Raw genomic sequence first — 144179 nt, forward strand, 5'->3', positions numbered from 1 at the left:
CGTGGTTACTAAAAATTCATGTACCAACTGCAGAAAGAACCACATTCAGATATATGGAAACTTCTGCGTGTGAACATAACCTAGTGCAGCACTGCAGCAAAGCGAGGAACGTATGATCAGAGATCAGGAATCCCATGTCTGTATATACTGCACATTACGAAATTAACACTTCAAAAAATAAACAAACAAAATATAATATCTATATCTTCTTACCTTGTGATGTGCGCGGCCGGTAGTTCTCCATCATGACCTCCTCGTACAGATCCTTGTTTCCTTCTAGATACTCCCACTCCTCCATGGAGAAATAGACCGCGACATCCTGACACCTTATAGGAACCTGACACACACAATGATACAGTCATCACCCAGACACCTCCAGTGCTGTTACTGTAGAATTTCCCAGCATTCCCAGCAGTGTCACCTCTCCAGTCAGCAGCTCAGTCATCTTGTAGATCAGTTCTAAGATCTTCTTCTCATGTATCCAGGAGTGAGGGGGAGGCTCTGTGATGGGGCTCTGACTACTGCTCCATCCTCCTGACTCATGGATGATGGGAGTCGTACAGTCACCCGATGTCTTCTTCACTATTGTGTACTCCTGTGTATGGAGAGAGACACTTAGAGAACTGAACACAGTATTCCCCCCTCAGTAGAGAGGGAGATTGTGACCCCGCTGTATAGAGCTCTAGTGACCCCCCCATCTGTAATACTGGAGACCTCACCTACAAAAAGACAATGAGAATATAGAACAAGGCCAAAACTAAAAAGTAAATAATATTGGGGGGACTAGATGGACCATGTGCTCTCCTCCTGCCGTCATCTTCTATGTTTCTATATAGATGTAGTCCTGATCCTCCTGGTTCCTTGTCATTCTCATTGCTCTACAACATTACTATTGCTGCATTGGTGACATGACACATAACTGACCATATTGGTGGCTGATCTTCAGCTTTTCTGCTGGTGGCTTCTTGATGTCACTTGGAAGGTCTGGACGCTGTTATACAGGACACCGGATTCTTCCTATTATGTATTGTCCCTTCCCTATGTGTGACTTGTTCTATAATGTAGAAAAGTTTACCTCTCCGCTCAACAGGTAGATGATCTCCAAGGTGAAGTCGAATATTCTTCTGCTCATCTCATTCCTGTCCTTGTCCATCCTTGGTGGGTCATTCAGGAGAAGGAACGTTATGGGGGAGAAGATGAGAAAACTGGAGGATCTAGTACTGCAGACGTCTTTATGAAGAAAGGAGAAGATGGAGATCATACAGTGGACAACATCATGTGTGACATACAGAACCTCACTTATTGATCATTGAGGGAAACATCTTCTCAGAGCCGTCACCACATGGAATAAAGGGGTATTCCCAACACGGACATTTCTCCCCAGGATATGCCAGAAACGTCTGATAGATGCGGCTCCACCTCTGGCCGTGCTCGGCTGTTTCTGGAACTCCTATACAAGTGAATGGAGAGAGTCGTGCACATGTGTGGTCAACTCGCCATTCATTCTCCACCTGGATGTAGTCATCACCTCACCAGGCGGGCTGGGGGACCCCCGTTCTCCACATAGAGGTGGGACCCCCATATATCAGACATTTATGGCAAATCTCTCAGGTGAGAAGAGTAAAATGAAGAAATTCCCCCCCAGACAATGAAGACCTGACTCCGGACAACCTGACACATGGCGGATACTGCGGAGACATTGCTGACATCTCACAAGACGTGGTGCACACTATGCAGTCAGTGTTTGATATGAGGTGTGAGGTTCTGCAGCAACTGAGGTGACATTATATATAGGGAACATGCAGTGTGATCTCTTTTCATCATATTACAGCGCAGGTGGAGCGGAGCAGAGTAATACATTGTTTTGTGGAATAAGATTCAGTATAAACTTGTATTTTACTCATTTAACCCCTTCCTGCACAGGACATTTACCGCTCAGGACTTGTTCACATGACATAGGGAAGACCTGACACCTGCTGCAAAGGCCGGAGACCTGAGGGAACGCCGACCCCGGGCATTTAACTACTTAGATGCCGTGGTCAATATCGACTGCAGAATCTAAGCTGTAAGAAAGAGGGGGGGGGGGGGGTCCTCTCTGACAGATCATCAGCCCCTCGCGACACGATCACGGGGTATGGATGGTTGTCATCGCAGCCTGGGGGGTAATGAAGTTCTGCCATATTTCTGCTCCTATTAACCCCTTCATCTTAATCACGATATACTGCGATACATTAGTGTTACAGTGTATTGTACCAGCGATCTAATCATCACTAGTTCACGTCCCCCAGGGGAGTAATACAATTTGCTAAAAATATTCAAATAAAGCGTTTAGTTCTCTACAAAATATTAAATATAAAATAAAACCTTTTCCCAATTTGTCTTTAACCCCTTCAGGACCATTTTTTAAAATCTGACATATTTCACTTTATGTGGTAATAACTCCGGAATGCTTTTACCTATCAAAGCGATTCTGAAATTGTTTTCTCGTGAGACATTGGACTTTATGATAGTGGAAAAATTTGGTCGCTAAATTCAATTTTTATCAGTGAAAAACTCCAAAATTTGGTGAAAAATTGCAAACATTAGCATTTTTCTAAATGTAAATGTATCTGCTTGTAAGACAGGCAGTTATACCACACAAAATTGTTGCTAATTAACATCCCCCATATGTCTACTTTAGATTGGCATAGTTTTTTGAACGTCCTTTTATTTTTCTATGACGTCACAAGGTTTAGAACTTTAGCAGCAATTTCTCACATTTCCAAGAAAATTTCAAAAGGCTATTTTTACAGGGGCCAGTTCAGTTGTGAAGCGGCTTTTAGGGCCTTATATATTAGAAACGGCCAAAAAGTCACCCCATTTTAAAATCTTCACCCCTCAAAGTATTCAAAACAGCATTTAGAAAGTTTCTTAACCCTTTAAACGTTTCACAGGAATGAAATCAACGTAGAGGTGAAATTTTCAAATTTCATTTTATTTTTGCAGAAATTCATTTTTAATCTTTTTTTTCCTGTAACACAGAAGTTTTTACCAGAGAAATGCAACTCAATATTTATTGGCCAGATTTTGCAGTTTTTAGAAATATCCCACATGTGGCCCTAGTGTGGTAATGGACTGAAGCACAGGCCTCAGCAGCAAAGGAGCACATAGTGGATTTTGGGCCTCCTTTTTATTAGAAAAGATTTTAGGCACCATGTCAGGTTTGTAGGGCTCTTTCGGTGCCAAAACAGTGGAAATCCACCAAAAGTGACCCCATTTGGGAAACTACACACCTTGAGGAAATTATCTAGAGGTGTAGTGAGCATTTTGACCCCGCAGGTTTTTTGCAGAAATTATTGGAAGTAGGCCGTGAAAATTAAAGTCTACATTCTTTCAAAGAAAATGTAAGTTTAGCAAATTTTTTCTAATTTCCACAAGGACTAAAGGAGAAAAAGCACTGCAACATTTGTAAAGCAATTTCTCCTGAGTAAAACATTACCCCACATGTGGTAATAAATGGCTGTTTGGACCCACGGCAGGGCTTAGAATGGAAAGAGCGCTATTTGGCTTTTGGAGCTCAAATTTAGCAGGAATGGTTTGCGGAGGCCATGTCGCATTTGCAAAGCCCCTAAGGGACCAAAGCAGTGAAAACGCCAAAAAAAGTGACTCCATTGAGAAAACTACACCCCTTGAGGAATCCATCTAGGGGTGTAGTGAGCATTTTGACCCCACAGGTGTTTCATAGATTTTATTAGAATTGGGCAGTGAAAATAAAAAAAATCCTTTTTCTTCAATAAGACGTAGCTTTAGCTCCAAATTTTTACGTTTCTCAACAAATAAAGGAAAAAAAGAACCCCAACATTTGTAAAGCAACTTCTCTGGAGTGCGGCAATACCCCACACGTGGTCATAAACTGCTGTTTGGGCATACGGCAGGGCTCAGAAGGGAAGGTGCGCCATTTGCTTTTGGTGTACAGATTTTGCTGCATTTGGTGTCTGGTAGCTATGTTGCATTTGCAAAGTCCATGTGGAACCAAAACAGTGGTTCCCCCTCAGAAGTGACCCCATTTTGGAAACAACACCCTCAAGGTATTCTCCTAGCGGTGTAGTGAGCATGTTAACCCCAGGTGTTTTGCAGAAATTAGTGTGCACTCGATGTTGCAGAGTGAAAATGGGATTTTTTTCCATAGATATGCCAATATGTGGTGCCCAGCTTGTGCCACCATAACAAGACAGCTCTCTAATTATTATGCGGTGTTTCCTGGTTTTAGAAACACCCTACGTGTGGCCCTAAGCTTTTGCCTGGACATTCGACAGGGCTCAGGAGTGAAAGAGTACCATGTAAAATTGAGGCCTAATTTGGCGACATATAAAGTATTGGTTCACAATTGCAGAGGCTTTGATGTGAAATAAAAGAAACCCCTGAGAAGTGACCCCATTTTGGAAACTTCACCCCTCAAGGCATTTATTAAGGGGTGTAGTGAGAATTTTCACCCCACGTGTCTTTTCCATAAATGATTGCGCTGCCGAAGGTACAAATTAAAATTTTTCCCTAGATATGCCAATTCATTGTCAAATATGTCATGCTCAGCTTATGCCACTGGGGACACACACCTCAAAAATTGTTAAAAGGGTTCTCCCGGGTATGGCGATGCCATATATGTGGACGTAAACTGCTGTTTGGGCACACTGTAGGGCTCAGATGGGTGGAATTTGCTTGGTAATAGTTTTGTTTGGAGTATCACTGGTGTTTCCGTTTATAATGTGGGGGTACATGTGAGCTCGGCAGAGTACATCAGGGGCATAGTTAGGTGGTATAATAATGGGGTAAAAAAAAGAATAAAATGATCCATAGATGTGTGTTACGCTGTGATCGATCCTTTCTGCACAGGCCGGTGTCGCACTGATAAATGTCCTTCCTTATCCTTTTGGTCCACACTCTGCACCTTTGCAGCATGGGGAATTGTGCCGGGAAAGTGTTGTCCTGGTATAATACAGGCACCCTCCCTAATTTTAGTGCCTTGATACATCGCCTTTTGAAACAGAAGAAATGTTCCCCTCAGGCCGGCAAAACTGGATATATTTCTTTCCTGACTTATTGGAGTCTTAACTTATTTAATTTTTTCATAGACGTAGTGGTATGAGCTGTAGATTTTATTGGTACCATATTGGGGTACATGCAACTTTTTGATCACTTGTTATCCTTTTTTTGGGAGGCAAGGTGACAAAAAAAACAGCAATTCTGCCATCGTTTTTTAGTTATTTTTTTTAATATACAACGTTCACCATGCGTTATAAATTACATGTTACATTTTATTCTGCGGGTCAGTACGATTCCAGCGATACCTAATTTATAGAACTTTTTTATAACTTTTTGCACAATAAAATTACTTTTGGAAAGAGAATGAATTTTTTCTGTCGCCAAGTTGTGAGAGCCATAACTTTTCAATTTTTTTGTCGATGGAGCTGTGTGAGGGTTTGTTTTTTGCGAGACGAGGTATAGATTTTATAGGTACCATTTTTGGATACATGCGACTTTTTGATCACTTTTTATTTCAATTTTTGGAAGACAGTGACCAAAAAAAACAGTAATTATGGCAGTGTTTTTGAGGGTTGTTTTTTTACGGCGTTCACTGCGCTGGATAAATAACATAATATTTTTATAGTTTAGGTCGTTACGGTCGCAGCGATACCAAATATGTATGGCTTTATTATTTTTTTCAATAATAAATGACTTGATAAGGGAAAAAGGGCGATTGTGTTTTATTTTATTACTTGAAACTTTTATTGTATGTTTTACAACTTTTATTTTTACTTTTTTTACACTTTTCTTTAGTCCCACTAGGGGACTTGAAGGTCCAACTGTTTGTTTGATGTTCTAATACATTGCACTACCTATGTAGTGAAATGTATTGGAACTGTCAGTTGTTCACTGACAGCAAGCCGATCAGGCTCCGCCTCTGGGCGGTGCCTAATCAGCTTACGTAATGGCAGACAGGAGTCCATTGTTAGGGCTCCTGTTGCCATAGTAGCAGTCGCCAGCCTTGCCATCGCGTGGCAAGGCTGCCGATTTGCTACAAACCTCTAGGATGCAGCGATCACAATGGATCGCTGCATCGAAGGGGTTAATGCCAGGAATCGGAGCTAGCTCCGGTTCCTGGCGATAGATCGGGGTGTTCGCTGTAACATACAGCGGACACCCACTGCTGATGACGCTGGCTCAGCTTCTGAGCCGGAAGCTGAGCCGGCGCCATCTTGCCGATGGTACCGGAAGCCTCCTGGGCCCGCCGACGACGGGGCATAGGAGGATTCCATTACTGGCAGACCGGGAAGTAAGTATTAGCCCTCCGATCGCCTTTGCAGCCACCGGCAACCCAGCGATCACGTTTCTTGGGTGCCAGTGGCTATAAACTCATCACATGCTGCGATCTCTATTGAACGCAGCATGTGAGGGGTTAATCGGCCGGATCGGATGCTAGCTCCGGTCCTGGCCGATACCTCAGTGTGACAGCTGTAACATACAGCTGTCACCCGGCGGTGATGTCGCTGGCTCGGCTCCTGAGCCAGCTTCATCTCCGTCACGTACAGTTACGTGAAAAGGCGGTAAGACACCAGTTTTAATCACGTAACTGTACGTGATTGGGCGGGAAGGGGTTAAAGGAACGTAAAGAACACAAAAATAAATATAACTGGTATCACCGCATCCATAAACATAATGATTATAATAAAAGGTTATTTACCCGAACGGTGAACGATGCAAGAAAAAACAAAAACAAAACACTAGAAGCGCAAAAAAAAAAAAAAAGTCTTAAAAAGTGATCAAAAAATTCCAACTCGTCCTACAAAAAATAAGCCCTCACTCCGCTCCATCCACGGAAAAATAAAAAAGTTCTGGCTCTGTATACATATTTGCCAACATTTTTTTCCCCAGGGACACTTAGGGTGTGGCTTCTTTGGTGGGTGTGGCTTATGGGCATGACTTATCTGGTGGATGTGGGTTATGGGGCGTGGCTTCCCAGAATTTCTCCATATTAATAAACAGACAAAATATTCTGCACTAGTTTGGCTGACAACCATTATGGTGGCCGGTATCTCTCTCTGGGTATGTGGTTGTTTAGAGGCAGGTGATGTCTCACTTTATCACTATATGTGCTGACCACTACTGGCAGCGTAAAAACCAGCGTAGATAGTGCCACACTGAGTGCCACACTGAGTGCCCCTTGTAAATAGCGCCACTCACTGTTTCCTGTAGATAGCGCCACAACCCCCTGTAGATATTACCACACACAACCCCCTGTACATAGTGCCACACACAACTCCCTGTACATAGTGCCACACACAACCCCCTGTCCATGGTGCCACACACCCCCCACTGTAGATAGTGCCGAACACATACACACACCCCTGTAGATAATGCCAAACTCACACCCTGTAGATAGTGCCACACCCCCCCTGTAGATAGACAGCCCTCCGTAGATAGTGCCACACACACCCCTGTAGATAGCGCCGCACACCCCACTGTAGATAATGCCACACACCGCCTTTTAGACAGGCCACGCACACACCCTCCTGTAGATAGCGCCGAACACCCCACTGTAGATACACACACACACACCCCTCTGTAGATAGTGCCACACACTCCCCTGTAAATAGTGCCACACACACCCCCTGTAAATGGTGCCAAGCATACAGACCTCCATAGTGTCGCACACCCCACTGTATATGGTGCCACACACTCCCCCTGAAGATAGTGCCAAACACACATACACACCCTATAGATAGCGCCGAACACCCCACTGTAGATAACGCCACACCACCCCCTTTAGATAGCGCCACACACAAAATCCCCTGTAGATAGTGCCACAAATTCCTATAGATAATACCACACACCCCTGCAGAGTGCCACACACACCCCTGTAGTTAGCGCCACACAAAACCCCCGTAGATAGTGCCGCACACACAACCACCTGTGCCACGCAAACACCCCTGTAGATAGCGACACACATTGCCCTGCAGATAGCGACACACACCGCACTGTAGATAATGCCACACACACATCCTTTAGATAGAGCCATCAAATAGAAGATAGCAAAAACTCACACAATTTAAAACCGTTTTTTTTATCCCTTGCAGATTCGTTCCAGATGACCAGCTGACTAGGGGGAAAAGGTTAACTGGACACAGGTGGTATAAATTAGTCAGCAGACCTCATTTTGAGCTTGCTCTTTCTGAGCTTGGTGGTTTATGTGGCTTGTGATCTAAGTGGAGTTCGAAAAGAGGAGTTCGAAAAGAGGAGTTCGAAAAGAGGAGTTGAAGCCCCAGTAAGTACTCTTCTTTTCTTTTACTTTGACAATTTTTCACTGTTTTGTTGTAATTTGGATAATGGATAGCAAGATTGGAGCTTTTCTTCAGTGCACAGTTTGTCATATGTATACACGACTGGAGCCGGAGTTCCAGGGTGAATACCTCTGTGGCAGATGTGAGCATGTTGGTTACGGGGAAGCTCGCATTAGAGATCTGGAGGAGCAGAATGCAACACTGAGGGCGATAGACAATCTTGAGCTGAGCTTGCTGCTCACGGAGCATGCAGTTAGTGGGTTAGAACTGGAGGGTGAAGACATGGGTGAGCAGGATCAGGTAAGTAACTGGGTTAATGTAGTTAGGGGCAGTAGAAAGGGGTCAAAGAAAAGGAAGGCCAATCCGGTTTCTGACATTCCAAGCAAAATTGCCAAGTTGGGTGATGATGCGAGGGTGTCAGTCTCAGAAATGGCAGCCCTAGTGGATACTGATCTCCCTAACAGCCGGGAGAACAGCCCAGCTAGTAGTCGGCGGGATGGTAATGCAGGTAAGGCAAGACAAATGATAGTTGTAGGGGATTCTATAAATCAGGAAGACGGATAGAATAATTTGTCGCCAAGACCGTCTCAACCGAATGGTTTGTTGTCTCCCTGGTGCCAGGGTTCGGCATGTGGTGGAACGGGTGGACAAATTGCTGGGAGGGGCTGGTGATGATCCAGCTGTTGTGGTCCATGTCGGTACCAACGACAGAATAAATGGTAGATGGAGGAGCCTTAAGAATAATTTTAAAGAACTAGGCTACAAGCTGAAGGGAAGGACCTCCAAAGTAGTATTCTCAGGAATACTGCCTGTGCCATGCGCATCACAGGAAAGACAGCGGGAGCTCAGGGAGTTAAATGCATGGCTTAAGTCTTGGTGTAGAGGAGAAGGCTTTGGGTTCCTAGAGCACTGGGCTGACTTTTCATTGGGGTACTAACTGTATTCTGAAGATGATTTGCACCTAAATGGAAGGGGGTCCGTTGTGCTGGGGGAGAGAATTCTAGCTGGGGTGGCAGAGTATTTAAAGAGGCTCTGTCACCAGATTTTGCAACCCCTATCTGCTATTGCAGCAGATCGGCGCTGCAATGTAGATTACAGTAACGTTTTTATTTTTTAAAAACGAGAATTTTTGGCCAAGTTATGACCATTTTCGTATTTATGCAAATGAGGCTTGCAAAAGTACAACTGGGCGTGTTGAAAAGTAAAAGTACAACTGGGCGTGTATTATGTGCGTACATCGGGGCGTGTTTACTAATTTTACTAGCTGGGCGTTCTGATGAGAAGTATCATCCACTTCTCTTCAGAACGCCCAGCTTCTGCCAGATCACGCTGTGACGTCACTCACAGGTCCTGCATCGTGTCGGCACCAGAGGCTACAGTTGATTCTGCATCAGCGTTTGCAGGTAAGTAGCTACATCGACTTACCTGCAAACGCCGATGCTGCTGCAGAATCATCTGTATCCTCTGGTGCCGATGTGTCCTCGCTCGTCCGACACGATGCAGGACCTGTGAGTGACGACACAGCGTGATCTCTGGAGAACACGGCTGTGTCTGCACTGCCAGAAGCTGGGCGTTGTGAAGAGAAGTGGATGATACTTCTCATCAGAACGCCCAGCTAGTAAAAGAAGTAAAAACGCCCCGATGTACGCACCTAATACACGCCCACTTGGACTTTTACTGTAAACACACCCACTTGTACTTTTGCAAGCCTCATTTGCATAAATACGAAAATGGTCATAACTTGGCCAAAAATGCTCGTTTTTTAAAAATAAAAACGTTACTGTAATCTACATTGCAGCGCCGATCTGCTGCAATAGCAGATAGGGGTTGCAAAATCTGGTGACAGAGCCTCTTTAAACTAGGACTGAGGAGGGAGGCCAATGTAGAAAATAAAGGGGTAGTTAGGTTAGAGAGGGGTCAGACTATATTGGTGGGGGGAGAAACAGACGGTGAGGAGAGGACTAGACAACAAGATAAGGAGATCCTTTCGTTACAAAACAGCAGTGAAAATAAAAAAGGCCTAAATGTCAAATAATCACATTTCTGATACTGAAAGTGAAACATTTAAAGGCAAGTTAAAGTGTATGTTCACAAATGCCAGAAGTCTAGCAAGCAAAATGGGGGAGCTGGAGGCCTTAATACTGGAAGAAAATATAGATATAGTTGGTGTTGCTGAAACATGGCTAGACTCTTCACATGACTGGGCTGTAAATCTACAGGGTTTTACACTTTTTCGGAAAGACAGGACAAATAGGAAAGGTGGTGGTGTATGTCTGTATGTGAGAAGCGATATGAAGGCGAGTGTGAAAGAGACAATAGTGGGTGAATACTGTGAGGAGGTTGAAACCTTGTGAGTGGAACTAGAAAGGGAGGTAAACACTGAAAAAATTACTTTTGGTGTAATCTATAGACCCCCAATATAACTGAGGAGATGGAAGGTCAACTATATAAACAGATGGAGCGGGCTGCACAGGCGGGCACTGTAGTGATAATGGGAGATTTTAATTACCGGGATATTAATTGGTGTCATGGTTCGGCTTCAACTGCAAAGGGGAGACATTTCCTCAACCTGTTGCAGGAAAATTTTATGGGCCAGTTTGTGGAAGACCCGACTAGAGGTGAAGCTCTGTTGGATCTGGTCATTTCTAATAATGCAGAGCTTGTTGGGAATGTCAATGTTCGTGAAAACCTCGGTAACAGTGATCATAATATAGTTACATTTTACCTATACTGTAAAAAACAAACGCAGGCTGGGAGGGCAAAAACATTTAATTTTAGGAAAGCCAATTTCCCCAGGATGAGGGCTGCAATTCAGGATATAGACTGGGAAGAACTAATGTCAAATAATGGAACAAATGATAAATGGGAGATTTTCACATCTACTTTGGGTAATTATAGTGCAAAATGTATTCCTACAGGTAACAAGTATAAACGACTCAAATTAAACCCCACATGGCTTACACCTTCTGTGAAAGGGGCAATACATGACAAAAAAAGGGCATTTAAAAAATACAAATCTGAGGGTACAGCTGTAGCCTTTGTAAAATATAAAGAGCTTAATAAAATCTGTAAAAAGGTAATAAAATCAGCAAAAATACAAAATGAAAGGCAGGTGGCCAAGGATAGTAAAACAAATCCCAAAAAATTCTTCAAGTATATAAATGCAAAAAAGCCAAGGTCTGAACATGTAGGACCCCTAGATAATGGTAATGGGGAGTTGATCACAGGGGATCAAGAGAAGGCAGAGTTACTAAATGGGTTCTTTAGCTCTGTATATACAACTGAAGAAGGAGCAACTGATGTAGCCGCTGCCGGTGCTGTTAATATATCAGTTGATATACTGAATTGGATGAATGTAGAGATGGTCCAGGCTAAATTAAATAAAATAAATGTGCACAAGGCCCCGGGACCAGATGGGTTACACCCTAGAATTCTTAAAGAGCTTAGGCCTCATGCACACGACCGTAGCCGTGTGCACGGCCGTGATTTTCGGGTCGGCCGGCTGCGGACTGTCAGCGGACTGTCAGCCGCAGGCCGCCCGCACATGGCCGCGGCCATTGTTTTCAATGAGCCCGGACCGCAGAACCGGGCCGTAATAAGACATGCCCGTTCTTTCTGCGGTCCGGGCTCCCGGGCCGTGCACCGACCGCAAAAACTACGGTCGTGTGCACGGCCCCATAGAAAAGAATGGGGCCGCAATTCTCCCGTGGATTTTCGGGGGAATTGCGGCCGCAAAAACACGGTCGTGTGCATGAGGCCTTAGTTCAGTTATTTCTGTCCTCCTCGTCATAATATTCATAGAGTCTCTCATGAGTGGTATAGTGCCAAGGGACTGGCGCAGCGCAAATGTGGTGCCGATTTTCAATAAGGGCTCTAGGTCTTCGCCGGGTAATTATAGACCAGTAAGCTTAACATCCATCGTGGGGAAAATGTTTGAGGGGCTATTGAGGGACTATATACAGGATTATGTGACAATAAATAGCATTATAAGTGACAGCCAGCACGGTTTTACTAAGGACAGAAGCTGTCAAACTAACCTAATCTGTTTTTATGAAGAGGTGAGCAGAAGCCTAGACTGAGGGGCCGCTGTGGATTTAGTGTTTTTGGACTTTGCAAAGGCATTTGACTCGGTCCCTCATAGACGTCTAATGGGTAAATTAAGGACTATAGGTTTAGAAAATATAGTTTGTAATTGGATTGAGAATTGGCTCAAGGACCGTATCCAGAGGGTTGTGGTCAATGATTCCTTCTCTGAATGGTCCCCGGTTATAAGTGGTGTACCCCAGGGTTCAGTGCTGGGACCACTATTATTCAACTTATTTATTAATGATATAGAGGATGGGATTAATAGCACTATTTCTATTTTTGCAGATGACACCAAGCTATGTAATATAGTTCAGACTATGGAAGATGTTCATGAATTACAGGCGGATTTAAACAAACTAAGTGTTTGGGCGTCCACTTGGCAAATGAAGTTTAATGTAGATAAATGTAAAGTCATGCATCTGGGTACCAACAACCTGCATGCATCATATGTCCTAGGGGGAGCTACACTGGGGGAGTCACTTGTTGAGAAGGATCTGGGTGTACTTGTAAATCATAAACTCAATAACAGCATGCAGTGTCAATCAGCTGCTTCAAAGGCCAGCAGGATATTGTCGTGTATTAAAAGAGGCATGGACTCGCGGGACAGGGATGTAATATTACCACTTTACAAAGCATTAGTGAGGCCTCATCTAGAATATGCAGTTCAGTTCTGGGCTCCAGTTCATAGAAAGGATGCCCTGGAGTTGGAAAAAATGCAAAGAAGAGCAACGAAGCTAATAAGGGGCATGGAGAATCTAAGTTATGAGGAAAGATTAAAAGAATTAAACCTATTTAGCCTTGAAAAAAGACGACTAAGGGGGGACATGATTAACTTATATAAATATATTAATGGCACATACAAAAAATATGGTGAAATCCTGTTCCATGTAAAACCCCCTCAAAAAACAAGGGGGCACTCCCTCCGTCTGGAGAAAAAAAGGTTCAACCTGCAGAGCCGACAAGCCTTCTTTACTGTGAGAACTGTGAATCTATGGAATAGCCTACCGCAGGAGCCGTCACAGCAGGGACAGTAGACACCGCAGGAGCCGTCACAGCAGGGACAGGAGATGCTGCAAAAAAGGGTTAGATAATTTCCTAGAACAAAAAAATATTAGCTCCTATGTGTAGAAATTTTTCCTTCCCTTTTCCCATCCCTTGGTTGAACTTGATGGACATGTGTCTTTTTTCAACCGTACAAACTATGTAAAACAGCCCCCTGTAGATAGTGCCACACACTCCCCCTGTAGATAGTGCCACACACTCCCCCTGTAGATTGTGGCACAAACACTACTCCCTGTAGATAACGCCACACCACCCCCTTTAGAGAGCGCCACACCCCCCCTGCAGAGCGCCACACACACAACCCCCTGTAGATAGTGCCATACATACTCCACTGTACGTAGCGCCACACACAACCCCCTGTAGATAAAGACACACACCCCTGTAGATAATGCCACCCCCCTGCAGAGTGCAATACACAGACACACACACACACCGCTGTAGATAGCACCGCACACACCCTCTGAACATGGTGCCACAAACAGCGCCCTGTAGATAGCGCCACACAGCCCCATGTACATAATGCCACACAAACACACCCCTTGTACATAGTGCCGCATACAACCCCCTGTACATAGTGCCACAAACAGCCCCTTGTACATAGCCACACACACACACACACACACACACACACACACACCCCTGTAGAGAGTGCCACACGCAGCCCCCATGCAGATAGCGCCACTCACAGCCCCATGCAGATAGCGCCATACACCAACACCCCTGCAGGTAGCCCCACATATAGCCCCCTGTAGATAGCGCCCCCCCACACACACACCCCTGCAGGTAGCCCCACACATAGTCCCCTGTAGATAGCACACCACACACACACACACACACACACACCCAACACAGTCCCCTGAAGAAAGTACCACACACAGCCCCATGTAGATAGCACGCCACACACAGCCCCCCTGTAGAGAGTGCCACACACAGCCCCCTGTAGAGAGTGCCACACACAGCCTCCCCGTAGATAGAGCCACACAGCCCCCTTGTAGGTACTGCCACACACACTTTTTAGATAGTGCCACACACTGCCCCCTGTAGATAGTGACACACACTGCCCCCTGTAGATAGTGACACACACTGCCCCCTGTAGATAGTGACACACACAGCCCTCCTGTAGATAGTGACACACACAGCCCTCCTGTAGATAGTGACACACACAGCCCCCTGTAGATAGTGACACACACTGCCCCCTGTAGATAGTGCCACACACAGCCCTCCTGTAGATAGTGACACACACAGCCCTCCTGTAGATAGTGACACACACTGCCCCCTGTAGATAGTGACACACACTGCCCCCTGTAGATAGTGACACACACAGCCCTCCTGTAGATAGTGACACACACTGCCCCCTGTAGATAGTGACACACACAGCCCTCCTGTAGATAGTGACACACACAGCCCTCCTGTAGATAGTGACACACACTGCCCCCTGTAGATAGTGACACACACTGCCCCCTGTAGATAGTGCCACACACTGCCCCCTGTAGATAGTGACACACACTGCCCCCTGTAGATAGTGCCACACACAGCCCCCTGTAGATAGTGCCACACACAGCCCTCCCTATAAGAGTAGAATGCCCAGCCAGCGTGATGCCAACGCTCTGGCCGGGGATTCCACCCCAGAAGGAGTGAATGGCAGAGCAGGGAGCGGATAGTTTCCTGCTCCACCATAGTATTTAACTGTATCGGTGTCCTGAGGATGCAGATACAATTGTATATGGCCGGGACACGTCCAGTACAGTAATTTGCCGGGACTGTCTCTGTAAATCCAGGACTGTTGGCAACTATGAGAATCTGGCGACAGAAAATAAAAAAGAAAATGAAACCAAAATGTTTTTTTGTAAATGTCGCACATCATGAAAAACTCTAGAAATTTGTTATCACGGTAACCGCACGGTCCTGCGGAATAATGTTACGTGGACGTTTTTACAACACGGTGATCGCCGTAAAAATAAGACCGAAAAACATTGGAGGAATCACAGATTTTCCCCATTTCCCTCACATAGAAGTTTTGCAGTTGCAGTGACATTATGTGATACTTTATACGACGCCCTGAAAATCTACAACTCGTCCCGCAGAATCTAATCCTCGCACCGCGGCACCGACAGAAATACACAGAAGTTATAGATCCGAGAAGACGAAGAGGGAAAAACGACAACAGAACCTGGCCTGGAGGTTAAGGGGTTAACCTGCGGTGCGGATTATAAACACGCAGGATATCGGATTTATACCGCGGATTCGCGGCGCATTTGTTGCAGAATTTCCCCATTAAGTTCAATGAGAAAGTCAAGTTCCGCAACAAACGCCATTGTTCCCAGAATCCTCTGCGGCTCCACCGCGTGTTCACAGCAACGCTGCAGGTTACACATATATAAAGAAGAAGGCGTCATGTGACCCCTGCAGCCAATCACAGGCCGGAGAGGTCACATGTCATTATAGGGGTCACCTGGACACGGCCGGAAGAGCAGGGACGTGTTGCTATGGTAACGCTCGGAGAGGTGAGGATCGGCCTTGTTGTATTTCTGTAGTAGATATTCGGGAGGATTATACGTCCACCATTTGGGGTGAATATTCGGGGTGATTTCCTTGCGTGTTGTGGGTCGTATTCGCTACGTGTGAACATTCCCTTAAACCGCACGGTGAACGACATTAACAAGAAATGTATAAAAGTCAGTGAATAAGTTGTATGTCCCGAATATTATGTCATTACAAAACACGACTCGTCCCACAAAATACCCGACCACTACAAAGACCAGAAATAACCACTTACCCCAAAGAGGCCGGCACTGGAGGGGTTAAATCCCGGCTAGGAGTCCAGTGGGCGGGGTCATTCAATGATTGACAGCTCTCTGTATACACACTCATACAGGGGGGACTGATAACAGAGAGAACACCCGACCAGCGCTGCTCCCTACCTCATACACGGAAATAGCTGAAGGACCTGAGAAGACGTCACTACCACGTGACCAAGGAGGAGGGGCGGAGCTTATCAGAGGAGAGAGGAGGCGTGGTGGATAAAGGACATTTGATATTAAAAGCACGTGACCGCGGTATCAGGGGGAGGAGCTACAGGGGTTACAGATAACAGAGAGAACACCCGACCAGCGCTGCTCTCTTTCTAATACACCGAAATAGCGAAAGGACCTGAGATGACGTTACTACCACGTGACCAAGGAGGAGGGGCGGAGCTTATCAGAGGAGAGGGGGCGTGGTGTATGAAGGACCTTTGATATTAAAAGCACGTGACCGCGGTATCAGAGGGAGGAGCTGTTAAAATGTGACTAATGAGCGATGGACGGATGACCTGTGATGATGATCACGTGACATCAGGCGCAGATCTCTGAGGGAGTGGTACGCATGCGCTGTGGAAAGGGGATGATCACGTGACATGAGGGGCGGCGTTCTATTCCCTCACTCCCCGGTCACATGGTGGTGACGTCATCACAGGTCCTTCAGCTGTTGTCGCGTATGAGGTAAAGCAGCACTTGTAGGGTGTACATGACTTCCGGTCACCGCTGTTTTCTTAGTGTTCTCTCTGTTATCAGTCAGGAGATTTCCCATGATGCAGTAGTAAGGTAAGGTTACATGAGGTCGTTTCTTTGCGGTTTTGTTGCGTTTTTGTCTGGCACAGTGCTGGTGATTATTATTATTTATTATTAGTGCTGTAAATATGAAATACAGGAGGTTTAACCCCTTGGTGACATCAGATCTATAGTATTATGTTGGACGTGCGCCGTCACACTAGAAGGAGCGGAGCCTGCACCGTACACGACTTCTGACCGCCGCCTGCAACCGCCAAGATCAGAGACAGCGCAATCCCGGACGTTTAACCCCCTCAGATGCCGTGATGAATAGCGACCGCGGCATCTGATCAGTTAGAAATAGCCGCTTCCTCTGTCCTCCGAAGAAACTGCGCGATGCCGACCGGTTACCATAGTAATACATTGTAATAAGTTTTTTTAGTTTTTTTTTTTTACAAAAAATGATGTAAGAATTAAAAATAAGTAACGTAATCGCTGCATCCGTTGTGTCCAAATTATTAATAGATCAAGTTATAACCGCAGAAATAATTCACATGTGAACGTCGCTGTTTATGGTCGCCGCGATTCTCCAACATATGGAATAAAAAGTCCCCAAAATGTCACTCACAAAACCCCTCACACCGCGCAATCACCGGAAATATAAACCCCTCACACCGCGCAATCACCGGAAATATAAACCCCCCACACCACGCAATCACCGGAAATATAAAACCCCTCACACCGCGCAATCACCGGAAATATAAACCCCTCACACCGCGCAATCACCGGAAATATAAAACCCCTCACACCGCGCAATCACCGGAAATATAAAACCCCTCACACCGCGCAATCACCGGAAATATAAACCCCCCCACACCGCGCAATCACCGGAAATATAAAACCCCTCACACCGCGCAATCACAGGAAATATAAACCCCCCACACCGCGCAATCACCAGAAATATAAACCCCCTCACACCGCGCAATCACCGGAAATATAAACCCCTCACACCGCGCAATCACAGGAAATATAAACCCCCCCACACCGCGCAATCACCAGAAATATAAACCCCCTCACACCGCGCAATCACCGGAAATATAAAACCCTTCACACCGCGCAATCACCGGAAATATAAACCCCTCACACCGCACAATCACCGGAAATATAAAACCCCCCACACCGCGCAATCACCGGAAATATAAAACCCCCCACACCGCGCAATCACCGGAAATATAAAACCCCCCACACCGCGCAATCACCGGAAATATAAAACCCCCCACACCGCGCAATCACCGGAAATATAAACCCCCCACACCGCGCAATCACCGGAAATATAAACCCCCACACCGCGCAATCACTGGAAATATAAAACCCCCACACCGCGCAATTACCGGAAATCTAAACCCCCCCCCCCACACCACGCAATCACCGGAAATATAAACCCCCCCCCCCCCACACCGCGCAATCACCGGAAATATAAACCCCTCACACACCGCGCAATCACCGGAAATATAAACCCCCCACACCGCGCAATCACCGGAAATATAAACCCCCACACCGCGCAATCACCGGAAATATAAACCCCCCACACCGCGCAATTACCGGAAATCTAACCCCCCCCCCCCACACCACGCAATCACCGGAAATATAAACCCCCCCCCCCCCACACCGCGCAATCACCGGAAATATAAACCCCTCACACACCGCGCAATCACCGGAAATATAAAACCCCCCACACCGCGCAATCACCAGAAATATAAAACCCCCCACACCGCGCAATCACCGGAAATATAAACCCCTCACACCGCGCAATCACCGGAAATATAAACCCCTCACACCGCGCAATCACCGGAAATATAAACCCCCTCACACCGCCCAATCACCGGAAATATAAAACCCCTCACACCGCGCAGTCACCGGAAATATAAAACCCCTCACACCGCGCAATCACCGGAAATATAAAACCCCTCACACCGCGCAATCACTGGAGATATAAACCCCTCACACCGGGCAATCACCGGAAATATAAAACCCCTCACACCGCGCAATCACCGGAAATATAAAACCCCCCACACCGCGCAATCACAGAAATATAAACCCCTCACACCGCGCAATCACCGGAAATATAAACCCCCCACACCGCGCAATCACCGGAAATATAAACCCCCACACACCGCGCAATCACCGGAAATATAAAACCCCTCACACCGCGCAATCACCGGAAATATAAACCCCTCACACCGCGCAATCACCGGAAATATAAAGCCCCTCACACCGCGCAATCACCGGAAATATAAAACCCCCCACACCGCGCAATCACAGAAATATAAACCCCTCACACCGCGCAATCACCGGAAATATAAACCCCCCACACCGCGCAATCACCGGAAATATAAACCCCCACACCTCGCAATCACTGGAAATATAAACCCCCTCACACCGCGCAATCACCGGAAATATAAACCCCCACACCGCGCAATCACCGGAAATATAAACCCCTCACACCGCGCAATCACCGGAAATATAAAACCCCTCACACCGCGCCATCACTGGAAATATAAACCCCCCACACCGCGCAATCACCGGAAATATAAAACCCCTCACACCGCGCAATCACCGGAAATATAAAACCCCTCACACCGCGCAATCACCGGAAATATAAAACCCCCCACACTGCGCAATCACTGGAAATATAAAACCCCCCACACCGCGCAATCACCGGAAATATAAACCCTTCACACCGCGCAATCACCGGAAATATAAAACCCCCTCACACCGCGCAATCACCGGAAATATAAACCCCTCACACCGCGCAATCACCGGAAATATAAAACCCCTCACACCGCGCAATCACCGGAAATATAAAACCCCTCACACCGCGCAATCACCGGAAATATAAAACCCCTCACACCGCGCAATCACCGGAAATATAAACCCCTCACACCGCGCAATCACCGGAAATATAAAACCCCTCACACCGCGCCATCACTGGAAATATAAACCCCCCACACCGCGCAATCACCGGAAATATAAAACCCCTCACACCGCGCAATCACTGGAAATATAAAACCCCTCACACCGTGCCATCACTGGAAATATAAACCCCCCACACCGCGCAATCACCGGAAATATAAAACCCCTCACACCGCGCAATCACCGGAAATATAAAACACCTCACACCGCGCAATCACTGGAAATATAAACCCCCCACACCGCGCAATCACCGGAAATATAAAACCCCTCACACCGCGCAATCACTGGAAATATAAAACCCCTCACACCGCGCAATCACCGGAAATATAAAACCCCTCACACCGCGCCATCACCGGAAATATAAAACCCCTCACACCGCGCAATCACCGGAAATATAAAACCCCTCACACCGCGCCATCACCGGAAATATAAAACCCCCCACACCGCGCAATCACCGGAAATATAAACCCCTCCACACCGCGCAATCACCGGAAATATAAACCCCTCACACCGGGCAATCACCGGAAATATAAACCCCCCCCCCACACACACACCGCAATCACCGGAAATATAAACCCCCTCACACCGCGCAATCACCGGAAATATAAAACCCCTCACACTGGAAATATAAAACCCCTCACACCGCGCAATCACCAGAAATATAAAACCCCTCACACCGCGCAATCACCGGAAATATAAAACCCTCACACCGCGCAATCACCGGAAATATAAACCCCCCCACACCGCGCAATCACCGGAAATATAAAACCCCTCACACCGCGCAATCACCGGAAATATAAACCCCTCACACCGCGCAATCACCGGAAATATAAACCCCTCACACCGCGCAATCACCGGAAATATAAAACCCCTCACACCGCGCCATCACCGGAAATATAAAACCCCTCACACCGCGCAATCACCGGAAATATAAAACCCCTCACACCGCGCCATCACCGGAAATATAAAACCCCCCACACCGCGCAATCACCGGAAATATAAACCCCTCCACACCGCGCAATCACCGGAAATATAAACCCCTCACACCGGGCAATCACCGGAAATATAAACCCCCCCACACACACACACCGCAATCACCGGAAATATAAACCCCCTCACACCGCGCAATCACCGGAAATATAAAACCCCTCACACTGGAAATATAAAACCCCTCACACCGCGCAATCACCAGAAATATAAAACCCCTCACACCGCGCAATCACCGGAAATATAAAACCCTCACACCGCGCAATCACCGGAAATATAAACCCCTCACACCACGCAATCACCGGAAATATAAACCCCTCACACCACGCAATCACCGGAAATATAAAACCCCTCACACCGCGCAATCACTGGAAATATAAACCCCCCACACCGCGCAATCACCGGAAATATAAAACCCCTCACACCCCGCAATCACCGGAAATATAAAACCCCTCACACCGCGCCATCACTGGAAATATAAACCCCCCACACCGCGCAATCACCGGAAATATAAAACCCCTCACACCGCGCAATCACCGGAAATATAAAACCCCTCACACCGCGCAATCACCGGAAATATAAAACCCTCACACCGCGCAATCACCGGAAATATAAAACCCCTCACACCGCGCAATCACCGGAAATATAAAACCCCTCACACCGCGCAATCACTGGAAATATAAAACCCCTCACACCGCGCAATCACCGGAAATATAAAACCCCTCACACCGCGCCATCACCGGAAATATAAAACCCCTCACACCGCGCAATCACCGGACATATAAAACCCCTCACACCGCGCCATCACCGGAAATATAAAACCCCCCACACCGCGCAATCACCGGAAATATAAACCCCTCCACACCGCGCAATCACCGGAAATATAAACCCCTCACACCGGGCAATCACCGGAAATATAAACCCCCCCCACACCGCGCAATCACCGGAAATATAAAACCCCTCACACTGGAAATATAAAACCCCTCACACCGCGCAATCACCAGAAATATAAAACCCCTCACACCGCGCAATCACCAGAAATATAAAACCCCTCACACCGCGCAATCACCTGAAATATAACCCCCCCACACCGTGCAATCACCGGAAATATAAACCCCCCACACCGCGCAATCACCGGAAATATAAACCCCCCACACCGCGCAATCACCGGAAATATAAACCCCCTCACACCGCGCAATCACCGGAAATATAAAACCCCTCACACCGCGCAATCACCGGAAATATAAACCCCTCACACCGCGCAATCACCGGAAATATAAACCCCTCACACCGCGCAATCACCGGAAATATAAAACCCCTCACACCGCGCAATTACCAGAAATATAAACCCCCTCACACCGCGCAATCACCGGAAATATAAACCCCCTCACACCGCGCAATCACTGGAAATATAAAACCCCTCACACAGCGCAATCACCGGAAATATAAACCCCCTCACACCGCGCAATCACCGGAAATATAAAACCCCTCACACCGCGCAATCACTGGAAATATAAAACCCCTCACACCGCGCAATCACCGGAAATATAAAACCCCCCCACACCGCGCAATCACCGGAAATATAAAACCCCTCACACCGCGCAATCACCGGAAATATAAAACCCCTCACACCGCGCAATCACCGGAAATATAAAACCCCTCACACCGCGCAATCACCGGAAATATAAAACCCCCCACACCACGCAATCACCGGAACTATAAACCCCCCCACACCGCGCAATCACAGGAAATATAAAACCCCTCACACCGCGCAATCACCGGAAATATAACCCCCCCCCCCACCGCGCAATCAATGGAAATATAAACCCCCTCACACCGCGCAATCACCGGAAATATAAACCCCCCTCACACCGCGCAATCACCGGAAATATAAAACCCCTCACACCGCGCAATCACCGGAAATATAAAACCCCTCACACCGCGCAATCACCGGAAATATAAAACCCCCCACACCGCGCAATCACCGGAAATATAAACCCCTCACACCGCGCAATCACCGGAAATATAAAACCCCTCACACCGCGCAATCACTGGAAATATAAAACCCCTCACACCGCGCAATCACCGGAAATATAAAACCCCTCACACCGCGCAATCACCGGAAATATAAAACCCCTCACACCGCGCAATCACCGGAAATATAAAACCCCTCACACCGCGCAATCACCAAAAATATAAAACCCCTCACACCGCGCAATCACCGGAAATATAAAACCCCCCACACCGCGCAATCACCGGAAATATAAAACCCCTCACACCGCGCAATCACCGGAAATATAAAACCCCTCACACCGCGCAATCACCAAAAATATAAAACCCCTCACACCGCGCAATCACCGGAAATATAAAACCCCCCACACCGCGCAATCACCGGAAATATAAAACCCCTCACACCGCGCAATCACCGGAAATATAAACCCCCCCCACACCGCGCAATCACAGGAAATATAAAACCCCTCACACCGCGCAATCACCGGAAATATAAACCCCCCCCCCACACCGCGCAATCACCGGAAATATAAACCCCCTCACACCGCGCAATCACCGGAAATATAAAACCCCTCACACCGCGCAATCACCGGAAATATAAAACCCCTCACACCTCGCAATCACCGGAAATATAAAACCCCTCACACCGCGCAATCACCGGAAATATAAACCCCTCACACCGCGCAATCACCGGAAATATAAACCCCCACACCTCGCAATCACTGGAAATATAAACCCCTCACACCGCGCAATCACCGGAAATATAAACCACCCACACCGCGCAATCACCGGAAATATAAAACCCCCCACACCGCGCAATCACCGGAAATATAAACCCCTCACACCGCGCAATCACCGGAAATATAAAACCCCTCACACTGCGCAATCACCAGAAATATAAAACCCCTCACACCGCGCCATCACTGGAAATATAAAACCCCTCACACCGCGCAATCACCAGAAATATAAAACCCCTCACACCGCGCAATCACCGGAAATATAAAACCCCTCACACCACGCAATCACCGGAAATATAATCCCCTCACACCGCGCAATCACCGGAAATATAAACCCCCACACCGCGCAATCACCGGAAATATAAAACCCCTCACACCGCGCAATCACCGGAAATATAAAACCCCTCACACCGCGCAATTACCAGAAATATAAAACCTCTCACACCGCGCAATCACCGGAAATATAATCCCCTCACACCACGCAATCACCGGAAATATAATCCCCTCACACCACGCAATCACTGGAAATATAAAACCCCTCACACCGCGCAATCACCGGAAATATAAAACCCCTCACACCGCGCAATCACCGGAAATATAAAACCCCCCCACACCGCGCAATCACCGGAAATATAACCCCCCCCCACACCGCGCAATCACCGGAAATATAAAACCCCTCACACCGCGCAATCACTGGAAATATAAAACCCCTCACACCGCGAAATCACCGGAAATATAAACCCCTCACACCGCGCCATCACCGGAAATATAAAACCCCTCACACCGTGCAATCACCGGAAATATAAACCCCCTCACACCGCGCAATCACCGGAAATATAAAACCCTCACACCGCGCAATCACCAGAAATATAAAACCCCTCACACCGCGCAATCACCGGAAATATAAACCCCTCACACCGCGCAATCACCGGAAATATAAAACCCCGCCCACACCGCGCAATCACCGGAAATATAAACCCCTCACACCGCGCAATCACCGGAAATATAAAACCCCTCACACCGCGCAATCACCGGGAATATAAAACCCCTCACACCGCGCAATCACCGGAAATATAAAACCCCTCACACCGCGCAATCACCGGAAATATAACCCCTCACACCGCGCAATCACCGGAAATATAAACCCCTCACACCGCGCAATCACCAGAAATATAAAACCCCCCCCACACCGTGCAATCACCGGAAATATAAACTCCTCACACCGCGCAATCACCGGAAATATAAACCCCCCTCACACCGCGCAATCACCGGAAATATAAACCCCCCCACACCGCGCAATCACCAGAAATATAAAACCCCTCACACCGCGCAATCACCGGAAATATAAAACCCCTCACACCGCGCAATCACCGGAAATATAAACCCCTCACACTGTGCAATCACCAGAAATATAAAACCCCCCCCCACACCACGCAATCACCGGAAATATAAAACCCCCCCCCACACCGCGCATTCACCGGAAATATAACACCGCGCAATCACCGGAAATATAACCCCCCCCCACACCGCGCAATCACCGGAAATATAAAACCCCTCACACCACGCAATCACCGGAAATATAAAACCCCCCACACCGCGCAATCACCGGAAATATAACCCCCCCACACCGTGCAATCACCGGAAATATAACCCCCTCACACCGTGCAATCACCGGAAATATAACCCCCTCACACCGCGCAATCACCGGAAATATAACCCCCCCACACCGCGCAATCACCGGAAATATAGCCCCCCCACACCGCGCAATCACCGGAAATATAACCCCCTCACACCGTGCAATCACCGGAAATATAACCCCCTCACACCGCGCAATCACCGGAAATATAACCCCCTCACACCGTGCAATCACCGGAAATATAACCCCCTCACACCACGCAATCACCGGAAATATAAAACCCCTCACACCGCGCAATCACCGGAAATATAAAACCCCTCACACCGCGCAATCACCGGAGATATATACCCCTCACACCGCACAATCACCGGAAATATAAACCTCACACCGCGCAATCACCGGAAATATATACCCCTCACACCGCACAATCACCGGAAATATAAACCCCTCACACCGCGCAATCACCGGAAATATAAACCCCCACACACCGCGCAATCACCGGAAATATAAAACCCCTCACACCGCGCAATCACTGGAAATATAAACCCCTCACACCGCGCAATCACCGGAAATATAAACCCCCTCACACCGCGCAATCACCGGAAATATAAAACCCCTCACACCGCGCAATCACCGGAAATATAAAACCCCTCACACCGCGCAATCACAGGAAATATAAACCCCCCACACCGCGCAATCACCGGAAATATAAACCTCCTCACACCGCGCAATCACCGGAAATATAAAACCTCTCACACCGCGCAATCACCGGAAATATAAAACCTCTCACACCGCGCAATCACCGGAAATATAAAACCCCCCCACACCGCGCAATCACCGGAAATATAAAACCCCTCACACCGCGCAATCACCGGAAATATAAAACCCCTCACACCGCGCAATCACCGGAAATATAAAACCCCTCACACCGCGCAATCACCGGAAATATAAACCCCCCTCACACCGCGCAATCACCGGAAATATAAAACCCCTCACACCGCGCAATCACCGGAAATATAAACCCCTCACACCGCACAATCACCGGAAATATAAACCCCTCACACCGCGCAATCACCGGAAATATAAAACCCCTCACACCGCGCAATCACTGGAAATATAAACCCCTCACACCGCGCAATCACCGGAAATATAAAACCCCTCACACCGCGCAATCACCGGAAATATAAAACCCCTCACACCGCGCAATCACAGGAAATATAAACCCCCCACACCGCGCAATCACCGGAAATATAAACCTCCTCACACCGCGCAATCACCGGAAATATAAAACCCCTCACACCGCGCAATCACCGGAAATATAAAACCCCTCACACCGCGCAATCACCGGAAATATAAAATCCTCCACACCGCGCAATCACCGGAAATATAAACCCCCTCACACCGCGCAATCACCGGAAATATAAACCCTCTCACACCGCGCAATCACCGGAAATATAAACCCTCTCACACCGCGCAATCACCGGAAATATAAACCCAATCACACCGCGCAATCACCGGAACTATAAACCCCCTCACACTGCGCAATCACCGGAAATATAAAACCCCCCACACCGCGCACTCACCGGAAATATAAAACCCCCCACACCGCGCAATCACCGGAAATATAAACCCAATCACACCAAGCAATCACCTGAAATATAAAACCCCTCACACCGCGCAATCACCGGAAATATAAAACCCCTCACACCGCGCAATCACCGGAAATATAAACCCCCCACACCGCTCAATCACTGGAAATATAAAACCCCTCACAGCACGCAATCACCGGAAATATAAACCCCTCACACCGCGCAATCACCGGAAATATAAAACCCCTCACACCGCGCGATCACCGGAAATATAAAGCCCCGCACACCGCGCAATCACCGGAAAGATCGACCCCCCCCCCACACCGCGCAATCACTGGAAATATAAACCCCCCACACCGCGCAATCACCGGAAATATAAAACCCCTCACACCGCGCAATCACCGGAAATATAAAACCCCTCACACCGCGCGATCACCGGAAATATAAAGCCCCGCACACCGCGCAATCACCGGAAAGATCGACCCCCCCCCACACCGCGCAATCACTGGAAATATAAAACCCCTCACACCGCGCAATGGGCGGAAATATAAAACCCCTCACACCGCGCAATCACCGGAAATATAAAACCCCTCACACCGCGCAATCACCGGAAATATAAACCCCTCACACCGCGCAGTCACCGGAAATATAAAACCCCTCACACCGCGCAATCACCGGAAATATAAAACCCCTCACACCGCGCAATCACCGGAAATATAAAACCCCTCACACCGCGCAATCACGGGAAATATAAACCCCCTCACACCGCGCAATCACGGGAAATATAAACCCCCTCACACCGTGCAATCACGGGAAATATAAAACCCCTCACACCGCGCAATCACGGGAAATATAAAACCCCTCACACCGCGCAATCACCGGAAATATAAAACCCCTCACACCGCGCAATCACCGGAAATATAAAACCCCTCACACCGCGCAATCACCGGAAATATAAAACCCCTCACACCGCGCAATCACCGGAAATATAAAGCCCCGCACACCGCGCAATCACCGGAAAGATCGACCCCCCCCCCCCACACCGCGCAATCACTGGAAATATAAAACCCCCCCCACACCGCGCAATCACCGGAAATATAAAACCCCACACCGCGCAATCACCGGAAATATAAAGCCCCTCACACCGCGCAATCACCGGAAATATAAAGCCCCTCACACCGCGCAATCACCGGAAATATAAAACCCCCCACACTGCGCAATCACTGGAAATATAAAACCATCACCCCGCGCAATCACCGGAAATATAAAACCCCTCACACCGCGCAATCACCGGAAATATAAACCCCCTCACACCGCGCAATCACCGGAAATATAAAACCCCCCCACACCTCGCAATCACCGGAAATATAAAACCCCTCACACCGCGCAATCACCGGAAATATAAAACCCCTCACACCGCGCAATCACCAGAAATATAAAACCCCTCACACCGCGCAATCACCGGAAATATAAACCCCCTCACACCGCGCAATCACCGGAAATATAAAACCCCTCACACGGCACAATCACCGGAAATATAAACCCCTCACACCGCGCAATCACCGGAAATATAAAACCCCTCACACCGCGCAATCACCGGAAATATAAAGCCCCTCACACCGCGCAATCACCGGAAATATAAAGCCCCTCACACCGCGCAATCACCGGAAATATAAAACCTCCCACACTGCGCAATCACTGGAAATATAAAACCATCACCCCGCGCAATCACCGGAAATATAAAACCCCTCACACTGCGCAATCACCGGAAATATAAAACCCCTCACACCGCGCAATCACCGGAAATATAAAACCCCTCACACCGCGCAATCACCGGAAATATAAAACCCCTCACACCGCGCAATCACCGGAAATATAAACCCCCTCACACCGCGCAATCACCGGAAATATAAAACCCCTCACACCGCGCAATCACCGGAAATATAAAGCCCCTCACACCGCGCAATCACCGGAAATATAAAGCCCCTCACACCGCGCAATCACCGGAAATATAAAACCCCCCACACTGCGCAATCACTGGAAATATAAAACCATCACCCCGCGCAATCACCGGAAATATAAAACCCCTCACACTGCGCAATCACCGGAAATATAAAACCCCTCACACCGCGCAATCACCGGAAATATAAAACCCCTCACACCGCGCAATCACCGGAAATATAAACCCCTCACACCGCGCAATCACCAGAAATATAAAACCCCCCACACCGCGCAATCACCGGAAATATAAAACCCCTCACACCGCGCAATCACCGGAAATATAAAACCCCTCACACCGCGCAATCACCGGAAATATAAAACCCCTCACACCGCGCAATCACCGGAAATATAAAATCCTCCACACCGCGCAATCACCGGAAATATAAACCCCCTCACACCGCGCAATCACCGGAAATATAAACCCCCTCACACCGCGCAATCACCGGAAATATAAACCCTCTCACACCGCGCAATCACCGGAAATATAAACCCTCTCACACCGCGCAATCACCGGAAATATAAACCCCCCCACACCGCGCAATCACCGGAAATATAAAACCCCTCACACCGCGCAATCACCTGAAATATAAAACCCCTCACACCGCGCAATCACCGGAAATATAAAACCCCCACACCGCGCAATCACCGGAAATATAAACCCCTCACACCGCGCAATCACCGGAAATATAAAACCCCTCACACCGCGCAATCACCGGAAATATAAACGCCCTCACACCGCGCAATCACCGGAAATATAAAACCCCTCACACCGCGCAGTCACCGGAAATATAAACCCCTCACACCGTGCAATCACCGGAAATATAAAACCCCTCACACCGCGCAATCACCGGAAATATAAAACCCCTCACACCGCGCAATCACCGGAAATATAAACCCCCCCCCCACACCGCGCAATCACCGGAAATATAAACCCCTCACACCGCGCAATCACCGGAAATATAACCCCCCCCCACACCGCGCAATCACCGGAAATATAAACCCCTCACACCGTGCAATCACCGGAAATATAAAACCCCTCACACTGCGCAATCACCGGAAATATAAAACCCCTCACACCGCGCAATCACCGGAAATATAAAACCCGCACACCGCGCAATCACCGGAAATATAAACCCCCCCCCCACACCGCGCAATCACCGGAAATATAAAAGCCCTCACACCGCGCAATCACCGGAAATATAAACCCCTCACACCACGCAATCACCGGAAATATAAACCCCTCACACCACGCAATCACCGGAAATATAAACCCCTCCACACCGCGCAATCACCGGAAATATAAACCCCCCCCACACCGCGCAATCACCGGAAATATAAAACCCCTCACACTGGAAATATAAAACCCCTCACACCGCGCAATCACCAGAAATATAAAACCCCTCACACCGCGCAATCACTGGAAATATAAACCCCTCACACCGCGCAATCACCAGAAATATAAAACCCCTCACACCGCGCAATCACTTGAAATATAACCCCCCCACACTGTGCAATCACCGGAAATATAAACCCCCCACACCGTGCAATCACCGGAAATATAAACCCCCCACACCGTGCAATCACCGGAAATATAAAACCCCTCACACCGCGCAATCACCGGAAATATAAAACCCCTCACACTGCGCAATCACCGGAAATATAAAACCCCCCCCCCCACACCGCGCAATCACCGGAAATATAAAAACCCCCCCCCCACACCGCGCAATCACCGGAAATATAAACCCCTCACACCGCGCAATCACCGGAAATATAACCCCCCCCCCACACCGCGCAATCACCGGAAATATAAAACACCCCACACCGCGCAATCACTGGAAATATAAAACCCCTCACACCGCGCAATCACCGGAAATATAAAACCCCCTCACACCGCGCGATCACCGGAAATATAAACCCCCCACACCGCTCAATCACTGGAAATATAAAACCCCTCACACCGCGCAATCACCGGAAATATAAAACCCCTCACACCGCGCGATCACCGGAAATATAAAGCCCCGCACACCGCGCAATCACCGGAAAGATCGACCCCCCCCCCCCACACCGCGCAATCACTGGAAATATAAACCCCCCACACCGCGCAATCACCGGAAATATAAAACCCCTCACACCGCGCAATCACCGGAAATATAAAACCCCTCACACCGCGCGATCACCGGAAATATAAAGCCCCGCACACCGCGCAATCACCGGAAAGATCGACCCCCCCCCCCCACACCGCGCAATCACTGGAAATATAAAACCCCTCACACCGCGCAATGGGCGGAAATATAAAACCCCTCACACCGCGCAATCACCGGAAATATAAAACCCCTCACACCGCGCAATCACCGGAAATATAAACCCCTCACACCGCGCAGTCACCGGAAATATAAAACCCCTCACACCGCGCAATCACCGGAAATATAAAACCCCTCACACCGCGCAATCACCGGAAATATAAAACCCCTCACACCGCGCAATCACCGGAAATATAAACCCCCTCACACCGCGCAATCACCGGAAATATAAACCCCCTCACACCGCGCAATCACCGGAAATATAAAACCCCCCACACCGCGCAATCACGGGAAATATAAAACCCCTCACACCGCGCAATCACCGGAAATATAAAACCCCTCACACCGCGCAATCACCGGAAATATAAAACCCCTCACACCGCGCAATCACCGGAAATATAAACCCCCTCACACCGCGCAATCACGGGAAATATAAACCCCCTCACACCGCGCAATCACCGGAAATATAAACCCCCCCCCCCACACCGCGCAATCACCGGAAATATAAAAGCCCTCACACCGCGCAATCACCGGAAATATAAACCCCTCACACCACGCAATCACCGGAAATATAAACCCCTCACACCACGCAATCACCGGAAATATAAACCCCTCCACACCGCGCAATCACCGGAAATATAAACCCCCCCCACACCGCGCAATCACCGGAAATATAAAACCCCTCACACTGGAAATATAAAACCCCTCACACCGCGCAATCACCAGAAATATAAAACCCCTCACACCGCGCAATCACTGGAAATATAAACCCCTCACACCGCGCAATCACCAGAAATATAAAACCCCTCACACCGCGCAATCACTTGAAATATAACCCCCCCACACTGTGCAATCACCGGAAATATAAACCCCCCACACCGTGCAATCACCGGAAATATAAACCCCCCACACCGCGCAATCACCGGAAATATAAAACCCCTCACACCGCGCAATCACCGGAAATATAAAACCCCTCACACCGCGCAATCACCGGAAATATAAAACCCCCCCCCCACACCGCGCAATCACCGGAAATATAAACCCCTCACACCGCGCAATCACCGGAAATATAACCCCCCCCCCACACCGCGCAATCACCGGAAATATAAAACACCCCACACCGCGCAATCACTGGAAATATAAAACCCCTCACACCGCGCAATCACCGGAAATATAAAACCCCCTCACACCGCGCAATCACCGGAAATATAAAACCCCCTCACACCGCGCGATCACCGGAAATATAAACCCCCCACACCGCTCAATCACTGGAAATATAAAACCCCTCACACCGCGCAATCACCGGAAATATAAAACCCCTCACACCGCGCGATCACCGGAAATATAAAGCCCCGCACACCGCGCAATCACCGGAAAGATCGACCCCCCCCCCCACACCGCGCAATCACTGGAAATATAAACCCCCCACACCGCGCAATCACCGGAAATATAAAACCCCTCACACCGCGCAATCACCGGAAATATAAAACCCCTCACACCGCGCGATCACCGGAAATATAAAGCCCCGCACACCGCGCAATCACCGGAAAGATCGACCCCCCCCCCACACCGCGCAATCACTGGAAATATAAAACCCCTCACACCGCGCAATGGGCGGAAATATAAAACCCCTCACACCGCGCAATCACCGGAAATATAAAACCCCTCACACCGCGCAATCACCGGAAATATAAACCCCTCACACCGCGCAGTCACCGGAAATATAAAACCCCTCACACCGCGCAATCACCGGAAATATAAAACCCCTCACACCGCGCAATCACCGGAAATATAAACCCCCTCACACCGCGCAATCACCGGAAATATAAACCCCCTCACACCGCGCAATCACCGGAAATATAAAACCCCCCACACCGCGCAATCACGGGAAATATAAAACCCCTCACACCGCGCAATCACCGGAAATATAAAACCCCTCACACCGCGCAATCACCGGAAATATAAAACCCCTCACACCGCGCAATCACCGGAAATATAAAACCCCTCACACCGCGCAATCACCGGAAATATAAACCCCCTCACACCGCGCAATCACGGGAAATATAAACCCCCTCACACCGCGCAATCACCGGAAATATAAAACCCCTCACACCGCGCAATCACGGGAAATATAAAACCCCTCACACCGCGCAATCACCGGAAATATAAAACCCTCACACCGGGCAATCACCGGAAATATAAACCCCTCACACCGCGCAATCACCGGAAATATAAAACCCCTCACACCGCGCAATCACCGGAAATATAAAACCGCGCAATCACCGGAAATATAAACCCCCTCACACCGCGCAATCACCGGAAATATAAAACCCTCACACCGGGCAATCACCGGAAATATAAAACCCCTCACACCGCGCAATCACCGGAAATATAAAACCCCCCCCACACCGCGCAATCACCGGAAATATAAAACCCCGCACCGCGCAATCACCGGAAATATAAAGCCCCTCACACCGCGCAATCACCGGAAATATAAAGCCCCTCACACCGCGCAATCACCGGAAATATAAAACCCCCCACACTGTGCAATCACTGGAAATATAAAACCATCACCCCGCGCAATCACCGGAAATATAAAACCCCTCACACTGCGCAATCACCGGAAATATAAACCCCCTCACACCGCGCAATCACCGGAAATATAAAACCCCCCCACACCTCGCAATCACCGGAAATATAAAACCCCTCACACCGCGCAATCACCGGAAATATAAAACCCCTCACACCGCGCAATCACCGGAAATATAAAACCCCTCACACCGCGCAATCACCAGAAATATAAAACCCCTCACACCGCGCAATCACCGGAAATATAAACCCCCTCACACCGCGCAATCACCGGAAATATAAAACCCCTCACACCGCGCAATCACCGGAAATATAAAACCCCCCCACACCTCGCAATCACCGGAAATATAAAACCCTCACACCGCGCAATCCCCGGAAATATAAAACCCCTCACACCGCGCAATCACCGGAAATATAAAACCCCTCACACCGCGCAATCACCGGAAATATAAAACCCCTCACACTGCGCAATCACCGGAAATATAAAACCCCTCACACCACGCAGTCACCGGAAATATAAAACCCCCCACACTGCGCAATCACCGGAAATATAAACCCCCTCACACCGCGCAATCACCGGAAATATAAACCCCCCCACACCGCGCAATCACCGGAAATATAAACCCCTCACACCGCGCAATCACCGGAAATATAAAACCCCTCACACCGCCCAATCACCGGAAATATAAAACCCCTCACACCGCGCAATCACCGGAAATATAAAACCCCTCACACTGCGCAATCACCGGAAATATAAAACCCCTCACACAGCGCAATCACCGGAAATATAAAACCCGCACACCGCGCAATCACCGGAAATATAAAACCCCTCACACCGCGCAATCACCGGAAATATAAAACCCGCACACCGCGCAATCACCGGAAATATAAACCCCCCCCCCACACCGCGCAATCACCGGAAATATAAAAGCCCTCACACCGCGCAATCACCGGAAATATAAACCCCTCACACCACGCAATCACCGGAAATATAAACCCCTCACACCACGCAATCACCGGAAATATAAACCCCTCCACACCGCGCAATCACCGGAAATATAAACCCCCCCCACACCGCGCAATCACCGGAAATATAAAACCCCTCACACTGGAAATATAAAACCCCTCACACCGCGCAATCACCAGAAATATAAAACCCCTCACACCGCGCAATCACTGGAAATATAAACCCCTCACACCGCGCAATCACCAGAAATATAAAACCCCTCACACCGCGCAATCACTTGAAATATAACCCCCCCACACCGTGCAATCACCGGAAATATAAACCCCCCACACCGTGCAATCACCGGAAATATAAACCCCCCACACCGCGCAATCACCGGAAATATAAACCCCCTCACACCGCGCAATCACCGGAAATATAAAACCCCTCACACCGCGCAATCACCGGAAATTTAAACCCCCCACACCACGCAATCACTGTAAGTATAAACCCCCCACACCACGCAATCACTGGAAATATAAACCCCCCACACCACGCAATCACTGGAAATATAAAACCCCTCACACCGCGCAATCACCGGAAATTTAAACCCCCCACACCACGCAATCACTGGAAATATAAACCCCCCACACCACGCAATCACTGGAAATATAAACCACCCACACCACGCAATCACCGGAAATATAAACCCCCCACACCACGCAATCACCGGAAATATAAAACCCCTCACACCGCGCAATCACCGGAAATTTAAACCCCCCACACCACGCAATCACTGGAAATATAAACCCCCCACACCACGCAATCACCGGAAATATAAACCCCCCACACCACGCAATCACTGGAAATATAAACCCCTCACACCGCGCAATCACCGGAAATATAAACCCCTCACACCGCGCAATCACCGGAAATATAAAACCCCTCACACCGCGCAATCACCAGAAATATAAACCCCCTCACACCGCGCAATCACCGGAAATATAAACCCCCTCACACCGCGCAATCACTGGAAATATAAAACCCCTCACACCGCGCAATCACCGGAAATATAAACCCCCTCACACCGCGTAATCACCGGAAATATAAAACCCCTCACACCGCGCATTCACTGGAAATATAAAACCCCTCACACCGCGTAATCACCGGATATATAAAACCCCCCACACTGTGCAATCATAGGAAATATAAACCCCCTCACACCGCGCAATCACTGGAAATATAAAACCCCTCACACCGCGCAATCACCGGAAATATAAACCCCCTCACACCGCGTAATCACCGGAAATATAAAACCCCTCACACCGCGCATTCACTGGAAATATAAAACCCCTCACACCGCGTAATCACCGGATATATAAAACCCCCCACACTGTGCAATCATAGGAAATATAAACCCCCTCACACCGCGCAATCACTGGAAATATAAAACCCCTCACACCCGCAATCACCGGAAATATAAAACCCCCCCACACCGCGCAATCACCGGAAATATAAAACCCCTCACACCGCGCAATCACCGGAAATATAAAACCCCTCACACGCGCAATCACCGGAAATATAAAACCCCTCACACCGCGCAATCACCGGAAATATAAAACCCCCCACACCACGCAATCACCGGAAATATAAACCCCCCCACACCGCGCAATCACAGGAAATATAAAACCCCTCACACCGCGCAATCACCGGAAATATAAACCCCCCCCACACCGCGCAATCACCGGAAATATAAACCCCCTCACACCGCGCAATCACCGGAAATATAAACCCCCCTCACACCGCGCAATCACCGGAAATATAAAACCCCTCACACCGCGCAATCACCGGAAATATAAAACCCCCCACACCGCGCAATCACCGGAAATATAAAACCCCTCACACCGCGCAATCACGGGAAATATAAAACCCCTCACACCGCGCAATCACCGGAAATATAAAACCCCTCACACCGCGCAATCACCGGAAATATAAAACCCTCACACCGCGCAATCACCGGAAATATAAAACCCCTCACACCGCGCTATCACCGGAAATATAAAACCGCGCAATCACCGGAAATATAAACCCCCTCACACCGCGCAATCACCGGAAATATAAAACCCTCACACCGGGCAATCACCGGAAATATAAAACCCCTCACACCGCGCAATCACCGGAAATATAAAACCCCTCACACCGCGCAATCACGGGAAATATAAAACACTCACACCGCGCAATCACCGGAAATATAAAACCCCTCACACCGCGCAATCACCGGAAATATAAAACCCCCCACACTGCGCAATCACCGGAAATATAAACCCACTCACACCGCGCAATCACCGGAAATATAAAACCCCTCACACAGCGCAATCACCGGAAATATAAAACCCGCACACCGCGCAATCACCGGAAATATAAAACCCCTCAAACCGCGCAATCACCGGAAATATAAAACCCGCACACCGCGCAATCACCGGAAATATAAACCCCCCCCCCCACACCGCGCAATCACCGGAAATATAAAAGCCCTCACACCGCGCAATCACCGGAAATATAAACCCCTCACACCACGCAATCACCGGAAATATAAACCTCTCACACCACGCAATCACCGGAAATATAAAACCCCTCACACCGCGCAATCACTGGAAATATAAACCCCCCACACCGCGCAATCACCGGAAATATAAAACCCCTCACACCGCGCAATCACTGGAAATATAAAACCCCTCACACAGCGCAATCACCGGAAATATAAAACCCCTCACACCGCGCCATCACTGGAAATATAAACCCCCCACACCGCGCAATCACCGGAAATATAAAACCCCTCACACCGCGCAATCACTGGAAATATAAAACCTCTCACACCGCGCAATCACCGGAAATATAAAACCCCTCACACCGCGCCATCACCGGAAATATAAAACCCCTCACACCGCGCAATCACCGGAAATATAAAACCCCCCACACCGCGCAATCACCGGAAATATAAAACCCCTCACACCGCGCCATCACCGGAAATATAAAACCCCCCACACCGCGCAATCACCGGAAATATAAACCCCTCCACACCGCGCAATCACCGGAAATATAAACCCCTCACACCGGGCAATCACCGGAAATATAAACCCCCCCCACACCGCGCAATCACCGGAAATATAAAACCCCTCACACTGGAAATATAAAACCCCTCACACCGCGCAATCACCAGAAATATAAAACCCCTCACACCGCGCAATCACTGGAAATATAAAACCCCTCACACCGCGCAATCACCGGAAATATAAAACCCCCCCACACCGCGCAATCACCGGAAATATAAAACCCCTCACACCGCGCAATCACCGGAAATATAAAACCCCTCACACCGCGCAATCACCGGAAATATAAAACCCCTCACACCGCGCAATCACCGGAAATATAAAACCCCCCACACCACGCAATCACCGGAAATATAAACCCCCCCACACCGCGCAATCACAGGAAATATAAACCCCCCCCCCACACCGCGCAATCACCGGAAATATAAACCCCCTCACACCGCGCAATCACCGGAAATATAAACCCCCCTCACACCGCGCAATCACCGGAAATATAAAACCCCTCACACCGCGCAATCACCGGAAATATAAAACCCCTCACACCGCGCAATCACCGGAAATATAAAACCCCCCACACCGCGCAATCACCGGAAATATAAACCCCTCACACCGCGCAATCACCGGAAATATAAAACCCCTCACACCGCGCAATCACTGGAAATATAAAACCCCCCACACCGCGCAATCACCGGAAATATAAACCCCCCCCCCCACACCGCGCAAACGCCGGAAATATAAAACCCCCCACACCTCGCAATCGCCGGAAATATAAACCCCCCCCCCACACCGCGCAAACGCCGGAAATATAAAACCCCCCACACCGCGCAATCACCGGAAATATAAAAGCCCCCACACCCCTCACACCCCGCGATCACCGGAAATATAAAACCCCTCACACCTCGCAATCACCGGAAATATAAAACCCCTCACACCGCGCAATCACCGGAAATATAAAACCCCTCACACCGCGCAATCACCGGAAATATAAACTCCCCCTCCCCACACCGCGCATTCACCGGAAATATCACACCGCGCAATAACCGGAAATATAAACCCCCTCACACAGCGCAATCACCGGAAATGTAAACCCCCTCACACCGTGCAATCACCGGAAATATAAACCCCTCACACCGCGCAATCACCGGAAATATAAACCCCTCACACCGCGCAATCACTGGAAATATAAAACCCCTCACACCGCGCAATCACCGGAAATATAAACCCCTCACACCGCGCAATCACCGGAAATATAAAACCCCTTACACCGCGCAATCACCGGAAATATAAACCCCCCCCCACACCGCGCAATCACCGGAAATGTAAAACCTCACACCGCGCAATCACCGGAAATATAAAACCCTCACACCGCGCAATCACCGGAAATATAAAACCCCTCACACCGCGCAATCACCGGAAATATAAAACCGCGCAATCACCGGAAATATAAACCCCCTCACACCGCGCAATCACCGGAAATATAAAACCCTCACACCGGGCAATCACCGGAAATATAAAACCCCTCACACCGCGCAATCACCGGAAATATAAAACCCCTCACACCGCGCAATCACCGGAAATATAAAACCCCTCACACCGCGCAATCACCGGAAATATAAAACCCCTCACACCGCGCAATCACCGGAAATATAAAACCCCTCACACCGTGCAATCATCGGAAATATAAAACCCTCACACCGCGCAATCACCGGAAATATAAAACCCCTCACACCGCGCAATCACCGGAAATATAAAACCCCTCACACCGCGCAATCACCGGAAATATAAAACCGCGCAATCACCGGAAATATAAACCCCCTCACACCGCGCAATCACCGGAAATATAAAACCCTCACACCGGGCAATCACCGGAAATATAAAACCCCTCACACCGCGCAATCACCGGAAATATAAAACCCCTCACACCGCGCAATCACCGGAAATATAAAACCCTCACACCGCGCAATCACCGGAAATATAAAACCCCTCACACCGCGCAATCACCGGAAATATAAAACCCCTCACACCGCGCAATCACCGGAAATATAAAACCCCTCACACCGCGCAATCACCGGAAATATAAAACCCCACACCGCGCAATCACCGGAAATATAAAGCCCCTCACACCGCGCAATCACCGGAAATATAAAGCCCCTCACACCGCGCAATCACCGGAAATATAAACCCCCCACACTGCGCAATCACTGGAAATATAAAACCATCACCCCGCGCAATCACCGGAAATATAAAACCCCTCACACCGCGCAATCACCGGAAATATAAACCCCCTCACACCGCGCAATCACCGGAAATATAAAACCCCCCCACACCTCGCAATCACCGGAAATATAAAACCCCTCACACCGCGCAATCACCGGAAATATAAAACCCTCACACCGCGCAATCACCGGAAATATAAAACCCCTCACACCGCGCAATCACCGGAAATATAAACCCCCTCACACCGCGCAATCACCGGAAATATAAAACCCCTCACACCGCGCAATCACCGGAAATATAAAACCCCCCCACACCTCGCAATCACCGGAAATTTAAAACCCTCACACCGCGCAATCACCGGAAATATAAAACCCCTCACACCGCGCAATCACCGGAAATATAAAACCCCTCACACCGCGCAATCACCGGAAATATAAAAACCCCTCACACTGCGCAATCACCGGAAATATAAAACCCCTCACCACCGCGCAATCACCGGAAATATAAACCCCCCACACTGCGCAATCACCGGAAATATAAACCCCCTCACACCGCGCAATCACCGGAAATATAAAACCCCTCACACAGCGCAATCACCGGAAATATAAAACCCGCACACGCGCAATCACCGGAAATATAAACCCCTCACACCGCGCAATCACCGGAAATATAAAACCCGCACACCGCGCAATCACCGGAAATATAAACCCCCCCCCACCGCGCAATCACCGGAATATAAAAGCCCTCACACCGCGCAATCACCGGAAATATAAACCCCTCACACCACGCAATCACCGGAAATATAAACCCCTCACACCACGCAATCACCGGAAATATAAAACCCCTCACACCGCGCAATCACTGGAAATATAAACCCCCCACACCGCGCAATCACCGGAAATATAAAACCCCTCACACCGCGCAATCACCGGAAATATAAAACCCCTCACACCGCGCCATCACTGGAAATATAAACCCCCACACCGCGCAATCACCGTCAATATAAAACCCCTCACACCGCGCAATCACTGGAAATATAAAACCCCTCACACCGCGCAATCACCGGAAATATAAAACCCCTCACACCGCGCAATCACCGGAAATATAAAACCGCGCAATCACAGGAAATATCCCCCTCACACCGCGCAATCACCGGAAATATAAAACCCTCACACCGGGCAATCACCGGAAATATAAAACCCCTCACACCGCGCAATCACCGGAAATATAAAACCCCTCACACCGCGCAATCACCGGAAATATAAAACCCTCACACCGCGCAATCACCGGAAATATAAAACCCCTCACACCGCGCAATCACCGGAAATATAAAACCCCTCACACCGCGCAATCACCGGAAATATAAAACCCCTCACACCGCGCAATCACCGGAAATATAAAACCCCCCACACTGCGCAATCACTGGAAATATAAAACCCCCCACACCGCGCAATCACCGGAAATATAAAACCCCTCACACCGCGCAATCACCGGAAATATAAAACCCCGCACACCGCGCAATCACCGGAAATATAAAACCCCTCACACCGCGCAATCACCGGAAATATAAAACCCCTCACACCGCGCAATCACCGGAAATATAAAACCCCTCACACCGCGCAATCACCGGAAATATAAAACCCCCCACACTGCGCAATCACTGGAAATATAAAACCCCCCACACCGCGCAATCACCGGAAATATAAAACCCCTCACACCGCGCAATCACCGGAAATATAAAACCCCTCACACCGCGCCATCACTGGAAATATAAACCCCCCACACCGCGCAATCACCGGAAATATAAAACCCCTCACACCGCGCAATCACTGGAAATATAAAACCCCTCACACCGCGCAATCACCGGAAATATAAAACCCCTCACACCGCGCCATCACCGGAAATATAAAACCCCTCACACCGCGCAATCACCGGAAATATAAAACCCCTCACACCGCGCCATCACCGAAAATATAAAACCCCCCACACCGCGCAATCACCGGAAATATAAACCCCTCCACACCGCGCAATCACCGGAAATATAAACCCCTCACACCGGGCAATCACCGGAAATATAAACCCCCCCCACACCGCGCAATCACCGGAAATATAAAACCCCTCACACTGGAAATATAAAACCCCTCACACCGCGCAATCACCAGAAATATAAAACCCCTCACACCGCGCAATCACCAGAAATATAAAACCCCTCACACCGCGCAATCACCTGAAATATAACCCCCCCACACCGTGCAATCACCGGAAATATAAACCCCCCACACCGTGTAATCACCGGAAATATAAACCCCCCACACCGCGCAATCACCGGAAATATAAACCCCCTCACACCGCGCAATCACCGGAAATATAAAACCCCTCACACCGCGCAATCACCGGAAATATAAACCCCTCACACCACGCAATCACCGGAAATATAAACCCCTCACACCACGCAATCACCGGAAATATAAACCCCTCCACACCGCGCAATCACCGGAAATATAAACCCCCCCCACACCGCGCAATCACCGGAAATATAAAACCCCTCACACTGGAAATATAAAACCCCTCACACCGCGCAATCACCAGAAATATAAAACCCCTCACACCGCGCAATCACTGGAAATATAAACCCCTCACACCGCGCAATCACCAGAAATATAAAACCCCTCACACCGCGCAATCACTTGAAATATAACCCCCCCACACCGTGCAATCACCGGAAATATAAACCCCCCACACCGTGCAATCACCGGAAATATAAACCCCCCACACCGCGCAATCACCGGAAATATAAACCCCCTCACACCGCGCAATCACCGGAAATATAAAACCCCTCACACCGCGCAATCACCGGAAATTTAAACCCCCCACACCACGCAATCACTGTAAGTATAAACCCCCCACACCACGCAATCACTGGAAATATAAACCCCCCACACCACGCAATCACTGGAAATATAAAACCCCTCACACCGCGCAATCACCGGAAATTTAAACCCCCCACACCACGCAATCACTGGAAATATAAACCCCCCACACCACGCAATCACTGGAAATATAAACCACCCACACCACGCAATCACCGGAAATATAAACCCCCCACACCACGCAATCACCGGAAATATAAAACCCCTCACACCGCGCAATCACCGGAAATTTAAACCCCCCACACCACGCAATCACTGGAAATATAAACCCCCCACACCACGCAATCACCGGAAATATAAACCCCCCACACCACGCAATCACTGGAAATATAAACCCCTCACACCGCGCAATCACCGGAAATATAAACCCCTCACACCGCGCAATCACCGGAAATATAAAACCCCTCACACCGCGCAATCACCAGAAATATAAACCCCCTCACACCGCGCAATCACCGGAAATATAAACCCCCTCACACCGCGCAATCACTGGAAATATAAAACCCCTCACACCGCGCAATCACCGGAAATATAAACCCCCTCACACCGCGTAATCACCGGAAATATAAAACCCCTCACACCGCGCATTCACTGGAAATATAAAACCCCTCACACCGCGTAATCACCGGATATATAAAACCCCCCACACTGTGCAATCATAGGAAATATAAACCCCCTCACACCGCGCAATCACTGGAAATATAAAACCCCTCACACCGCGCAATCACCGGAAATATAAAACCCCCCCACACCGCGCAATCACCGGAAATATAAAACCCCTCACACCGCGCAATCACCGGAAATATAAAACCCCTCACACGCGCAATCACCGGAAATATAAAACCCCTCACACCGCGCAATCACCGGAAATATAAAACCCCCCACACCACGCAATCACCGGAAATATAAACCCCCCCACACCGCGCAATCACAGGAAATATAAAACCCCTCACACCGCGCAATCACCGGAAATATAAACCCCCCCCACACCGCGCAATCACCGGAAATATAAACCCCCTCACACCGCGCAATCACCGGAAATATAAACCCCCCTCACACCGCGCAATCACCGGAAATATAAAACCCCTCACACCGCGCAATCACCGGAAATATAAAACCCCTCACACCGCGCAATCACCGGAAATATAAAACCCCCCACACCGCGCAATCACCGGAAATATAAACCCCTCACACCGCGCAATCACCGGAAATATAAAACCCCTCACACCGCGCAATCACTGGAAATATAAAACCCCTCACACCGCGCAATCACCGGAAATATAAAACCCCCCCACACCGCGCAATCACCGGAAATATAAAACCCCTCACACCGCGCAATCACCGGAAATATAAAACCCCTCACACCGCGCAATCACCGGAAATATAAAACCCCTCACACCGCGCAATCACCGGAAATATAAAACCCCCCACACCGCGCAATCACCGGAAATATAAAACCCCTCACACCGCGCAATCACGGGAAATATAAAACCCCTCACACCGCGCAATCACCGGAAATATAAAACCCCTCACACCGCGCAATCACCGGAAATATAAAACCCTCACACCGCGCAATCACCGGAAATATAAAACCCCTCACACCGCGCTATCACCGGAAATATAAAACCGCGCAATCACCGGAAATATAAACCCCCTCACACCGCGCAATCACCGGAAATATAAAACCCTCACACCGGGCAATCACCGGAAATATAAAACCCCTCACACCGCGCAATCACCGGAAATATAAAACCCCTCACACCGCGCAATCACGGGAAATATAAAACCCTCACACCGCGCAATCACCGGAAATATAAAACCCCTCACACCGCGCAATCACCGGAAATATAAAACCCCCCACACTGCGCAATCACCGGAAATATAAACCCACTCACACCGCGCAATCACCGGAAATATAAAACCCCTCACACAGCGCAATCACCGGAAATATAAAACCCGCACACCGCGCAATCACCGGAAATATAAAACCCCTCACACCGCGCAATCACCGGAAATATAAAACCCGCACACTGCGCAATCACCGGAAATATAAACCCCCCCCCCCCCACACCGCGCAATCACCGGAAATATAAAAGCCCTCACACCGCGCAATCACCGGAAATATAAACCCCTCACACCACGCAATCACCGGAAATATAAACCTCTCACACCACGCAATCACCGGAAATATAAAACCCCTCACACCGCGCAATCACTGGAAATATAAACCCCCCACACCGCGCAATCACCGGAAATATAAAACCCCTCACACCGCGCAATCACTGGAAATATAAAACCCCTCACACCGCGCAATCACCGGAAATATAAAACCCCTCACACCGCGCCATCACTGGAAATATAAACCCCCCACACCGCGCAATCACCGGAAATATAAAACCCCTCACACCGCGCAATCACTGGAAATATAAAACCCCTCACACCACGCAATCACCGGAAATATAAAACCCCTCACACCGCGCCATCACCGGAAATATAAAACCCCTCACACCGCGCAATCACCGGAAATATAAAACCCCCCACACCGCGCAATCACCGGAAATATAAAACCCCTCACACCGCGCCATCACCGGAAATATAAAACCCCCCACACCGCGCAATCACCGGAAATATAAACCCCTCCACACCGCGCAATCACCGGAAATATAAACCCCTCACACCGGGCAATCACCGGAAATATAAACCCCCCCCACACCGCGCAATCACCGGAAATATAAAACCCCTCACACTGGAAATATAAAACCCCTCACACCGCGCAATCACCAGAAATATAAAACCCCTCACACCGCGCAATCACCAGAAATATAAAACCCCTCACACCGCGCAATCACCGGAAATATAAAACCCCCCCACACCGCGCAATCACCGGAAATATAAAACCCCTCACACCGCGCAATCACCGGAAATATAAACCCCCTCACACCGCGCAATCACCGGAAATATAAACCCCCCTCACACCGCGCAATCACCGGAAATATAAAACCCCTCACACCGCGCAACCACCGGAAATATAAAACCCCTCACACCGCGCAATCACCGGAAATATAAAACCCCCCACACCGCGCAATCACCGGAAATATAAACCCTCACACCGCGCAATCACCGGAAATATAAAACCCCTCACACCGCGCAATCACTGGAAATATAAAACCCCCCACACCGCGCAATCACCGGAAATATAAACCCCCCCCCCACACCGCGCAAACGCCGGAAATATAAAACCCCCCACACCTCGCAATCGCCGGAAATATAAACCCCCCCCCCACACCGCGCAAACGCCGGAAATATAAAACCCCCCACACCGCGCAATCACCGGAAATATAAAAGCCCCCACACCCCGCGATCACCGGAAATATAAAACCCCTCACACCTCGCAATCACCGGAAATATAAAACCCCTCACACCGCGCAATCACCGGAAATATAAAACCCTCACACCGCGCAATCACCGGAAATATAAACTCCCCCTCCCCACACCGCGCATTCACCGGAAATATCACACCGCGCAATAACCGGAAATATAAACCCCCTCACACAGCGCAATCACCGGAAATGTAAACCCCCTCACACCGTGCAATCACCGGAAATATAAACCCCTCACACCGCGCAATCACCGGAAATATAAACCCCTCACACCGCGCAATCACCGGAAATATAAAACCCCTTACACCGCGCAATCACCGGAAATATAAACCCCCCCCACACCGCGCAATCACCGGAAATGTAAAACCCCTCACACCGCGCAATCACCGGAAATATAAAACCCTCACACCGCGCAATCACCGGAAATATAAAACCCCTCACACCGCGCAATCACCGGAAATATAAACCGCGCAATCACCGGAAATATAAACCCCCTCACACCGCGCAATCACCGGAAATATAAAACCCTCACACCGGGCAATCACCGGAAATATAAAACCCCTCACACCGCGCAATCACCGGAAATATAAAACCCCTCACACCGCGCAATCACCGGAAATATAAAACCCCTCACACCGCGCAATCACCGGAAATATAAAACCCCTCACACCGCGCAATCACCGGAAATATAAAACCCCTCACACCGTGCAATCATCGGAAATATAAAACCCTCACACCGCGCAATCACCGGAAATATAAAACCCCTCACACCGCGCAATCACCGGAAATATAAAACCCCTCACACCGCGCAATCACCGGAAATATAAAACCGCGCAATCACCGGAAATATAAACCCCCTCACACCGCGCAATCACCGGAAATATAAAACCCTCACACCGGGCAATCACCGGAAATATAAAACCCCTCACACCGCGCAATCACCGGAAATATAAAACCCCTCACACCGCGCAATCACCGGAAATATAAAACCCTCACACCGCGCAATCACCGGAAATATAAAACCCCTCACACCGCGCAATCACCGGAAATATAAAACCCCTCACACCGCGCAATCACCGGAAATATAAAACCCCTCACACCGCGCAATCACCGGAAATATAAAACCCCACACCGCGCAATCACCGGAAATATAAAGCCCCTCACACCGCGCAATCACCGGAAATATAAAGCCCCTCACACCGCGCAATCACCGGAAATATAAAACCCCCCACACTGCGCAATCACTGGAAATATAAAACCATCACCCCGCGCAATCACCGGAAATATAAAACCCCTCACACCGCGCAATCACCGGAAATATAAACCCCCTCACACCGCGCAATCACCGGAAATATAAAACCCCCCCACACCTCGCAATCACCGGAAATATAAAACCCCTCACACCGCGCAATCACCGGAAATATAAAACCCCCCACACCGCGCAATCACCGGAAATATAAAACCCCCCACACTGCGCAATCACTGGAAATATAAAACCATCACCCCGCGCAATCACCGGAAATATAAAACCCCTCACACCGCGCAATCACCGGAAATATAAACCCCCTCACACCGCGCAATCACCGGAAATATAAAACCCCCCCCACACCTCGCAATCACCGGAAATATAAAACCCCTCACACCGCGCAATCACCGGAAATATAAAACCCCCCACACTGCGCAATCACCGGAAATATAAACCCCCTCACACCGCGCAATCACCGGAAATATAAAACCCCTCACACAGCGCAATCACCGGAAATATAAAACCCGCACACCGCGCAATCACCGGAAATATAAAACCCCTCACACCGCGCAATCACCGGAAATATAAAACCCGCACACCGCGCAATCACCGGAAATATAAACCCCCCCCCACCGCGCAATCACCGGAAATATAAAAGCCCTCACACCGCGCAATCACCGGAAATATAAACCCCTCACACCACGCAATCACCGGAAATATAAACCCCTCACACCACGCAATCACCGGAAATATAAAACCCCTCACACCGCGCAATCACTGGAAATATAAACCCCCCACACCGCGCAATCACCGGAAATATAAAACCCCTCACACCGCGCAATCACCGGAAATATAAAACCCCTCACACCGCGCCATCACTGGAAATATAAACCCCCCACACCGCGCAATCACCGTCAATATAAAACCCCTCACACCGCGCAATCACTGGAAATCTAAAACCCCTCACACCGCGCAATCACCGGAAATATAAAACCCCTCACACCGCGCAATCACCGGAAATATAAAACCGCGCAATCACAGGAAATATAATCCCCCCCCCACCGCGCAATCACCGGAAATATAAAACCCTCACACCGCGCAATCACCGGAAATATAAACCCCTCACACCACGCAATCACCGGAAATATAAACCCCTCACACCACGCAATCACCGGAAATATAAAACCCCTCACACCGCGCAATCACTGGAAATATAAACCCCCCACACCGCGCAATCACCGGAAATATAAAACCCCTCACACCGCGCAATCACCGGAAATATAAAACCCCTCACACCGCGCCATCACTGGAAATATAAACCCCCCACACCGCGCAATCACCGGAAATATAAAACCCCTCACACCGCGCAATCACCGGAAATATAAAACCCCTCACACCGCGCAATCACCGGAAATATAAAACCCTCACACCGCGCAATCACCGGAAATATAAAACCCCTCACACCGCGCAATCACCGGAAATATAAAACCCCTCACACCGCGCAATCACCGGAAATATAAAACCCCTCACACCGCGCAATCACCGGAAATATAAAACCCCCCACACTGCGCAATCACTGGAAATATAAAACCCCCCACACCGCGCAATCACCGGAAATATAAAACCCCTCACACCGCGCAATCACCGGAAATATAAAACCCCTCACACCGCGCAATCACCGGAAATATAAAACCCCTCACACCGCGCCATCACTGGAAATATAAACCCCCCACACCGCGCAATCACCGGAAATATAAAACCCCTCACACCGCGCAATCACTGGAAATATAAAACCCCTCACACCGCGCAATCACCGGAAATATAAAACCCCTCACACCGCGCCATCACCGGAAATATAAAACCCCTCACACCGCGCAATCACCGGAAATATAAAACCCCTCACACCGCGCCATCACCGGAAATATAAAACCCCCCACACCGCGCAATCACCGGAAATATAAACCCCTCCACACCGCGCAATCACCGGAAATATAAACCCCTCACACCGGGCAATCACCGGAAATATAAACCCCCCCCACACCGCGCAATCACCGGAAATATAAAACCCCTCACACTGGAAATATAAAACCCCTCACACCGCGCAATCACCAGAAATATAAAACCCCTCACACCGCGCAATCACCAGAAATATAAAACCCCTCACACCGCGCAATCACCTGAAATATAACCCCCCCACACCGTGCAATCACCGGAAATATAAACCCCCCACACCGCGCAATCACCGGAAATATAAACCCCCCACACCGCGCAATCACCGGAAATATAAACCCCCTCACACCGCGCAATCACCGGAAATATAAAACCCCTCACACCGCGCAATCACCGGAAATATAAACCCCCCACACCACGCAATCACTGGAAATATAAACCCCTCACACCGCGCAATCACCGGAAATATAAACCCCTCACACCGCGCAATCACCGGAAATATAAAACCCCTCACACCGCGCAATTACCAGAAATATAAACCCCCTCACACCGCGCAATCACCGGAAATATAAACCCCCTCACACCGCGCAATCACTGGAAATATAAAACCCCTCACACCGCGCAATCACCGGAAATATAAACCCCCTCACACCGCGCAATCACCGGAAATATAAAACCCCTCACACCGCGCAATCACTGGAAATATAAAACCCCTCACACCGCGCAATCACCGGAAATATAAAACCCCCCCACACCGCGCAATCACCGGAAATATAAAACCCCTCACACCGCGCAATCACCGGAAATATAAAACCCCTCACACCGCGCAATCACCGGAAATATAAAACCCCTCACACCGCGCAATCACCGGAAATATAAAACCCCCCACACCACGCAATCACCGGAAATATAAACCCCCCCACACCGCGCAATCACAGGAAATATAAAACCCCTCACACCGCGCAATCACCGGAAATATAACCCCCCCCCCCCACCGCGCAATCACCGGAAATATAAACCCCCTCACACCGCGCAATCACCGGAAATATAAACCCCCCTCACACCGCGCAATCACCGGAAATATAAAACCCCTCACACCGCGCAATCACCGGAAATATAAAACCCCTCACACCGCGCAATCACCGGAAATATAAAACCCCCCACACCGCGCAATCACCGGAAATATAAACCCCTCACACCGCGCAATCACCGGAAATATAAAACCCCTCACACCGCGCAATCACTGGAAATATAAAACCCCTCACACCGCGCAATCACTGGAAATATAAAACCCCTCACACCGCGCAATCACCGGAAATATAAAACCCCTCACACCGCGCAATCACCGGAAATATAAAACCCCTCACACCGCGCAATCACCGGAAATATAAAACCCCTCACACCGCGCAATCACCAAAAATTTAAAACCCCTCACACCGCGCAATCACCGGAAATATAAACCCCCCCCACACCGCGCAATCACAGGAAATATAAAACCCCTCACACCGCGCAATCACCGGAAATATAAACCCCCCCCACACCGCGCAATCACCGGAAATATAAACCCCCTCACACCGCGCAATCACCGGAAATATAAAACCCCTCACACCGCGCAATCACCGGAAATATAAAACCCCTCACACCTCGCAATCACCGGAAATATAAAACCCCTCACACCGCGCAATCACCAGAAATATAAAACCCCTCACACCGCGCAATCAGCGGAAATATAAACCCCTCACACCTCGCAATCACCGGAAATATAAAACCCCTCACACCGCGTAATCACCGGAAATATAAACCCCTCACACCGCGCAATCACCGGAAATATAAACCCCCCCACACCGCGCAATCACCGGAAATATAAACCCCCTCACACCGCGCAATCACCGGAAATATAAAACCCCTCACACCGCGCAATCACCGGAAATATAAAACCCCTCACACCGCGCAATCACCGGAAATATAAACCCCCTCACACCGCGCAATCACCGGAAATATAAAACCTCTGACACCGCGCAATCACCGAAAATATAAAACCCCTCACACCGCGCAATCACCGGAAATATAAACCCCCCCTCACACCGCGCAATCACCGGAAATATAAACCCCTCACACCGCGCAATGACGGAAATATAAAACCTCTCACACCGCGCAATCACCGGAAATATAAACCCCCCCACACCGCGCAATCACCGGAAATATAAAACCCCTCACACCGCGCAATCACCGGAAATATAAAACCCCTCACACCGCGCAATCACCGGAAATATAACCCCCCCCCCCCCACACCGCGTAATCACCGGAAATATCAAACCCCTCACACAGGAAATATAAAACCCCTCACACCGCGCAATCACCGGAAATATAAACCCCCCCACACCGCGCAATCACCGGAAATATAAACCCCCCACACCGCGTAATCACCGGAAATATAAAACCCCTCACACCGGAAATATAAAACCCCTCACACCGCGCAATCACCGGAAATATAAACCCCTCACACCGCGCAATCACCGGAAATATAAACCCCTCACACCGCGCAATCACCGGAAATATAAAACCCCCCACACCGCGCAATCACCGGAAAGATAAAACCCCTCAAACCGCGCAATCACCGGAAATATAAACCCCCTCACACAGCGCAATCACCGGAAATATAAACCCCCTCACACAGCACAATCACCGGAAATATAAAACCCCTCACACCGCGCAATCACCGGAAATATAAAACCCCTCACACCGCGCAATCACCGGAAATATAAAACCCCCCCACACCGCGCAATCACCGGAAATATAAAACCCCCCACACCGCGCAATCACCGGAAATATAAAACCCCTCACACCGCGCAATCACCAGAAATATAAAACCCCTCACACCGCACAATCACTGGAAATATAAACCCCCTCATACCGCGCAATCACCTGAAATATAGAACCCCTGACACCGCGCAATCACCGGAAATATAAACCCCCTCACACCGCGCAATCACCGGAAATATAAACCCCTCACACCGCGCAATCACCGGAAATATAACACCCCTCACACCGCGCAATCACCGGAAATATAAACCCCCCACACCGCGCAATCACCGGAAATATAAAACCCCTCACACCACGCAATCACCGGAAATATAAACCCCCCCACACCGCGCAATAGCCGGAAATATAAACCCCTCACACCGCGCAATCACCGGAAATATAAAACCCCTCACACAGCGCATTAACCGAAAATATAAAACCTCGCACACCGCGCAATCACCGGAAATATAAAACCCCCCACACTGCACAGTCACCGGAAATATAAAACCCCCCACACCGCGCATTCACCGGAAATATAAAACCCCCTCACACCGCGCAATCACCGGAAATACAAAACCCCCCACACCGCACAGTCACCGGAAATATAAAACCCTCACACCGCGCAATCACCGGAAATATAAAACCCCTCACACCGCGCAATCACCGGAAATATAAAACCCCTCACACCGCGCAATCACCGGAAATATAAAACCCCTCACACCGCGCAATCACCGGAAATATAAAACCCCCCACACTGCGCAATCACTGGAAATATAAAACCCCCCACACCGCGCAATCACCGGAAATATAAAACCCCTCACACCGCGCAATCACCGGAAATATAAAACCCCTCACACCGCGCAATCACCGGAAATATAAAACCCCTCACACCGCGCCATCACTGGAAATATAAACCCCCCACACCGCGCAATCACCGGAAATATAAAACCCCTCACACCGCGCAATCACTGGAAATATAAAACCCCTCACACCGCGCAATCACCGGAAATATAAAACCCCTCACACCGCGCCATCACCGGAAATATAAAACCCCTCACACCGCGCAATCACCGGAAATATAAAACCCCTCACACCGCGCCATCACCGGAAATATAAAACCCCCCACACCGCGCAATCACCGGAAATATAAACCCCTCCACACCGCGCAATCACCGGAAATATAAACCCCTCACACCGGGCAATCACCGGAAATATAAACCCCCCCCACACCGCGCAATCACCGGAAATATAAAACCCCTCACACTGGAAATATAAAACCCCTCACACCGCGCAATCACCAGAAATATAAAACCCCTCACACCGCGCAATCACCAGAAATATAAAACCCCTCACACCGCGCAATCACCTGAAATATAACCCCCCCACACCGTGCAATCACCGGAAATATAAACCCCCCACACCGCGCAATCACCGGAAATATAAACCCCCCACACCGCGCAATCACCGGAAATATAAACCCCCTCACACCGCGCAATCACCGGAAATATAAAACCCCTCACACCGCGCAATCACCGGAAATATAAACCCCCCACACCACGCAATCACTGGAAATATAAACCCCTCACACCGCGCAATCACCGGAAATATAAACCCCTCACACCGCGCAATCACCGGAAATATAAAACCCCTCACACCGCGCAATTACCAGAAATATAAACCCCCTCACACCGCGCAATCACCGGAAATATAAACCCCCTCACACCGCGCAATCACTGGAAATATAAAACCCCTCACACCGCGCAATCACCGGAAATATAAACCCCCTCACACCGCGCAATCACCGGAAATATAAAACCCCTCACACCGCGCAATCACTGGAAATATAAAACCCCTCACACCGCGCAATCACCGGAAATATAAAACCCCCCCACACCGCGCAATCACCGGAAATATAAAACCCCTCACACCGCGCAATCACCGGAAATATAAAACCCCTCACACCGCGCAATCACCGGAAATATAAAACCCCTCACACCGCGCAATCACCGGAAATATAAAACCCCCCACACCACGCAATCACCGGAAATATAAACCCCCCCACACCGCGCAATCACAGGAAATATAAAACCCCTCACACCGCGCAATCACCGGAAATATAACCCCCCCCCCCACCGCGCAATCACCGGAAATATAAACCCCCTCACACCGCGCAATCACCGGAAATATAAACCCCCCTCACACCGCGCAATCACCGGAAATATAAAACCCCTCACACCGCGCAATCACCGGAAATATAAAACCCCTCACACCGCGCAATCACCGGAAATATAAAACCCCCCACACCGCGCAATCACCGGAAATATAAACCCCTCACACCGCGCAATCACCGGAAATATAAAACCCCTCACACCGCGCAATCACTGGAAATATAAAACCCCTCACACCGCGCAATCACTGGAAATATAAAACCCCTCACACCGCGCAATCACCGGAAATATAAAACCCCTCACACCGCGCAATCACCGGAAATATAAAACCCCTCACACCGCGCAATCACCAAAAATTTAAAACCCCTCACACCGCGCAATCACCGGAAATATAAACCCCCCCCACACCGCGCAATCACAGGAAATATAAAACCCCTCACACCGCGCAATCACCGGAAATATAAACCCCCCCCACACCGCGCAATCACCGGAAATATAAACCCCCTCACACCGCGCAATCACCGGAAATATAAAACCCCTCACACCGCGCAATCACCGGAAATATAAAACCCCTCACACCTCGCAATCACCGGAAATATAAAACCCCTCACACCGCGCAATCACCAGAAATATAAAACCCCTCACACCGCGCAATCAGCGGAAATATAAACCCCTCACACCTCGCAATCACCGGAAATATAAAACCCCTCACACCGCGTAATCACCGGAAATATAAACCCCTCACACCGCGCAATCACCGGAAATATAAACCCCCCCACACCGCGCAATCACCGGAAATATAAACCCCCTCACACCGCGCAATCACCGGAAATATAAAACCCCTCACACCGCGCAATCACCGGAAATATAAAACCCCTCACACCGCGCAATCACCGGAAATATAAACCCCCTCACACCGCGCAATCACCGGAAATATAAAACCTCTGACACCGCGCAATCACCGAAAATATAAAACCCCTCACACCGCGCAATCACCGGAAATATAAACCCCCCCTCACACCGCGCAATCACCGGAAATATAAACCCCTCACACCGCGCAATGACGGAAATATAAAACCTCTCACACCGCGCAATCACCGGAAATATAAACCCCCCCACACCGCGCAATCACCGGAAATATAAAACCCCTCACACCGCGCAATCACCGGAAATATAAAACCCCTCACACCGCGCAATCACCGGAAATATAACCCCCCCCCCCCCACACCGCGTAATCACCGGAAATATCAAACCCCTCACACAGGAAATATAAAACCCCTCACACCGCGCAATCACCGGAAATATAAACCCCCCCACACCGCGCAATCACCGGAAATATAAACCCCCCACACCGCGTAATCACCGGAAATATAAAACCCCTCACACCGGAAATATAAAACCCCTCACACCGCGCAATCACCGGAAATATAAACCCCTCACACCGCGCAATCACCGGAAATATAAACCCCTCACACCGCGCAATCACCGGAAATATAAAACCCCCCACACCGCGCAATCACCGGAAAGATAAAACCCCTCAAACCGCGCAATCACCGGAAATATAAACCCCCTCACACAGCGCAATCACCGGAAATATAAACCCCCTCACACAGCACAATCACCGGAAATATAAAACCCCTCACACCGCGCAATCACCGGAAATATAAAACCCCTCACACCGCGCAATCACCGGAAATATAAAACCCCCCCACACCGCGCAATCACCGGAAATATAAAACCCCCCACACCGCGCAATCACCGGAAATATAAAACCCCTCACACCGCGCAATCACCAGAAATATAAAACCCCTCACACCGCACAATCACTGGAAATATAAACCCCCTCATACCGCGCAATCACCTGAAATATAGAACCCCTGACACCGCGCAATCACCGGAAATATAAACCCCCTCACACCGCGCAATCACCGGAAATATAAACCCCTCACACCGCGCAATCACCGGAAATATAACACCCCTCACACCGCGCAATCACCGGAAATATAAACCCCCCACACCGCGCAATCACCGGAAATATAAAACCCCTCACACCACGCAATCACCGGAAATATAAACCCCCCCACACCGCGCAATAGCCGGAAATATAAACCCCTCACACCGCGCAATCACCGGAAATATAAAACCCCTCACACAGCGCATTAACCGAAAATATAAAACCTCGCACACCGCGCAATCACCGGAAATATAAAACCCCCCACACTGCACAGTCACCGGAAATATAAAACCCCCCACACCGCGCATTCACCGGAAATATAAAACCCCCTCACACCGCGCAGTCACCGGAAATATAAAACCCCCCACACCGCGCAATCACCGGAAATATAAACCCCCCCCCTCACACCGCGCAAACGCCGGAAATATAAAACCCCCCACACCGCGCAATCACCGGAAATATAAAAGCCCCCACACCCCGCGATCACCGGAAATATAAAACCCCTCACACCTCGCAATCACCGGAAATATAAAACCCCTCACACCGCGCAATCACCGGAAATATAAAACCCCTCACACCGCGCAATCACCGGAAATATAAACTCCCCCTCCCCACACCGCGCATTCACCGGAAATATCACACCGCGCAATAACCGGAAATATAATCCCCCTCACACAGCGCAATCACCGGAAATGTAAACCCCCTCACACCGTGCAATCACCGGAAATATAAACCCCTCACACCGTGCAATCACCGGAAATATAAACCCCTCACACCGCGCAATCACTGGAAATATAAAACCCCTCACACCGCGCAATCACCGGAAATATAAACCCCTCACACCGCGCAATCACCGGAAATATAAAACCCCTTACACCGCGCAATCACCGGAAATATAAACCCCCCCCCCCCCACACCGCGCAATCACCGGAAATATAAAACCCCTCACACCGCGCAATCACCGGAAATATAAAACCCCTCACACCGCGCAATCACCGGAAATATAAAACCCCTCACACCGCGCAATCACCGGAAATATAAAACCCCCCACACCACGCAGTCACCGGAAATATAAAACCCCCCACACCGCGCAATCACTGGAAATATAAACCCCCCCCCCACACCGCGCAATCAACGGAAATATAAAACCCCTCACACCGCGCAATCACCGGAAATATAAAACTCCTCACACCGCGCAAACACCGGAAATATAAAACCCCTCACACCGCGCAATCACCGGAAATATAAAACCCCTCACCCCGTGCAATTACCGGAAATATAAAACCCCTCACACCGCGCAATCACCGGAAATATAAAACCCCTCACACCGTGCAATTACCGGAAATATAAAACCCCTCACACCGCGCAATCACCAGAAATATAAAACCCCTCACACCACGCAATCACCGGAAATATAAACCCCTCACACCGCGCAATCACCGGAAATATAAAACCCCCTCACACCGCGCAATCACCGGAAATATAAAACCCCTCACACCGCGCAATCACCGGAAATATAAAACCCCTCACACCGCGCAATCACCGGAAATTTAAAACCATCACCCCGCGCAATCACCGGAAATATAAACCCCCCACACCGCGCAATCACCGGAAACATTGTATATAATAGTGAGTATTAAAGAATAATAAATATATAAATATACAGAATATATACAAAATATATAAATATCGTGTATGTGTGCTTATTAACGTGAAAAAATGTGACACATTAATGTGATCGTACGAAAGAATATTTACTAAATAAATATTTATTTAAATAATGTGTAGACAACTATTTGATAATAAAATCAATATAATGACATAGAAACAATATATAAGTATATGATGAATATGAACATTTGAAAATGTGTAAACATTAAATAAAAATGTACATAGAGAATAAATGTAACAATAGTGAATAAATGTGACAATAAGAGATCAATGAATAATACCTAAAACATAAAACATATACATATAAAACCCCTCACACCGCGCAATCATCGGAAATATAAAACCCCTCACACTGGAAATATAAAACCTCTCACCGCGCAATCACCGGAATTATAAATCCCCCCACACCGCGCAATCACCGGAAATATAAAACCCCTCACACCGCGCAATCACCGGAAATATAAAACCCCCCACACCGCGCCATCACCGGAAAGATAAAACCCCCCACACCGCGCCATCACCGGAAATATAAAACCCCTCACACCGCGCAATCACCGGAGATATAAAACCCCTCACACCGCGCAATCACCGGAAATATAAAACCCCTCACACCGCGCAATCACCGGAAATATAAAACCCTCCACACCGCGTAATCACCGGAGATATATGTTAGAGGAATTTTATATTCTTATCAAGGAAGAGTCAAGAAGTCACCTGAATAGAGATGATGCGCGTCTTTATTCTTATCGATAAGGAGACATTATGGCAGAATGTCTGCCTCCATCCTGAATGACAGAGTTTTTATACATATTCTGAGAATAACATGTCCGGACTAGTTCTTGTTACATTTTACTTCATATATCACAATTGGCAACTAATTAAAAGTTAAACTTTTGTCCGGAAATTCTAATCTCCCTTTTTAGGAATTCCGCTACCCCCTCCTCATATATAATATCAGTTATCTTAACAATAAAACATACTAGACATTTTGTTAGTCAAGGTTTTACAGATACACAGTTTTAGTCTTCATTAGATAAAGTAATCATAAATGTAAAACTTTTCTATCATTCCTCCCTGTTGTAAATTTATGAAGGAATGTCATGTGACACATCCAAAACAGAGTTTCCACCTATTTTTTCATACATCAGAATTTTGTCATGAGGTATTTCCAAGCCATCCTATTAAGTCCTCATTTGGAATCTCTTGGTACATTATCTTAGTAATTAAAGTGTCAATACGTCTCTGAATTAGTCCCCTTATGCAGGAAATGCAACAACACCCACGAGTTACAAGTATGGCTGCCACTGCTGCTAAGGAAGTCCATAGACTGGATATGTGGTTACTCCATTTTCCAAACCATCCTTCAAGCCAATTAGTGAAGATGTCATTTATTCCATAGTTTTCCACAAGCTCTTCGGACAGGGAATTGAGTCCTTCCAATGCCTTGGTAATACTGCCATCAGGAGCTGTATTTTTGGGAATAAAAGTACAACAGAAAATACCAAACATTTTGCAGACACCCCCTTTTACTGCTACTAACATATCCAGGGCCACTCTATTTTGCTATGTCATTAAAGATATAGGTCCCAACTGATCTGCAATGTCCTTTATTGCATCTCTGGCATAATTAACAAATCTCTGTTGATTGTAATAAATATAATTAATCCAGTCGACATTCTTATTTATCGTAGACCACCAGAAAAGTACAGACTCGAGTCTGATGCAATCTGATTTCGGGCCTTAAGCTCATTTGGCACCCCTCGGGGTACTCCTATTTAATTTATGTATATTCTATGGTCAAAGGAACCTCCAGGGATAGACCGTTTATAGCGATTCAGATAGTCTCTAGGGCATTTTCTCCTACTCTGAAACTCAGGGGCTGAAAACAAGTGGAATGGCATCAGAAGTTGAATTAGAGTACAGCTTCCCTGCCACTTGGCCAGTAGCCTCCACATAGCCACCAGAGAACAGTCCTTGCCCTTGTCTGGTTGGTAAACTAATTACCATTATCGATACCAATATCTATGGTGGTTTCACAAAACTCTTCAGTGAGGTTCCCGACTTTCTTACCTTGCCCATTCCTCAGAAAGCAAGTGCAGTTGCCTGGGTAAGCCACTACTAAGGGAGGGATTTAATTTCTCCCCACAGGTGGGTACAATAAAGAGAATGTCTTACTAATTGATCACCTGGATTATATGATGCATTATATAAAAATAACACGCACTGCAGACCTTGTGGGTTCTCCTTATCTGATAGCCTGAAAGGTATAGTACCCAGATGTGGCCTAGCTTTCACGCTAGCGATACAGTTACTTCTATTATCTTGGATTACAGTGTATCTCATCCAGGCTAACCAGTCGTTTTTATCACTGTAACCTGTTTCTAATGCCAATTTATCTTCAGAAATGAAGTTGGCCAGATAAAATATAGAGGGTAGGTCTATCTCTCGGGGCTAAAGGACTTTCAGTTAAATCTTTTTTCTTAACTTCAATAAAGAAATGCCCTATAGGATCAGTACCTGAAACATCAGCTCCTATAGCATATAGTTCCTTATCCTTTCATTAGGATTTCAGAAGGTCAAAAATAACTAGTTACAGTGGGTGAAACTTGTACAGGGAGAGGTAAATTTCTTCATAATAATTAACTTTTCTTTTAAAAAAAAAAATGGCAGACATCATGGAATATCCATAATCATTATGGGCTGTGATCCATTGGGCCGAAGACCATGAAGAACATCACCTTTTCCCTAGGGTATTTACATAGATAATCCAAATGTATTTGTCTGAATATGCTGGTTTATAAGAAATCCCATACTTTAGGTTGACACACCTTGGACCCCCATAGGATACCTAAAATAACTAATAACATTTTGCCCTGTCTCCTCCCAGGCTCTGGATGTTTTCTTCACTGAAGTTTGAGACCAGTCACTTCTAATAAATGACTACCCTTTGTAATCAGTCTTTTATAGCCTAGGAGGATAGTGGCAATTCCCTAACTACCTTACAGTGTGATAAGTGTATCCAAGAGGTACGTTCGATTATCTTTACGGCCGTAGGTTCAGGTACAGGGTCACCTGGAATACAATTAGAGATAGAAACTTCCCTGTTAGTTAACATTTTTGCCATATATTCAACAAGTGTAAAATCTGATTTCTTATCCATCCTAGAGAATGGATTTAAATGTGGTATTACAAATGGTCTACCATACATCATTTTAAAAGGTGACAAACCTGATGCTGTCGGAGTCACATGCATATTTAGGACTACTGATGGTAAACAATATACCCAATTCTTCCCAGTCTATTCCATTGTTTTCTTGAGTTTGTTTTTTAGTATCCTATTGTCACTGTATATTTTCTCAGGTATCCCAAACCTAGGTATTATCTCCTTTACCAATGCTTATCGACTGTGATAGCATCTGGGCTTGCTGTGGGGAATACTTTTACTCATTTGGTAAATACATTAATAATCACTAAACAATATTTCTTCCCTTTGAGTTTCGCATGAGAACCAAGGTCAAGGATAACTAACTTTAATAACATACAAAATCAGCATTAATATACTTGTCTTAAAGAGGCTCTTGTCACCAGATTTTGCAACCCCTATCTGCTATTGCAGCAGATCGGCGCTGCAATGTAGATTACAGTAACGTTTTTATTTTTAAAAAACAAGCATTTTTGGCCAAGTTATGACCATTTTTGTATTTATGCAAATGAGGCTTGCAAAAGTCCAACTGGGCGTGTATTATGTGCGTACATCGGGGCGTGTTTACTTCTTTTACTAGCTGGGCGTTCTGACGAGAAGTATCATCCACTTCTCTTCAGAACGCCCAGGTTTTGGCAGTGCAGACACAAAGCGTGTTCTCGAGAGATCACGCTGTGTCGTCACTCACAGGTCCTGCATCGTGTCGGACGAGCGAGGACACATCGTCACCAGAGGCTACAGTTGATTCTGCAGCAGCATCGGCGTTAGCAGGTAAGTCGATGTAGCTACTTACCTGCAAACGCTGATGCTGCTGCAGAATCAACTGTAGCCTCTGGTGCCGATGTGCCCGACACGATGCAGGACCTGGGGCAGGAAGTGAGTGACGTCACAGCGTGATCTCTCGAGAACACGCTGTGTGTCTGCACTGCCAGAAGCTGGGCGTTCTGAAGAGAAGTGGATGATACTTCTCGTCAGAACGCCCAGCTAGTAAAAGAAGTAAAAACGCCCCGATGTACGCACATAATACACGCCCAGTTGGACTTTTACTTTAAACACGCCCAGTTGGACTTTTGCAAGCCTCATTTGCATAAATACAAAAATGGTCATAACTTGGCCAAAAATGCTCGTTGTTTTAAAAATAAAAACGTTACTGTAATCTACATTGCAGCGCCGATCTGCTGCAATAGCAGATAGGGGTTGCAAAATCTGGTGACAGAGCCTCTTTAAAGGAACAATGTCTTTCTTATTCACTACATAAGAACAAGACGGGGTCTCCAGACAAGATGGCTGCTGCACAAAATAAACTCATTTAAACATTATTTCAATCACTCTCACATTTCCCCAAGCCAGGTACTTAAAAGAGGGCTTATCCCCCTTACAGACTTTATTTTCTTAGCTTGCTCTACGGTCAAACTTGTCTTGCATAATGCCAAAAAGGTCTATACAGTGGCAACAGGCTGGGCCAACTACTTGTCAAATGCCCCCTTGGGCAGCATTCAAAACATCAAACACATAATCTGTAACAGTTTCCAATCTGTCGGCCACTTTCTCTATATTATGAGCATTTTTTACTGCTAAACATACTAATATTGGCAATAATCCAAACTTCTCCCTGGTACATATTGGTCATAATTGTCGCACTGTCACTTACTGTCCTAATGGGACTTTTACCCGTGCAGATATAATAAATTGTGGGCAGCATCTTTTTTAAACCTAAAGACACCCAGGTCACATAACTTCCGGGCTCTCATTACTGCCTTGTACTTCTTACTTATGTGTGACATAGGGCTGAGGAGGGAGGCCAATGTAGGAAATAAAGGGGTAGTTAGGTTAGAGAGGGGTCAGACTATATTGGTGGGGGGAGAAACAGACGGTGGGGAGAGGACTAGACAACAAGATAAGGAGATCCTTTCGTTACAAAACAGCAGTGAAAATAAAAAGGCCCAAATGTCAAATAATCACATTTCTGATAGTGAAAGTGAAACATTTAAAGGCAAGTTAAAGTGTATGTTCACAAATGCCAGAAGTCTAGCAAGCAAAATGGGGGAGCTGGAGGCCTTAATACTGGAAGAAAATATAGATATAGTTGGTGTTGCAACATGGCTGGACTCTTCACATGACTGGGCTGTAAATCTACAGGGTTTTACACTGTTTCGGAAAGACAGGGCAAATAGGAAAGGTGGTGGTGTATGTCTGTATGTGAGAAGCGATATGAAGGTGAGTGTAAATGAGACATTAGAGGGTGAAGACCGTGAGGAGGTTGAAACCTTGTGGGTGGAATTACAAAGGGAAGTAAACACTGAAAAAATTACTTTTGGTGTAATCTATAGACCCCCCAATATAACGGAAGAGATAGAAGGTCAAATATATAAACAAATGGAGCGGGCTGCACAGGCGGGTACTGTTGTGATAATGGGAGATTTTAATTATCGGGATATTAATTGGTGTCATGGTTCGGCTTCAACTGCAAAGGAGAGACATTTCCTTAACCTGTTGCAGGAAAATTTTATGTGCCAGTTTGTGGAAGACCCGACTAGAGGTGAAGCTCTGTTGGATCTGGTCATTTCTAATAATGCAGAGCTTGTTGGGAATGTCAATGTTCGTGAAAACCTCGGTAACAGTGATCACAATATAGTTACATTTTACCTATACTGTAAAAAACAAACGCAGGCTGGGAGGGCAAAAACATTTAATTTTAAGAAAGCCAATTTCCCCAGGATGAGGGCGGCAATTCAGGATATAGACTGGGAAGAACTAATGTCAAATAATGGGACAAATGATAAATGGGAGATTTTCAAATCTACTTTGAGTTATTATAGTGCAAAATGTATTCCTATAGGTAACAAGTATAAACGACTCAAATTAAACCCCACATGGCTTACACCTTCTGTGAAAGGGGCAATACATGACAAAAAAAGGGCATTTAAAAAATACAAATCTGAGGTTACATCTGCAGCCTTTGTAAAATATAAAGAGCTTAATAAAATCTGTAAAAATGTAATAAAATCAGCAAAAATACAAAATGAAAGGCAGGTGGCCAAGGATAGTAAAACAAATCCTAAAAAATTCTTCAAGCATATAAATGCAAAAAAGCCCAGGTCTGAACATGTAGGACCCTTAGATAGTGGTAATGGGGAGTTGGTCACAGGGGATCAAGAGAAGGCAGAGTTACTAAATGGGTTCTTCCGCTCTGTATATACAACAGAAGAAGGAGCAACTGATGTAGCCGCTGCCGGTGCTGTTAATATATCAGTTGATATACTGAATTGGATGAATGTAGATATGGTCCAAGCTAAATTAAATAAAATAAATGTACACAAGGCCCCGGGACCAGATGGGTTACACCCTAGAGTTCTTAAAGAGCTTAGTTCAGTTATTTCTGTCCCCCTCTTCATAATATTTAGAGAGTCTCTCATGAGTGGTATAGTGCCAAGGGACTGGCGTAGGGCAAATGTGGTGCCTATTTTCAAAAAGGGCTCTAGGTCTTCGCCGGGTAATTATAGACCAGTAAGCTTAACATCAATTGTGGGGAAAATGTTTGAGGGGCTATTGAGGGACTATATACAGAATTATGTGACAATAAATAGTATTATAAGTGACAGCCAGCACGGTTTTACAAAGGACAGAAGCTGTCAAACCAACCTAATCTGTTTTTATGAAGAGGTGAGCAGAAGCCTAGAAAGAGGGGCTGCTGTGGATATAGTGTTTTTGGACTTTGCAAAGGCATTTGACACTGTCCCTCATAGACATCTAATGGGTAAATTAAGGACTATAGGTTTAGAAAGTATAGTTTGTAATTGGATTGAGAATTGGCTCAAGGACCGAATCCAGAGAGTTGTGGTCAATGATTCCTACTCTGAATGGTCCCCAGTTATAAGTGGTGTACCCCAGGGTTCAGTGCTGGGACCACTATTATTCAACTTATTTATTAATGATATAGAGGATGGGATTAATAGCACTATTTCTATTTTTGCAGATGACACCAAGCTATGCAATATAGTTCAGACTATGGAAGATGTTTGTGAATTGCAGGCAGATTTAAACAAACTAAGTGTTTGGGCGTCCACTTGGCAAATTAAGTTTAATGTAGATAAATGTAAAGTTATGCATCTGGGTACGAAAAACCTGCAAGCATCATATGTCCTAGGGGGAGCTACACTGGGGGAGTCAATTGTTGAGAAGGATCTGGGTGTACTTGTAAATCATAAACTAAATTTCAGCATGCAGTGTCAATCAGCTGCTTCAAAGGCCAGCAAAATATTGTCGTGTATCAAAAGAGGCATGGACTCGCGGGACAGGGATGTAATATTACCACTTTACAAAGCATTAGTGAGGCCTCATCTAGAATATGCAGTTCAGTTCTGGGCTCCAGTTCATAGAAAGGATGCCCTGGAGTTGGAAAAAATACAAAGAAGAGCAACGAAGCTAATAAGGGGCATGGAGAATCTAAGTTATGAGGAAAGATTAAATGAACTAAACCTATTTAGCCTTGAGAAAAGACGACTAAGGGGGGACATGATTAACTTATATAAATATATGAATGGCACATACAAAAAATATGGTGAAATCCTGTTCCATGTAAAACCCCCTCAAAAAACAAGGGGGCACTCTCTCCGTCTGGAGAAAAAAAGGTTCAACCTGCAGAGGCGACAAGCCTTCTTTACTGTGAGAACTGTGAATCTATGGAATAGCCTACCGCAGGAGCTGGTCAGATAATTTCCTAGAACAAAAAAATATTAACTGCTATGTGTAGACATTTTTTACTTCCCCTTTCCCATCCCACTTCCCCTTTCCCATCCCTTGGTTGAACTTGATGGACATGTGTCTTTTTTCAACCGTACATACTATGTAACTATGTAACAACAACCAGTGACCTTCACCTCATACCTCCACATAAAACACCTCAAGTTGTTATTCACAATATTGTGGCATATTACATACATTATAATTCTAAACCTCAGACAATAGGGTCTCAACTAAGAAAATAATACTATCACCAATCTTATACTATCACCCCTCAGGTTTGGGCCCCATCAGTTCATTGACCAGTCCTGTACATCAAGCAATCAAACAAACAAACAAACAAACATTTTTTGTATAAGAAAAACTTTTCTGTCCCTCTGGACAGGGCACCTAGACTGGGTACATTTTATGTCACACTTGTTACTCTCTTCAGGAGGATTTGTACCTTGATCTGAGCTGATTTACCTGTTATAGCTCCTACCCACAGAAATATTGACAGATACTATATGTTTATCTGACAATTTTTTTCTTAACCAAATTTTTCTTACCTACTTTGAGATTCAAATTAACACCCCCTATATACATACCTAATATCTTAGGAAGCTAAAAATTATGTTTGGCGAATTTTAAACAAAATTTTTAGAGGAGTTAGTAAAGCCATATTCCGTGAACACTTTAGATATAATTTCTACCATCCCACCTGTTGAGACATGCCTTGTCCGATGGCTCAATATAACTGCATATCTGAATAAGTTTCTGGGTAGGATGTATTTGTTCTTACAAGATCCATCTACAAAACGTATAAGATCACTATTTGGTAGTGGAGTATCTTTAAGATCTGATCTTGGTAACACTCCTCTGCTATGGAGGATAGGCAATCATGTGGTTCACCATTCTCCGCAGAAGGCATCAAAGATTTAAAGTGGTAAATTTTTCTATCATAAATAACACTAATGTGGCGGAAGCTCGTATAGCTTCTGCAGTGGCTGCAACTGATTGAACACTGGAAAATAAGGCTCCAGCTACTGGGTCGAGTTTTGATGAGTAGTAAGCTAGAGGTCTATCCTTTCCTCCATACTCCTGTGTTAGCACTGAAGTCATGTATCCATTTTTATAATCTGCAGTTTGAATAAAGGGTTTTGAATAATCAGGTAGTCCAAGCACTGAAGATCCCACAAGAACCTGTTTTATCTGGAAAAAAATTGCCTCCTCAGCTTCAGGAGTCCATTTAATGGAATCCTGGGCTGCAAGTGGTTCCTCATAAATCAAACACATCAATGGTCCTGTAATAGCAGCATAATTGGCTATCCAACTCCTGCAGAAGTTAGTCATACCCAAAAAGGACATCATTTGCCTTTTTGTCAGAGGTTTCGGTGCTTGGAGTATTGCTGACTTTCTTCCTTCATACAGATGTTTAACGTCTTGGGTAATATGGTGTATGGAATGCCTGTGTGTTGCCGAGGCTAGTAAGTATATTCCCTAGTACTTCTCCTGTGAAGTGAGTTCCTCTGTAACTCTCAATTACTTCAGGGACCCCATATCGGCATACTATTTCCCTAGCAGTGTTTTTCAGCGGTGGCCTTGGTTACTGGCCATGCCTCAGGCCAGTTTGAAAACACGTCAGTACATACGAGGACATAATTATATACACAGGACATATTTATATACACCTACCTCGGGTAGCTGTATGTAGTCCACCTGCAGTCGCTGGAAGGGGTAATCAGGGCGAGGCGTGTGCTTACTGGGTATTCTTGTCATTTTACCAGGGTTGTGTCTGACGCATGTCAGGCAACCCTCTACATGTCGAGCAGCTGTGTTCTGAAATCCAGGGGCAAACCAGTGTTGTATTGATTTGTCTGCTGCAGTCAGAAAGCCTCTTGCTCACCATAACCATGTGCGACTCCAAAGGTGTTCCTCGAGTCTGTATAGACATTCACCCTTTTACCTGTGTCCATCTTACATGCTTCTGCGAGTGCCATGAGTTCTGCCTCTTGGGCAGAGCTGCTGGAGGGCAGTGACTTTTGTAGCACTGTCTTACCTTCCTGCACTACTGCATACCCGGTGGTGAAATGTCCCGTCTGCTCATTCCAGTATCTGGATCCGTCTACAAAATACATCAGTGACACCTGGTAACCCTTGGGATTCAAGTTGCATTAAACTGTGACAATCAGGCTCATGTTCCATATCAAACAAGACATTGTAATTTGCAAGTTCGTATGTTAAAGGGGTTGTCCGAGATAACAGAATATTTTTAACAGGTTCCCGACCGCTGGCCGTAAATATACGGCCAGCGGCCAGGGTCTCTAAAGTCCGGCGTATAGTATATATACGGCCGCACTTCAGAGACTGTGCACGCGCGATCGCGTGCACACAGCTCTATGCCCTGGCTGTTGCTAACAGCCATGGGCATTGGGCAGAATATCAGGGGTCAATCTTTTGGCCCCTGAACATGTGATCGCTGTGACAACCAATCACAGCGATCACATGCATTTCTGCATAGAAAACAGTGTGCACGCGATCGCGTGCACACAGCCCTGTGCCCTCGCTGTTACCAACAGCTCTGGGCACTGGGCAGAGTATCAGGGACCAATCTGATGGTCCCTGATCATGTGGTCGCTGTGAAAACCTATCACAGCGACCACATTTGTTTTATTTTGACTTTTCTGGCAGTAAATCTCCTGCCTCTTTTCTTCTCCTCAAAAAAAAAAAAAAAAAAATTTGTTAAGTTAGTGTTAGTGTTAGTTACGTTATGGCGAGGAAGTTGTTTAGCGCCGAGGAGGCATACGCCATGCTGTGGTCTGAGTCGGAGACCGCATCAGAGATGGCGTCCGAGATGGAACCTGTTTTAGGTAGTGACGATGACAGCGTCACTTCAGGTTCATCTTCAGGGGACGTTGTCCCTGATGCAGTCGAAACTGCAGAACATGAAAGCGCAGGGCCAAGTAGCGCTGTAGCACGGGACAGCCTGGTCCCTCCAGTCCAGGCTCTTGTATGGGCACCTGCCCCATCTTTTGGGCCTAGAATCCACGGATTTACGGCCACTCCTGGCATAACCGTGGACAATACAAATTTTGTCCAAATGGATTACTTCCATTTATTTATAACGGACGACATCCTAAATCAGATTGTCCACGAAACAAATTTATATGCCACGCAATATATAAGGCAGAAACCTTCATCCACCCATGCCAGAGATTGGACGCCCACCAATTTGCAGGAATTAAAAATTTTTTTGGGGCTCACCCTAAATATGGGTATTGTCAAAAAGCCCTCCATTAGGTCTTACTGGTCAACAAGACCCGCCCAAGCCACCCCAGTATATTCTGCAGTAATGCCCAGGTCTCGTTATGAGACAATAATGAGGTTCCTCCACTTCAATGACAACGCACAGGCCCCCCCAAGTACCGATGCAAACCGGGATCGGTTGTTCAAAATAAGACCGCTAATAAATTCCCTGAATAATTTATTTCTGCAACTCTACACCCCTGAGCAGAATGTAAGTGTGGACGAATCCCTCCTCAACTTCCATGGCAGACTTAGCTTTCGCCAATATCTACCTTCCAAAAGGGCAAGATATGGCGTTAAGCTCTACAAATTGTGTGAAAGTGGGTCAGGATATACCACCGCCTTCAGAATTTATGAAGGGCGGGACCGCACAATAAATGTTCCTGGATGCCCCCCTGATCTTTCCACCAGCAGTAAGATCGTGTGGGAGATAATGCAGCCTCTGCTTCACAAGGGGTACCACCTGTACTGTGATAATTTTTATTCCAGTGTGCCCCTGTTTAGGCATTTGCATGCTGCAAGGACTGGGGCATGTGGTACCATGCGCAAAAACAGAATTGGTTTTCCACAGCAATTAGTGGGGAAGCGCATGGTAAAGGGGGACTCCTGTGCTTATGCATCTGAGGAATTGCTGGCGGTCAAGTTCAGGGATCGCAAAGATGTGTATGTGCTAAGCACGATTCATACCGCAGGAACAGTGGCAGTGAGGGAAAGAGGGGCAACATCGGACAAGCACAAACCAGTGAGCGTGTCCGAATATAACAAGTACATGGGGGGGGGGTGGATTTAAGCGACCAGGTTTTACAGCCCTATTTAGTAAAACGCAAAACTAAAACCTGGTACAAAAAAGTGGCCATTTATTTGTTACAGGTGGCCATCCACAACTCATTTGTGCTCTATAAAAAAAACAGAGGCAGAGACACATACCTGGATTTCCAGGAGAAAATTATTGAAGGCCTCATTTTTGATGTTCAGGACACCCGAGAATGCCCCCAGTCTGAGGATGTCACGCGACTGACTGAAAGACACTTCGTCAGTCGGATTCCCCCAACAGCAACCAGAAGCAACCCCCAGAAAAAGTGCCGCGTCTGCAGAAAAGATGGGCACCGCAAAGATTCCCGATATTTCTGTCCCTCATGTCCCTCGCAACCAGGCCTGTGCATTGAGCCATGTTTTAAAAAATACCACACTGTTCTGAATTATTAGATTTTAGTTAATTTGTTGAAAATATATTTGCCCTACATTACGTTTTTATTTTTCCCCTGATTTTACTCCAAGGGTGAGGGAGGGAATGGGTGGGGGGTGGATGTCATGTTTGATGTTTTCTAAAGTTCATCTGCTGGAGAGCTCCATTTGCATTAACCTGAAATTTCTTATTTTAGAAAACCCCAAAAAATAAATTCCCATTATACCCCTAGATGAATATTTTGGGATTTCTGCTTCAAGAGCAGATATTTTGGAAGTGTTATAGAAACTCTGTTGAGTTTTGTAAAACCAGCTTTGAAAAAAAGCGATTTGTGAAATAATCTTCTTCTATCCTCCGCCCTCCTACATCTCTCTGATAAATAAGGCCACATATTTGGTATCCCCGTGCACGGGAGAAGTGGCAGAATGTGAACGGAGATTAATTTTGTCCGTGGTCTATACCGTGTGTGAAAAATGCTGGTATAAACTGACGCATTTGCTAAAAAATTGCTAATTTTATTTTGATCCATCTTATTCAAGAAACTTTCAGAAGAAAACTGGACTGTCTAAAAATATGATAAACCCCTTGAAGGAAACCTTGTGGGGTCTACTTGTGTGAATGAAGTCGTTTATGGGGTGATTCTAATGTTTCAGCAGCATTACACCCCCCAGAAAACAGTATGCGGCTATAAAGTCAAGTGCAGAATTCCTGGACCGAAAAGGCCAAAAAGCCTCCTTTTATGCCAAGCCCTGGCACATGCCCGTGAATAAAGCACACATATTTGGTATCCCCATGCACGGGAGAAGTGGAAGAATGTGAAATGCGATGAATTTTGTCCGTGGTCCATTTTGTGTGTGAAAAAGCTAGCATAAACTGACGCAATTGTTAAAAAAAAAAGGTAATTTTATTTTGTTCCATCTTATTCAAGAAACTTTCAGAAGAAAACTGGACTGTCTAAAAATATGATAAACCCCTTGAAGGAAACCTTGTGGGGTCTACTTGTGTGAATGAAGTCATTTATGGGGTGATTCTAATGTTTCAGCAGCATTACGCCCCCCAGAAAACAGTATACGGCTCTAAAATCAAATGCAAAATTCCTGGACCAAAAAGCCTCCTTTTATGCCAAGCCCTGGCACATGCCCGCACAGCGAATAAGGCACACATATTTGGTATCCCCATGCACGGGAGAAGTGGAAGAACGTGAAAGGAGATGAATTTTGTCCGTGGTCTATACCGTGTGTGAAAAATACTAGCCTAAACTGACGCATTTGCTAAAAAAGTGCTGATTTTATTTTGTTCCATCTTATTCAAGAAACTTTCAGAAGAAAACTGGACTTGCTAAAAATATGATAAACCCCTTGAAGGAAACCTTGTGGGGTCTACTTGTGTGAATGAAGTCATTTATGGGGTGTTTCTAATGTTTCAGAAGCATTAGGCCCACCAGAAAACAGTATGCGGCTCTAAAATCAAATGCAAAATTCCTGGACCGAAAAGGCCAAAAAGCCTCCTTTTATGCCAAGCCCTGGCACATGCCCGCACAGTGAATAAGGCACACATATTTGGTATCCCCATGCACGGGAGAAGTGGAAGAACGTGAAAGGAGATGAATTTTGTCCGTGGTCTATACCGTGTGTGAAAAATACTAGCCTAAACTGACGCATTTGCTAAAAAAGTGCTGATTTTATTTTGTTCCATCTTATTCAAGAAACTTTCAGAAGATAACTGGACTTGCTAAAAATATGATAAACCCCTTGAAGGAAACCTTGTGGGGTCTACTTGTGTGAATGAAGTCATTTATGGGGTGTTTCTAATGTTTCAGCAGCATTAGGCCCCCCAGAAAACAGTATGCGGCTCTAAAATCAAATGCAAAATTCCTGGACCGAAAAGGCCAAAAAGCCTCCTTTTATGCCAAGCCCTGGCACATGCCCGCACAGTGAATAAGGCACACATATTTGGTATCCCCATGCACGGGAGAAGTGGAAGAACGTGAAAGGAGATGAATTTTGGCCGTGGTCTATACCGTGTGTGAAAAATACTAGCCTAAACTGACGCATTTGCTAAAAAAGTGCTGATTTTATTTTGTTCCATCTTATTCAAGAAACTTTCAGAAGATAACTGGACTTGCTAAAAATATGATAAACCCCTTGAAGGAAACCTTGTGGGGTCTACTTGTGTGAATGAAGTCATTTATGGGGTGTTTCTAATGTTTCAGCAGTATTAGGCCCCCCAGAAAACAGTATGCGGCTATAAAATCAAGTGCAGAATTCCTGGACCGAAAAGGCCAAAAAGCCTCCTTTTATGCCAAGCCCTGGCACATGCCCGCACAGTGAATAAGGCTCACATATTTGGTATCCCCATGCACGGGAGAAGTGGAAGAATGTGAAAGGAGATTAATTTTGGCCGTGGTTCATACCGTGTGTGAAAAATGCTAGCATAAACCGACGCAATTGTTAAATTCTTGCATTTTTTTCCAATTTTGCCCACTTTAGTGAAAAAAAAAAAAATTATATATACTGACAAATGCCACTAAAACAAAGCCCTATCTGTCCTTTAAAAAGAGTGTAAAATTCAAAGATGAACTTTATTCACCTGCTGAGTTATAGTCATGTAAAGAAGCGCATAGCAAAATTGTGAAATTTGCTCTGGTCATTTAGCTGTAAAACAGCCTAGTCCTTAACCGGTTAATAACACCATTAAATCATTTAAGTTAAAAAAATAAATACATTTGTAATATACTTACGTTTTCCAAAGTGGCCCCGTTTCCAGATCCTGCCGTCGTGAACTTGATTGTTGACGTCTCTCTCTGCTCCGGCTCTGCTGCTTTGTTGATCTTGAATTCTTGCCGGGTACACGACACGTCACTTGTGACGTGGTGTGTATCGGCTTGTTCTGTTGTAACGCGCATGCGCGGTCCCTGCTGTTATCTCGAGAACAGCAGGGACTGCGAGAACAGCAGTGACAGCGCATGCGCGTTACTGCATGTGAAGCAGAAGAAGCCGATCTACACCACGTGACAAGTGACGTGTCGTGTACCATCCGAGGTCTCGCTGGTGCGAGACCATGTGATCGGGATACGACACGACAGTGGAGGCGGCTGAAAAGGTGACGTCAGAGCTCAAGTGACCAGAAGGAAGAAGCAGCCAGAGCGGAGAACAGAAGCAAGATTGCACAGGTAAGTATATTATGCAATTTTTAATATGTGTAATGTATTTCTAACTGTACTTAAAAAAAAAATCTCGGACAACCCCTTTAAGGGTCTGGCACCCCCCCCCCCCCCTTTCCCCTCCTTTCTCTACAACCATAGGCATAGTAATGGCTGTATGGGACTGGGCGGTTTTGGATAACAGTAAACCTATTGGAAACCTATGGGAAAAATACAACAATAATGAGACTGTTTACTGAGCACATATGTCAACAGAGATACAACACAAAAGCAAATTATCAACATATTGCAATAGACAAGTGGTGTTCGGGGGACCACTTATCCAACAGCTCTTTCATTGCACAGATGACAATATCAGGGGAATGTGCTGTACCCTGAGGAAACACCAGCCAGGCATACTGTTTGTCTAAAGGAGAAAAACCAAATATTATAGGGAGATACAATGGAAGTTATCAGTTTATTACCTGATAACTTATCAATCTATCATTTATGCAGACCATGCTTGTTAAATATTTCAACAGAGAGCAGCAGCAGCTCTCTACCTTCCTTCTAGCATGCTCATATACTGCATTCAGCTGCTGCCCTCAGCCCCCACCTATTCTTTTAGCTCTATAAGCTTCAGCGAGCCAAAATACTGTAATGAAACTCCATTTCTGCTATATTTATAACTCTAAAACCTATAGATACGGTACATAAAAACAACAACAAAACAGTCTTTTTACACAAACTTATACTTCAGTTCATTAGCCGTATTAACAAATAAAAGCCGATATAGCCAAGTATGGAGAACAAGATAATTTGGAACACAGTTTGGAGTATAATCATCAGCCATCCGGCTATTCCCTTAAAGGGGTTGTCCCAAGTTGACTCCAATTTTTTTTTTTAAACATTCTAAGCAGGAAATGAATTTAAAAACATTTGCTGTTAAAAAAATTTCAAAATTCATTTCCTAAGTGCCTTTTTTTTACACTTGATAACTCAGCAAGTGCTGGTTATCTTTTCTAAAAAGGGGCGTGAGCGGCTTGATGTCAATCAAGCCGCTCCGCTCTGCAGTCTGCGCGCTCCCGATGTTGCTAGATACTGTAGTTCTAGCAACATCGGGAGAATGTTCGTCTCAAGCGGGCATGGTAAGCCCGATTGAGACGAACTTACCGTGAATGTCATCAACCCTACAATACACTACACTACATTACACTACACTACATTCACCCCGTTTCGGCAAACAACTTCTCCCCCCCCCCCACCCGGTCACTACATGTAATGTTTGTAGCCGCCGTACCGGTGCTTCATCAGCACCCGACGAACAACTAAAAATATATAAAAAAAATAAACTCACCTAAGACGTTCTAACGGCGCTCTGAACGGCCCCGTCACTTGCCATCTTCCTTCTTCTTGGCGCCGCTCGCATTCATAGTAATAATGCGTTGTGGCGCTGATGACATAATCATATCAGGCACACGTGATTACGTCATCTTGTGAATGGGAGCAGTAAGAAGAAAAGTGACGGGACCGTTCAGCTCTTCGTGGGAACGTCTTAGGTGAGTTTCTTTTTGTATGTATGTTGTCATGTATGTGTATATTTGTATGTATGTATGTATGTATGTATGTATATGTATGTTTTCTTGTATGTATGTTGTCATGTTTGTATGTGTATGTATGTTTGCTTGTATGTATGTTTGCTTGTATGTATGTATGTTTTCATGTATGTATGTATGTTTTCATGTATGTATGTTTTCATGTATGTATGTTGTCATGTTTGTATGTGTATATGTACATGTATGTATGTTTGCATGTATGTATGTTTGCATGTATGTATGTTTGCATGTATGTATGTATGTTTTCATGTATGTATGTTGTCATGTTTGTATGTGTATATGTACATGTATGTATGTTTGCATGTATGTATGTTTGCATGTATGTATGTTGTCATGTTTGTATGTGTATATGTGCATGTATGTTTGCATGTATTTATGTTTGCATGTATGTTTGCATGTATGTATGTTTGCTTGTATGTATGTTTTCATGTATGTATGTTTTCATGTATGTTTTCTTGTATGTATGTTGTCATGTTTGTATGTGTATATGTGCATGTATGTTTGCATGTATTTATGTTTTCATGTATGTATGTTTGCATGTATGTTTGCTTGTATGTATGTTTGCTTGCTTGTATGTATGTTTGCTTGTATGTATGTATGTTTGCTTGTATGTATGTATGTATGTTTGCTTGTATGTATTTTGTCATGTTTGTATGTGTATATGTGCATGTATGTTTTCATGTATGTATGTATGTTTGCATTTATGTATGTTTGCATGTATGTTTGCTTGTATGTATGTCTTGTATGTATGTATGTTGTCATGTTTGTATGTGTATATTTGCATGTATGTATGTATGTATGTATGTTTGCATGTATGTATGTTTTCATGTATGTATGTTTGCATGTATGTATGTTTGCATGTATGTATGTATGTTTGCATGTTTGTATGTGTATATGTGCATGTATGTTTGCATGTATGTATGTATGGCCATGTATGATACTGTCTGCTGGCGCCCTGTATCTAAGCCAACTTTGCCGCAGGCTTCTATACATGGTATAACAGTCAGTATCACACATGAAAGTGAAACTAAATCTACGACATGTTTTATTTCATTTTTTTTCTTATATTTTTGATTTTTTACAGGTTTGGTGTTTGGACTACTTTGGTTTTCGAGGACTACTTAGATGACGCTTTTTTTTTCATCAATACAATGGTTAATGAGGGTTGTGTTGGGGGTGCTTTATGTCAATAAAATATTTTATCTATGTCTTTGTGTTTTATTTTCAAGTTTTATTACTATCACTTTAGTAATGGCCGCTGTCTGAGTGACAAGGTCCATTACTAAGGGGAGGCTTAGTGTTAGCCGGTACAGAGGCTAACACTAAACACCATTATTACCCCGGTACCCACCACCACCAGGGGTGCCGGGAAGAGCTGGGTACGATCCAGTACCCGACCATCTGTTGTGATGGTCGGGCCCTGGGGTGGCCGCAGGCTGGTATTATGAGGCTGGCAAGGGCCAAAAACAGTGGCCCTTCCCACTCTTGTAATGCTAGGCTGCTGCTGCTGTGTTGTATCTGGCTGGTTATAAAAATGGGGGGGACCCCACGTCATTTTTTTTTATTATTTTTATTAAAAAGACATGGGGTTCCACCCAATTTATCATAACCAGCCACAAACCCAGTGTTATTAGCCTGGGAATGTACTAAACCAGTGGCCCCTCCCACCCGTGTAATGCCAGGCTGCTGCGGCCTTGTATATGGCTGGTTATTAAAAATGTGGGGGACCCAACGTCTATTGTAAAATGTAAAAAAAAAACGACGTGGGGGTCCCCCACATTTTTATAACCAGCCCGATACAACACAGCAGCAGCAGCCTAGCATTACAAGGGTGGGAAGGTCCACTGTTTTTGGCCCTTCCCAGCCTCATAATACCAGCCTACGGCCGCCCCAGTACCCGACCATCACAACAGATGGTCGGGTACTGGATCGTACCAAGCTCTTCCCGGCACCCCTGGTGGTGGTGGGTACCGGGGTAATAATGGGTGATTAGTGCTAGCCTCTGCACCGGCTAACACTAAGTACCGCCTTTATAATGGATGCTGTCAATCAGCCAACTACCATTATCTAGGCACTAATAAAGTTTGAAAAAAAAACACAAAGACAATTTTTTTTATTGAAATAAGAAATCCCCAACAAAACCCTCGTTAACCATTTTATTAAAATTTTCAAAAAACGTAGATCTACGCAGTAGTCCAACGAATCGAAGATGTAGTCCAATCGGTACATCAAAATCTGCAACAACATAAAAAAAAGTTATCAATGTGAACAATACCGATACTTATACTCACCTACACACACACAAACAACCACACACAAACATATACACAAACACATATAAACACACACCCATATATTACATAAACACATACACACAAACATATACACAAACACACATAAACACACACATATACACACAAACACCCATATATACACAAACACACAAACATACACACAAACATACACAAACACATATACACACACATACACAAACACCCATATATACACAAACACACACATATACACAAACACACACATATACAAAAACACACAAACTTATACACATGCACAAACACACCCATATATACACAAACACACACACATAAACTCCAAAAAACACACATACACACAAACCTATACACAAACACATGTACACAAACACACAAATATACATATACAAAAATACACAAACATATACACACAAACACACCCATATATACACACACATATACACACACACACATATACACACAAACATACGTACACAAACACACCCAAATATACACAAACACACACACACAAACATATATACACAAACACACCCATACACACACACACACACAAACATATACACAAACATATACACATACACACAAATACACCCATATATACACTCACACATAAACACACACACACACACAAACACATATACACAAACACACCCATATATACACCGACACACACACACACACACACACAAACATATACACACTTACCTTTAGCGGAGGGCAGACTTCTCCTTGCGACGGGTGCCTTCCACTGCATCTTCTGCGCATGCGCCGAGATGCGCGTTCACGAGCAAATGACATCCTCTGCTCAGGGCGCAGAGGATGTCATTACGCATGCGCGGCCACTGCTAAAGGTAAATAGCGGTGGCCGGGAACCTAGGCAACGAGCAGGATACAATGAGGGACCGACCGCAACTTCAATCAACGATATCAAGAAAACGACATCGCTGGACGACGGACAGGTAATTAGAATTCTTCTTATTTTTACATGGGGGAGCTTTATAGCTCCATTTATCAACTTGGGACAACCCCTTTAAATCAATTAGCTGGATTTAAGAAAGAAAAGGTATTATTCCGCCAGGAGTCTTTGTTTAACCTTTTGTTCTTGTAGCTACTTTTCTCTGATCTCAGCTATTTTTGTTAGACTAGCTTTAACACGTAGGTTGCCTACAAGATGAATATAATGGCAACATTTTATTTTTTATTATTATTATTATTATTATTACCTTTCTCTTTGTTTCTTCAACTCCAACAATTTAGTACAAGTTCAAGGCTTTCTATAATCACCTAAACCCAATCACATTGGCGATATCTTCATTAGTGTAACCATCAATCAAAACTTCTTTTACTTGCTGTAACTCACTAACTGGATATATTCCCCTGTTCTAGGCTTTAGCATTCTGCTTCTCATGGTTAGTTCATCATCATCATCATGTTAGGTGACATACAATACATTGGTGAAGCATTCAGGGTTATAATTGCTGTAAGAACATCACTCTAATATCTGTGTTAACTAAATCCAACCATTTATAATACATTTTCTTTTCTACATCATTTTTACAATACAGAGCAACAGTTTTCAGCACTTTAATATCTAGAGTACTCCCAAATGTGGAGCTGGAAGCACAGTTCTCCACCCGTTCCACATTTTGTATACTTTCTTACCCTGTGCCTAGATCATTATGATCATACGGCTTCCTTCTGGATCTGCCACACACCGTGTCCCCTGCAGTGGGGTTTTACCATAACCCCAAAATTCACTCTCATCTACAGAAGTCCCAAACTACAGGGACACAATATGGATCTTGTCAGACCACCTTTAATTGGCAATATCATTGTACTAAGCCTTACTAATACACGTCACATTTTGCTTCTATAGCATATCAGTCAGAGATTAGTAACTCAAGCACAGGCACAGAAATATACAACAGAGAAACACTCATATATATATATCTATAGATATATATATCTATATATAGTAAGGAGGTGTAGAAATATACAATAGAGAAACTTATAGATACTAAGAATCAAAGTATCAGTCAGTACACAAACATTCCCTGCTTCACTCCCTACTAACTCCTGCTACTGAGTGTAACACGGAGCATTAGACTAGACTGCGGACCTTTTATGGGATTCAGAGACTTTTACCGTCCCTCATAGCAGACAGACAGTTCAGGGGTAACCCTTCACTTGCCTTATACATTCACACACATTTCAAAGGTCCTTCTATTACCCACTCACAGTATTGTTAGTGACAGAACAGTCCATACATCCACATCACAAGAGAACACAACATAGAAGTACAGTAGAAAACACTTATAACCCCAACAGAAACGATGCAGAACTTATGTATACAAAACAAGTCATACATACACTTCTATCTTACTTTTCTTAATTGTTAATTCGCTAACTCACTCCTGACTACGAGCACAACAATAGTCACAACGTGGACGTGCAAGAGTGCTGTCCAGATTCGCGGACGGGAGTTTATACTGAGTTTATAATAAAATGTCTCAACTTAGATCCACGTTCTGGTGGGTAAGTCTGTAAAACACAGAGAGACTATACCATATACTTCCATCCATTCAAACAGCAAACATACAATTAATATAACAATATTACATATTTTACAATATTACACATATTCTGCAATCTATAATATAAACCCAAATTTTCCTATGAAGATTGAACATCAAATCATTAATTACAGCAGTTTATATAGCCAATATGACGTATGCGACGTATGCACACCAGGAGATGGAGAGACTGAGTGTACAATACCACTGGCACATGTCTATATAATATAATGCGGTAAAGGTTAATTTATTATATATACAATGGTTAGTAGAACAGATGGAATTCCTGTGACTCCCTGTCTGGTAACTCACACAATAGAATCAGTAACTTCTGTTCTCCCACAAGACATGTCATCATTCTCCATGTTAATACGTTAGTAAAAAAAAAGTTTAATTTCTTAATGTTTTCTATCACACTCACAGCAATATTTACAAGTATTATGCTGATCAGTCATATACTTAATGTTCCTGGGTATTTCGACAGTATCTTTTCTATGAATTTGTCCTGGTAAGAATTTTACCTAGGACCACACCTAATTGGACTCCCTTATACACACAGGGTTTTATTTATTTAACCCTCATACATTCATTCTCCACAGTCAAGGAGTCTCATATATGTTTCATATCATACATTCACAGAAGCATAAACATATATACATCATTACCTTACACGGCACAATTCAGACACTTACAAAGACAAACAGCTGTTCCCCTCATATCTCAATCATTCAATACTGTTAACCACAATATTGAACTTTACACAACAAATAATCGTAATACTCTATAATCCTTAATCTATAGGAGATCCTCCAAATCTCCAAGTACTTTATCTTTTACGTGCTGCACGGAGTTATTTATTACCTGTAGCCTTCTCACACAGGCTATGGACTACTAACCTCGTGAACCGTTATTCCCAGGTTTTTATATTAAGACCTGTGCTTAATATAACTAAGACCCAGTCTTCGTACCTAAGGACCACTTAGGTTTTTTTTGTTTCCTTTTCTGGTTTTTTTATCACATAACCTTATAACATCTAAATATGAAAAATAATAAAAACAAAATTATATTACCTTTTATTCAGATGAAAACTCGAATCCTCAATTCCTCTCTATACGTTCTTTTAGAATCCTTCACTCCAGCCCCCATAAGTCCCATAAGACTGGCCTCTATTTGACAGCAATTAGCTGGAGGTCTTTCTTTTAGTGAGCTCATAGAATAACTCACCCCGTTCACGGTAAGCAGTCCTCTGGAAGACGAGGGGTCAGGAGATGTTGGATTCCCGGCTTCGAAGGACCAAATGTTAGAGGAATTTTATATTATCAAGGAAGAGTCAAGAAGTCACCTGAATAGAGATTATTCACGTCTTTATTCTTATCGATAAGGAGACATTATGGCAAAATGTCTGCCTCCATCCTGAATAACAGAGTTTTTATACATATTCTAAGAATAACATGTCTGGACTAGTTCTTTTTTACATTTTACTTCATATATCACAATTGACAACTAATTAAAAGTTAAACCTTTGCCCGGAAATTCTAATCTCCCTTTTTAGGAATTCCGCTACCCCCTCCTCATATATAATATCAGTTATCTTAACAATAAAACATACTAGACATTTTGTTAGTCAAGGTTTGACAGATACACAGTTTTAGTCTTCATTAGATAATGTAATCATAAATTTAAAACTTTTCTATCAAGCAGCTGCTCCCAGTCATCATGTTGCCTGGAGGTAAAGTACCACAGATAGTTCTTCATAATCTGATTAACCCTCTCGACTTGACCATTGGACTGGGGATGGTAGGCCGAGGAGGAGCCAACTTTACACCGAGGAGACCGCAGAGTGCTCTCCAGATCTTTATGCAGAGGCAAGCCGTGCAGACAGAAGATGTGTTGGACGTAGAGGCCGGCCAGTCGGGAAGTAGAAGGCAGACCAGTCAGTGGAACAAAATGAGCCATCTGGGAAAATCAATCCACCACCACCCAGACCACACTGCATCCAGCAGAGAGAGGCAGATCTGTGATAAAGTCCATTGCAATATGTCACCAGGGGGCATCGGGCACAGGCAGTGGTTGGAGCAGACCAGCTGGTCTGGAGTGGGCAACTTTAGTTGCTGCGCACACCGTACAGGAGGAGACAAAGTCTGTGACGTCTTTGGGCAGCATGGGTCACCAGAACTGACGGGCAATTAGGTCTCGGGTCTTACGGGCACCCGTGTGACCTGCCAGCTTGGAACTGTGTCCCCAGCGAAGGATTCTTCCTCTGTCTGCCAGACGTACAAAGGTCCTTCCCAGAGGAATGTCTCTAACTTGCAGAGGGTTGACAGAGATGATGCAGGAAGGGTCAATGATATTCTGTGGGTACTCCACAGTGTCCTCTGTTTCAAACGACCTACACAAGGCATCGGCCCTCACATTCTTGTCGGCAGGTCGGTAGTGGAGCTCAAACTGGAACTGAGCGAAGAACAGCGACCACCTAGCTTGACGAGGATTCAGCCGTTGAGCCGTCTGAAAATAGGTGAGTTTCTTGTGGTCCATGAAGACCAGGATTGGATGAGCTGCGCCTTCTAGTAGGTGTCTCCACTCCTGCAGAGCCAGCTTGATGGCCAGTAACTCCCGATCCCCAATTGAGTAGTTGCGCTCTGCGGGAGAAAACAGCTTATAGAAGTAGCCACATACCGCTCTCTTGCCTTTGGAACCTCTCTGGAACAGAAGTGCGCCAGCACCAACAGAGGAGACGTCCACCTCCAACGAAAACTGTAGGGACACATCAGGATGATAAAGAATTGAGGCTGACGTGAAGGCCTTCTTTAACCCCTTCCCGCTCCTGGACGTACTATTAGGTCATGGTAGCTGTATCGTTCGTGCTCCATGACCTAATAGTACGTCACGGGAGTAACGGCCATTTCTGCCGTCCTCCCGACACATACAGGAGCTGTGACAGCTGCTGTCTCGTACAGCAGCTGCCGCAGCTCCTACACCGGGGACCGATCGCTGTGTCCCCGCTGATTAACCCCTAAAAGCCGCGTTAAATAGGGATCGCGGCTTTTTAGGGGTTAAGCTACAATCGCCGGCCTGCTACACGATAGCGGCCGGCGATTGTAACTATGGCAACCGGACACCAAACAATGGTGTCCGGCTATGCCATCGACAGAAGCCTAGTGGGTCCTAACAAAGTCTGGACCCACTATGCTTGCTGTCAGTGAGTAGCTGACATTCTAATACACTGCACTACGCTATTAGAATAGCGATCAGGGCCTCCTGCCCTCAAGTCCCTTAGTGGGACAAAGTAATAAATTTAAAAAAAAGATGTGTAAAAATAAGAAAATAAAAGTTTTAAAAGTAATAAAAGTAAAAATCACCCTTTTTCCCTTATAAGTCCTTTATTATTAATAAAAATAGATAAATAAACAAATAAACTATATATAATTGGTATCGCCGTGTCCGTAACGGCCTGAACTACAAAATTATTTTGTTATTTATCCCGCGTGGTGAACGCCGTAAAAGAAAATAATAATAAACCGTACCACAATCACAATTGTTTGGTCACTTCACCTCCCAAAAAATGGAATAAAAAGAGATCAAAAAAGTCGCATGTACCTAAAAATGGTCCTGATCGTAAATACAGTTCGTTATGCAAAAAATAAGTCCTCCCACAGCTTTATTGATGGAAAAATAAAAAAGTTATGGCTCTTAGAATAAGGGAACACAAAAAGTAAATGATTTTTACAAAACGTATTTTATTGTGCAAACGCCATAAGACATAAGACATAAAAAAAAACTATAAACATCTGGTATCGCCGTAATCGTATCGCCCCGCAGAATAAAGTGAATGTCATTTATAGCGCACGGTGAACGCTGTAAAAAAAAATAGAATAAAAAACAATAGTAGAATTGCTGTTTTTTTAGTCACCACGCCACCTAAAAATAGAATAAAAACTGATCAAAAAGCCGCATGCACCCCATGAAAAATACAATGAATTCCTCAAGGGGTCTAGTTTCCAAAATGGGGTCACTTTTGGGGGGTTTCCACTGTTTTGGCACCACAAGACCTCTTCAAACCGGACATGGTGCCTAATAAAAAAGAGGACTCAAAATCCACTAGGTGCTCCTTTGCTTCTGAGGCCGGTGCTTCAGTCCATTACTGCACTAGGGCCACATGTGGGATATTTCTCAAAACTGCAGAATCTGGGTAATAAGTATTAAGTTGCGTTTCTCTGGTAAAACCTTTTGTGTTATAGAAAAAAAAATGGTATAAAAAGGATTTTCTGACAAAAATAAATATGTAAATTTCACCTCTACTTTGCTCTAAATTCCTGTGAAACACCTAAAGAGTTCATAAACTTTCTAAATGCTGTTGTGAATACTTTGAGGGGTCTAGTTTCTAAAATGGGGTGTTTCATAGGGGTGTCTAATATATAGGTCCCTCAAAGCAACTTCTGAACTGGAACCTAAAAAAAAAAAAAAATGAGGCAATACTTCGCTTCTCCTAATGAGCATTGCCTACTCCAAGACGACCCCAGTTTTGACCGTTTGTATAAACGGAGACCCCTATTAGACCGTTTCAGTGCCTGGTTTTCCCAAGCATACACCCCCGAGACGTGTATTTCTATTGATGAGTCCTTGGTACATTTTAAAGGGAGGCTTTAATTACGCCATTACCTGCCGAGTAAGAGGGCAAGGTATGGTGTGAAGATGTATAAGCTGTGCGAGAGTGCATCAGGGCATACCTACAAATTTAGGATATATGAAGGGAAGGACACCAGTATTCAGCCCCCAGAATGCCCCCCCTTACTGGGAGTGATTTTGTTTGAATTCCCAGCCCAATTCAAATAAGTTATGTGAAAAAACTATGGGGTCAAAATGGTCACAACACCAATAAATTAATTCCTTGAGGGGTGTAGTTTCCAAAATGGGGTCACTTCTGGTGGGTTTCTATTTCTTTGATACCTCTGGCATGGCACCCGAAAACCAATCCAGCAAAATCTGCACTCCAAAGAACACACAGCGCTCCTTCCCTTCTGAGGCCTCCCATGAGCTCAAACGGCAGTTTATCGCCACAAATGGGGTATTGCTGCACTCAGGAGAAATTGGGCAACAAAATGGGGTATTTTGTTCCCTGTGAAAAGAAGACATTTTTATCAAAAATGACATCTTATTGGAAAAAATTTCATTTTTTTAATTTCACAGCCCAATTCAAATGCGTGCTGTGTAAAACCTGTGTGGTCAAAATTAATTAATTCCTTGACTGGTGTAGTTTCCGGAATGGGGTCACTTTTGTGGGATTCCTACTGTTTTGGCACCTCAACACCTCTTCAAACCTGGCATGCTGCCTAAAATATATTCTAATAAAAAAGAGGCCTCAAAATGCACTAGGTGCTTCTTTGCTTCTAGGGCTTGTGTTTTGGTCCACGAGTGCAGTAGAGCCACATGTGGGACATTTCTAAAAACTGCAGAATCTGGACAATACATATTTAGTAGTGTTTCTCTGGTAAAACCTTCTGTGTTACAGAAAAAAATTGAATACAATTGAAATTCAGCAAGAAAAATTAAATTTGCAAATTTCTGAAAAATGCTATTTTTTTATAAATTTTCTCTAAATCTTGCAATTTTTCACCAATAAACACTGAATATATCGTCCAAATTTTACCACTAACATAAAGCCCAATGTGTCTTGAGAAAACAATCTCAGAATCACTTGGATAGGTTTAAGCATTTCGACGTTATTACCACATACAGTGAAATACGTCAGATTTGAAAAATGGGCTCTGAGCCTTAAGGCCAAAACAAGGCAGCGTCCTTAAGGGGTTAAACTTGTTACAAGTGAGTTGAGGAAGTTGTCTCCCCACATCGCACCCATGACAATCTGCACAAGGTATAAAGAGAAGCCTTGCAGGAATTAAAAAATCTAAAAACGGTGGTAATCAAACCAGCCGACAAGGGTGGGAACATGGTGGTATGTATTTCGGCAACTTAATGACAAATCATACTATCAGAAACGTGATAGTTGTCCCCTGATGAACTACAAAATGTGGCTTATTGAAGACAAACCAGTAATATCTACCCTCTATTTGCTCCCCAAAATCCACAAAAACATAGCAGATCCCCCCAGGAAGACCTACAGATTTTTATTTAAAACCTTTGGTGGCTGAACTTCCATCATATATTCAGGACTTTACGGAAGTCCTCAATAGATTGGAGGGAGTGTTCATGGGACCAGATGATTATTTTGTGACATGTGATGTAGAGTCACTTTACAGCATAATGTAACATAAGAATGGAATTGAAGCAACTCACTTCTATATGAACAGAACTAACCCGGAACCTGATCTGATTGAACGTCTGATTCTCCTATTCAAATTTGTGTTACATCATAATCTATTCCTTTTCAAGGATCAATACTCCTTACATAAAAGAGGAGTGGCAATGGGGGCGACATGCCACAGGAGTTGTCATTGACAACTTATATGAAGACACCCCAGAAATGTCAGAGGCTTTTAGTTGTGGCAAAGCCAACCTTCCTGAAATGCCTCAAACCTGCAAAAGACAGACGCATGAAGCCACACCCCCAACTCAAAATTATTTTTTATCTTGAGGCCCTGCTTGTTTTAAAGCATCTGCAACGGCCAGGGGTAGTCAGACATATGACTGTAAGTAACTTTCTCTTCTATTTTTTCTGCATAATTTTGTTTTCCTTGCCTGTTATGGTTAGGCTGTGGGGTGCTTCTTAGAGAAGTGTGGGAGCCCTGAAGGCCTTATGGCTGCAGTTAGATACTTGTTAGTAGTGTGGGGGAGCCCTGGAGGCCGATAATGGTCTGTGGGCTGCTTAAGGTTAATGGTAGCTGAGTGAAATCTGATATTTGTCTGTAACAACAGATTGGAGAATCTATGTAAAAACATTACAGCTGGCTGCAGCCAGAAATTAGGCTGAAAAAAAAACAGAGGCATGTGTATTGAAAAAAAATCACAACTGGCTGGGCATAGGATTGGGCTAAAACAATACTGTGGTATGTGCATTAGAAAATCTCACACATAGCTGGGCCAGGGGTTGGGCTGAAACAATACAGTGGCATTTGCATTCCGGGCACAGAGGCAGAGAGGAGAAGGGAGCTCCATTGGGTAATAATATAATGAATGGAAAACCTCCTTGGGTTCCTCAGTGGTCGTGGGTTCACAATCATCAACACTCCTCCTGTGCCAAGGTATGCACTATTACAACAACTATAGTATTGGTCTTTTATAAAAATTTGTATTTGTTTTATATTTTTGTATGTATGTTTCTAATATCATTCATTTTGTATTTACACTTTTAAGGTGTAATCCAGTCAGAAATGATAATTCTGAAGTTGAGATGGCAAAAGCCCCGGAAACGAAAGAATGTCAGCCAGCGGTCGAAGAAAAAAACTAAAAAGGTGAGAAATGTTTTGTCTCCAAGCTTTATACATGTTGTGGAAACATTTTCCTTGCATGTGATATTAATATATAATGTTTTGTTTAATAGCTGTCAACAGTCAGAGGATGTCATAAAGGAGGAAGAAGAAGAAGTCATCATGATAAGCGACTCTGACAAGGAAAATGATGAAAGCACTGTGGAAGAGAAGTATGAACGGCAAGAAAATGAGTTAAAAGAAGAGGATGATGCGATGGACCAAGAAGCACTGACTGACGATCCCAAGATATCCTGGAACAACCCACTGAGGAAGAAAATGTCAGAAGCTGGATTGTACAAGAGGCATTCTCTGAACTCAGAGTTGATCGTTGGTTTTGATAACTATCTTGCAACAACCTTAAGCGTTGTCAGAAACAAGCAGGAGATAAGCACCAAATCATCATGTAAATAACATACATCTATGTAAGATTCTGTTCCTTTTAATTTATCCCATTTCATCATTATAGGTAGAGAACGTTGCTCGCTTCCTGTATTTCATGGACAGCAAGAAGCCATCTGTGAAATTTGTCTACGACATTGAGAAGACAAACGAGTACTTTGCCAAGTTGCTGGCAATCGGAAACACTCATCAGACCGTCTTCAATCATCTGAAGAATTTGAAGCGTTTAGTCTTTTACCTGATGAATGCCAGATGTCTAGGTGACAAAGACAAGAAGACCTACAATGCAGCCAAAATCTACCTCGGCAAGCTTGCAGTTTTTCAAAAGAGTCTGAGCAAAGGAAGTTCCAAGGAGAATGTTGCAAAGAAGTAAGTCTAAGAATAGTTTTACGAGGTCTTAGAATAGATTGACAAGAACATAATTTAATATGTATTAATTTTTTCTTCTGCCTTTTCATTTCTTAAATTTCATTTCTTTTCTTTCAACAGCCATAAGCGCTTATCGGAGACCGTTTCAAAGCCTGACGACTTGAGAACGGTGTTGAAAGTTGCTGGACCCACTTTGCAAAGGGTGTTGAAGATGGCTGAAAATGGCGATGAACTCCTTGATAGCGAAAAATTAACAGTTGTCAATTATTTGGAGTCCCTCATTATCTTAAAAAAAAATGCAACGACCTAGGGTGGTCCAAAATATGACAGTAAGTAACCTTTGTTTTTTATTGCTGTCTTTGAACATTTGTGTAGTGCTGGTTTTCACAATATATTTATCTTGTAGGTCAATGAATGGAAAGAAAGAACACAAAAAAACTACAGCAACGTGGTAATATCGATCCAGGAACACAAGACTTCAACAAAACAAATAGCAGTATTGGTTCTAAATAAAGAAGAGGATATCACTGCCTTTATGAACGATTACAATTAAATTTTATTATAGATATCAATAACTAAAAAACGGCTAAATAGCCATAGAACTATTTTAAGGCAAAAGCAGGGGGACCAGTAGGGGAACGCAGGTGGATACTGTACTTATCCACATACACTTCCACTTGCATATAGGATTTATGTCCCTTTAAATTATAATATAAACTTGATCATCCCTGCCACTAGAGCTGTGTCCCAACGCGTTTCAGCACTCCCAATTGGTAGGGTGCGTCATCATGGGTCACAGTATTTGTTTATGAATTTGAAACACAAATAGGCCGGTTAGCACATGTTGCCTGCTCTAACATTCACCCGGCTCGTGCACGACACTAGTCAGCTGATCGAACACGAGCCGAGTGAACGCCGATCTGATATAGTCCTGGCCCCTCCCACTATCTGGAGGCACGGCGCCCGGTTGACCAATCCCACCAAGGTACACAAGATTGACGTCACCTGCACGAAACGGGCCTCCGCAAGCGCCGTGATGTCGACGATGAGAGAAGAGAAAGCGTCCCTAGAATCCAGGGATACAAAGGCGGCCATTTAGAAACCTGGCAAGGAATGTTTGGCGGAAGATGGCTTTATAAATAGGCGGAAGCATTAACTGACTGTGTTATACAGGAGCTGCGGGACTGTTAGATTGAATGATGGAATTAAAAATGACCATAGTTAAATGGCATATGACTCGTAGTGTGGCATAGAGCTGGAGTGTACGATGACTCATATAATAGGGATCAGGTCATGCAAAAGGGAACATAGAATAGAATGATCGACTTGCATGTGGTACACCTTAGGTGGCATATGACTCATATCATGGCATTAAAGAGAGGTATGTAATTAGTAGAGATCAGATCAGACCAGGAGCACTAATGTGGAAAACGGGTTATAAAAAACAATTAAAGAACAATTGTTCGTTGAGGCCCGCAGGTTTCACAGTTTGCATACGGAAAATCCATTGGGCCTTTTTTTGTAAAATCCTCTTATTCAGTTCACCCCCCCCCCCCCCCCTGGCCGACGGTCGTATATGCTCAATCCCCTGAAATAGAATCGCATTGGTGTTACCAGCATGGCATTCCCATACATGTCTTGCCACCGGAGTATCCTCATTTCTGCGAATGTCCCCTAGGTGGTCCCTGATCCTCCTCCTGAATTCCCTTGATGTCTTACCAATATATTGCAGCCCACACACACACAAAATAAGATATACAACTCCTCTTGTTTTACAGTTAATGAATGATCTATTGTCAAAAGTCCTCCCTGTAGTATGACTCTGAAAGGTTTTGCGGCACAGTATGGAATCACACGCCTTGCATGAGCCACATCTAAAAGTGCCCTTAATGTCATGTGTTAACCATGATGTAGATGAGGTAGATTGCAGGTGGCTATGTACCAAACGGGCCCTTATGTTTCTACCCCTCCTATATGTCACCAATGGTCTATCACCCATCATACTTCCAATATACGGATCTGCTTTGAGAATACCCCAATAGGCTTGGAGTACACTCATCACTTCCCTATTGGAGGAATCAAATGTCCCTATGATGCGTATCTGCTCATCAATCGACCGCTTCCTAGGAGTAAGTAGATCACTGCTATTGCTGTTTAGAGCATGTTGATACGATGATCTCAAGACTTTATGAGGATAACCTCTACGGCGGAATCTATTTTGTAGGTCTGTTGCAGCTATTTTGAAGTCTGTAATGGTGGAGCAATTCCTACACACCCTCAAGTACTGCCCCTTAGGTATTCTCCTTTTCAAGGGTACAGGATGCCAGCTCTCCCACTTAAGTAGACTATTGGTCGCTGTGTTCTTCCTAAACACACTGGCCTGGATACATCCTTGTTCGGTCTTGAATATACTGATATCAAGGAACATTATTTTGTTGTCATGAATCTCAGAGGTGAAGAAGAGCCCCATCTCGTTGACATTAAGGATGGCTACAAATTCGCTAAACTGTTCCCTGGTTCCCGTCCAGAGAATTAAAACATCGTCAATGAATCTTAGCCACAAGAGGATCATAGATGTCCATCTCTCCATGTCCTCATTAAACACAACCTTTTAGATGTGGCTCATGCAAGGAGTGTGATTCCATACTATGCCGCAAAACTCTTCAGAGTCATACTACAGGGAGGACTTTTGACAATAGATCATTCATTAACTGTAAAACAAGAGGAGTTGTATATCTTTTTTTCGTGTGTGTGTGTGTGTGTGTGTGTGCTGCAATATATTGGTAAGACATCGGGAATTCAGGAGGAGGATCAGGGACCACATAGGGGACATTCGCAGAAATGATACTCCAGTGGCAAGACATGTATGGGAATGCCATGCTGGTAACACCAATGTGATTCTATTTCAGGGGATTGAGCATATACGACCATAGGCCAGGGGGGGTGATCTGGATAAGAGGATTTTACAAAAAGAGGCCCAATGGATTTTCTGTATGCAAACTGTGAAACCTGCGGGCCTCAACGAACAATTGTCCTTTAATTGTTTTTTATAACCCGTTTTCCACAATAGTGCTCCAGGTCTGATCTGATCTCTACTAATTACATACCTCTCTTTAATGCCATGATATGAGTCATATTCCACCTAAGGTGTGCCACATGCAAGTCGATCATTCTATTCTATGTTCCCTTTTGCATGACCTGATCCCTATTATTTGAGTCATCGTACACTTCAGCTCTATGCCACACTACGAATCATATGCCATTTAACTATGGTCATTTTTAATTCCATCATTCAATCTAACAGTCCCGCAGCTCCTGTATAACACAGTCAGTTAATGCTTCCGCCTATTTATAAAGCCATCTATCGCCAAACAATCCTTGCCAGGTTTCTAAATGGCCGCCTTTGTATCCCTGGTTTCTAGGGACGCTTTTTTTCCTCCCATCGTCGGCATCATGGCGCTTGCGGAGGCCCGTTTCGTGCAGGTGACGTCATTCTTGCGTACCTGCGTGGGATTTGTCAACCGGACGCCGTGCCTCCAGATAGTGGGAGGGGCCAGGACTATATCAGGTCGGCGTTCGACCAGCTGACTAGTGTTGTGCACGAGCCGGGTGGATGTTAGAGCATGCAACATGTGCTAACCGGCCTATTTGTGTTTCAAATTCATAAACAAATACTGTGACCCCTGATGACGCACCCTACCAATTGGGGGTGCTGAAACGCGTTTGGACACAGCTCTGGGGACACAGCTCTAGTGGCAGGGATGACCAGATTTATACTATAATTTAAAGGGACCTAAATCCTATATGCAAGTGGAGGTGTATGTGGATAAGTACAGTATCCACCTGCGTTCCCCTACTGGTCTCCTTGCTTTTGCCTTAAAATAGTTCTATGGCTATTTAGGAGTTTTTAGTTTTGGATATCTAAAATAACATCTAATTTTAATCGTTCATAAAGGCAGTGATATCCAATTTGCAATATAAGTGAACATACATCTAGCAATATCAGCACAACGTTATATGTGCAGTGTGAATCCTTTATTGATCTTTCAGTATTACAGTGGGGATGGCAGGCTTCCTTACTGGTGAGATTAATGTGGCTAAATGGATGAGCGATGCAAAGGAAGTATTTTCTAAAAATGAATTGGCGTCTCAAATACAACACCTCAGGATTAGTGCCTCTTTTAGTAAACTCACAAAAATCTATAAGGATCATATTAGATCTTGGTGGGAGATTCAAACCCTAGATACCTACCTGAAAAATAAGATCGTACCTCGAGGCCTACGTATTACCCTCATTCCAGCAGCAAGGGTAAGGTCACCTTACCTCCTAAAAAAATGGGAGAAGGAATCTATTGATTCATCTTTAAGGTTCATGGGGATTCTATTAGAGGAAGAGAAAGTTCTATTGGCCCGCAGTTCTAATGAACTAAAAGAGGGGATTGAAGCAGTTAGGAAATTCTCCAGTAATCCAGACTTTGAAAGAAAAGAAGTTGTACTCCAGCAGGGCATAGAGAAATTCACGGGACACATTAAAGAACGGAAGCATTTTCAATTTGTCCGTGATACCGCTGACTTTAAGGAGGGCAAAATCTTTGATTACAGTACAAAGAATGTGGGGGGTCAAGAACAGGATACGGAACTCTCTTCCTCCGAACAAGAACAATCTGATTCAGATAACCCTAGACTCACTAATAGAAGGCTCAGGGGCAATCACTATCAGGAGAGGAACCCTACCCTTATGAACCAACGGGGTAGAGGTAGAGGAAAGAACTCCAACAGAGAGGGTTTTTTAGCCAGGAACCATCTTATCTCAGAGTACCTCCTACGAGATCGGAGAGAAGTATGATCTCTAGTCATAAGGAGGGTGACTTGCAGATAATGAATCTCTCATCACGTATCTGGACTACAGAAGAGACCAGCATCTTAAAGAAGGGGTTGTCATTTGTGCCCACAAATAGATTTGACCTATTCACATGGGTCAAGGATCTCAATCTCTTTGGGCGCAAGCTTAAATGGAATTTTTTTTTTTTTAAACTCCTGACAGGCGACAATGCATGGAATTAGGGATTGTAGAGGAGGACCTACCACATCTTAGAATACTTGATCAACTACTGCAAGAGGGTCAAAGAAATATGGGGGATGGACCATTTACTAATTTGAGGCTTCCATCAACAAGAAATGCACCCGTTAATGATAATACACCGATTGACGTATTTTTAGAGGTAGTGGTTGATCAATTGAGGAAAATGGATTCTAGTATTCCAATTAAGTTTAATACTTCGACAGATGAGATGGTTGCTCTACAAGCACTTGAACAAGATGAGACCATTGTCATAAAGCCCTCTGATAAAGGGGGCAACATTGTGGTGATGGATCGGAGGTAATATACAACAATGTGCCATCGTATTTTGAGAGATTCAAATTGCTATCGTATTTTACCAAGTGACCCAATGAGGACCTTTGGCAACATCCTCAAGGAACTAATAAATCAAGGTAAATCATTGAATCTGCTCAGTATTGATGAACAACGATTCATCCTTGTCGATCATCCATAATATGCCACCTTTTATAGCTAACCGAAGGTGCATAAAGGTACATCTCCCCTCAAGGGTCGCCCCATTGTCTCAGTGGTAGATAATCTGACCCAAAATGCTGGTCTCTATATTGATTAAATTCTTAAACCCCTTGTGTCGACTCTCCCATCCTACATTAGAGATACTATGGATGTATTGAGAAGACTTGATGGTATCAGATGTGATACCGGGGTACACTTGGCTTCACTGGATGTGGAGGCCCTCTACAGCTCTATACCCCATGAATCTTGGTGTAGGGGACTTCCTCAATGAAAGGGGAATACACTTTCAGGCACACAATGAGTTTGTAGTTGACTTACTTAGATTTGTCCTTGAACATAACTTCTTCTTGTTCGATGGTAAATACTATCAGCAGCTCAGGGGGGTGGCGATGGGTTGTCCCTGCGCCTCCTCATATGCCAATTTATACTTGGGCTGGTGGGAGAGGAAGATTGTGTTTAATGAGGACATGGAGAGATGGACATCTATGATACTCTTGTGGCTAAGATTCATTGACGATGTTTTAATTCTCTGGACGGGAACCAGGGAACAGTTTAGCGAATTTGTAGCCATCCTTAATGTCAATGAGATGGGGCTCTTCTTCACCTCTGAGATTCATGACAACAAAATAACATTCCTTGGTATCAGTATATTCAAGACCGAACAAGGATGTATCCAGACCAGTGTGTTTAGGAAGAACACAGTGACCAATAGTCTACTTAAGTGGGAGAGCTGGCACCCTGTACCCTTGAAAAGGGGAATACCTAAGGGGCAGTACTTGAGGGTGTGTAGGAATTGCTCCACCATTACAGACTTCAAAATAGCTGCAACAGACCTACAAAATAGATTCCGCCGTAGAGGTTATCCTCATAAAGTCTTGAGATCATCGTATCAGCATGCTCTAAACATCAATAGAAGTGATCTACTTACTCCTAGGAAGCGGTCGATTGATGAGCAGATACGCATCATAGGGACATTTGATTCCTCCAATTGGGAAGTGATGAGTGTACTCCAAGCCTATTGGGGTATTCTCAAAGCAGATCCGGATATTGGAAGTATGATGGGTGATAGACCATTGGTGACATATAGGAGGGGTAGAAAGATAAGGGACCGTTTGGTACATAGCCACCTGCAATCTACCTCATCTACATCATGGTTAACACATGACATTAAGGGCACTTTTAGATGTGGCTCATGCAAGGCGTGTGATTCCATTCTATGCCTCAAAAATTTTCAGAGTCATACTACAGGGAGGACTTTTGACAATAGATCATTCATTAACTGTAAAACAGGAGGAGTTGTATATCTTATTTTGTGTGTGTGTGTGGGCTGCAATATATTGATTGGTAAGACATCAAGGGAATTCAGGAGGAGGATCAGGGACCACTTAGGGGACATTCGCAGAAATGAGGATACTCCGGTGGCAAGACATGTATGGGAATGCCATGCTGGTAACACCAATGTGATTCTATTTCAGGGGATTGAGCATATACGATCGTTGGCCAGGGGGGGTGATCTGAATAAGAGGATTTTACAAAAACAGACCCAATGGATTTTCCGTATGCAAACTGTGAAACCTGCGGGCCTCAACAAACAATTGTCCTTTAAGGGTATGTTCACACGGCCTATTTACGGACGTAATTCGGGCGTTTTTGCCCCGAATTACGTCTGAAAATAGCGCCTCAATAGCGCTGACAAACATCTGCCCATTGAAAGCAATGGGCAGACGTTTGTCTGTTCACACGAGGCGTAAATTTACGCGCCGCTGTCAAATGACGGCGCGTAAATAGACGCCCGCGTCAAAGAAGTGACCTGTCACTTCTTTGGCCGTAATTGGAGCCGTTATTCATTGACTCCAATGAATAGCAGCGCTAATTACGGCCGTAATTGACGCGGCGTTCAAGCGCCTGCACATGCCGGTACGGCTGAAATTACGGGGATGTTTTCAGGCTGAAACATCCCCGTAATTTCAGCCGTTACGGACCCCCGCCGTGTGAACATACCCTTATTGTTTTTTATAACCCGTTTTCCACAATAGTGCTCCTGATCTGATCTGATCTCTACTAATTACATACCTTTCTTTAATGCCATGATATGAGGTGTACCACATGCAAGTCGATCATTCTATTCTATGTTCCCTTTTGCATGACCTGATCCCTATTATATGAGTCATCGTACACTCCAGCTCTATGCCACACTACGAGTCATATGCCATTTAACTATGGTCATTTTTAATTCCATTATTCAATCTAACAGTCCCGCAGCTCCTGTATAACACAGTCAGTCAATGCTTCCGTCTATTTATAAAGCCATCTATCGCCAAACAATCCTTGCCAGGTTTCTAAATGGCCGCCTTTGTATCCCTGGTTTCTAGGGATGCTTTCTCTCGTCCCATCGTCGGCATCACGGTGCTTGCGGAGGCCCATTTCGTGCAGGTGACGTAATTCTTGCGTGCCTGCGTGGGATTGGTAAACCGGGCGCCGTGCCTCCAGACAGTGGGAGGGGCCAGGACTATATCAGGTCGGCGTGCGACCAGCTGACTAGTGTCGTGCACGAGCCGGGTGGATGTTAGAGCACGCAACATGTGCTAACCGGCCTATTTGTGTTTCAAATTCATAAACAAATACTGTGACCCCTGATGACGCACCCTACCAATTGGGGGTGCTGAAACGCGTTGGGACACAGCTCTAGTGGCAGGGACGACCAGGTTTATACTATAATTTAAAGGGACCTAAATCCTATATGCAAGTGGAGGTATATGTGGATAAGTACAGTATCCACCTGCGTTCCCCTACTGGTCCCCCTGCTTTTGCCTTAAAATAGTTCTATGACTATTTAGCCGTTTTTTTAGTTTTTGATATCTATAATAAAATTTAATTTTAATCGTTCATAAAGGCAGTCATATCCAATTTGCAATATAAGTGAACGTACATCTAGCAATATCAGGACAACGTTATATGTGCAGTGTGAATCCCCTAAATAAAGAAGAGGAAATGGTATGAATCTTACAGTACAAGGTCATCTACTGCATCTGTCATCTATCAATCTTTCGTTCATCAATCTAACAACTATGTATTTTTTTATTAATTTTTTCAGTGGTTTGAAATATATCACAACATAGTGAGGCCTCTGCTTGTGAAGGCGAACAAAAAGATCGGCAACTTCTTTATTTCCACCTCCAGAGAAAGGTTACACAATGTTTCAACCAATCTAGCAAGACTTCATACAAAGTAAGTTCTTATTAGTGACGGTTAGATTTCCATTCTACATGCCAACGTAATAAACTTTTTTTTAATAATTATTTCTTCTATTGTATAGATTTGAATTAAAGCCAGTGACCAGCCAGGCGGTCAGGAGAATGTCAGAAGCCTATGTGTCCTCAAATTGCTTGAAAACCATCGAGACACAATTATTTGCAAAATACCAGGCACATTCAAACGACCCGGCTTAGTGTGTTTATCGGGAGAAGACCATGAACAACATGATAAAAGCATCATCGTTACTGGACAGGATTCAAGAATTGCAAGAGCAGCCTTCCACCTCAAAGTAAGTACCTGGGCAGCAATATGTTCATATTATTGACCCTTTGTTTTGCTGTTTTCTATTATCTCTTTGACTAAAATAATTGTGTCTTTTGCAGAGCTGCGATGGAAGAGAATCTAAAAATGGGTAGAGCACAAGACCAGAAACCACCCGTAATCTGGTCTGGTCTAAGGAGGAAGCATTTGAAAGGTTTACTAAAAAGTATCCCCTCACTGTGGAGAAGGATTTACCAACACTTAAAAGATGCAATGCAGTGTCCACAATCCATGGACAACGTCTGTATGATCGGTGGAGGAAACTGCAGAACAGAATGCGAGTGGACTACATAATAGGTAAGAATGATGTTCTCTCTTTTTTTCTTCTCTCTTTCATAATAAAATATTAATACTAATTAATAATAATAATAATCTATGATCTTTTAATCATAGGATTGCTTCAAGACCATTGGCCGGAAGAAGAGGAAATAAAGAGGACTTTAGGACATCAGCTCTGGGGAAAAAACTGTCACAGAGTAAAAGACATTTTAGACCAGTGGAAGAAGGAATAAGAAGCTTAAAGATATGGACATTTAATGGACATTGAAATGCACAGGGAATAATAGCACTTTTATTTGTTGGGTTCTGGGATGTTTGGATTTATTCAATAAATGTATAATTCTTTTTAATCTACATGTCTAGCCCATGGCTCACTCACCGACTGACGCCCACAAGCCATGGATCTGTGAGCGCTGGCCCCAGTCTCCTCCTCAGGAGACGCCAGCGCTCACTTCCGCTCACCTCGGCCGGGTCCCATAAGCACCCTGGACTATAAGAAGGGCCCAGCCCCTTCCTCCCACGCCTGCGCATTGTTGTCGTACCCTAAGTTTGTATATGCAAATGGTCTCCTAGTGTTTTCCAGTTCCCAGTGTTTCCCGTACCTGTATCCCGTTCTATCCTGGTCAAGTGCCATGCTGAGCTGAAGTCGTGCTATGCCGTATACCACGCCTGTCCTGCTACACCACGCCTGATGTCTGCCTGCTGCCTAGTCCCAGCCCGCCTTGCTACTGTCCGAGCTGCCACAGGTACCCTATACGAACTATAGACTGTAACCTATGTCCTGTTGGCCAGCTGCCATACCGCCAAGGCTGTACAGCCCAGTGGTTTCACGAACCCAATGTGACAGTACGCTCAGGCCATGGACCCCGCTGGTCGATCCAAGATGACATCACAAGAGATATGGACGGATATGCTGGACCTCCGGTCTCGACAGGACCAACTCCTCCAGGCCTTGAACATTCTCACACGTTGGCAAGAGGCACAAGCTGCCGTTCCTCCTACTACTCCTCCTGGCGGTGTTGATCCCTGTTTTTCTTTGCCACTTCCTGACCGCTATGATGACGAGACGCAGGTACCTGTCGTGGATTTTGGAACCAGTGACAGATCCACTTCAGCCTGTATGCAAGGGAATTTTTGTCTGATGGTGCAAGGGTTGCTTTAATCATCTCTCTCCCCACTGGCAAGGCTCTTTCAGGGGCGAATCCTATTTGGGAGAGACTAGGACCAGAGACCCGTGACTTCCAGGGCTTCCTCTGGACTTTTTGCATGGTGTTTGAGGAGCCTGGATGAGTCTCATCTGCAGCAGCTTCCTTGTTAAACCTACACCAAGGAGACACCTCCGTGAGCGAGTACGCCATCCACTTCCGCACCCTGGTGGGAGAACTGTTGTGGAACAATGAGGCCCTGGTAGCTACATTCTGGCATGGTCTGTCTCCTAAAAATAAGGACGAACTTCCTGCTCGAGATCTACCGTTTACCCTGGATGACCTCATCCTTCTGTCCACCCGGATTGATCTGAGGATCCGAGAACGGGTCCAAGAGGCTCATCGGGAGGGAAGCCTTCCTAGTTTGGTACCATCCTTGCAGCAACCTCTGCTGTCCTCAGGTGCCGATCCTCCTAAGGCGTCTGTGAGGATGGACCAGTGTAAGCTATCCACCCAGGAGAAACAACACAGATGCACTTCGGGACTCTGTTTATATTGTGACCTTGGAGGCCATCTTGTGCGTCTGTGTCCCCAAAGGTCCCAAAGCCTAGGGTTGGTAGGAGAGACAACCTTGGGCAAAGAAGGAGTCCCGTCTAAGTTGTTCATACCCATGACCATAGTGTCCGGCGAAAAAACTTATAGGGTCTCTGCGTATCTGGACTCTGCATCTGCTGCTAATTTCATTTGTAGAGACTTGGTGGATCTTCTTCAATTACCCACTACCCCTCTGGAGAGGTCGTTGACGGTTGAATCGGTAAATGGACTACCACTGCCAGATCCAGTTATTGCTGTGACCAAGCGACTGAGTCTCCAAGTGGGAGCTCTCCACTCCGAGCTGTTATCATTCTTTGTCTTGTCCAAGGCCGTTAACCCCGTGCTGCTGGGCCTGCCTTGGCTCTGATTACATGCCCCAGTCCTGGACTGGAACTCTGGAGAAGTTCTCCAGTGGGGCCCCGAGTGTCACAACTGTTGCCTGGGACAGATTAGTTTGGCTCAACCTCCTCTGCCTCAGTCATTGGATTGCCTGGTCATTATGCTGCATTTTCGGATGTCTTCAGCAAGAGGGAGGCGGAGACGCTGTCCCCACACCGGTGGTATAACTGCCCTATCGAGCTGATTCCTGGTGCATCCCTTCCCCGTGGTAGGGTATATCCTGTCTCCTTACCAGAGACTCTGTGAATGTCTGCCTATGTTAAAGAGAACTTGGAGATGGGCTTCATATGGAAATCTTCCTCCCCGGCAGGAGCCGGGTTCTTCTTCGTCAAGAAAAAGGATGGTTCTCTGCGTCCCTATATCGACTACCGTGGTCTCAACCAGATTACGGTGTAAAATAAGTATCCGTTGCCATTGATGTCAGAACTATTTGATCGTATATGTAGTGCCAAGATTTTTTCCAAACTAGACCTGCGTGGGGCTTACAATCTAATTTGGATTCGCCGGGGTGACGAATGGAAGACTGCATTTAACACCCGTGATGGACACTAAGAATATCTTGTAGTGCCCTTCAGCCTGCGTAATGCTCCCGCGGTCTTCTAGGAGTTTGTTAATGACATCTTCCGTGACCTCCTCTATGTTTGTGTAGTAGTCTATCTTGATGACATCTTGATTTTTTCTCCAGATCCTATGACTTATCAGAGACCGTCAAGTTTTGCTGCGGTTAAGGGAGAATCGTCTGTACGCTATGTTGGAGAAGTGCGTGTTTGAGAAAGATGCTCTACCCTTCCTGGGCTACATCATCTCGAATCGAGGACTGGAGATGGGACCTGAAAAGGTAAATTCCGTCCTGGAATGGCCACGCCCTCAAGGCTTGATTGCCATACAGTGCTTTCTGGGATTCACAGACAGTTCATACCAAACTTCTCCTATCTCTAACCTCACCAAGAAGGGCATGAACATCAAGGTGTGGACTCCTGAGGCATTCAATAGCCTGAAGAATGCCTTCACGTCAGCCTCTATCCTCCATCATCCAGATGTTTCCCTACAATTCTCGTTGGAGGTGGACGCCTCCTCTGTCGGTGCTGGTGCACTCCTGTTCCAGAGAGGTTCCAAGGGCAAGTCAATGGTATGTGGATATTTCTCTAAGCTCTTCTCTTCCACAGAATGCAACTACTCGATTGGGGATCGGAAGTTACTGGCCATCAAATTTGCTCTGGAGGTGTGGAGACATCTACTAGAGGGTGCAGCTCATCCCATCCTCATTTTTACCGGCCACAAGAATCTCAGCTATCTCCAGACGGCCCAAAGGCTGAATCCTTGTCAGGCCAGGTGGCCGCTGTTCTTTACCAGGTTCCAGTTTAAGCTCCATTATCGCCCGGCTGACCAAAATGTGAGGGCCGATGCCTTGTCCAGGTCTTTTGAGACAGAAGACACCATGGAGATTCCACAGAACATTATTGATCCGTCTTGTATTGTCTCTGTCAACCCCCTGCTAGTTGGGGACATTCCTCCAGGGAGTACTTTTGTGTGCCTGGCTGACAGAGGGAGAATTCTCCTCTGGCGACACGCCTCTAGATTGGCAGGTCACACGGGGACCCGTAAGACCTGGGATTTGATTGCCCATCATTTCTGGTGGCCCACGCTGCCCAAGGATATTATGGACTTTGTTTCCCCCTGCAGTGTGTGCAGCTAACAAGGTCGCTCACTCCAGACCTGCTGGCCTGCTCCAGCCATTGCCTGTGCCCAATGCTCCCTGGCAGCATATAGCTATGGACTTTATCACTGACCTGCCTCTCTCTGCTGGATACAGTACCTTCTGGGTGGTGGTGTATCGATTTTCGAAGATGGCCCACTTCGTTCCTCTTCCTACTGCTCCTCAACTGGCCAAGCCTTTCATCCAACACATCTTCCGCCTGCACGGCTTGCCGTAGCATATTGTGTCTGATTGAGGGGTTCAGTTCACCTCGAAGTTCTGGAGAGCCCTCTGCGGACTCCTAGGTATAATGTTGGACTTTTCCTCGGCCTACCATCCTCAGTCCAATGGTCAGGTCAAGAGAATCAATCAGATCTTGGAGAACTACCTACGCCACTTTATCTCCAAGCAGCATGATGACTGGGTGCAGTTTCTCCCATGGTCTGAATTCTCCTACAAAAATCACACCAGCGAGTCCATAAGGAATACATCGTTCTTTTATTGTCTATGGCCAACACCCACGAATTCCTCTCCCGGTGCCTGAAACTTCCGAGGTACCAGCTGCTGACACTGCTTTTAGGGACTTTCTGCAGATCTGGCAGCAGACTTGATCCTCCATCCTGCTGGCAGTCGAACGCATGAAACGGAAGATGTAGTCGTGCTGTGCTGTATTCCACGCCTGTCCTGCTACTCTACGCCTGATGTCTACCTGCTGCCTAGTCCCAGCCGAGCCTGCCTTGCTACTGTCCGAGCTGCCACAGGTACCCTATACGAACTATAGACTGTGACCTGTTGGCCAGCTGCCATACTGCCAAGGCGGTATGGCCCAGTGGGTCCACGAACCCAAAGTGACAGTGCTATTATAATTAGAGGTGCCGTGTATGGCGCCATTGACGGGCTAAGGTTGGATGGCGCCCTGTGCGGGCTACCCTACACAAACCAAAAATTCCCACATATGTAGACACGCACATACTGGAACATATATACTGTACATACATAAAGGCAGATATTTAGATATACAGGCAAATATATATATATATATATATATATATGTACACACACACTCATTCTGGAATATACAAACAGGTAAATATATAGACATACAGACACATATACACACACACGTGTGTGTGTGTGTGTGTGTGTGTGTGTGTGTGTGTGTGTGTGTGTGTGTGTGTGTGTGTATCATGCAGTGCACTTCCAAACTGGAGGTACATTTTGAAAAGATTATTTCTATTAATGAATTCCCATGTATTGGTTAAAGATTATAGATTAGCATATATGAAAATGTGGTGTTTCCCTTAAGGGCGGCAGAGTATATAAGGGGCAGCAGAGTAAGGGGCAGCAGAATATATAAGGGGCAGCAGGGTATATAAGGGGCAGCAGGGTAAATAAGGTGCAGCAGGGTATATAAGGGGCATCAGGGTATATACGGTGCATCAGAGTATATAAGTGTCAGCAGGGTATATAAGGGACAGCAGAGTATATAAAGGGCAGAATCGTATATAGAGGTAGCAGGGTACATAAGGGGCAGCAGGGTATATAATGGACAGCAGAATATATAGGGGCAGGAGGGTATATAAGGGCCAGCAGGGTATATAAATGGCAGCAGGGTATTTAGGGGCAGCAGGGCATATAAGGGGCAGTACGGTATATAGGGGGCAGCAAGGTATATAAGGGGCAGCACAGATATCTTCATTTTGCCAGTTCTACTTTAATATTGAACACACACATTTACAAAGAGACATAAACACATGCAGACACGTATATACACACACATACTGTAACATATACAATCACAGAGACACATACTGTATACACATACTGTATACACATATACACAAACATACTGGAATATTTACACACAGTTACCATCTATCCTTGCTGACAGGATCTGTAATGTCGGGGTAGGGAGACAGACAGGTGAGCCATAATCTACCCGCCACTCAGTCCCTGCCTACTTGCACGGCCTGTCCTAGGCGACGGCGTACAACTGGGAGACGGTCCCTACGCTCCATAATTGCATGACAGACGAGGGTACACAGAAGCTAAGGGAAATGGGGCAGTTGCCCACGGCAACACCGTGAGCAACCAGAGTAGTGATCGAGCCGAGTCAAACCAGGAGTGAACGAGGTACCAAACGCAAAGCAGGAGAGTAGTCAGTAAAGCCAGGGTCAAATTGAAGCAGAGGACAGCAGAGCCAGGAAACCAGACAGAATCACAGGCAAAGGAAAAGCAGGAAATGAAGGTACAAATAGACCAAGGGCGGGAGCTAGCTCCATCTGGCCAGGCTGTGATAGGTTCTCCCACTCCTCAGCCTACCAGCCTGAGTGGTAGCAGATCGAGTCACTCTATCAGACCTAGGAGCAGATGCAGACTGATTAATCACGGGTGTCGACACAGAAGCTGTGTCTGGTAAATCCTTTACAGGATCACAGGCTTCTTGCAGGGCGGGCTGTGGGCGGAGATTCCTCCACTGCTTTTGCTCCTCGGCTCTTATTTACTCCATGTGTGTAACTAAGATCAGAGCGCAGAGTAGAGGCGTAGCCCAGTGGCACCCCTACATGCTGGGAGGGTACAGCGTCTTGTGCACTCGCACAGGTCACACACCCCTAAGGCCAACCCTGTATGGCGCTATTATATTTAGGGGTTCAGTGTGTGGCATCATGAAAACTTTATCTTCGTTTATAGGTGAGTGAGAAGCTGAAGACATCTGAGCAGCAAACTGCAGAAATGGGCTGTGGCTGAGAGAAGTCATCATAGAGGTCTGGACCGAATGGAAAGGAAAAGAGAAAAATAACAACTAGATTCTGACGTCACCTGTGAGTCACTTAATGTAAATGTTTATTCTGCCTCTAATCTGTACTGTAGTCACTGAATGATCTGCAGCGAGATGATGGGTGGTATGATTTTTTTTTTTTGTGAAACAGCATCTCCCACATATCCTTACTATTACAAATACATAAACTCCTAGAATAGTATCACAGCGGGCTAAGTCATGTCCACACGGCACACCTTCCCTTATATAAGATTTGGGCCACTCCTAAATTAATGTCATACGGAAGGAACGGAGTACAAAGCCATATATATATATAAAAAAATAACAATTTTATTCACATATAGGTTAGACAAACAATTAAAAAGGTATCAAAACAGAGAAGACTCTAGAAATGTTCACATAACCATAGCAAATTAGCAGATCTGTAATTTGACGTTGTATTAATTTCTACATATAAGTGCTGTAGGTATAGCAGTGGCCTGAAAGTAGCAATATCCTATCCCAAAGAAAGTGCAAGTGCATATATTTAGGACAAAAAACCGTCCATATGAAAAGGGAGAGGCAAATGCTATCAGGAGTACATCAGCACCTTACCTATCTCAGTAGTCCTGCAAGTCTCCATGTCATGTGTTTAGGACCCCAATGCGCGTTTCGCGTAGTGCTTCCTCAGGGGGTGTGTATGTGTCCTGTTACAGCAATTGCTATTTATATACTAAATACCTCAGATGTTTGAAATTAGTGAGACCTCAATGAATAGCTGGCGCATGTCTATCGTCGAAACCGGAAGCGAGTCATGCCCCACTTCCGGCCCCCTGTGCTGGAGCGCACATCCGGGTTCCTGACGCGTACCAGGAATTCCGGACATGCGCAATGCACTACAGGAGGCAGGAACGGGGCAGACACCATCCCGGCCACAGCCGACAGAGTGCGCACTTCATTGGTCAACACAGAAAGGTACGTAACAAATGTAATACTCGCAAATCCAGCCTTTCTCCTAACTCCTCCCTATAGATAAAAAAAAAACATATTGCATTCGTGTCATAGTGTATCTTAGGATGGAAGACAATAGAAGTTATATATAAAAAATGTCTCCCACGCAGTATTGTGAATGTGATTTGTTTGGAAACAGAGGATATATGAAGTTATATATAAAAAATGTCTCCCACGCAGTATTGTGAATGTGATTTGTTTGGAAACAGGATATATGAAGTTATATATAAAAAATGTCTTCCACGCAATATTGTGAATGTGATTTGTTAGGAAACAGAGGATATATGAAGTGATGATGCATCAAAGTGTACATTGACATGTCATTTTCCAAAGTTGTGCAAGACGCTACATTTAAATTGCAAAACAGTCATGCCGCGCAATGTCCACAAGAACTATTTCTATAAATGGGCATACCATCGTGATAAATATCATTCCATAAACAGCAAAGTCGAGTGATGAAAACATAAGAAAACAATAATAATGTGAAAAATTAAAAAACAGCAAACAAATAACAAACAAACAAAAAGCAAAAACACAAAGTGCTATTGTGAAAGTAACAATGCAAAACAAGGTTCATTGTTAAGGGGAGGATAAAAGCAGGAAGAAACAGTAAACCGACATATCGAATATAATGGCAAGGTTGTTATAAGCAGCATATATACATATATGTATCGATGATCCTGATCTTGATACGTAGGGGAAGAAAAATTTGCCGTTACCGTACCAAATCTATTTCATGTATATTTCAAATGTTAGTGTATATCATATTTTGAAGCAATCGAGCTGGAAAAAGTTGGTACCTAGTAAAACATATAAGACAAGACACATAAAAATAATTTTAAAAAACATGCTTTTTAGTGATAGGGATATACTATTGTAGTACTATAAAAATGGGGCAAAGCTGAGTTTTTCATCTGCACTCTCTGTGCCAAGACCTTTTTCAAGTCCCCCCCCTCTGATGCCACAATGTATGCGGTCCCTATGATTTTTAGGGACTTAGGGTTGCAGCCATGGTATAACTTAAAGTGCCATGGTAACGTTTTTAATTGAGTAGGGTCATCTATGGCATTGGCTCCTCTAATGTCCCGCACATATTCTCTCGTGCGTACCCTGAGTTCTCTGGAAGTCAGGCCTACATAGACCTTAGAGCAACCGCACACCGCATTATAAATTACATGGGTCGTACTACAAGAGATGTAGTCTCTTATTTTTTTTTATTTTTTTTATTGAAGTTTTTTATTTTCTGCAAGTTATACAAAACCACACAACAAATAAGAGCGCGCAGGCTCAAACATATTAAACAGTATTACCACAAAGTGTAATATAACAAATAAAGAGATTGCACATTAGTTTGTATCAAAAATTTAAAAAATAAGAATATTCATGAAGCAGTAATAAGGAAAAAAGGGGACAAACCCCTCCCACCTTCTCGGGAAGAGAAAATCCTAGTTTAGTTTGGTAAGAAATTCAGCTGTCCCGCAAATGCAGACGACCCAGCGTACCCTTTAAGACTTCCAACAAGTACCATTTGGTGAGCGTGAAGGGAGACACCGCCTGTTTAAGTTCTGATTCAGATAAATGCCGTATCATGAATGCCTTCCATTTTATGAAAAATCCTTTAGTGTGTTTGGTTTTCATACGTTCCGAATCTAATCGTTCTATGTGTAAACATTGCTTTAGTTGGTTCACTATATTTTGCATAGTTGGTATTGTTGATACCAACCATTGTTGTAGCAGTAGTCGTTTAACTACCAAACAGATCAGATGAAACAGTTGGGGCAGGTGTCTCCCTTCCGCTCTGCCACCATCCGTCTCCTCCTCCCAATAGTGGAAAAGGAAAAGGACATGCGACATTGGCAGGGTCAATCCCCATAGTGTATCCATCATGTCACGGACCTGAGACCACAAGGGCTGAATTGCCGAGCACTGCCATAAACCATGGAACAGATCTGTTTTTTGGACATGACATTTAGGACAGGCCACCAGGCGGTCAGGCATAGCAGTGCTCGGCGGTATATTAAAACCTAAGATTGCCCTGTGCATTATGCGAAACTGAGTATCTCTCCACACCTCTCTCATCACATGTTTCCGAACTGAATCCCATCCTATCAGAATTTTGTCCCTGAGGTCCCCGTCTCCTAACTGTTCTTCCCATTTTATGAAAAATTGTTCTGGCGGAGTAACAATCAAACTATCCCTAATTTTGCAGTAGATATGTGATACAGACAGCATTCCCGTATGTTGAAAAATTGCTTTATCCATTTTGTTTGCGATCACCTCTCGACCCACCTCCCTTAGCGCATTCCTAAAGAAATGCTGGACCTGAGCATATTGGATACTTTGGAAAGGTCTCAACCCAAATTTGTCTATCAATTCTTGACCCGTCAACTATCTCGGATCCGTGTCATGGAGTAGATGTTCCACCCTTAGAATGCCCCTCGCCCTCCATTCTGCAAAGAGACTACTATGTCTTCCTTGAGCGAATTCCGGATGATTCCATAGGGGAAGATATTTGGAAACTCGAAAAGATAAACCATAACTCCGTCTCATCGCCCTCCACGTCATGAAAGTATCTCTACAGATCACCGATTGCTTTATGTACCCAGGCATGGCTGATAGGGACGAATGCAGGAGCGTGCAGAGGTCCCATGGGGCACAAAAATGTGATTCAAGCGTGTGATCTGAATGATAACTAGTAGACGCCACCCAGTCTATAACATGTCTTGCTAGACAGGCCAAATTGTACCCTCGTATATTAGGTAAGTTAATACCCCCCCTCTCCTTAGTGGCCATGAGCTTGTCTATACGGATTCGAGGCCTCCTCCCTTTCCATAAAAAGTGACCAAAAGCCGACTGTAGTCTTGAGACATCTGTATGCTTTAAAAGAAGTGGCAGGGTTTGTAAAGGGTATAATAGCTTCGAGAAGCTCATCATCTTAAGAAGGTGATTCCTACACAATAGAGAGAGTGGTAAACCATGCCACCTTTTCAAGTCATGTAAGATCTTCGTAAATAAGGGGAGATAGTTCAAACGATAAAGTGAGTCGGCTGTGCGCCCAATATGTATCCCCAAGTATTTGATGGATCGTTTGGCCACTGGAATATTGTGCAACTGAGTGGGTAACCCCTCCCCCCCCCCCCCCGTGGGTCTGTGGTGCACAGAAACAGAGCCTCACATTTAGACACATTCAGTTTGAATCCCGAAAAAACGCCAAAATCCGATATGACATCCAGTACTTTGGGCAGCTCTGTATCCGGGTGAGCCATAAATAAGAGGATATCATCCGCAAAAAGAGCCAGCCTCAGAGTCGCCCCCCCAATCGAAATACCCTGAAATGTCAGGTCTGTATCCAGGGACCGGGCCAAGGGCTCTAAAGCCAGATCAAATAGTAAAGGGGACAACGGACATCCCTGTCTCATCCCCTTTAGCAAAGGAAAGGACGGGGAGATAAATCCAGGTGTGTGTACACTAGCTTTAGGTTGTGTGTAAAGAACTCTCAGAAATCGTCTAAAAGCCCCCTGAAAACCCATGGCATCCAGCACCTGACCCAACCACCCCCATCTCAAATTGTCAAATGCTTTTTCTACATCTAGGGTGATCAGGGCAGGCGGTTCTCCCCCCGGCCATCTCCAACCTTATCCATTGCCAATAAAACTCTTCGGATGTTCGTCACAGCTGAACGGCCCTTTGCGAAACCCACCTGTGATGGGCCTATCAGTGAGGGCAATATCAAAGCCAAACGGTTGGCCATGAGCTTAGCCAATATCTTGAGGTCCTGATCGATCAGCGAAATCGGCCGGTAAGAGGAGGGACAATCAAGATCTCGACCCTCTTTAGGTATTAGCTTGATGTAGGCTAGATTAGTTCGGAAAGCCCGATCCTGTCCTGACAATACGTTGTTAAACAGGCTAGTCAAGATGGGCGCCACTTGTGTCCCCAGAACCTTATAAAATTCACCTGGGTATCCATCAGGCCCAGGAGACTTCCCCGAGGGCAAGGCCATAATTACACTTCGCACCTCCTCCGCGGTTATCTGCGCGTTAAGCGCGTGTAATTGTTCCTCAGAGTTAAAGAGAGGTTTTGCATAAAGGTCTCGCCCTCCGGCAGTTCCCCCGGGTCGTCCCGATACAGCGAAGCATAATAATTCCCCAGTAATGCGTTAATGGACTTTGGGTCTTCTGTAACAGTGCCTCCCGGGGATCTCAGGCGTTGGATACAGTGAAAAGGTCTCTTTCCCCTAGCCAGGTTTGCTAACAATTTCCCAGGTTTATCTCCAAAACGTCTATAGCTTACTTCCTGTTGGGTCCTAATTAAATCTTCCCGACGCTCAGCCCATATATCAAAGTCTCCCCTGGCTGATATCCATAAGGCTTTAGAGAGTGGGGTCTGCTTTACTAAAAATTCGTTATATGCCTGTCTCAACGCTGCACTAGTCTTCTCGTATTGTGACCGTACCACTTTTTTAAGTTTACTAACATGTGCTATAATGCGTCCCCTCAAAACTGCTTTTGCCGTGTTCCAAAATAGCTGAGGATCGGATACATGCTGCTCATTCGTAGCCCCGTATTCAAGCCACCAACCCTTCAGAAGCGTCAGAAAACTTTCATCCTTGGCCAAAAAGGATGGAAAGCGCCACAAATAAGCGTCTCCCTTAGGGTGAGTATCAAGCAGGTCTATTAAGACAGGTGTGTGATCTGAAATAACTAGGTCTGTAATTGAGACCTCTTTGACCTTGGGAATTAATGCACGACTAAGTAATACGTAGTCAATACGCGACCAAGAAGAGTGGGGGTGAGAAAAATGAGTCTACTCCCGGTCACCAGGATGAACATGTCTCCAACCATCAATCAATGATGCAACCGGCAAAAGACCCGCCAAATTAGAGCCCGCGACAGGGGTCGTCAGATCTGTAGCTAGTCTGGACGATCTATCTTCCTGCTGCGACACTACCCCATTGAAGTCCCCTCCCACCACTATTTCCGGAGATGAATCAAGGAGTAAGGTGGCACGAAACTTATCATAAAAGGGTTTCTGTGAGCTGTTCGGAACATACACATTATATAACCTCATCGTACCCTGAGGACTGTTGAGTTGGAGGTGTATCATCCTGCCCTCGTCATCTGTAACTACATCAGTGACCGTATGAGGAAATGCCCTACGAATCAGTACTAAAACCCCTGCCTTCCGCTCTACTGCAGGGGACCCATAAACCTCCCCAACCCATAATTTGAGCATGCGCGGGAAATCTTCTTTAAGGAGATGGGTCTCCTGCAGTAGGGCGACATCTACACGAAGTCTTTTCAAATGGCGCAAGACCATCATACATTTGGCTGGGGACCTAAGCCCTTTAACATTCCAAGTTACGATTTTCAGGTCACAGGTGTACTATAAATATGAGCAACTGGATAGGTCATTAATACGCAGGCGCCAATCCCTATTGAGGGGCCAAGATGGTGACAGCTAAAATATATCTCCCGAGTTAGTAACTGCAGTCTAAAAGTGCAACAGTAGATTCCAATGGGAACTAATGCAGTAAAAGGCACATTAAACAAAGTGCAACAGTGCATAGGAACAAGTAACAAGTATATCCAACAATATATGTCTAGGACTCCCATTATTCTGGTACTTAACGTTACACATCTACTCCCCTCCCTATTGTACAGTTAAGAACAAGGGGGCACGACCTCAGAAGGCAAACCCCAAGACCTGACTTTTTGGGGGACCAGACTCATATCCTTCCCTCCCGCAGCAGTGTAACCCATATTGACAATTAACTAGGTATACTCAAGTAAGTCCCAGTGTTGCGACACAAGACCATCCCGCTCAGGTACAGTCCTCAGTCTGGCAGTCGCGATCCGCTTTGATGTCCTCGGTGTGTAGTGCGCTGTGACTTCGGACTACATGGGGACCCCTTTGCTTCGGTCAAAGAAGGAGAGCTTCGCGTCGACTGGGCCGACAAGGGTGGCCTGCGTCTAGGTGAGGAGATGGATGTCCCTGCCTCCGAGATCACTGATGTAGTAGGCGAAGATTCAGAAGCTAGGAATCGATCCGCTGCCACCGGATCTCTGAACGTCTGGAAAGTTCCATCTGGGTGTTTAATGCGAAGAATAGCAGGATACAGGAGTTGAAATCGAATGTTCTTCCAAAACAGCAAGGAACACGTGGCACTGAAAGCTCGTCGTTGTCTTGTCACATCTGCTGAGTAATCTCCGAAGAGGAGTATACGTGCACCTTGAAAGGTAAGTGGTTCCTTTCGGGTACGGTAAGCATGAAGGATGTCTTCTTTATCCACAAAATTCAAATATCGCATTATGACTTGTCGGGGCCGCTCAGTATTGCCAACATTATGGTCAGAGGCAGGCGGTTTGGGTCCCACCCTGTGAGCTCGTTCCACCCGTCTGATCCCTGATAAGCCCAGGGCCTGTGGTAAATCACACTCACACAGCTTTCTAAGAGCCTTAACTGGTATGGACTCCGGCAAACCGACCAGTCTCAAGTTGTTCCGGCGGGACCGATTTTCAAGGTCTTCAATGCGGTCGTAAAACTGTTTAACGGTCTGATGCAGATCACTTGTCTGGGACACCACCGCAATCAACTCGTCCTCAGCATTAGAAATCCTCTGTTCAGATTCGTTTATGCGGCCCTCATGCTGGGTAATGCTCTCTTGTAGGCGGTTTAAGGTGGATTGCACCGTCGATACCAGAGTGCTGGACAAATCCGGAGCTATAAGGTCGGCCACTGCTTTAGCCAAAAATGTGTAATCCAAAGTTTCTTGCAAGGTATGAAGTTGCGTGGGAGGAGGCTGAGTCGGCAAGTCAGCGCTGTCCCGTCTCACATCTAACGGCGCCATCTTGGGCGGCTGTTCCTCCATAGCGTCGTCCCCTATGTCTTCCAAATCCGGTTTTCTGCTGCTCCTCAGCAAGTAGCGCTCCTTATAGGTAATGCCAGTCGTTTAGATGTTAGGTCTTCTCCACCCCAGTGTATCTTGAGGAGAGATTTGTAAGAGCAAACAGCTTTGTTAGGTCTGGAGGAGCAGGAGCGATGCTACACGCGTCTTCACATACCAGCGCCGGAATCGGAAGTCAGTCTCTTATTTTAAAAGATTTCTTACCATCAACTGACGTGAAATCTGTTGCTCTAATGAGGTTAGGGCACGAGATGCAGTCACCACAGGGGTAGCAACCTATTCTCAGTCCTCGAGATCCAAAAGGGTTCGGGGCTTTAGGTACGTAATGGCTCTTAACCAGGAGGTCTCTGATATTCTTACTCCTCTTGGCCGTCAACATGGGTCTCACAGGTAAGTTCAAGCTGGGCTCGGATCTTAAAATTGCCCAATGACGCTTCCAAGATTGTCCTCATTCTCTCCCATTGGCCATTATATGTGTATGGTTGTGTTCAGATAGCACCGGTATCTTTGGGTTCTCGAGGTAGGGTCCCAACCCGGATGTAGGTTAAGAATTGTAGTCGGCACACCTTGCTTGTGTTTCAAAAATTATATTTATTATATTCTCAGGATAAATGCCAGAGGCTATATGTGTGACGTCAACATTTCGGTCGTAAGACCTTCGTCGGGCACTGGAAAAATATGTACACATAATTATAGCATATCATGAGTTTGGAGAGCTGTCACATAATTCACATTATTACATCACATAATATGTCATATATATACACACTAGATGTAGTATAGAATATATAACTGGGTCAATCTTAACACAGTTATTCTTTACAAAAATAAGACTATGAAATTGACATGAAGATTAAAAACAATGGGAGGAGACAGTTGCATATACCCCAGGTACATTCACCACACCAGGGGGAGCGCCAGATGACAATAGGGAGATAGCTGATGTTCTAGGTAGTCATATACATTCAGATATGTATAATTTCGTGAGCATATTGGATAGGCAGGGTACCATTTGTCAATGATGATCTACGTCACTTGTTAAGGCATAAATATAAATACAGCGGGATGGTAGAGGAGAGCTTATTGTGGTGGAGTAGCAATAGTGGAAGCAATGGGTGCACATGTCTTTATGGAACCCATGATTGTGTAATCATGAGTACCGTCATTGAGCGCCTCTCCAGGTGGTGGTCCCTTTAAAAGAACATTGTGGAGGTACATTTTATAAATCTTATAAATCATAGACAACGCAGACTAGAAAGCATCACTGAAATGGGTTCAAGGCATACAGAATAAATATGATAAACGAAACAGACAAAGATTAGCTGTACAAGCGAAGTTCCACTGGTCCAAGGAAGGGGGGGGTTATACAATGGAGTGTAGACACCTCCATCAACTCTGATGATATGTTCCTTACTTGAGCCGTACTGGGGATTGGATCGATATCAATCTATAATGCGTTGTAGCGCTGCTATGAATCGTATTCGGCGGCTTACCGCTCTTCATGGGCGCTGATAATCCCTGGTCACTTCCTGGTTTTAAGTGCTGTGAGGGGGGGGGGCGTGTCTATTTGGGTGGAACGCATCGGTCAAGATGGCCGTGCGTTCCACCGCGTGTTATTAGCAAGGCGTGGAACGCACGCGCATGCCCAGAGTGGATGGATATCTCAAATGAAGGGAGATCGCTGCCTCCTTTCTGGGCACATTAAAGATATCAAAAGTGATGTCGTGGACTAGATAGTAGAAGGACTCGTAGGTGGGGGTCTTTATAATCATAAATGACTATCTTACGAAATGTTCAGCAGAGAAATGCTGAATTGTACTATGGCACCATCTTGTGTATGTGCCTGGTAGTGCAGTTTTAGACAGATAGTGCAATTTTTAGTATTAGGTAAATCATGAACTGGTTGGCTCTAGTACGCCCTATTGTAAAAGGATACCGTGTCAATAGAGATGATGCGTAGGTAGTTGGAGTAAGGATCCCTTGAAGTACATGCAGGCTCAGAGGGAATCATCGAGTCTGGGATAAAAAGAGATGCAGGTTGTGTTAATGTCAATTATAAAATAACTGTATAATACATTTATACCTGGACAATGGGATATATACATAGAATCAGGAAGGGTGACACATTGAGATGGATAAGCAGAGTTACAGTTGAGGTATAACACCATAGTTAACTAACTAGTAGGTGGTGAAACGGCAAGTTTTCTAATACTGTTTATAGGAAGCTGCTGATCTCGTACTCCCTGTTCAGACCCCTTGGTTCTAGTGTCTGGAGTTTATGTATCCTGTAGGCCTCTCTGCGTTTCAGTAGGTTGATCCTGTCGCCCCCTCTTCTATGTGCTGGAACGTGTTAAAATGACTTGGAACATGAGTTGGGAAATATTGTGTTTGTGATGGGCAAAGTGTGCAGGGATGGGAAGTAGTATTTTGCCGCATCTAATATTGGACTTGTGTTGGCTGATTCTGTCTTTGATCCGTTGCGTGGTCTCACCTACGTAGGCTAATCCACAGGGACATTTGGTCATATAGACCACGTAATTCGTATTGCAATCAAAATATTCTCTAATCGGGATACTCTGACCGGATGATGGATGGTGGATTTTATCCCCTTTAATAATATGGGAACATTGGAGACAGCTTCTGCAGGGGAAGGTACCCCTCTTAGGTGTGCTCAGGAACGTCTGTCTAGATATTTTTCTGGATGATCCAATATCTGCCCTCACAATCTTGTCTTTTAGATTTTTAGTTTTTTTTAAACAGGGTAAGAAGGGGGATTTAAATTCCGTGATTTGTGGGTAGGCTTCTTGTAATAAGGGCCAATGCTTCCTGATGACGTGATGGATCTTATAGGTACAAGGGTGATAGACATGTACGAACGGGATGCGTTTTGGTTTGGCCCAGGTGTGGGGAACACTCGGTATTTGGGCTGACTCCAAGACTCTACTGGGATAGCCTCTTTCTAAAAACTTCTTAGTCATGATCTCAGTGATGGGTTGTCTACAATACGGTTTACCCGTGTATACTGCGATCTAGGTAGAGAATTTCTGGTTGCCAGTGGATGGCAGCTGGAGTAGTGCAAGAGGCCATTCTTGTCCGTCTCTTTGGTGTAAAGATCACTGCTGAGTTTGCCATGTGTATCTTTTATAATGGTTGTGTCGAGGAAGTTAATTTTTAATTTGTCATGGCTCAGAGTAAATTGTAACTCTGGCCAGATGTTATTCAGATATGTCGTGAAGTTGAGAAGGCTAGTGGTTGTGCCTTCCCAGAGGCAAAAGATGTAATCTATGTACCTTTTCCACATTCGGGCGTGTTGTCTGAAGAGGTTATTAGGATAAATGTAATGTTCTTCCAGATGGGCCATGTAGCAATTGGCGTATGGGGGGGGGGGCAACATTAGAGCCCATTGCCGTGCCTTGTAACTGTATGTAAAATTGGTCCTCAAAGAGGAAGAAGTTATCAAACAGTACAAGATTGAGTAGGTCGTCACAGAGGTTTACGACGTCCGAATTTGTATTCGTATTATATAATATATTATAAAAAGATACACATGGCAAACTCAGCAGTGATCTTTACACCAAAGAGACGGACAAGAATGGCCACTTGCACTACTCCAGCTGCCATCCACTGGCAACCAGAAATTCTCTACCTAGATCGCAGTATACACGGGTAAACCGTATTGTAGACAACCCATCACTGCTGAGAGAGAGAACTGAGAACATGACTAAGAAGTTTTTAGAAAGAGGCTATCCCAGTAGAGTCTTGGAGTCAGCCCAAATACCGAGTGTTCCCCACACCCGGGCCAAACCAAAACGCATCCCCTTCGTACATGTCTATCACCCTTGTACCTATAAGATCCATCACGTCATCAGGAAGCATTGGCCCTTATTACAAGAAGCCTACCCACAAATCACGGAATTTAAATCCCCCTTCTTACCCTGTTTAAAAAAAACTAAAAATCTAAAAGACAAGATTGTGAGGGCAGATATTGGATCATCCAGAAAAATATCTAGACAGACGTTCCTGAGCACACCTAAGAGGGGTACCTTCCCCTGCAGAAGCTGTCTCCAATGTTCCCATATTATTAAAGGGGATAAAATCCACCATCCATCATCCGGTCAGAGTATCCCGATTAGAGAATATTTTGATTGCAATACGAATTACGTGGTCTATATGACCAAATGTCCCTGTGGATTAGCCTACGTAGGTGAGACCACGCAACGGATCAAAGACAGAATCAGCTAACACAAGTCCAATATTAGATGCGGCAAAATACTACTTCCCATCCCTGCACACTTTGCCCATCACAAACACAATATTTCCCAACTCATGTTCCAAGTCATTTTAACACGTTCCAGCACATAGAAGAGGGGGCGACAGGATCAACCTACTGAAACGCAGAGAGGCCTACAGGATACATAAACTCCAGACACTAGAACCAAGGGGGTCTGAACAGGGAGTACGAGATCAGCAGCTTCCTATAAACAGTATTAGAAAACTTGCCGTTTCACCACCTACTAGTTAGTTAACTATGGTGTTATACCTCAACTGTAACTCTGCTTATCCATCTCAATGTGTCACCCTTCCTGATTCTATGTATATATCCCATTGTCCAGGTATAAATGTATTATACAGTTATTTTATAATTGACATTAACACAACCTGCATCTGTTTTTATCCCAGACTCGATGATTCCCTCTGAGCCTGCATGTACTTCAAGGGATCCTTACTTCAACTACCTACGCATCATCTCTATTGACACGGTATCCTTTTACAATAGGGCGTACTAGAGCCAACCAGTTCATGATTTACCTAATACTAAAAATTGCACTATCTGTCTAAAACTGCACTACCAGGCACATACACAAGATGGAGCCATAGTACAATTCAGCATTTCTCTGCTGAACATTTCGTAAGATAGAGTCATTTATGATTATAAAGACCCCCACCTACGAGTCCTTCTACTATCTAGTCCACGACATCACTTTTGATATCTTTAATGTGTCCAGAAAGGAGGCAGCGATCTCCCTTCATTTGAGATATCCATCCACTCTGGGCATGCGCGTGCGTTCCACGCCTTGCTAATAACACGCGGTGGAACGCACGGCCATCTTGACCGATGCGTTCCACCCAAATAGACACGCCCCCCCCCTCACAGCACTTAAAACCAGGAAGTGACCAGGAAGTGACCAGGGATTATCAGAGCCCATGAAGAGCGGTAAGCTGCTGAATACGATTCAGAGCAGCGCTATAACGCATTATCGATTGATATCGATCCAATCCCCAGTACGGCTCAGGTAAGGAACATATCATCAGAGTTGATGGAGGTGTCTACACTCCATTGTATAACCCCCCCCCCTTCCTTGGACCAGTGGAACTTCGCTTGTACAGCTAATCTTTGTCTGTTTCGTTTATCATATTTATTCTGTATGCCTTGAACCCATTTCAGTGATGCTTTCTAGTCTGCGTTGTCTATGATTTATAAGATTTGTAAAATGTACCTCCACAATGTTCTTTTAAAGGGACCACCAAGTGACGTAGATCATCATTGACAAATGGTACCCTGCCTATCAAATATGCTCACGAAATTATACATACCTGAATGTATATGACTACCTAGAACAGCAGCTATCTCCCTATAGTCATCTGGCGCTCCCCCTAATGTGGTGAATGTACCTGGGGTATATGCAACTGTCTCCTCCCATTGTTTTTAATCTTCATGTCAATTTCATAGTCTTATTTTTGTAAAGAATAACTATGTTAAGATTGACCCAGTTATATATTCTATACTACATCTAGTGTGTATATATATGACATATTATGTGATGTAATAATGTGAATTATGTGACAGCTCTCCAAACTCATGATATGCTATAATTATGTGTACATATTTTTCCAGTGCCCGACGAAGGTCTTACGACCGAAACGTTGACGTCGCACATATAGCCTCTGGCATTTATCCTGAGAATCTAATAAATATAATTTTTGAAACACAAGCAAGGTGTGCCGACTACAATTCTTGGCCATTATATGTGGTTATGAAGCGTACATCAGGAGTTCCACTTTTACGGGGCTTGCATCTCAGTAAATCACTGCAAGATGTTGTTTTAGCTCTCATATATCCTGCCTGTATTGTCCTTTTGCTATAACTCCTATCCTCAAATCTGGACCGCAGGTCCTCTGACTGTTTTTCAAACAGACCATTCGTGGAACAGATCCGCCTCATCCTGAGGAATTGACCAACCGGGATGGCTTTAATGGTGGGTCGTGTATGAGATGATGAGGCATGCAATAATGAATTCACAGATGTAGATTTTCGAAAAACATCTGTTTGAAGATATCCACATTGATCAGTGAAGATCCGTATATCCAGAAATTCGATTGTATGTCTGTGGAAAGTATACGTCAATTTGACATTGAATTGGTTTGAATTCAAATATTGCATGAAACCTGCCAAATCAGACTCTGATCCTTGCCACACAAAGAGACAGTCATCTATGTAGCGCAGCCAGCATTGCACGTGGTCAGCGGCATGGGCGCCGTCCCCCTGAAAAACCTGTCTCTCCCAAAACCCGAGTAACAGGTTCGCATAAGATGGCGCGCATGCCGCACCCATGGTAGTGCCCTGTGTCTGAAGGCAAAAATTATCCTTGTACACAAAAAAATTATGGCTTAGGATGTATTGTAATAGTTCTAAAATTAATTCACACATCTCGCCATCCCGGTTGTTAGTCCTCAGGAAGAAGCGGACCGCCTCAATGCCATCATGATGTTGTATACATGTATACAATGATTCCACATCAGCTGTAACAGTATTTGGCGCCCGATATTTAAATAACCCCATGACATGTCAATGGGGAGGTAATTGGCCAGGGGGCGTGTAACATTGCTGTGACACTGTCCAATCAGCAACGGACAGCGTCACAGCAAGAGCTGGAGAGAGAGCACGTGCGCGGGAGCGCGCAGCTCCCCCACCACTACGGAACAGAAGAGGAGAAGAAGAGCGTGAATTCTTCTTCTGTTTCATGGCATTGGAGCTGTGCGTGCACGCACGCTCTTACTCTTTAGCTCTCGGCCGACAAGACTGATCTCTCGCGAGAGATCACACAGTCTTGTACTTGCCTGCCGAGAGCTGAAGATAGAGAGAGCGTGTGCGCACGCACATGCTCTCCTCTCTCCAGCTCTTGCTGTTGACATTGTCCGTAGCAGATTGGACAGAGTCACAGTGATGTTACACGTTTATTTAAATATCGGGCGCCAAATATTATGGCACCGATATCTAAGTAAGGAAAGAGGGTACAAGAAAAAATGTGAAAAAAAGCTCACCTTGTCACAAGAAGGGTATAGGAATCGGCACACGGATCCTCGTGTCGGCACACGCAGGAGATACAGCAAAAACAGGGGAATTGGATCCAGTGCTGAAAGGTGCAATTTCTATTAAAACGGGAATCTGTTCCCAAGTTTTATTTAGTCTTGGTTAAAATCGCAGCAACTACGAGACAGCAGTTAGTGACGGGTAGGTATAGTCCAAAGTAACAGAGAGAAAAGGAGGATAGGCGGTAGCCTACGCGTTTCAGACCTTCACTAGGTCCTTAGTCATGGCTTATGGACCTAGTGAAGGTCTGAAACGCGTAGGCTACCGCGTAGGCTACCGCCTATCCTCCTTTTCTCTCTGTTACTTTGGACTATACCTACCCGTCACTAACTGCTGTCTCGTAGTTGCTGCGATTTTAACCAAGACTAAATAAAACTTGGGAACAGATTCCCGTTTTAATAGAAATTGCACCTTTCAGCGCTGGATCCAATTCCCCTGTTTTTGCTGTAAGGAAAGAGGGTGTTTGTGCAGCCCTGACCATTACATGCTGCACTCAAATGCACATCTATGGGCAGGTGAAAGGTTCTCTTTAAAGTGTAACAACCTTTTTAAAAACTTTTGACATGTCAGAAGTTCTGATCAGTGGGGTCCGAACACTGAGACCCCTCACTAGTCGCTAAAACGAAGCAGCAGAAGTGCTCGGGTGAGCGGTGTGCCGCTTCAATTCTGTTTGGCTTTCCTTGGAGCAGTGTACAGGCACAATAGAAAGTATATGAGTCCGTACACCGCTCACTCGGCTGAAAGTCGATCATAAATGAAGCAGCACAGCGCTCACCCGAGCACTTCTGCTGCTTCGTTTTAGCGATCGGTGGGGGTCTCAGTGCCCGGTCCCCCACCGATGAAAACTTCGGACATGTCACTATGACTGTAAAGGATTTGCCAGACACAGTTTCTGTGTCGACGCCCGTGGGCAATCAGTCTGCACCTGCTCCTATGTCTGTGAGACTGACTCCATCTTCCACCACTCAGGATGGCAGGCTTAGGAGTGGGAGAGCCTATCACAGCATGGCCAGACGGAGCTAGCTCCCGCCCACTGTCTATTTATACCTGTCTTTCCTGTTCCTCCTTTGCCTGTGATTCTTCTATGCTTGTTTCCTGGCTTGCTGCTGCTGCTTGTACTACTCATCCTCTGCTTGTTATTGACCTTGGCTTTCTGACCACTCTCCTGCTCAGCGTTTTGTACTTCGTTCTCTCCTGGTTTGACTCGGCTCGTTCACTACTCTTGTTGCTAACGGTGTCTCCGTGGGCAGCTGCCCCGTTTCCCTAGCTTCTGTGTACCCTTGTCTGTTTGTCTGTCTTGCACTTACTGAGCGTAGGGACCATCGCCCAGTTGTATCCCGTCGCTTAGGACGGGTCGTTGCAAATAGGCAGGGACTGAGTGGCGGGTAGATTAGGGCTCACCTGTCTGTCTCCCTACCCTGTCATTACATAATCACAGGCCCATATACCTAGTCTACCCTGGTCCCTGACACATCTATGGACCCCCTTGAGACCCTGGCTCAGCAGATGCAGGGCCTCTCCCTACAGGTCCAGGCCCTGGCTCAGAGGGACAACCTGCGTGATGCTTCCCTGGTAGTGCCCCCCACCTCACCTCTTGAACCCCACCTCAAGTTGCCTGACCGGTTCTCAGGGGACCGGAAGACTTTTTTCTCCTTTCGGGAGAGTTGTAGGCTCTATTTTCGCTTAAAGCCCCACTCCTCAGGTTCTGAGAGCCAGCGGGTGGGTATAATTATGTCCCGACTCCTTGACGGGCCCCAAGAATGGGCCTTCTCCTTGGCTCCTGACGCCCCTGAACTTTCCTCCGTTGATCTTTTCTTTTCTGCTCTCGGGCTCATTTAGACTGACAAGACTGCCTTTGCCGAGAGTCAGCTGGTGACCTTACGTCAGGGTAAGAGACCTGTAGAGGAGTATTGTTCTGACTTTAGAAAGTGGTGTGTAGCTTCTCGGTGGAATGACCCTGCCTTGAGGTGCCAGTTTAGATTGGGTCTGTCGAACGCCCTGAAAGACCTGCTAGTTAGCTATCCCTCTGCTGACTCCCTAGATCAGGTTATGGCTTTAGCGGTACGACTTGACCGACGTCTCAGGGAACGACGACTTGAACGTTTTTGTGCCTTCTCCTCGGACTCCCCCATGATGCCTCCCGAGGTTCCGTTGCTTCGTTCTTCCACGTAAGACTCGGATGTACCTATGCAACTCGGGGCCTCCGTGTCCCCCCAACAACGTAGAGAGTTCCGCAGGAAGAATGGTCTCTGCTTCTACTGTGGGGATGACAAGCATCAAGTGAACAACTGTCCTAGGCGTAAGAATAAGCAGCCGGAAAACGTCCGCGCCTAAGTGATCATCGGGGAGGTCACTTGGGCGCACAGGTATTTCCCGTGAAGATGAAACCTAATAAAATCTTGCTTCCCTTTCAAGTCTCTTTTGGTGGTTGGTCTGCTACCGGCAGTGCCTTTGTGGATTCAGGGTCTTCTACTAATATTATGTCCGTGGAATTTGCTATGTCTCTAGCTATGCCATTGATTGATTTGCCTAAACTGTCCCGGTAGTGGGTATCGACTCCACTCCTCTTGCTAATGGTTATTTTACACAGCATACCCCTGTTTTTGAACACCTTGTTGGCTCCATGCATTTGGAGCAGTGCTCTGTACTGGTGATGCAGGGATTATCGTCTGATTTGGTTTTAGGCCTTCCCTGGTTGCAGTTGCTGTTAGAAGAATTTTCCATACTTATCAATAATGATTCAAGTTTTCATCCCAATAAGAGTTTTATTCTCATCGATGAGGAGACAAGTCAAAATCAGCAGTTGTCTGCCTTCATTACATAAGCATAGGTTTATATACACATATACCAAATGAAAACCGTTTGTGGCTTTCTTGTCATATGAAACGTTACACTTCAGAATGAGATTAGGCCACGTTGGACTTCCTCTGGAGATTGCAATCTTTATTAAGAAGTCCAACCGCCTCATACACTTAAGAATATAACATATTTAACCCTTTGTCAACTAAAGCATTTTCTGAGAACCCTGCATGCACATTTAATATCTATTTCATGAAGTAACAATAAATTTAAAATAAAACTTGTCTAATCCCATGTTTAACTGGAATACTGGGGATCTTACCAAATGGGGTAATGAATGCATGACGTCATGTTTTTCTGTTAATTCTATTTCTCTCCCTGAGGAGGTGAACACTCTACCTGAGTTTGTTCTTGACTTCGCTGATGTTTTCTCTAAAGAGGCCTCCGAAGTGTTACCTCCTCATAGAGAATACGATTGCGCAATCGATTTGGTACCAGGATCTAAGCTCCCTAAGGGTAGGATATTCAATCTCTCTTCTCCCGAACGCGAAGCCATGAGAGAGTATATCCAGGAATGCCTGGCCAAGGGTTACATTCGGCCCTCTACTTCTCCGGTAGGTGCTGGCTTCTTCTTCGTAGGGAAGAAGGATGGTGGTCTTAAGCCGTGCATCGACTACCGGAACTTGAATAAGGTCACTGTAAGGAACCAGTACCCCCTTCCTTTGATTCCTGATCTCTTCAATCAGGTTCAGGGGGCCCAATGGTTCTCTAAGTTTTATCTACGGGGGGCTTATAACCTTATCCGCATCAAAGAGGGGGATGGGTGGAAGACTGCGTTTAACACGCCCGAAGGTCATTTCGAAAACCTCGTCATGCCCTTTGGGTTGTGTAATGCTCCCGCGGTCTTCCAGAATTTCATAAATGAGATTTTAAGAGACTACCTGGGGGTATTTCCTGTAGTGTACATTGATGACATACTTGTGTTTTCCAAGGACTGGTCCTCCCACATTGAGCATGTCAGGAAGGTGCTCCAGGTCCTTCGGGAAAACAAACTGTTTGCTAAGACCGAAAAATGTGTGTTTGGGGTGCAAGAGATACCATTTTTGAGTCAAATCCTCACTCCTCATGAATTCCGCATGGACCCCGCCAAGGTCCAGGCTGTGGCGGAATGGGTCCAACCTGCCTCCCTGAAGGTGTTACAGTGCTTCCTGGGATTCGCTAATTATTACAGGAGCTTTATTGCTAACTTCTCGGTCATCGCTAAGCCTCTTACGGATCTCACTCGCAAAGGGGCTGATCTCCTCCACTGGCCTCCTGAGGCTGTCCAGGCTTTTGAGGTCCTTAAGAAGTGCTTTATCTCGGCCCCAGTGCTGGTTCAGCCCAACCAAATGGAGCCATTCATCGTGGAGGTTGACGCCTCCGAGGTGGGAGTGGGTGCAGTCTTGTCCCAGGGTACCAGGTCCCTCACCCATTTCCGTCCCTGTGCCTACTTCTCCAGGAAGTTTTCGCCCACTGAGAGTAACTATGATATTGGCAACCGCGAACTCTTAGCCATTAAATGGGCATTTGAAGAGTGGCGCCACTTCCTGGAGGGGGCTAGGCACCAGGTAACGGTCCTTACCGACCACAAGAATCTGGTTTTCTTAAAATCTGCCCGGAGGCTAAACCCGAGACAAGCTCGATGGGCGTTATTTTTTACCAGATTCAACTTTTTGGTCACCTATAGGGCTGGGTCTAAAAATATTAAGGCTGACGCACTGTCGCGTATCTTCATGGCCAGCCCTCCTTCGGAGGAAGATCCTGCTTGTATTTTGACTCCAGGTATAATCATTTCCTCTATTGATTCTCATTTAGGCTCCGAGACTGCGGCTGATCAAGGTTCAGCTCCCGGGAACCTTCCTGAGAACAAGCTGTTTGTTCCCCTGCAACTCCGGCTAAGGGTACTTAGGGAAAATCATGACTCTGCACTATCTGGCCATCCAGGCATCCTGGGTACCAAGCACCTTATTGCCAGAAACTACTGGTGGCCTGGGTTGCTTAAAGACGTTAAGGCCTACGTCGCCGCTTGTGAGGTTTGTGCTAGGTCCAAGACTCCCAGGTCCCGACCAGCGGGCTTACTATGTTCTTTGCCCATTCCCCAGAGACCTTGGACCCATATCTCCATGGATTTTATCACCGATTTGCCTCCATCTCAAGGCAAGTCGGTGGTGTGGGTGGTAGTAGACCGCTTCAGTAAGATGTGCCACTTTGTGCCCCTCAAAAAACTACCCAATGCTAAGACGTTAGCTACCTTGTTTGTCAAACACATCCTGCGTCTCCATGGGGTTCCTGTCAATATTGTTTCTGACAGAGGGGTACAATTTGTTTCATTGTTTTGGAGAGCCTTCTGTTAAAATTTGGAGATTGATCTGTCCTTCTCCTCGGCTTTCCATCCTGAAACTAATGGCCAAACGGAGAGGACTAATCAGTCTCTAGAACAATATTTAAGGTGTTTTATCTCTGACTGTCAACATGATTGGGTCTCATTCATTCCCCTCGCCGAATTTTCCCTTAATAACCGGGTCAGTAACTCGTCAGGGGTCTCCCCCTTTTTCTGTAATTTTGGGTTTAATCCACGGTTCTCCTCCGTTTCACCTGGTAGTTCCAACAATCCCGAGGTAGAGGTCGTTCATCGGGAACTGTGTACAGTCTGGGCCCAGGCTCAGAAGAACCTAGAGGCGTCCCAGAGCGTACAAAAGACTCAGGCAGATAGAAGACGTTCTGCTAACCCCTTGTTTGTGGTCGGGGATCTGGTGTGGCTATCTTCTAAAAATTTGCGCCTTAATGTCCCGTCCAAGAAGTTTGCTCCCCGGTTTATAGGGCCGTACAAGGTCATTGAAGTCCTTAACCCTGTCTCCTTCCGACTGGACTTGCCCCCGTCTTTTCGAGTGCACGACGTCTTTCATGCCTCCCTCCTTAAACGCTGCTCCCCGTCCTTGGCTCCCTCGAGGGAACCTCCGGTCCCTGTTCTCACCCCTGAGGGGGTAGAATTCGAGGTGGCCAAGATTGTGGACAACAGGATGGTCCAAGGCTCCCTCCAGTACCTGGTCCATTGGAGAGGATACGGGCCTAAGGAGAGGACTTTGGTACCCGCCCGGGATGTTCACGCTGGGGTATTGCTCAGGAGGTTCCACCTTCGTTTCCCCAATAAACCAGGTCCACCTAGAAAGGGTCCGGTGGTCCCTCATAAAAGGGGGGGTACTGTAAAGGATTTGCCAGACACAGCTTCTGTGTCGACGCCCGTGGGCAATCAGTCTGCACCTGCTCCTATGTCTGTGAGACTGACTCCATCTTCCACCACTCAGGATGGCAGGCTTAGGAGTGGGAGAGCCTATCACAGCCTGGCCAGACGGAGCTAGCTCCCGCCCTCTGTCTATTTATACCTGCCTTTCCTGTTCCTCCTTTGCCTGTGATTCTTCTATGCTTTGTTTCCTGGCTTGCTGCTGCTACTTCTACTACTCATCCTCTGCTTGTTATTGACCTTGGCTTTCTGACCACTCTCCTGCTCAGCATTTTGTACTTCGTTCTCTCCTGGTTTGACTCGGCTCGTTCACTACTCTTGTTGCTTGCGGTGTCTCCGTGGGCAGCTGCCCCATTTCTCTAGCTTCTGTGTACCCTTGTCTGTTTGTCTGTCTTGCACTTACTGAGCGTAGTGACCGTCGCCCAGTTGTACCCCGTCGCTTAGGACGGGTCGTTGCAAGTAGGCAGGGACTGAGTGGCGGGTAGATTAGGGCTCACCTGTCTGTCTCCCTACCCTGTCATTACAATGACATGATAAAAGTTTAGTTACAGTTTAAAGGCTATGTACACCTTTAAAAACATATTTTATATATATATATATATATATATATATATATATATACATACATACAGGGGCGGATTATAATGAGGGCAATATGGGCAAATGCCCGGGCCCGAGGCTGGAAGTGGGCCCAGTTCGCCCCGGTTCCCCCTTACCGGCTGTTAAAATTACAGCCGGTTTGGAGAACCGGAGTCAAGCGGGACTGCTCACCCAACCAGTGGCGTAGCTAGAGGGGCCGCACTACACAGTAAAAAGTTACTAAAGTAACGGGAGCCGCGGGCCCGTTACTATAGTAACTACAGTACTTACCTTCCTGTTTCCGGTGCGCAGCGCATGACGTCACCACCATCATGTAGTTCAGAGTCAGGACATCCGCCGCAGCTGAAGAGCAGGGCAAGTTTCATATTCTGCTTAAAGCTGATTGGCGGGGTCCAACTCCCAGGACCGCCGCCAATCACCTATTTTGAAGGGGACGCAGCGCTCGTACGAGAGCTGGTGCTTCCCCTTCATTCCGGTCACTTGCTCACATTGTGAATCCATGTCGGCGATACACAGCGTGAGCGACTAAGTGACATGAAGGGGAAGCAGCTGTCGTAACAGTGCTGCGGCCCCTTCAAAACAGGTGAGAGGCGGGGGTCCTGGGAGACGGACCCCAAGTCATCAGCTATTGATGGCCTATCCTGAGGATAGGCCATCAATGTTTAGGGACTGGACAATTCCTTTTAAGCCTACGATGTTGCAGGCTTAGAGGGCCCATGAGACAGGATCACAGATTGTGTGATGCTGTCTGCTGGGCCCTGTATCTAAGCCAATCACATGGTAGGTTAGATACAAGGCCCATGTGTGATCCTGTCTGCTGGGCCCTGTATCTAAGCATCTTACATAAGCACATGGTAGGCTTAGATACAAGGCCCATGTGTGATCCTGTTTGCTGGGCCCTGTATCTAAGCATCTTACGTAAGCACATGGTAGGCTTAGATACATGGCCCATGTGTGATCCTGTCTGATGGGCCCTGTATCTAAGCGTCTTACATAAGCACATGGTAGGCTTAGATACATGGCGCATGTGTGACCCTGTCTGATGGGCCCTGTATATAAGCATCTTACATAAGCACATGGTAGGCTTAGATACAGGGCCCATGTGTAACCCTGTCTGATGGGCCCTGTATATAAGCCTACCACATGTACTGTATAAGATTACTGTCTGCTGGACCCTGTATTTTGACAGACAGTATCACACATGGGCCCTGTACCTAAGCCTACCACATGTGTTACTAATCATTTTTGTTGTGTTTGTGTTTTTTACAGGTTTGGTCGTTGGACTACGTCGGATTCGAGGACTACTTTGATGATTGCGTTTTTATTATCAATAAAATGGTTAATGAGGGTTGTCTGGGTGTTTTCTATTTCAATAAAATATTTTTTCTATGTCTTTGTTTGTTTTTTAAACTTTATTACTACCGCCTTAGTAATGGACGCCGGCTGATTGACAGCGTCCATTACTAAGGCGAGGCTTAGTGTTAGCCGGTACAGAGGCTAACACTAACCCCCATTATTACCCCGGTACCCACCGCCACCAGGGGTGTCGGGAAAAGGCGGGTATGATCCAGTATCTGACCATCTGTAGTGATGGTCGGACAATGGGGCGGCCGCAAGATGGTATTATTAGGCTGGGAAAGGCCAAAAACGGTGGCCCTTCACCCTGGTAATGTTAACCTGCTGCTGCTTTCTTGAATCTGGCTGGTTATGAAAAATGGGGGGGACCCCACCGGATACAACAGCAGCAGCCTAGCATTACCAGGGGGGGTGGAAGCGTCACTGTTTTTGGCCTTTCCCAGGCTGATATTATCGTCGTACCCGGCTCTTCCCTGTACCACTGGTGGCGGTGGGTACCGGGGTAATGGGGGTTAGTGTTAGCCTCTCTGCCTGCTAATATTAAGCCTCGCCTTAGTAATGGATGTTGTCAATCAGCCAGCAGCTGTTAAGGCGATAATAATATATTTTAAAAACATACAAGGACATAGAAAAAATATTATATTGAAATAAAAGAACAAACACAACCCTCATTAACCATTTTAGTGAGAATAAAAAAACGCTACTAGTGAAGTAGTCCTCGAATCCGACGTAGTCCAACAACCGAACCTGTAAAATAATACAAACACACAAAAATAATTAGTAACACATAAAAAAGCAAAACAATTCTTATACTTACCTTTTCTGGGTCCAGCGCTGGAACCGCAATGTCAGCGAGCTGGTCCCTATATCTAATCCTATCATGTGTGATACTGTCTGTTGAGCTACTGTATCTAATCCTATAATGTGTGATACAGTCTGTTGAGTCACTGTATCTAATTCTATCCATAGTTTGTAGGGTCGTAGTACAATAGATATGCTGTCTCCTATACACACACACACACATTCAGGGGCACAGTGTATAGTACTATTATATTCAGGAGTACAGTGTATAGTACTATTATATTAAGGAGCACAGTGTATAGTACTATTATATTCAGGGGCGCAGTGTATAGTACTATTATATTCAAGAGCGCAGTGTATACAGTGTAATACATCCCCAGAACCAATGTACTGAGCTTGGGTCTGGGGATGTATACATGTACTGAGCTTGGTTCTGGTGCTGTATATATACTGAGCTTGGTTCTAGCATTATATATATATATATATATATATATATATATATATATACTGAGCTTGGTTCTAGCATTGTATATATGTACTGAGTTTGGTTCTGGGGATGTATATATGTATTGAGCTTTGTTCTAGTGCTGTATATATGTACTGAGCTTTGTTCTGGTGCTGTATTAATGTACTGAGCTTGCTTCTGGGGCTGTATTAATGTACTGAGCTTGGTTCTAGTGCTGTATATATGTACTGTGCTTGGTTCTGGTGTTGTATATATGTACTGAGCTTGGTTCTGGGGCTGTATATATGTGCTGAGCTTGGTTCTGGGTCTGTATATATTTACCTTCTCTTAAGTTAAAAGTATATATGTTAAATCTACTTTTACCTTAACTACTTAATGACCAGCCTATTTTAAACCTTAATGACCAAGCCATTTTTTAAGTTTTTCCATCGTCGCATTCCAAGAGCTATAACTCTTTTATTTTTGCGTCGACATAGCTGTATAAGGTCTTGTTTTTTGCGGGACAAGTTGTATTTTTTAATAGCACCATTTCAAGGTACATATTATTTATTGATTAACTTTTATAAAACTTTTTTTTGGGGGGGAATAGAAAAAACCCTGAAATTTCGCCATGCTTTTTCGCGTCTTAAATCTACGCCATTTACCGTGTGATATAAATAACACAATAACTTTATTCAGCGGGTCGTTATGATTGCAACGATACCAAATTTGTATAGTTTTTGTATGTTTTACTACTTTTACACAGTAAAAACGCTTTTTTTTTCAAAATTATTTGTTTTTGTGTCTCCATGTTTGAAGAGCCGTAACGTTTTTATTGTTCCGCCGATGCAGTTGCATGAGGGCTTTTTTTTTGCGGGAAGACTTGTCGTTTTTGTTGGTACCATTTTGGAGTAGATGCGACTTTTTGATCACTTTTTATAACATTTTTTTTAAGTCAGGATTCACAGAAAACAGCAATTTTTCCATAGTTTTTTTATTAAATTTTTTACAGCGTTCACCGTGCGGGTTAAATAATGTAATAGATTTATAGTCGGGGTCGTTACGGACACGGCGATACTAAATATGCTTAACTTTTTTAATTTATTTTGGATTTTAAAAATAAAGCATTTTGTAAGGGGAAAAGCTGGGTTTTTCATTTTTTTTCACATTTTTTTTTAAAATTAACTTTATTAAACTTTCTTTTAACTTTTTTACTAGTCTCACTAGGGGACTTCACTATGCGATTCTCCGATCGCTATTATAATACACTGCAATACTCCTGTATTGCAGTGTATTACTGCCTGTCCGTTTAAAACGGACAGGCATCTGCTAGGTCATGCCAGAGGCATGATCTAGCAGGCATTCATGACAGGCAGACCTGGGGGCCTTTATTAGGCCCCCGGCTGCCATATAAGACACTGACACTCGGCGATCTTATCGCCAGGTGTCGGTGGGAGGGAGAGGGAGCTCCGTCCCTCTCTCCAAAACCACTCAGATGCGGTGCTCGCTATTGCGCACCGCATCTGAGGGGTTAAACATGTGAGATCGATACTTATATCGATCTCACACGGCAGAGCAGGGACGCCCCCAGCCCTCAGCTACCTGACGGCTCCCTGCTCTGTTTACTTTATCCTGATGCAGTGCCGTAAAAAGGCATATGCATCAGAATAAAGCCCGTTAGTGGCCGCTGTTAAAAGGCGTATTGGCGGTCACTAACGGGTTAAGAGAAGGTAAATATATACAGTAAAAACTAAATCAAAAAAACCATGAAGGAATCTCAGTTATTTCAAATTCACCCATTATATGGTACTTTACATGGTGCCACTAAAAACTATAACTCCTCCCGCAAAAAAAAAGTCCTGCACACATCCCTCCATTAACGTAAAAATAAAAAAGTTATAAAGCTCCTGACCACTTCAGTGTCTCAAAGTATTTTGGTTTCTTTATTCTATATAACTCATTCTGCTTTTACAGCTAAATTAAAACCATGTCAGGTCTGTGGCCGCCTAAACAGAAATCTGCAAATATATACGGTACAGGGTCTTCGGAGTCCGCGGCTGGGGGGGGGGCAGACCTGAAAAAGTGCCCGAGGCCCATGGTACCCTTAATCCGCCCCTGTATATATATATATATATATATATATATATATATATATATACACATACACACACATATACATACACCAAATTCCAAATTATTATGCAAATGTTATTTTTCGCAGATTTTCCTAAATAGTCGATGCAAATGACAGTCAGTATAATCTTCAAGCCATCAATCGTTGGAGTATAATGTGAATTTTATTGGACAAATCTAATGATAACAGGTTTTTTTTTAGAAGTAAAAAACTCAAAATGCACTATTTCAAATTATTATGCACAACAGAGATCAAAACATTTTAAAGGTTGTAAAGAGAACTGAAATGGTAATTTGTTGAATTTGCAGCATCAGGAGGTCATATTTGCAGAAATCAAAAGCTCTTTTAAATAAAAAAAAACATAGTAGGCCAAGTTACATGTTAACATAGGACCCCTTCTCTGATGTCACCTTCACAATTCTTGCATCCATTGAATTTGTGAGTATTTGGACAGTTTCTGCTTGAATATCTTTGCAGGATGTCAGAATAGCCTCCCAGAGCTTCTGTTTTGATGTGAACAGCCTCCCACCCTCATAGATATTTTGCTTGAGGATGCTTCAAAGGTTCTCAATAGGGTTGAGGTCAGGGGAACATGGGGGCCACACCATGAGTTTCTCTCCTTTTATGCCCATAGCAGCCAATGACACAGAGGTATTCTTTGCAGCATGAGATGGTGCATTGTCATGCCTGAAGATAATTTTGCTATGGAAGGCACGGTTCTTCTTTTTGTACCACGGAAGAAAGTGGTCAGTCATAAACTCTACGTACTTTGCAGAGGTCATTTTCACACCGTCAGGGACCCTAAAGGGGCCTACCACCTCTCTCCCCATGATTCCAGCCCAAAACATTACTCCGTCACCTCCTTGCTGGCGTCGCAGCCTTGTTGGGACATGGTGGCCATTCACCAACCATCCATCTGAACCATCCAGGGTTGCACAGTACTCTTCAGTAAACAACACAGTTTGAAAATTAGTCTTCATGTATTTCTGAGCCCACTACAACCGTTTCTGCTCGTGAGCATTGTTTAGGGGTGGCCAAATAATAGCTTTATGCACACTTGCAAACCTCTGGAGGATCCTACACCTTGAGGTTCGCGGGACTCCAGAGGCACCAGCGGCTTCAAATACCTGTTTGCTGCTGTGCAATGGCATTTTAGCAGCTGCTCTCCTAATCCTATTCATTTGTCTTGCAGAAACCTTCCTCATTATGCCTTTATCAGAACGAACCTGTCTGTGCTCTGAATCAGCCACAAATCTTTTCACAGTACGATGATCACGCTTAAGGTTTCTTGAAATATCCAATGTTTTCATACCTTGTCCAAGGTATTGCACTATTTCACACTTTTCGGCAGCAGAGAGATCCTTTTTCTTTCCCATATTGCTTGAAACCTGTGGCCTGCTTAATAATGTGGAACGTCCTTCTTAAGTAGTTTTCCTTTGATTGGGCACACCTGGAAAACTAATTATCACAGGTGTCTGAGATTGATTACAATGATCCAAAGAGCCCTAAGACACAATACCATCCATGAGTTTAATTGAAAAACTAATAATTAAATGTTTGACACTTAAATCCAATGTGCATAATAATTTTGAACACGGTGTATTTTGTGTGGTATTACTATCTGTTTTACAAGCAGATACATTTACATTTCGAAAAATGCTAATTTTTGCAAATTTTCTCTAAATTTTGGTGTTTTTCACATTTGTTGATTTTTTTTTCAGAAATCTTTTGGGAACGGTAATTCAGGGGCAAGGCCTCAAATATTGGATCAGGCTTTTGATTAGTGAAGGAGAACATATGAATGTCAATGAGTTTTTATAAGAAGTAAGTCAGATACAAAGTAATCTGACCTTATTTGCCAAAGCTTTAAAGCTTAGACATATCCAGTAAGACAGCAGTACGAAAGTGGAGAAAGAAGTAAGTTTTTGTCAGCTGGAGTAGAGCATTTACAGATGAAATCCTTCTCTAGGTTTTCCTTAATGTATGAGACGTAGCTTCTGTCTCAGGAACAGACAAAGGGTATACCCTGTCCCGAGGAGGAGCAGAATCGGTTACCAGGTCAATGGCACAATGGCACGATTTATTTGCGTCTCAGCATTTGAAACACAATCCTGACAGAGAGGTGGGGGGAGCAAGAAGCAGTGGAAATAAGAGGCATATAATGTATGACATCATATTCTACAGGAAGGTGGAGTGGAGATAACCAAATCCGAGATAAACACCGGAAGCATGGTCATAGGACTACATGTGGGACAGGCCTTTATCCACTTGTCCAACACAGATTTTACCCTTGCTGCTTTTTTCTGACGTCTTTTGGGAAAATCAGTTCAGGGTCAGGGTTTAAAATGTAGGATCTGGCTTCTGATTAGTGACAGAGCTGTGGGGTAGGGCTCTATGAGCAGCAAATTGCCTTACAGAAAGAGACAGGTCTGATCTTAGTTTTCTGATGAGGAGGATGGAAATTTTTCTTTAAATGGAAAAACTGCAGCATGATTCATTTTAGTTATTTTACAGTTTTAATAGGTTTATTAGACAGGAATGGCTTAAAGTGAAACTAAAAGAGTTGATGTTTCTTGGGAAGTTTTTTTTAATCTCTCTTTATAAAATGCTCCGCTGTGTTGAAGGACCTGTAGGTGACGTCACGCTGTGTGTCTGCAGTGAAATAAGCTGGGTGGGAACGATGAGGTCACCCACAGGTCCTTCAACCTTGGCGTCGGAAGAGAGTAGATACATCAGCTCCAGGCGTCAGAGGGTACAGTGCAGGGTATGTGCAGGTAAGCATAGCAAACTCCCTAGAGACGAGCATATTAACCTTTTGGACGCCTGGAGCTGATTTATCTTCTTTGTCCGACAACAAGGTTGAAGGACCTGTGGGTGACGACACGCTGTGTGTCTGCAGTGAAAGAAGCTGGGTGGGAACGATGAGAAGTGTATGATGCTGATTTGTCAGCGTCATACACTTCTCAGCATTGTGAGAAACTAGACATGGACCGCACAATCCACAATATATACGTTGATCTGAGCCGCTAGGCATAATTTAGAAACATGAACGTGAGGTTCTTTGTAAACATTTTGATCAAACTGTATAAGCCCACTTGCCACTTCACGGCGACCTCTTTTAAGTGGGTCCCTACTCTATCGGCTGCAGCACCGCATGGCGGCCCCCGCCACCGCAGCACCGCTCCCACAGAGGGAGCAACCCATTGGTCCAAAAGCACTTCTATTCACAACGCCCAGTTGGTAAAAACACAATACACGCCCAGTTGGTAAAAACACAATACACGCCCAGTTGGTAAAAACACAATACACGCCCAGTTGGTAAAATGAGAAAACACGCCCAGTTGTCCATTGAAAAGCTCATTTGCATAAATATAAAATTGCTCATAACTTGGGCAAAAATGATAGTTTTTTAAAAAAAACAACAACTTTGCTGTTATCTACATTGCAGCGCCGATCACATTCAATAGGAGATAGGGATTTTATAATCTGGTGACAGAGCCTCTTTGACCCCTAAAGGACGCAGCCTGTTTTGACCTTCAGGACACAGCCAATTTTTTAAAATCTGACATGTTTCACTTTATGTGGTAATAACTTGGGAATGCTTTTACCTATCCAAGCGATTCTGAGATTGGTTTCTCGTGACACATTGGACTTTATGTTACTGGCAAAATTTGCTCGATACATTAAGTATTTAATTGTGAAAAACACCAACATTTTGCGAAAAATTGCAAGAATTAGCATTTTTCTTAATTTAAATGTATCTGCTTGTAAGACAGATACTAATACCACACAAAGTTGTTGCTAATTAACATCACCCATATGTCTACTTTAGATTGGCATTGTTTTTTGAACATCCTTTTATTTTTCTAGGACGTTACATGGCTTAGAACTTTAGCAGCAATTTCTCACATTTTCAAGAAAATTTCAAAAGGCTATTTTTACAGGGGCCAGTTCAATTGTGAATTGGATTTTAGGGCCTTATATTTTATAAACCCCCGATAAGTCACCCCATTTTAAAAACGTCACCCCTCAAAGTATTCAAAACAGCATTTAGAAAGTTTCCAAACCCTTTAGACGTTTCAGAGGAATTAAGGCAAAGTAGATGTGAAATTTTCAAATTTCTTCTTTTTTTTTTTGCAGAAATTCATTTTTCATCTATTTTTTTTGTAACACAGAAAGTTTTACCAGAGAAACACAACTCAATATCTATTGCCCTGATTCTGCAGTTTTTAGAAATACCCCACATGTGGCCCTAGTGCACTTATTGACTGAAGCACAGGCCTCAGTAGCAAAGGAGCACCTAGAGGATTTTGGGGCCTCCTTTTTATTAGAAAATATTTTAGGCACCATGTCAGGTTTGAAAGGCTCTTGTGGTGCCAAAACAGTGGAAATCCCCCAAAGGTGACCCCATTTTGGAAACTATACCCCTTGGGGAAATTATCTAGGGGTATAGTGAGCATTTTGACCCGCAGTTTTTTTGCAGAAATTATTGGAAGTATGCCGTGAAAATGAAACTACATTCCTTCAAAGAAAATGTAGTTTTAGCTAATTTTTTCTATTTTCCACAAGGACTAAAGGAGAAAATGCACCACTACATTTGTAAAGCAATTTCTCCCGAGTAAAACAATACCCCACATCTGGTCATAAATGGCTGTTTGGACACACGGCAGGGCTTAGAACGGAAAGAGCGCCACTTGGCTTTTGGAGCTGAAATTTAGCAGAAATGATTTGCGGAGACTACGTCGTATTTGCAAAACCCCTAAGGGACCAGAACAGTGAAAACGAGAAAAAAGTGACTCCATTTAGGAAACTACACCCCTTTAAGAATCCATTTAGGGGTGTAGTGAGCATTTTGACCCCACATGTGTGTCATAGATTTCATTAGAATTGGGCAGTGAAGATAAAAAAAATCCTTTTTTTCCAATAAGACGTAGCTTTAGCTCAAAATTTTTCATTTTCTCAACAAATAAAGGAATAAAACAACCCCAACATTTGTAAAGCAACTTCTCTGGAGTACGGCAATACCCCATTTGTGGTCATAAACTGCTGTTTGGGCACACGGCAAGGATCAGAAGGAAAGGAGCGCCATTTGGCTTTTGGAGCACACATTTTGCTGGATTGGTTTCTTGACACCATGTCACTTTTGCAAAGCTCCTAAGGTACCAGTACAGTGGAAACTCCCCAAAAGTGACTCGATTCACAAAACTACACCCCTTGAGGAATTAATCTAGGGGTGTAGTGAGCATTTTGACCACACAGGTGTTTCATAGATTTTATTAGAATTGGGCAGTGAAAATAAAAAAAATCCTTTTTCTTCAATAAGACGTAGCTTCAGCTGAACATTTTTCATTTTCTTAATAAATAAATGAAAAAAAGCACTCCAACACTTGTAAAGCAACTTTTCCTGTGTACGGCAATACCCCATATGTGGTCATAAACGGCTGTTTGGGCACAGAGTAGGGCTCAGAAGGGAAGGAGCGCCATTTGCTTTTGGAGTACAGATTTTGCTGGATTGGTTTCAAGGCGCTATGTCGCATTTGCAAAGTCCCTGTGGGACCAAAACAGTGGATTCCCCCCAGAAGTGACCCCATTTTGGAAACTACACCCCTCTAGGGGTCTAGTGAGCATATTAACCCCGCAGGTGATTGGCAGAAATTGGTGTGCACTCGATGTTGCAGAGTGAAAATGGGTTTATTTCCATAGACATGCCAATATGTGGTGCCCGGCTTGTGCCACCATAACAAGACCGCTCTCTTATTATTATGCTGTGTTTCTCGGTTTTAGAATCACCCTACATGTGGCCCTAATCTTTTGCCTGGACATTCGACAAGGCTCAGGAGTGAAAGAGTACCATGTAAAATTAAGGCCTAATTTGGCAATTTACAAAGTATTGGATCACAATTGCAGAGGCTCTGATGTGAAATAATAAAAGAAACGGCTGAGAAGTGACTCCATTTTGGAAACTGCACCGCTCAAGGCATTTATTAAGGGGTGTAGTCCGCATTTTCACCCCACAGGCCTTTTCCATGAATGATTGCGCTGCGGAAGGTGCAAAGTAAAAATTTTAATTTTTCCCTAGATATGCTATTTCAGTGGCAAATATGTCGTGCCCAGCTTGTGCCACTGGAGACACCCACCCCAAAAATTGGTAAAAGGGTTCTCCCGGGTATGGCAATGCCATTTATGTGGAAGTAAACTGCTGTTTTGGCACACTGTAGGGTTCAGAAGGTAGGTAGCACCATTTGGCGTTTGGAGCGTGGATTTTGCTTGGTAGTAGTTTTGTTTGGAGTCTTACTGGTGTTTCAGTTTATAATGTGGGGGTACATGTAAGCTGGGCGGAGTATATAAGGGGCATAGTCAGGTGGTATAATAATGGGGTAAAAAAAAACAATAAAATAATGCATAGATATTTGTTACGCTGTGACACAATCCTTTCTGCATAGGCCGGTGTCGCACTAATAAATGGTTCTTACTTCTTTTCCTTTTGGTCCACTCTCAGCATCTTTGCAGTTTGGGGAATTTTGCTGGGAAAGTGTTGTCCCGGTATAAAACGGACGCCCTCGCTTCCAGCAGATATGTTTGGGCCCTCCCCTTACTGGTTCCCTAATGTTAGGGGCCTTGATAATTCACCACTTGAAACAGAAGAAATGTTTCCCTCGGCTCGGCACAACTGCATATTATTTCTTTCCAGAGTAATTGGAGCCTTAACTAATTTTATTTTTTCATAGACGTATTGGTATGTGGGCTGTTTTTTTGCGGGACGAGCTGTAGTTTTTATTGGTACCATTTTGGGAAACATGCGACTTTTTGATCACTTGTTATCCTTTTTTATTTGGGAGGCAAGGTGACCAAAAATAATGCAATTCTTGCATATTTTTTTAGTTGTTTTTATACAGCGTTCACCACGCGTTATAAATTACATGTTACCTTTATTCTGCAGGTCAGTCCGATTCTGGCGATTCCTAATTTATAGAACTTTATGTCTTCCAACTTTTTGCACAATAAAATAACTTTTGTAAAGAGAATGGATTTTTTCTGTTGCCAAGTTGTGAGAGGCATAACTTTTTTATTTTTCCGTCGACGGAGCTGTATGAGGGCTTGTTTTTTGTGAGACGAGCTATAGTTTTTATAGGTACCATTTTTGGGTACATGCGACTTTTTTGATCACTTTTTGTTTCAATTTTTGGAAGAGAAAGTGACCAAAAATAGCAATTATGTCAGTATTTTTTAGTTTTTTTTTTACAGCGTTAACTTTGCGGAATAAATAACATAATATTTTTATATTTCAGGTCGTTACGGTCGCAGCGATACCAAATATGTATGGCTTTATTATTTTTTTCAATAATAAATGACTTGATAAGGGAAAAAGGGCGATTGTGTTTTATTTTAATACTTGAAACTTTTATCGTATTTTTTACAACTTTTATTTTTACTTTTTTTACACTTTTCTTTAGTCCCACTTGGGGACTTGAAGGTCCAACTTTTTGTTTTATGTTCGAATATATTGCACTACCTATGTAGTTCAATGTATTAAAACTGTCAGTTGTTCACGGGGCCTAATCGGCTTCCGTAATGGCAGATACGAAGCAATTGTTAGGCCTCCTGTTGCCATAGTAGCAGTCACCAGCCTTACCATCGCATGGCAGGCTGCCGATTTGATACAAACCACTTTGATGCAGCGATCGGATTGGATCGCTGCATTGAAGGGGTTAATGGCAGGAATCGGAGCTAGCTCCGGTTCCTGCCTTTACAGTCGGATGTACACTGTAACATACAGCGGACACCCACTTCTGATGATGCCGGCTCAGCTTCTGAGCCGGCGCCATCTTGCCGATGGTACCGGAAGCCTTTTGGGCCCCGCCAACGACGGGGCATAGGAGGATTTAGTTGCTGGCAGACCGGGAGGTAAGTATTAGGCCTCCGATCGCCTTTGCAGACACCAGCAACCCAGCGATCACGTTGCTCGGGTGCCGGTGGCTATAAACTCCTCACATGCTGCGATTACTATTGAACGCAGCATATGAGGGGTTAATCGGTCGGATCGGAGGCTAGCTCCGGTCTTGGACGATACCTTAGGGTGCCAGCTGTAACATATAGCTGTCATCCAGCGGTTATGTCGCTGGCTCAGCTCCTGAGCCAGCTCCATCTCCTTCACGTACAGTTACGTGGAATTGCCTGAAAACACCAGCTCCAATCACGTAACTGTACGTGAAAATGCGGGAAGGGGTTAATGTATTGAGACATAGCTTCTGTGTAAGGCACAGACAATGTATATACCCTGCCCCAAGGAGGAGTAGAATTGGCTACCAGGTCAATGGCACAATGGTACCATCTATTTGCATCCCAGCATTTGAAACACAATCCTGCCAGAGATAGGAAGAGGTGGGGAGAGCAGGAAGCAGTGGAAATAAGAGGCATATAATGTATGATATCATATTTCTTAGAGAGCTTAGTTCAGTTATTTCTGTCCCCCTCTTCATAATATTTAGAGATTCTCTAGTGATATAGTGCCAAGGGAATGGCGCAGGGCGAATGTGGTGCCTATTTTCAAAAAGGGCTCTAGGTTTTCCCCTGGTAATTAAAGACCAGTTAACTTAACATCCATCATCGGGAAAATGTTTGAGGGGCTATTGAGGGACTATATACAAGATTATGTGGAAAAAAAACAGTATTATAAGTGACAGCCAGCACGGTTTTACTAAGGACAGAAGCTGTCAAACTAACCTGATATGTTTTTATGAAGAGGTGAGCAGAAGCCTAGACAGAGGGGCCCACTGTGGATATAGTGTTCTTGGACTTTGCAAAGGCATTTGACACTGCATAGACATCTAATGGGTAAATTAAGGACTATAGGTTTAGAAAGTATAGTTTGAAATTGGATTGAGAATTGGCTCAAGGACCGTATCCAGGGAGTTGTGGTCAATGATTCCTACTCTGAATGGTCCACAGTTATAAGTGTTGTACCCCACGGTTCCGTGCTAGGACCACTACTATTTAACTTATTTATTAATGATATAGAGCAGGGGTCTCAAACTCGGCCGGTTAATTGGGCCACATATAGAAAAAATGGGAAGTTGATGGGCCACATTACTTTCAAATTTGATACAATACAAAATTATTGTTAATCAATTAGTTATTTGAACTACTATAAACAATATTACATTACTATAATAATACCGCTAGGTTTAAAATTTGAGAGATTTCTCCACGTGCTTATTTCAACAATCCAGTTTTCCAGTTTAAGTGTCGCTAAATGCAGTCCGGCAGCTCAGTTGGCAGCGTTTGGCAGACACACAAATTACAAGATTGGGCAGCCCTTTTTTTGATAGTGCCACAGAGTCCTCTGCAGATAGTGCCACAGGGTCCTCTGTAGATACTGCCACAGTACCCTCTGTAGATAATGCCACAATGCCCTCTGTAGATAATGCCACAATGCCCTCTGTAGATAATGCCACAGTGCCCTCTGCAGATGCTGCCACAGTGCCCACTGTAGATGCTGCCACAGTGCCCTCTGTAGATGTTGCCAGTGCCCTCCATAGATATGGCCACACTGCCCTCTATAGATATGGCCACACTGCCCTCTGTAGATAATGCCAAACACTGCACTCTGTAGATAATGTCACAGTGCCCTCTGTAGATAATGCCACACACTGAACTCTGTAGATAATGCCACACACTGCCCTCTGTAGATAATGCCACACCCTGCACTCTGTAGATAATGCCACACACTGCCCTGTGTAGATAATGCCACACACTGCCCTCTATCTACAGAGGGCACTGTGACACTATCTACAGAGGGCTGTATCTACACAGGGAAGTGTATGGCATTATCTACAGAGGGCAGTGTGGCACTATCTACAGAGGGCAGTGTGGTACTATCTACAATGCCACACACTGCCCTCTGTAGATAGTGTCACAGTGCCCTGTGTAGATAGTGCCACAGTGCCCTCTGTAGTGCCATACTGCCCTCTGTAGATAGTGTCACAAACCACTGTAGATCATCACACACACACACACACACACACACACACACACACACACACACACACACACACACACACACACACACACACACCCTATAGATAGTACCACATCCCCCCTATAGGAGTGGAATCCCAAGTCAGAGCATGCCGATGCACTGGCCTGGGATTCCTTTTCTGTAGAATGGGCCCAACACACCCCACCCTGCTGACAGCGCCACACGCCACCTCCATGTAGGTAGCTCCATTAAGACGCCCTCCTCGACTGGGGTGTGTAGAACTGTCAAAAGTGGGGTGTGTGGGGCGCTACTACAGGGGGTTTCCACTACATGGGACATTTGGGCCACTGCCAGGGGCGTAACTAGGAAAGACTGGGTCCCATAGCAAACTCTTGACCAGGGCCCCCCCCACCCGGGTGCCACAAGCAGCCCCCCTTATAAATAGTGCCCCCTGTAGAATGTGCCATACAGCCCCCCTGTAGACAGTCCTATATAGCCCCGCCTATAGACAGTGTCACACCCCATTTGTAGATAGCGCCCCCCCCCTCTAGATAGTGCCATACAGCCCCACGGTGGATAACACCATAAAGCCCCCACTGTATATAGCGCTATACAGCTCCCACTGTATATAGTGACACACAGCCACCCTCCCTTGTATATAGTGCCAGACAGCCCCCCCCCCTTAGTAGAAAGTGCAGCACAGCCCCCACAAGACAATGGCGCATCCGAGAAAGTTGTTTCGGCCAGGGAGATGTCACTAAAACATGGAAAAGTGGGTTTGGAGGCAGGACTATGTAACTCCTCAGGATAGCGGCACCACCCCATGACCCTCTAATGAGTAATTAGCATATAGTGTGCGCCGTTTTAAAAGTTGATTTTAAGAATTTTGCTGCATCTGAAAAAAAAATACAAGGGAATTGTAAAGGATCTGCCAGGCACAACTTCTGTGTATACGCCCATAGGTAATCAGTCTGCACCTGAGTCTATGTCTCTGAGACTGACTCCATCTTCCACCACTCAGGATGGCAGGCTTAGGAGTGGGAGAGCCTATCGCAGCCTGGCCAGACGGAGCTAGCTCCCGCCCTCTGTCTATTTATACCTGCCTTTCCTGTTCCTCCTTTGCTTGTGATTCTTCTCGTGTGGTTTCCTGGCCCAGCTACAGCTTCTAAGTATTTGATCCTGCTCTATACTGACCCTGGCTTACTGACTACTCTCCTGCTCTGCGTTTGGTACCTCGTACACTCCTGGTTTGACTCGGCTCGTTCACCACTCTTGTTGCTCACGGTGTTGCCGTGGGCAACTGCCCCATTTCCCTTAGCTTTGTTTACCCTTGTCTGTTTGTCTCGTGCACTTACTGAGTGTAGGGACCGCCGCCCAGTTGTACCCCGTCGCCTAGGGCGGGTCGTTGCAAGTAGGCAGGGACAGAGTGGCGGGTAGATTAGGGCTCACTTGTCCGTTTCCCTACCCCCATCATTACATAATCACAAGCCCATATACCTAGTCTACCCTGGTCCCTGACACTACTATGGACCCCCTTTAGACCCTGGCCCAGCAAATGCAGGGTCTCTCCCTACAGGTCCAGGCCCTGGCTCAGAGGGTCAACCAGCCTGATGCTACCTTGGTAGTGCCCCTCACCTCACCTCTTGAACCCCACCTCAAGTTGCCTGATCAGTTCTCAGGGGACCGGAGGACTTTTCTCTCCTTTCGGGAGAGTTGTAGGTGCTCCTTTCGCTTAAAGCCTCACTCCTCAGGTTCTGAGAGCCAGCGGGTGGGTATAATTATGTCCCGGCTCCAGGAAGGGCCCCAAGAATGGGCCTTCTCCTTGGCTCCTGACGCCCCTGAACTTTCCTCCGTTGATCTTTTCTTTTCTGCTCTCGGACTCATTTATGACGAGACTGACAGGACTGCCTTTGCCGAGAGTCAGCTGGTGACCTTACGTCAGGGTAAGAGACCTGTTGAGGAGTATTGTTCTGACTTTAGGAAGTGGTGCGTAGCTTCTCGGTGGAATGACCCTGCCTTAAGGTGCCAGTTTAGGTTGGGTCTGTCGAACGCCCTGAAAGACCTGCTAGTTAGCTATCCCTCTTCTGACTCCCTAGACCAGGTTATGGCTTTAGCGGTACAACTTGACCGACGTCTCAGGGAACGACAACTTGAAAGTTTTTGTGTTTTCCCCTCTGACTCCCCCATGATGCCTCCCGAGGTCCCGTTGCTTCACACTTCCATGGAAGACTCGGAGGTACCTATGCAACTCGGGGCATCCGTGTCCCCCCGACAACGTAGAGAATGGTCTCTGCTTCTATTGTGGGGATGACAAGCATCAAGTGAACACCTGTCCTAGGCGTAAGAATAAGCAGCCGGAAAACTTCCGCGCCTAAGTGATCATTGGGGAGGTCACTTGGGCGCACAGGTATTTCCCGTAAATATGAAACGTAATAAAATCTTGCTTCCCTTCCGGTCTCTTTTGGTGGTAGGTCTGCTACCGGCAGTGCCTTCGTGGATTCAGGGTCTTCTGCTAATATCATGTCTGTGGAATTTGCTATGTCTCTAGCTATGCCTTTGATTGATTTGCCTAAACTGTCCCGGTAGTGGGTATCGACTCCACTCCTCTTGCTAATGGTTATTTTACTCAGCATACCCCTGTTTTTGAACTCCTTGTTGGCTCCATGCATTTGGAGCAGTGCTCTGTACTGTTGATGCAGGGATTATCGTCCGATTTGGTTTTAGGCCTTCCCTGGTTGCAGTTGCATAATCCCACATTTGACTGGAATACTGGGGAGCTTACCAAATGGGGTAATGAATGCTTGACGTCATGTTTTTCTGTTAATTCTATTTCTCCCCCTGAGGAGGTGAACACGCTACCTGAGTTTGTTCAGGACTTCGCTGATGTTTTCTCTAAGGAGGAATCCGAAGCGTTACCTCCTCATAGAGAATACGATTGCGCTATCGAATTGGTACCAGGAGCTAAGCTCCCTAAGGGTAGGATATTTAATCTTTCTTGTCCCGAACGTGAAGCCATGAGAGAGTATATCCAGGAATGCCTGGCCAAGGGTTACA

At 45.6% G+C, this 144179-nt stretch overlaps 1 protein-coding gene and 2 long non-coding RNA genes across 3 annotated transcripts; 2 read left to right on the top strand and 1 right to left on the bottom strand.

Annotated features, from left to right (window-relative positions):
- Window positions 1-361: 361 nt before the first annotated feature.
- On the bottom strand, window positions 362-16505 carry LOC142702436 (oocyte zinc finger protein XlCOF29-like). Its single transcript, XM_075848177.1, has 3 exons — window positions 16240-16505; window positions 1076-1230; window positions 362-595 (listed from the first exon to the last, which is right to left on the bottom strand). Exons 2-3 carry the CDS (start codon window positions 1151-1153, stop codon window positions 362-364), a joined length of 312 nt encoding a protein of 103 aa, XP_075704292.1. The 5' UTR covers window positions 1154-1230; window positions 16240-16505.
- A 433-nt stretch (window positions 16506-16938) lies between these two features.
- LOC142664283 (uncharacterized) lies at window positions 16939-97483 on the top strand. The gene is made up of 3 exons (XR_012851255.1): window positions 16939-17044; window positions 97089-97222; window positions 97311-97483. It is a non-coding gene; the product is annotated as an uncharacterized LOC142664283 (long non-coding RNA).
- Window positions 97484-97496: 13 nt separating this feature from the next.
- LOC142664270 (uncharacterized) lies at window positions 97497-98178 on the top strand. The gene is made up of 3 exons (XR_012851249.1): window positions 97497-97538; window positions 97633-97867; window positions 97964-98178. It is a non-coding gene; the product is annotated as an uncharacterized LOC142664270 (long non-coding RNA).
- Window positions 98179-144179: the final 46001 nt, after the last annotated feature.

The sequence above is a fragment of the Rhinoderma darwinii genome, chromosome 1, assembly GCF_050947455.1.
Source record: "Rhinoderma darwinii isolate aRhiDar2 chromosome 1, aRhiDar2.hap1, whole genome shotgun sequence".
NCBI classification, from domain to species: domain Eukaryota; kingdom Metazoa; phylum Chordata; class Amphibia; order Anura; family Rhinodermatidae; genus Rhinoderma; species Rhinoderma darwinii.

Coding starts and splice junctions, on each gene's coding strand:
- LOC142702436 (XM_075848177.1), bottom strand. CDS start 1,153: ATGGACAAGGACAGGAATGAGATGAGCAGAAGAATATTCGACTTCACC. Junction 596..1,075: donor TCTACCTGTTGAGCGGAGAG/GTAAACTTTTCT, acceptor CTCCATACACAG/GAGTACACAATAGTGAAGAA.